The sequence below is a fragment of the Tinamus guttatus genome, unplaced genomic scaffold (genome assembly GCF_059628265.1).
Source record: "Tinamus guttatus ecotype Peru unplaced genomic scaffold, ASM5962826v1 Tinamus_guttatus_pri_ptg000674l, whole genome shotgun sequence".
Lineage (NCBI taxonomy): Eukaryota > Metazoa > Chordata > Aves > Tinamiformes > Tinamidae > Tinamus > Tinamus guttatus.
The window spans coordinates 3,289,957-3,427,906 of record NW_028289208.1 but is presented as its reverse complement, the minus strand read 5'-3'; the positions used below and the strand labels follow the sequence as shown (position 1 = coordinate 3,427,906).

At 48.2% G+C, this 137,950-nt stretch overlaps 6 protein-coding genes and 2 non-coding genes across 8 annotated transcripts; 5 read left to right on the top strand and 3 right to left on the bottom strand.

Moving 5' to 3' along the window:
- Nucleotides 1-16,329: 16,329 nt before the first annotated feature.
- CPNE2 (copine 2) lies at nt 16,330-58,564 on the top strand. Its single transcript, XM_010222570.2, has 15 exons — nt 16,330-16,499; nt 25,465-25,644; nt 28,351-28,425; nt 31,933-32,004; nt 36,620-36,703; nt 37,348-37,437; nt 37,581-37,679; nt 41,891-41,977; nt 42,415-42,474; nt 44,611-44,744; nt 45,639-45,693; nt 51,577-51,628; nt 53,435-53,568; nt 57,508-57,744; nt 57,982-58,564. Exons 1-15 carry the CDS (start codon nt 16,332-16,334, stop codon nt 58,087-58,089), a joined length of 1,635 nt encoding a protein of 544 aa, XP_010220872.1. The 5' UTR covers nt 16,330-16,331; the 3' UTR covers nt 58,090-58,564.
- A 2,271-nt stretch (nt 58,565-60,835) lies between these two features.
- Nucleotides 60,836-71,961, bottom strand: PSME3IP1 (proteasome activator subunit 3 interacting protein 1). The gene is made up of 7 exons (XM_088536468.1): nt 71,912-71,961; nt 70,397-70,537; nt 70,111-70,209; nt 67,657-67,783; nt 63,832-63,960; nt 62,251-62,315; nt 60,836-61,089 (listed from the first exon to the last, which is right to left on the bottom strand). The coding sequence occupies exons 2-7, from the start codon at nt 70,524-70,526 to the stop codon at nt 60,872-60,874; spliced, it is 768 nt and encodes a 255-aa protein (XP_088392594.1). The 5' UTR covers nt 70,527-70,537; nt 71,912-71,961; the 3' UTR covers nt 60,836-60,871.
- A 5,663-nt stretch (nt 71,962-77,624) lies between these two features.
- On the top strand, nt 77,625-104,550 carry RSPRY1 (ring finger and SPRY domain containing 1). The gene is made up of 16 exons (XM_010222581.2): nt 77,625-77,639; nt 81,399-81,548; nt 83,555-84,049; nt 87,273-87,325; nt 88,546-88,658; nt 90,927-91,053; nt 92,224-92,282; nt 94,043-94,109; nt 94,801-94,932; nt 96,107-96,222; nt 97,003-97,146; nt 99,883-99,994; nt 100,750-100,852; nt 101,924-102,076; nt 103,565-103,669; nt 104,312-104,550. Exons 3-16 carry the CDS (start codon nt 83,703-83,705, stop codon nt 104,406-104,408), a joined length of 1,728 nt encoding a protein of 575 aa, XP_010220883.2. The 5' UTR covers nt 77,625-77,639; nt 81,399-81,548; nt 83,555-83,702; the 3' UTR covers nt 104,409-104,550.
- A 2,955-nt stretch (nt 104,551-107,505) lies between these two features.
- ARL2BP (ARF like GTPase 2 binding protein) lies at nt 107,506-114,760 on the top strand. Its single transcript, XM_088536460.1, has 6 exons — nt 107,506-107,561; nt 109,368-109,429; nt 110,281-110,387; nt 111,059-111,144; nt 113,411-113,507; nt 114,424-114,760. The coding sequence occupies exons 1-6, from the start codon at nt 107,524-107,526 to the stop codon at nt 114,502-114,504; spliced, it is 471 nt and encodes a 156-aa protein (XP_088392586.1). The 5' UTR covers nt 107,506-107,523; the 3' UTR covers nt 114,505-114,760.
- Nucleotides 114,761-118,543: 3,783 nt separating this feature from the next.
- Nucleotides 118,544-120,505, bottom strand: PLLP (plasmolipin). Its single transcript, XM_088536463.1, has 4 exons — nt 120,434-120,505; nt 119,137-119,310; nt 118,743-118,862; nt 118,544-118,674 (listed from the first exon to the last, which is right to left on the bottom strand). The coding sequence occupies exons 1-4, from the start codon at nt 120,446-120,448 to the stop codon at nt 118,558-118,560; spliced, it is 426 nt and encodes a 141-aa protein (XP_088392589.1). The 5' UTR covers nt 120,449-120,505; the 3' UTR covers nt 118,544-118,557.
- Nucleotides 120,506-120,749: 244 nt separating this feature from the next.
- Nucleotides 120,750-120,832, top strand: TRNAL-CAG (transfer RNA leucine (anticodon CAG)). The gene has a single exon. It is a non-coding gene; the product is annotated as a tRNA-Leu (tRNA).
- A 127-nt stretch (nt 120,833-120,959) lies between these two features.
- On the bottom strand, nt 120,960-121,042 carry TRNAL-CAG (transfer RNA leucine (anticodon CAG)). The gene has a single exon. It is a non-coding gene; the product is annotated as a tRNA-Leu (tRNA).
- A 5,535-nt stretch (nt 121,043-126,577) lies between these two features.
- CX3CL1 (C-X3-C motif chemokine ligand 1) lies at nt 126,578-131,089 on the top strand. The gene is made up of 3 exons (XM_088536449.1): nt 126,578-126,638; nt 128,882-129,002; nt 129,928-131,089. Exons 1-3 carry the CDS (start codon nt 126,578-126,580, stop codon nt 131,087-131,089), a joined length of 1,344 nt encoding a protein of 447 aa, XP_088392575.1.
- Nucleotides 131,090-137,950: the final 6,861 nt, after the last annotated feature.

Below are 137,950 nucleotides of genomic sequence, written 5' to 3'. Positions count from 1 at the left end.
TACTCTGAGAAGGAGGATTTAAAAGCAACAACAAAGGAAAAAAAAGAAAGGTGAAAATCCTCATTAGGCTATAATTCAAGCACTTGCGATGTAAACACTGGAGTTTAAGTATAAGCTTTACTAAATGTAGCTGTTATTCTGTATTTTCAGGCCAATTTGCTGTTGCAAACCTTCCTGGTGTCCAGGAAAGAAGGGAGTGGTGTGAAAGGGAGCATCTCAGGCCTGTCAGTTCTGCACAGCTTCACGGGTGAGAGCGCTTGGCAGCAGGACAGTCCCTGCCGCTGGCACCCAGGGCTTCTCTGGGAAATGTAAGGGTGCACGGCGCTCCCTGTAATAGTCCATTTCACTCCAAGATGTGAGCTGAAAAGTCATTTTTTTCTGTCAGGCTTTTTAACATCATTCATGTAGGACTGTGATAGAGGATGGGCTCTACTCTGTATGAGGGAGAAAAGTCCTGGGATCTTGCTGCTTAATGCACTTTGTAATGGCCATTTTGACCTCTTCCAAAGCGACCCCAGCAGCAGTCTCCTGGCTGTTTGCACGGGTCCGTGTGCCACGAGGGAAAGAAAACAGCCCCCGCCACTGCCACGTCTTCCTGCCTCCATTGTATCGCCTGTACTGAGGACAACCGCTCGTGTATTCTCATTTGTTGCGGTGCCATGGTAATTTATTTTCTTGTTGCACTGGCCTGAAACATGCCACCCTGCCTATTCTTTTTTCTTATCTTTTTTTTTTTTTTTGGTAGAAATAAATGTGCTCTGACTCAGTAAACACGAATGTGTGTGCCTTGCTTGCGGATTCTGTTTCATTTTCAGTTTCCAGTCACTTACAGTTTCTGGGTCTCCAATGCTAACCCTAAACAGCCACCTGGTGTAAGAGCGGCCATCCTAAGGAAGGGCGGCTGGCTCTGGATCGCTGTGTCTGCTTATTTTCCCTTGTGGTGTGATGTTCTGTTTTAAAAATAAACACAACCCGCGATCCTGGCCCTCCAACTCCCTTGACGCCTGCCTATATGTTAGGCAACGGATCTCATGTAACACATCTCAGTGTAAGAAACCCTCCACACAGCATTTCTGTGGAGTGATTATCCCAACCAAAGCCAAGGGGCTGGCGTGCAAGCAGATGGCATCCATTGCAGAACACCAGGTGTCAGCAAACATCCAAAAATGGGGTTTTGCAGCCCCTGCTCAGGGGTGTCTCTGAGCACCCTCCTTCACCCTTGGGCTGCCTGGACTCCAGGGGGCCCCGTTCTCTAGTGCTAACCCAGCTCAGGTCCATAAACACTGTGTTCCCCTGGCAGTTGGTGTAAATTTTATTAATAACTTTCCCAGGGGCTGCTTGGAGCCTCTGTCCCAGCATGAGGTTTCGAATCTAGCTCAGGAGGGCTGAGCAGCGAGGTGCTTGCTGCCTAGGTAAGTTATCGTGGCATGTTTTACAGTAGTTACTGCTCGATAAACGTGTCGAGAGCTGCTCCTCAGGCCGGAGGTCCTGCGGCTGGAGGGGGCGAGAGGCGCTCACCCAGGTCGCTGCGGGGGCCATTTTGGGAGGCGGGCGAGAGGAAGCGCCCTGGGGCTGCTCCCCACTGCGGGCGGCTCCGGACCCACTCCCTGCAGCCTCCTCCCTGACTCCCCTCCATCCTCCCCCTGAAAAAGCACTCGTTTTTTTCACTTTGATGCGAACAAAACACTATTTCCCCCCTTCCTCCGCCGCTCCCGGCCGTCGCTTTGGGCGGTTTCCTCACAGGGGCGCGCGAAGCTGCGGCGCCCGCCGGGGGCGGGGCCTGCCGCCGCGGGGCGGGGCCTGCCGCCGCCGCCCCCGGCCCGGCCGCGCCCCCCGGGCGGCGCGGGGAGGCCGCGGGCAGCGGCCATGGAGCGGCGCTGAGCGCGCGGGGAGCTGCTCGGCCCGGCCCGGCCCGGCCCGGCCCCGCCCCGGCTCCCGTCCCGGCGGTGAGTAGCGGCGGGACGGTGCGGAGACTTGCCCGAGGGCGGCGGGGAGGAGCCCGGCGCGGGCGAGAGTAGGGGGCAAGGGACAGGCGACAGCGGCATGGGACGGGCGATGGAGGACGGGGGGCGGCAGCAGGGGAGGGGGGCATAGGATAGGGGACGAAGGCCATGGAGCAGGAGACAGGGCAAAGGGCTGGGGCACAAGGGACAAGGGCCAGGGCCATCAGGACACGGGACAGGGGCCGTCAGGAGCCAGTGCGCATCGGGCCCCCATTTGCCTGGCGGGACCCTGTGCCCCAGGGGGCACCAGGGCCGGCCCACGGCGGTGGCGGGGACACGGTGGCTTCCTCCGTACCCCCCGCACCAGGCGAGAAAGACGGCCCAATGTCCCCCTGCCTTCCTCCCCCGGCGCCCGTGTCACCCTCCTCGTGTCCCCGGCTCCCTCCCTTGGTACAGAACTTCCCGGCTGTCCCCGAGGGGACAGGACGACCTGTTGCCCGCCTGGGCGGAAGCTCCCGCTCTCCCTAAAAGCCGCCAGCGCCGGCCCCGGATATTTGGGAGCTCCTTCGCTCCCTCCCCGCGCGCTGCTGCCATGCCAGCCGCCTGCCCGTCCCTCCTGCGGCGCTCCGGAGAGCTCCGATCCCCGGGACATGCTCGGGGAGGTGCCACGCGGGGACGCGTCTCCCCATCGGCTCTGTCGCCGCGCGGAGGAGCCGAGACCCAAATTTGAAGCCTCCTGGAGATGCGCCTGAAGCGTGTGGAAGAGGCTGGAACCGGAGCGGGGCCGGTGGGAAGAGGGCTCGGGAGGGCTCAGCTCTGCCTCGCGCTCCCGCTTCTGCCTCGGGCTCCTCCTGCCAGACCAGGTATCCGCTTTGGCCGCTGCTCCGAGCGCGTCTTTGGCCGCGAGTGCGTTGGGTGCCCGTAGCTGCCTGCGCGCGGGCGTCCTCCCAGCGCCGCGGAGGCTCTGCCTGTGGAGAGAAAGGATCGACTCGTGGATTTCTGAACAGCGGAGACGGCATTAGAGCTCCCTGACCGCCACATGATATCGACAGCCAGAAATGACCTGAAATCGGGGTTCAAATCGAGCCCCATCAAAGGGGCAGGGAGCAAGGGGATGGGAGGAAACCTGGGGGGTGAAAGCTCAGGGCTTGTGGAAAGGGGCTTGTGGAAAGGGGCTCGTTGGAAGTAGTGAATAGGTGGCTTTTTTTTTTTTTTTCCCCAGGTGAAAATTATTTTGTGATCATTTCCTTGGACAAACGATGCGTTTGCTTTGGGTACAGTCGTGGGATAGGCTGGGACGCGGGATTTCCTGGTGGTGGCCGGTTTCCCCGGGACGTCAGCGTTGGCACCGCGTGCCGTGCTGTGCCCAGGACCACGGCGTGGCTCATTGAGCGCCCAGCCCCATAACTTAGTCTCTTATTCCTATTCAGCTCGGGGGAAAGAATTCCCACTGCCTTCACTGGAAAGCTCTGCCTGCGGTGTTGGCCTTGGTGGGGAATGCGGCCGGAATCGCTCGCGTGCCCGTAATCTCCGTGCTGCAGAGAAACAACATTAAGATCACCCTGGTCAAGAGCTTTGTTTTAAACTAAATTGCAGTGTTTCTGAGGGTAAATCGGGGCTTGTTCTCTGCGGAGCGCTGGGAGTGTAATACCCGGTTAATCGATGAGAGAGCCGCTCTCACAGGCTCCCGTCCTAGCTCATCGCTGCGGCTCTCGTAAGGAGCTCGTTATTTTGGCGTCTTGGATTTACGTCCAAAGCAGGCTGGGGGGAAGGAGCAGAAAAGGTAACTTTCTGGCACGGTGCAGGACACGAGCATTTGAAAGTGTGCTCCTAGCTGGCTCCAAACTCACAAAACAGTGGAAAAAAAAATAACCGAATGCCTTTTCCCCCCATGGAAACCCTGCCATTTGCATTTTAAACCTCCCTAAAATGTTTCTTGAGTGTCCTGAGTCATCATTTTTGACCATTTCAATTCAGTGTCTTGGCTGTTCACTTGGCTTTTGGGGGTTGCTTTGACTGCAGGAGCAAGGAAAAAGTAATTTGCAAGAGTGCAGGTGAGTCAAGCACCCATATTTTATAGTCCCAGAAATCCTGGTGGTGCATCAGGAAAATGAGCCAGAGCATTCAGCAGTAATGGCTGCGCTTTTTATTTGCCTGCTGTTTTTCTCGGAGGCTTCGGGTTTGGGAACCGTCAGATTTTCAGTCTCTTTCCTACAGCCAGCAGGAAAAAGCAGCTGTGTAAAACGGTTGCCATCCCTCCTGGTCCTGGATTTTCCATGATCTTGTGATTGCAGAAGCTGAGGATTTACAAAAAAAACAATAGGCATCATGAGGCTTATTAAAGAAATAAAAATTAACAGGAGCAGGGAACACAAGTTTTGCTGTTCAAACAGCTAGTCCAGGACTGTGCAACCACTTAAATCGAGTAACCACTGTAAATTGAGTTTTACATTCCCTCGAGCAGTCTCTAAAGCTGTCGGAAAGGAGTTAAGAATTTATCAGCCTTAATTCTCATTACAGAGCACTGCATTCAGGGCTTTGTGCCTCTGTCATGCAAAGCCATATTGGGATGAAGCTTAGCGCGTCAAGTGCCAGCCTGGCTGTGTCTCTGTGCTGCAAAGATAGCAGATTAAACATATATATATATGTTTAGGTAAAGATTGGGTCTTGCTGGTGCAAGTGAAGCTGCGTTGAGTGTTAGTGGGAGTTTTACTGGTGCGCAGTGCGAAGGTTGAGCTCCAGCCCGTAGGGATGTTAAGGTGCAGCTTCCAAAAAAAAAAAAAAAGGACTTAAGGCAAAGTGGTTTTATTTGGCTCAGACAGATACAGTAGCGCTGGATGTTTTCACCCCTCTCCTCCTGCCTGTTTCTGCCTGGTTTGAGGCAGGACGGGGCCTGAAAGTTGCTGGGTTTTTGTAAGTTGGCATCAGCTGGTGGAAAGGTGGATGAGGGGTGGTAGAATTTCCTTTGTGGAGGGAAAGACTAAAAATCCCCTCTCTCAGACCTAGAAAACTTGCATGGTTGCAGTCAAAATGCTGCATTTTTCTGCATGCCAAGCAAGCTCTGCTGCGCACAGAAGAGTTTTCCCCCAGGGTTGTTGTGGCTTGGTGTCTGCACCCCTGCAAGCAAGGGTTGTGTGAAACTACCCCTTGATTTTTATTTATGTTATTAGGGGAAGGGCTTTGAAGTTCTGCCTGTTGAGCAAACCACCAATCCTTGGTTGATGATGCAGCTATTTTGGAAGAGAGGGCAGCTGGATATGGATGGGACCACGCAGGGATAAGAGGGCCGCGTTGGGCGTGATGAAACGTGTTGGCCAAAACATGTCCTCTGGAGTCACCTGGGGACGTGCGGCAGCGCCGTGTGCCAGGGATGGCCTCTCTGGTGCTTGGCTTGCTGCTGGAATTGCTGCTCCTTGTCTCCTTTGGTGGCCTGGGATGGAGGGATCTGCGGGCTGATCCACCCTGGGGGCTACCAGCCAGGCCTTCCCCAGTGGCCCACTTGTAGCTTTGGCACCAAGCTACGCTACAAAATGGTAGGAGAAATTAGGTAATTTCTCACTGCCTAAGTGATGATCTCCTTTCTCTCCCTAGCAATATATGGTGAGCTACCTTGGGGCTGGAAAGAGCAATTCAATGAAAATTCAGCCAGGCAGCACTGACAATTTGAATAAGTTAAATAAGCCTTTGCTGCATATACTGGGTAGAGAGAGAGAGAAAGAAAGAAAAGGTTCTGCCCTCAGACATTTTACTCCTCAGCCAGGTTTGCTCAGGGCGGGGAGCAGGAATTACTGCTAATGGACCACACGGATTGCGGGCGGCCGGGAAGGCATCCGCCCCTTGCTTCATTTTTCCGGAAAGCCGAGAGAATGGGGCCTTTTGGTCCCTCGCAGTTTGGAGAGACACAAAACCCAGCGCGAGACTGGGAGGAAAGAGAGCTTTTCTCCTCACCTTTCCAGGGAGCACAGAAAAATATATATATATACATATATGTATACAATTTTTTATTTTTTGGAAGATTCGTGGCCAGATGCATTGCTGGTGGCTTTTGTTGCAGCTCTGCTTTTGAGTGCTGCTGTGGTATTCTTTGAAATTTCAGAAGGCTCTTGGATTAATTAAGGCTTTTAACTTAATTTACTGCTATTTGAAGCAGATTATATGCATATATATGCCCCCCTTCCTGCGTGTAAGCCCAGCTATTCTACGGCTGCTGCAGTAAGGCAGGGGGAGAGCCAAAGTGCAGCAGTTAGAAGCTAAAATTTCCAACGGGAGCTGCACAGGCTCCCGAGTTTCCCTTGTCCTCCCCATCCCAACCTGTGTTTTGGGGCTTGCTGGCTTGCTCTGGATTCATGGGACGAATCTCTCTGCCATGGGGAGGTGACATGTGGGTGTTGTGCAGGTGCCTGTCTTTGGGCAGAGCTTCCTGCGGGTGCTGCCTGTCGCCCAGCAAGGCGCTGGCGTTGCAGGATCCCATCACGCTCCCTGTGGGCACCGTCCAAGATCACTTTTGTGTGTGCTGCTCAGGGGGCTGCCTGAGCAGTGGCTGATGGATCGGTGCGGCTGGTAGGAACGCGTCTCGTAAGCCTTCTCCTTGGGCCCGTGGACATCACGGGGACCTGGCGTGTGCCCGTGCGTCCTCGGCAGCTCCGGGGCAGCCTTGGGACGCTCAAAGTTGCGGTGCCAGCATAAGTGGAACTGCGGTGGCCTCCCTGCAGCTGCACCCTCAGCGCCCTGGGGACATCGGGGTCCATCTTGAGCAGGCTGGGAGCCACCCTCCTCCCCACAGCTCTGCCCTGTCCTGCCCCTGCAGCTGGTCACCAACAGGCCTTATGGAGCAGCCTGGGGAAGGGCACCCATGGGTGTGACAGGCTGAGTCACGGCTCCTTTCCTTGCACAATGTGGCAGGTGACCTGGCTGGACCTTCCGAGCCAGCTGGCTCGCCAGGGCGCTTTGAGGAAGATCAGATGTGGCCTTACCAAGGGAGTCCACCAAGACCTCTCTGAGCTCAGGAGTCTTGAAGTCTGGATGACCAGCAGCCCAGGAAGGCTCAAAGCCAAATCCCGAGCTTCTTTTAATGGCCTGTGTTCTCCCAGGATAGGAAAGCTGTCCCTCGCTGGAAGTCCTGGGCTTCTCCTGACAGCCCTCCACTGGAAGATCTGGAGGGGATTTTGTGGTTGCGATGGGTTTCCTGTTGCCTCTGAGTAGTAACCGTAGCCCCTGTAGCAGACACTTGTTCATGGGGCTGGAAAGATTGCGTGAGGCGGTGAAAGTGCAATGGGACTCTCAGGCCTGCGGCTGTGAGGCGTAAAGGAGGTGGTAAAGGTCAGTGTGGGGAGGTCCCAGCAGAGAGCCTGTGAGTCGCCCGTGTGCCTCCGCCTCGGCGCCGCAGCGCTCGAGGGTTGCGGGAGCGCCGCTGCTCACCACACGCCTCAGGGGTTGTTGCTGCAGGGCTTGCGCGAAGCCCTTAAAGTCTGAGCTGGCGTGACGTGAAAGCAGAGGGACGCGAATGGCTTGGCTTTGTTGTGGTTTGTGGTCCCTTGTAAACAGGAACCCTCTTTGTGCGTGGCCAATGCATCTTTCTTCAGGTCTTGTCCTAAAGTTATCGCCTGAGCTTCTGGATATCAAAGTTTGGATGCTGCTTACTGCATCATTCCTCGTCCATCACGTTGCTGTCTGGAGATGGATCTCCTGCTGGGTTAAACTGGTCCTTTGTGGTCTGCTAGCGATCCTGGCATCACTGTACACCCTGCAGACAAATAGACAGGGGATCCTCTTGAGATGCCAGTCTCACTCCATTGACTGTGGGAGAAGTTTGGTCGTTTTGGCCTCCTTCAGGTGAATTGTGTGTGGTCCTTTTGCTCCCTTCCCATTCATTGCTTTCCAGTCGCAATCTGCTATAAGACTTGTATTCCCCACTTCTCTCTTCTCCTTCACCACCCCAGCCTAATCCATCCTGGGCATTGCAAGTAGAGTCCAAGGAGAAAATAGCACTTTATCACACTGTTAAAAGCCTTTCCCTTCTTAACACACTGTTCAAGCATGACACCCGTACCGTGTAAGATATAAAGCAGTAGCATTGGCTCGCTTTGGGAGTGTAAGGAAATCCGTAGCTTGTTGTAAGCACTCAACATGTTGGAGGAGTTCTCTCTGAGTCAGAAGGGTTTCTATCGTGGCCACAAATGCCATCAATAAACCTCTCACGAGTGGCCGTGTTTGTCATTGTGTCATTTATTCCACATCTGAGCTTCCATGGAGGAGCAACGCCAGCGGTGCTGCCCGGCCAGCTCCTCCGCACCGCTCGCCTGGCAGAAGGGGCCCTGCTTGAGCAGTGTTTATGGAGATGGGAACGCACTGAAAACAGCCTCGAGCTGACTGCAAACAGCCCTTGTGAGCTTGTGTGGGGTCCCTGTGAGCGCTCCGGATTAGCCAGAAGTTCTGTGTGCAGCTACAGCTGAGACGCTCTGGTCCCCAGCGTTTCTGTGCACAGTGAGTGGCTTTGAGCTGTGAGACTTGGTTGGCGTTAAACCCCATCTCCCTCTGACTCTCTGGGAAGGGAAGCACGTGTCTTGGCCAGGCTGCCGCTGAGGGCATTTTGTGACCTGCGTTTTGGTCGTGGTGCAGGGCCTGGCTCATCCGGCGACCCCCGGGTATAGCCAGGTAGCCCTGATGGTTGTCTTTATCCCCAGGGGCCTGGAGGATCAAAGTGCTTCCTCCACTTGAGCACCTCCTCCCGGAGCCTGCATCACCCTGCTGCCCTGCTCTCCCTCTCCTCACCGCTCTGGACTTGGCTCCTGGGAAATGACAAGCCTTGCCGCACTCCTTTTTATATTTGCCCTGTTTTCTTGCACGTTTGAGCTGAGCTTTCCATGTCTCCTGGTCCTGGTACACCTTGCTGACCTGACTGTAGTTTGGGAAGGTCTTCCCATGCTCGTGCAATGCGTGGGAGCTGCTCTTTGACGTGTGTCCAAACATCAGGAGCAGGTGTTGGAGGTTGTTGGATTAAATGCTGGGTTAACCTCACATCGCTCGGTTACCCCTTGGACCCTGCTTTCCTTTTGGAAGTAGCTCCTGCTTCTGGCCAGCACAGCCCAAGCGCCATTGCATCTGCTATAGCTGCCAAGGCCAACCATGCAAACGCAGGTTGTTTTAGAGCTGCCACAGAAAGTTTGAGCGGCCATTAGGAAGTTTGCCAAGCCATTAAAGATGCCTTCCGCTGCCTCCCCGTGATAAAAATCATTCCGATATCTGCTGGTGGGAAAGCAGAGCTCTCGCTGAGCTTTGCTGCTGCTGGAGGCTGCTGCAGCCCCTGGAACTATGTGGGCCGGTGCCTGCGCTTTGGCTTCCAGACACCTAAACCACTGGTGAGTTATGGCACGGGGGACTTGTGGCCACCTGGACGTGACTCTGCTGGTCATCTTCCACCCAGGAGAGGTTTATTTGCCTGCTGCCCTGGTATCTGTGCGACCTCTGGCTTTTAGGATGGGTGTTTTGGGCAAGGCTTCTTCAGCAGATGGGAGATTTGGGGTTATGGGACAACCATTTGCAGCTGAGTGCTGAGTGAGGGGGCACCCATTGCTGAAGAGCTGAGTTTGTGCCGCTGCTTTCAATTGCTGGGATTGCTGGCTAAAATCTGCCTGAAAAGGCTGTTCCGAAGTTACCGGAGGGAGCAGTTTGGGAGAAAAAGGGTCGAAGAGGGTTAGAAGGCCCAAGCATCGTCTCTCCCTGCTCCGCCAGGGTCGAGGCCAGAGGGAGTTTGTGGTGCGGTCAGTCCTCCGTGTTGGACACTGCTCGTCGCCCCCGTGCCGGGATGGGTGGGTGTAAAGAAAGCGTTGGCCAAATCCAGCGAGTACTTCCCCAGGTCTGGCTGCACCCGGGGAGACTTGGGAGACCCGAGTTCAGTCCCAGCCCTGCCATCTGCATGGGGGTACCTGGAGCAGTTGCGCAGCTTCCCCCAAAACAGGGGATACATCCTACTTCTCAGGAGAGAAGTGCCTTGAAGATCTGCTCACTGAGGATCCCAGAGCTAAAGCACGGCAGTGTTTTATGGAGGACAAATGTATGTTTGCTGATGTGCTGAGCGACGGGGGTCCCGGGCGGTCCCTTCCCAGCTGGGGCTTGAGTTCTGCAACCCTCGAGTGCAGGTTTGTACCTAGGAGTCCTCCCTCGGCGAGACTGAACAGCCCGAACAGCTGAACTGATTTTGCTTTGCAGAATCATTTGGGAGCCCGAGGGTCTTCACAGGAGGGAGCAAGGCGACCGAGGTGGGTTTCCAGCCGTGCTGGGCATCCATCCCCGCAGCATCCCTGCGTTTCCTCGCCTCCCTGCGTGTGCACGTGCCGCCTTCCAGCCTCTTCACTTTGCCAAGGCTCTAGCAGAGCGCCCTGAGTGGGTCAACTGAGTCGATGCTCCGTTCTTCTAAGGATAATGATAAACATTAATGATAATGTTTTTTCACAAAGGGGAGAAGTTTTACCTGAAGTGGATGGAAAGGGACTTTCCATAATTCAGGACAGTGGTGGCTGTTGCTGCTTCTGGGGCAGCTTCAAATACACCTTGTATTTACCATGCAAACGAGTGTGTTCTTTTTTTTAGGGGGGATGGAAATTGCTGAGGTTTGATGGTATTGTTAATCTAAAAAACAAAAAAGATGGAGAGAGAGGAAAAAAAGTTGTTTTGTTTAAAACACAGCGAGACATTTTGCATGCTTTTTTCCCCAACTCGTGCGCTGTTTATGTTTCTGCAGCAAATGGAGAGGAAGTTGGAACGGGCTGAGCGTGAGTAGGAAGCAGGAAGCAGGGGGTGGCTTCATGCTGTGTTGGAATATATATATATATGTAAAGAAAGGAGGTCTTTCACCAACTTGAACGTGTTGTGCAAAACCTTCAGCAAATATTCACGTAGCTCTAGGGTGGGCACAAACCGCCGGGGAGGAGCAGCACTGGGATGTGTTTGTCCGTGCTGTAATTTGGATGAAGTTCATCTGTGCTGCCACCTTGAATGCACGGCCAGGTCTCACAAAGCCCCTGTGTTGGGCTGGGGCCTCGTCGGTAACCCCCAATTTGGGCTCCTAATCCAAGTTTAAAATACTGTGGCCACATGCTGCTGACCTGTTTGGTGGCATCACCCTGGCCCTGTTGGTGATTTGTTCCAAAAACATGACTTAAATTTAAGCTCTTTAAGGCCATTGAGGTGCTTGAGGGTGGTGGCCAAGGGCGAAGCTGCTGTCTGGAGCACGTTTCGCTCTCCTTCTACAAAGAAGTTCTGTCTTCCTGGAAATTGCACATCTGTTTCTTTTAGTAATATAAGCTCTGACCTGCCGTGATCTTTTTTGTTGTTGTCGTTTTCTTGTTAACGCTTAAACCAGTGCTGCAGCGTGGCCAGAGCAATGTGCTTCTTGCCATAGTCCTCCTTCAGAGGAGGGAAGAAAACCTCTCAAGGCAGCAGTGGATTGAAAGATGGGTGCCTCCTTCCCCTTCAAAATAAGAGAGGGAAAAAAAAATGCTCCGAGGCTTCTAGCAGGTCCTCCCGCACATGTCCCAGTGGAGAAGTCAGCCGAAGAGTGGGCACACTCAACCCACATGAGGCATCACGGGCACGGTGGTTTACAGGTGACAAAGTCACCTGAGGGAAAAACTACTTGAGAGCTATTCAGTGTAAATCCAGGGAAATTCCAGCCTGGGAAATCCTTGACCTGGTAGTGCTGGAGCCCCGGAGGTATCTGGCGAACCTGTCCCTCTGCCCATGCCCTGTTCCTATCGCCCATCCTTAAGGCTGCTGTGGCCGACGTTGGGCAGGTCCACAGGAGACCTGAGGCTTTGTCCTCGTCACGGAGGCCTTGCTATCAATAAGGGCCATGCCTGGCAGTCCTGGCTCATCACCCAGCCGCCTCCACGTATTTCTGGGACACGACTCGGAGGTGGGAAGGGAGGGCCGGAGCCGCAGCTGCAGCATTGCCTTGGGTTGGACGTGCTCCGCTTTGTCTGCTCTTGGAAGCCGAGCAGCCCCGAGCCAGGCTCGTGCTTTCCTAGGAAACCACGTGGCCGTTTGATAAGCACAAACCTGGCAGCTGTGATTATATGTTCGGAGAATATTTGACTGCAGATGCCAAGTGAGTGGAAGGACTTTATTTAGGGCGGTGAATGCTGAGAGACGAGAACAAAAAAATAGGAGGAGAGACCAGAATATAGATGTTGGAGAGATGTTTTCTTTTGGTGCCAGCTCAACTTCCCCGGAGCTGGAGGCGTTTTCCAGGGCTTACGTTTTCTGCCGCTCTCTCCTCGAGTCTCATAGGGTCTCAGATGTGGCATCCGTGACCACGGGAGGCCCCGAGGAGCCCAGTGTGTTGTCCAGCTGCTGCCCCCACCCCTATGTGAGGAATGCAAAGGCCAAATCCTTGCTTGGCACTGCTCTCCATGTCCCCATGAAGCTGATGGGCTAGTGCCAGCGGACATCAGCTGGCCCAGGGAGTGTGTGCAGTGGGAGGAAAAGGTGCTGGAGATAATAAACCCCCACCCCGCTTTTATGTTATGTTATGTTATGTTATGTTATGTTATGTTATGTTATGTTATGTTATTTTTTTGCTGGTGTAACCCAGCCAGGAGAGAGGAGGCCGGTCCTGGGGCCGGGCTCCCCGTGGCAAGCGGGGCGGGCTGGGTGCTCAGGCCGGATGACATGGGTGGACACGTGTTGTAGCAGGACCTGCTGCCGTGGCTGTGCTCTGCTGAAGCAGCACAGGTGCCTTCAGCTCTTCAGTGAGTTGGTTTTCAGGTGGATCAGGTCCTGTGCTGAGCAGGGTGCAAACCCTTCTGCTGCAGAACGCAAGGTGCAGCCCTGGGAGTGGGTGGTTGGACCCTCTTGGTGCGCTCCCTGGCACGTCTCTCCTGCTGGCTCCTCCTGGCCTTGTGGAGAGCCACTTCCAGGAGCTTCCTGGCCCACACCAGCATCGCAGCAGCCCCAACCTGCTCTGGGCCTTTCCGAGGGGCTCCATGCTGAGGCGAGGGGAAGGCGCAGCGAGGAGGAGGTCAGCGGCAGGGCGGGATGTGGCCCCCCGGCCAGGCCTGCTTGGACTCAGGTCTCCTGTGGGTTAAGAGGTGGCTTTGCTCAGCACAGTCCAACCCACCGCGGTCCTAACAAGCGATGTCCTCTTGTGTGATGCCAGCAGGCCTGTCTCCGCTTCCTTCCCGAGGTGAAGCCAAGGTGTCCCGTGCACAGGCACAGATATTTAGCTTTGGGACACCAGGATGAAACCCTTCCCACCATCCCACCAACCGCTGGGCACCGTAGAAACCAGGACAGAGTTCCCCTCTTCCATGGAAAAACTGTCTCTGCTGGAACCAGGGCTGTGTAGAGATGGGTTGGGTCGTTCTGTTGCCTTTTGCCTTCTTGCCAAATAGCGCGTTTTGTTGTTGGCACCTGAGGGATGGAGTTAGACCCTTGGGGGCAAATAGCCACCGTAAAAGAGCGTCGCTCCGGTGGCTTGGTCCTGTCTGTCCCCAGCGGAGACAAGGGAGAAGGGGCTGCTGGATTCCTGCTCCGAGGCCCCCGCGGTGCCCTTTGAGCCCAGGCTGGGAGCGGATCCGTGCCAGGAGAGCTGCGTCTCGCCGGGACTTTGCCCCGGCGCCAGGCGCCAACTGCTCCTCATCCCTTCCCCTTGCCCGAGGGGAGCGGGAGCTCTTCCTGAGGCACCATCCCTCTTCCCAAGGGAGAGAGCTGCGAGGTGCCGGGCGGCCCTGGGAAAGGCTTTTTCCATTGAGTCATTTGCTGCCGCCGCTTTTCCTTTTCCGCGGCGGGGATGAGCTCGGGGCGGGGGAAGGAGAGATGGAAAAACCCATCCCGGCTCTCCTGCCGGCGCCGCTGCCCCGGGTTTGCTTTTTGGAGGGAGCCGCAGACGGGCAGCCGCATAAATAGAAGAGCTACGGGGCTATTTTAAGACTTGGGTTGCATCATCTGTGGATTAAAGAACAAAAAAATCTTTCTTTTCGCCGCCATGGGCAGCAGCAGTGGCTTGAAAGCTGCTCCAATCCCATATGGGACATTTCAGAGCACGTTTTGTCACCCAGGTGAGGGGGGAACCGGAGGGTCCCAACAAAACCATGGCCCTCTGCTTTTCAGGGTGCCCTTTAGTGCTAGGCAGATGGGGTGGGAAGGGGGGTGGAAGGATGAGGTTGTTTCCCGGCGTGGCTGGATTCGCAGTTGGGATATTGGAGTGCTCGGATGGGCGTCCGCGCCAACGGGAGGAGAGGGGGTGTCGCCGGCCGGGCCCCACACGTGCTCTGCTTTATTTGCCGGCACGTTGGCCCCGGCTCCCTCCACGACAGCGTTGCCAGCGTCTCGGCTTCTGCAAAAGCTCAGGATCAGGATCAGTGCCTCCAAGATTAAACCCAAAGGGAAGGGAGCAGCCCTGGAGCCTCCCCGTGGCAGCTCAAGAGCGCCAACACCTGTAAATATTTGTACCTGAGCAAGATAAGCATGTGTTTAAAGTGGGGTTTTATCTCCCAGCAGCAGCAGATGGCTCATCCAGGTGGACGAAGGTGATGTTTAGGGTTGTGAGATAAAGTGGGTGAGCCGGGAGCTGCTCCTGAAGAGGAGTGTGGAGAAAGGCTTGGAATCATCTGTGGAATAGAGCGCGCTTTCTCCATTAGCAACCACAGCCACGAAGGATCACTGGTATAATTGAATTAGAAAATGCTTTTTTCTTTCTTTTCCTGCTGTTCTTCCTGCTTCTCCATCAAAGGCCTTTGAGGCTTTTTGGCGGATGATCTGCACATCAGGATGCAGAAATGTTACGGGGAGACGGATGAGGTTGTTGCCATAATGATAGTATAAAGCTCATATTTATCTTCTGCAAATAGCTTTGATATTAGACTTTTCCTGATATTAGACTTTTCCTGAGCTCTTCTTAGAATGGATTTTTTTTTTTAATCAGGACCCTGTAATTCAGCCCATGTACCAGGTTCTACAGTGACTGTGAACCAAGTAGCGCTGTGTTTTTGTGGATATTGGAGCCCCTGCTTCCCTCTGGCCTGCTTGGAGCTTCCTTCTGCCCCGTTGGATCCTCTCACCCCTTCCTGTGTGACAGCTTGGTGACAAGTTTGGCCCTAGTGGCTTGGGCCCTTCCTGGCTCTGTGTCCCACCACACCGTGACAGCCTGGAAGTGTTTTGTGTGGTGGGACGTTGACTTTGATGGCTTTGACGGAGACTTGAGGGAGAACCTCAGCCCACACTTCTCGTGGACCGAACGGGGCCAAGCAAAGACATCAGTGGAGTTAACGTTACTCCTTTTGTGGGAGGATGGTTTCTTTCCATCCTTGCCTTGCCTGGCACTCACCAGTGGGCTGCCCAAAAGGTAGTTTGGTTGCTTTTCCATCTGGAGCAGAGCAAGGGTGGGACAAACCCATCTGTTTCCCAGGAGGGACCGCCTGGGATTACAAGTGCCATGGGACTTGCTGGAAGAGCTGAAGGAGAGAGCTTGTCCCTCCCGTGAGGTCGGGGACAAGTCCTTGTGCTTTCAGCCTTATTTCCACTCTGCCCCCATTCAAAAGATGCCAAAGGAAGAGTTTTCATGCTGAAAAATGCCATGGGAATGTGGTCCCTCCTGGGGAAAAACAAATATATATACTGGAAGAAAAGGTGGAGAGGAAGGGGAAGCACAGGAAAGGAAGAGAAGGGGACCTTTCCCCTGCTTGGATGTGAAAGTGTCCTCAGGAAATAACAATAGGAGATATGGATCAGTGCTTGATGGATTGTCGCCTTCTCCTGGCATGGCCCACACTTTCCTCCAAATCCTTTACCTCTTCTTCCTGCCTTTCCGTGCTGCTGTTCCCCTTTTCCTTCAGATCCTTTCTGCAGCAGGTTGGGGAGCTCTCGCTGTCCCCACGGAACTGTCGGCACTTGTGGGAACTTGCAGGAAACGCGGGAGAGCATCGATCCCTGTGAGTGCGGGGATGGCAGAAGAGAGCAAGGAGCTCGGGTGCGAGGTGGGACATCAGCGGCGGCAGAGCTGTCTCCTAAGCCAAGTGGTGGTGGCAGTGATGTCCCTCATGGGTCCGGCTGCTAGAGCTCTACTTCAGGAGTTTCTAAGTCTGGAAGAGCCCACCTCTCTATGCCCGAGACTGCCCCTGTCTTCCTAGTCCCTCGGGAGGACAAAAAAAAAAACCCAAAAAAGACATTGCTTTGCCTTGGAAAAGTGTGATTTGTGGAGTTCAGCCACCACAGGTGGTGGTTGCACAGACCTTCTGCTCAGCACAGAAGGGTTTGTACCTAGCGCGGTACGAACTCTCTAGGCTTCATGTGGCTTCACGAGGGAGCTAATACAAGAGTTTGAGGTGCTGAGGTGGCCTTGCCCCGCGCTAACGCTGTTGTGCTCTCTCGTAGCCCGCAGACTCGGAGCCCATGGCGTACACGGCGAGCCCCACGCCGGCGGGGCCCATCGGCGCCCAGTACTGCGTCTGCAAGGTCGAGTTGTCTGTGTGCGGCCAAAACCTTCTGGATCGGGATGTCACGTCCAAGTCCGACCCCTTTTGCGTCCTGTTCATGGAGGTCAATGGGAAATGGGTAGAGGTAAGTCCTGAAGTTGTCCTGATTTCCAGCTCGCGTGGTTGACCCAGTGTTGATGTCTCCGAATGGTGCTGGTATTTTGGTGCGGGCTGATTTGGGCAAGCGGAAGCTAAATGTTGCTTGCCTGTGTTGTGAAGGGGGCTGCACTTAAACTGATTCCGTGCTTATCCAGAGAAGGGGAGTGCCTGGAAACCACCTTGGCTCCCACCTGTTCCCAGGCTTCCTTCCAGTGGCACCAAGCTGGGGGAAGGCAGCATGACGATACCCTTGGCTCATCCTTGCTCTGTCCAGACTTGGGATCTGAGGAGGGCTCTCATGTTGTTTTACTCATTTAAGCACCCACTGAACCTAGAAGTCTGTTCATGCGTGGAGTAAATACAGACTAAACAAGGACAGACCTTGATTCCTAAGCAGAGCCGAGTCTCTGGGTTAGTCATGGCTGGAGCGAGTTGGATTAACATTGCTTTAAACATCTTTTCTTTTGTTCCCTTCCCTTCCCTCTGTGCCCAGGGCTCAGCCAGAGGCTGGCATGGGAGATCTGAGCTACCAGCTCTTGTCAAGATGCTTTGAACAGCAAGGAATAGAAATCTCAAGCATAGGCTTGTGCTTTTGAGACATGCAGCCAGGCTCTGCGAGAGGCTGGGGCTGAGCTTTCAAAGCTCCTCGTAGTCCTCTTTGGCATAATATTTATCTTTAGATAGGACAGAAATCGGTTTCGGTGTGCCCAGCTCCATGCAACACCACAGTGCAAACGGCGGCCCCTGGAAGCTGCCGCGAGGAAGGAGCTGCTTCCCTGAAGATCAGTGTCTCCTGCCTTGCTTTTCTTCCTGTGTTGAGCGACGAGTTTCATGCTGCTCTAGAGGCTGCGTTTTGTGCCAGGTGTGTGCGAGGTCTTTCAGTGCCCAGCACAAAGCATGCAGACATCTGTTGCAGAGGGAAGAGCTGTACTAAAGCTGCACCTTTGAAGGTTCCCTACATCCCGCACCTCGAATGAAGCAGCTTCATCAAGGTCAGATCAGGTTCCTCCATGAAATCAGCTTCCAAAAATCCTTTCGGTCCCCTCGAGGGTGCACGTGTGGCACAGATGTGTAAACTGTGGCACATCTGCTTTTGCTACCACCCCATCCCCTGGGGTGGTTTCTGTGGTGAGCTGATGGATGGCATGACAGCACGTGAGACTTAATCGCTTACCTCAAAAATAGCACCTGCTGGGAGCTGGTTCTGGCATCCCAAACCATAAACAAAGCTGTTCTTTGGGGTCTGACTTGAAGAGCTGCTGTTCCTGTGGGACAGGATGGGCTGGGGGATGGCCTGGCAAGTCTGTCCTGCAGAATAGAGTTATCCCAGGTAGCTTCTGTTTGAATATCTGGGGCCCTTTTTGAAAATTATATCAAGGTAAACAGAGCTTTAAGTTGTGCTTTTAATGAGCTTGCGAGCTGTCATTCACTGAAATGGGAGAGGAAAGATGAATATTGCATGTTAGATGAACAGAGGGCTGGGGATCTGCTCTGTTCCAGATGGACAGCAAGCAGCTGGCAAATCCAAGAAGCTTTGGAGCTCTTTGCACCCTTCATGTTTCCTCCTTACCAGAAATCCCATGCGTGCCGGCTTCACCTGCCATGTTTAATGCTGGGAGGTGCTGAGGAGAAACTGCCAAGGATCTTGTTGCTTGCTTGGCAAAAAGGAAAGGTCATTCCTGAATTATCCTCCCTGCCAGCACTGTTTTTCCTTGGATTTACCAAAATATCCAGCTCTGCAGATGTCCCAGTGTGTGTTGTTGCTTCCAGCCCTCTGCTTCGCTGGGATGAAGCTGCTCGCTAAGCCAATGGAGTGTGAGGGAATTTACCCTTAGCGGCTGTCTGAATTATTTGATAGCGTAAGTAAAATGCTGGCTTGATCCCAAGGATTTGCTTCCCAGAATACCCACCAGCCAGATCCTCCTCCTGCTGGGAAGATCCTGCTCCTGCTAGGAAAAGGACCAGGGTGGCTGCAGCCACCGCGAGCTGCTTCTGGGGCCGCGTGTCTAAGTGTTGTCATCGCTGCAGTTCACCCAGAGCTGCCCAAACTGCCTTTGAACCTTGGTTATCACCTGTATTATTGCCCCACAAAGACGTGGCGCTTGGGTGATGCTTCCGTGTAGGTGCCAGCTTCTCAGATGTGACTTGGTTCCCAGGAGGAACCTCCTGTCCCTGGGGACAAGAGGGAGCGGAGAAGCTCTTCCTGCTGATGTGATGGGTACAGGCACTGGTTTGAGTGCCAGCCAGGGCAGGATGGCACAAAACAATCATCTGAAGGGCATTAAGTCACCTAGGACCAAACCCGGTCCAAAACCAGGACAAATAACCATCCTAGTTCCCAGGAAATTAGGTTGGTCCTTTTGGGTGGTGCCCGGGCTAGCAGGGGAGCCAAGGAGCTGCTGAGTGATGGGCATCACTGAGGGTATCTTATAACTGGTCTCCTGGGTGTCAAGCAGGTAGATGCAGGGCAAGTCCTCCCCACTGCCCAGCCTGGGTGGTGCTGGCTCAGCAACCCAGATGACATTGATGAGCCTTCCAGTCTTGTCAAGTGGCATCTCTTTGAGCTGATTGTAATTCTTGGGAATTTCTCGTTCACTGTCAGCAACGTCTCAGTCCAGCAGTTTTGATTCCACCGTTTCTTTTGCAATGCGATCAAACGTGTTTTTTCTTTTCCTGTTATTTTTAGCTGCTTTTTAATTGGCAAAGTGGCTCCTGGAGGTCGGTGTTGAGTGGCAGGTTGCTCGATGTTCCGCTTGCGTGGTTGCAGCGGAGGTCAGCGTCCTGCAAAAACCGACGGGGGCTTCGCTGCCGGCCGTGGGGCTGCCTCTGCGTGGACAACAGGGCCCCCCGTTGCTTCTGCATGCAGAAAGCTCTGGCTCTGAGCGCAACTGGCCGAGATACGTCAACCTGCTGGGAGCAGAACACATCCTGGAATTCAAATGTGGGCAGTCTTCATGCAAAGTCTCCCTATCATCCCTATCAGATGGATTTATGCAGCACAGGTGAAACCAGGGGCTTGTCCTGGTTGATGCAAATGGTCTAAAATGAATCCATTTTGTGTCTGCGAGTGGTGGCTTTAAGAACACAGCTAAATGCAAGGGATGGACCAGGGCAGGCAATAATGGCTAAGCCAGATGGACTCATCCCATTGCATGTGCCGAGAAGCCCTCACACTCTGTGTGTCCCCTCGGGACTGATTAGTGATGAAGAAGCTACAAATATCAACCCTCCTTTAGGACATGGGTCTCTTTCCGCAGTCAGAACCAGCCGTGCTGGGGGGTGGATCTGGGGCTGCAACGCCTGCTAACGCCCACAAAAAGGATTCTGCTCGCTGCGGTTTTTTCCTCTGGCTGTCAGATTTGTTCCCAAATACAATTATTTTGTCTCACTAAGCTTCCTAGGAACTAAAACGCTCTGTGAATCAGCCTTGAGGGGGAAAGGGAAGGAACAGAAAACACAAGCCAGAGAGTGACATAAGAACGGGTAACATATTAATTTTCGGCCTGATGACATCATGTTGCAGGAGCCATGGAAGACCTGGCCCATGATGCTGGGAGCAGGGACAGGTATGACTCAGCTGTGCCATTTCTCTTGAACCCCTTGTGAATCATCTTTCCAGCCCAGAGCATCGGGTATGGTGCAACATCACGGCTCGCTCATGCTCTTGAGGCCTTGTTGGTTTTCTAGGCACAGCTTGGTCTGAGCTGAGTGTTTAAGCTGAGTCAGTTGCCAACCTTTTGGCTGGAGTTGCTTGAGCTGTGACTTCCAAGGTCTCTCTGGAGGAGATGGGAAGAGAGGAAAGAGGCACAGCGTAGCATCTCTGCTCTTAAATCATGTCCTTTCCGCATTTTCTCAGTGCTAGAAGTGTCTTCCTTCCCTTGCTCTCCTCACTCTTGCTTTTTTCCAGGTCTATGAACCAAGCCCTGGTTGTTCCTTCTAGGTTGGTCTCTTGGCTACTTTTTCAGCTCAAGATTTTCTTTGCACTTGTGACAGCATCTCTCGTGCTGGGTTTGCTTAATCTTCTCTAGTAAAACTGGAGCAGGAGAGCACTTGGGCTATAGCCATTCAACCTGAGATCCGTCAGTTGAGACACTTTCCTGGTTTTCTGCTTGTTTCATAGAACTGAGGCTCTTGACTGAGCAGAGATCTTTAATTAGCCTGCTTGTCTCTTAAAAACCTTTATGCTTTCCTCTCTTGACTTGCGAAGACAGTTCTGTGCTTTACAGGGTCAGGAAAACACTTACACGGCTGGGTTTTGAAGGAAGCCCTCTTGCTCTGCATTAACTCCAAACGCCCTCTCTGGGTTTCACCATTCCTTCAGACCCTTGTTCGAGGTGTGCCCCGGCTGTTGGATGACATGGGGACAGCTCTTGGTGGTGAAGGCCACTCTTGCCTTGAGCATTAGCATCCATTCGAAGCACAGCAGAGCTTGTTTCTGATGGCTGAGGTAAAGCACTTGAGTTGGAGGCGCTGAGACCTGGGAGAGCAACTGGCTCCTCGTGTTTCTCTCCGCTGTCTTGCGTGTCTGGCATGGCAGAACATGGCATGTGGCTCGTAAAGCACGGCCACGCTCCTGTGGGTCTTCAGAGGATGCTGGACCCTCAGGACTTGAACTTCTTGTACCCCCATGGACAAGGTGGGTACAAGATCCCTTTTTAAGGCCAGATCCCTCGCAAAGATACCTCAGCGTGTATGTGTTAACTTGCTTGGCTGTGGTGCCCCGGGGTGTGTTGGCCATTTCTCCACCGCTCTGGGGGCCTTTTTCAGCCTCTGCAAGCCCAGCTTTCACCTTCTGGAGTGATGGAGCATTGCTCGTGTGGAGGTGAGGGCGTTGGGCATCTGGGCTATGTAGGTGCTCGTGAAGATCCCGATCTCTGTTTTCTTTCTCTTGGGTACTCCAAAAAAAGCCCTTTTTGTTTCACTTCTGTTATTTAGCAGTCCGGTTTTATGGTTGCGCTGCTGCAGGGGGGAACAGCCACAGAGCTCTGGCTCGTTGCATCCTTGGCCTCAGTCTTACACAGTCTACCCACCTCCTCCAACCCGCAAGGGAAGCACCTTGCTGCATCCAGAACAGCTCTCTGCTTGTCCCAGTCCTAACCGAGGAGTTTTGGAGGGCGGCTGGGCAGGCTTTCCATCGCTCAGGGGGTGCAGGAGAAGCAAGCTGAAATCCATCTCTGTGCTGCCTGCTGCCAGGGAGAAGTTTGGTTCTGAGGCTTGAAAATGGGTTTGTGCGTCCTGTGCTATTTAATAGTGTGAGCGTCCATTGCTTCTCTCTGAGCAGAAGTTTGGGGTCCTTCAGTAGAGGGAAGTGGTAGGGAAGGAAGCATCTGCATGGGGCTGGCCAAGCCTTCCCATGGCTGGGTTTTCAGGTCATGAAGAAGGCTGGTGCTCGTGGACTGGGTGCTGCTGTTCAGTGCTGTGGTAGCGGTGCTGAGCACCTTCCCACGGGTGTCCAGGAGGGAGCCAACCTCCTGGCGCAGAGGGACCTTCAGGAGTTATCTCATGGGAAGGAAACGGTCCTACTGTCAGCACTCTGCTTCTGGGGTGCGGATCCCAAGGTGCCTCCTCTGCAAATGCTGTATCCCAATGGAAAGGCTTACGGGAGGGTGAATCTGAAGGAGTTTGTCCTCTAAAACATGAAGGGCTATGAGCAACGAGAAGCTCCCTGTGGTTTTGGTGGCAGTCAGAGTCCACAGAGCCTCGTAGTGGGAGAAACTGGCTGAGCAGAAAGCAACCTGGAGCAACGGGGGAATTGCAGGCCAGTTCATCACTCTTGCAGGCTCCTGGGGCTGCTGCCCGGGAGGTGCAGGAGGCTCTGGTTGTTGCAAACCCTGTTCTGCCCATCTCAAGTGCTCCCTTTCAGGCAGCTCCTCGGGGCCGGACGGAGCCCGCGGCTCCACGGAGGCCTCGAAACAGCATCCGCTTCCAGCGCCTGCAGCCACAAAAAGCAGGTGCACACGGAAGCCCCTGCTGCACCTGGAAGACTGTGGCCCAGGCAGGAGTATTGTTTGTGTTCAAGAACTACTACGCTCGTGTGCAAGTGCCACCAGCTCCGGAGACCGGCTCCCAGTGCACTTGAGAAGTGTATTCTTGATAAAATCACCCCTACGCGCGTGTGCCTTCCATTCTGGTTTAGTTGCTCCTGTAACTTTATCCTGGAATAATAGAATGAAATGGAAAAGAATGGAAAAGAAAGGCTGATGGTACCACCTCATCTACCAGCCGCGTCAGGGCAGGACTGGTCCCAAGCTGCTCTGGTTTTGTGGCTCTTCGTCAAGCCAAAGAAACTCAGGTGCTCCGGAGTGTTTGGTGCTTTCCGTGGGATCTTATCCCACAGTCTCATCCATCTTGCAGCAAACCCCTTGTAAAAATTGGCTGAGAACTCTATCTTTATTTTATTTTATTTTATTTTATTTTATTTTATTTTATTTTATTTTATTTTATTTTATTTTATTTTATTTTTATATTTTTATATTTTTATATTTTTATATTTTTATATTTTTATATTTTTATATTTTTATTTTATATTTTATTTTATTTTTATTAAACTACCGCAATATTTGTAGCTGTCCATTCTTACAAAATCCATTTCATTTGCTTGCTTGCAATTCATGCTTGTGAATTATCCTTGCAAGTGTTTTTCAATGGTTATTGCACTGTCCCCTTCATTTCCTCTTCAGCAGTCACTAGTCAGGCTGTGCTTTCCACTTTATTTATGGCCTTTTCTCAGCTCCCTGAGGGTTTTGTATGTTGTCCTCCAAAGTTATCCTTTCCCAGCACTTTCGGAATGGAGGGCGACCTGATGAGGAAAATGGGTCTCGAAATGATGGTTTGGACCCTCCTTGGCCACATCTGGAAGGACTTGGTGTGAATACACCACCTTTTTTCTGCCTCATTTTTGCAGTCAGGGCAATATTGGAGTTTTTCCTGCTCCATGTACGTCCGCCTTAAATTTTCAGGAGCTCAGGTGGTCTTGGGCCTCTGGCAGTGGTTGTTATGGGCTTCGGGGCCAGAGCTCTGCAAACAGAGGGAGCATCCCCTGCTCCCCAGCGCGGCTGTGCTCCAGGTTGTTGGCAAGGCTGAGGTTTTGTGTCCGTCTGTGCCTCGCTGTGATGTAAACTCACACTTCCCCTGGCTGCCTGCCATGCTTGCTCTGCTCTTATCGCTGTTCCTGGCGCTGGGATCTCTCTCCGGTGCTGTGGATGGAGATCCCAGGCAGCTCTTGTTCATCCTTGCTCTCCAGCCATGGGTTCCCCACACCGGCTTCGCAGCTCTCCCCGTTGGCAGCTTCCCATTTAATCTCCTTGTACTGTTTCTTCTGCACCACCGAGCACCTTTTAGACCCGAGTAGATACAAGTTTCCCTTCAGCTTTGTGAGCCTGAGCCCTTGACACCAAGGTTGTTGATGGGCCTTGATCACCCGCTCAACATACGGGCTCAGTATAAGGGCTAAATGACCAAGCAGCTGCTTCCCCATGGCCACCAGCCCTTCGAAACTCCTCCTGTGGAGCTTTCTCAGTGTTAACATGAGTTTTTATCAGCTCTTGGGAATGAGGTTGCTTCTTTGGGGTGTCTGAGGAGGGATCCGACGTACTGCAGGTCATGGCTGTGCAGACTGGACTGTGGCCCTGCCAGAGAGGCTAGGCACTGTCTGTGTCTCTTGGGAGATCACTGGATTGAGGAAGGTCCTGGCTTGACTTGGTGGTCCTGCTGGTGCAGTGCTAATGTGAGCAGAGGGATTTTAGAGGTTTTGGAGAAGCGATAACTCTTCCCTCTGCTTCTGCCCACCGCCTCCTCTGAAGGCAGGTCCTACCTCTGGGAAAGTCCGTTTGGAGAAAGGTGCTAAGTGTTTCCCATGTCAATGTGACGCCCATCCATAGAATCATGGAATGCTTAAGGTTGGACTTAAGGTTGGAGCCAACTGCGGCTCATGGGCTGCAGCCTGTGGCACATCTAGGTTGGCGTTGTGTTAGTTCCCCCCTCCTCCTGATCCCAAAGTATCAGAGAAGAGGCACAATGTGCCACAAAGAGTTACCCTGCCCGCTCCAGCTCTCCAAAGAGCATGTCGAAGCTGACAAAAGCTCTCCTTGCTTCGCACAGTTGTATCCAAACTGCAAATTTTATGACAGTATCGACAGAAGGGTGAGTATTCCTCACACAGAACGTTGCAGTCTGGAGCCTTGCCTCTCCAGATGGAGAGGACATCTCATTACAGAGATGAGACTGCGGGGGGAAAGCTCAGGAGGTTTCAGTCACTAGCCAGAAATGGGGTGTGTTGCATCTCCAAGATCTAGGATGCTGTAGTAGATACCTCAGGGATAAAAGGACTATGGTGGGGTTTTTTCTTTTTTTTTTTTTTCCAGTTAGTTTATTTGGCTATGGTGGCCCAAGAAAGAAAAAAAAAAACACATGGATGTTTTGTTTTGAGGTTCTAGTGGGAAGTGTTGGAAGGTTTTTTTGTTTCTTTTGCTTGTCCTTGCTAGCTGCAGAGGTTTGGCCCGCCGTAGAAACATTACAGCTATGAGTGTCTGGCTGCCTTGAGGATCAGAGGAGCTTTCTGGTAAGGAGGTTCCAGGCAGTCACAGGACAGTATAGTGCCTAATGGCTTGTGTTGGACCTGTGCTCTTGAGGTGATTCACCCAGGTTCACCTTGAGAAGAAATGCAGAGCAAAATCCGCTACAGACCTCTGAGTTTGTGAGTGGGGCTGACTGTGGGGAACAAGCTGAACCAGGGCTACAGGTGCAGTCCACATGGTTTGGACTGGAGGAGACTGGTTTGGGACCGAGAAGGTGCTTGAGAATATCAGCTCGAGGGGTCCTTTTGGTGTCCTAGGAAAAGAGATGTCAGGAACAAATGCAAAGACTGGCTTCAAGAAGCTTTGAATCCACCCACACGCTATGAAGTTAGGGTGTCGATGTCTGAATATTTGTGCCTGTTTTGCTCCTTGCAGCTCGACAGGACGGAAACAGCTGTGAACAACCTCAACCCAGCCTTCTCGAAGAAATTCATCGTCGACTATCACTTTGAAGAAGTGCAGAAGCTCAAGTTTGCCCTCTTTGACCAGGACAAATCGAGCATGCAGCTGTATGAGCACGACTTTCTGGGGGAGTTCTCCTGCACGCTGGGCATGGTGAGTCTCAGGCATCGCGACCCCCTGCAGCTCACTGCCCTCCAGCCCCCAAAATAATATCAGGGACCCCAAATAATATCAGGCATGGGGACGCGGCGAGGATTAGAGCTGTCGCTGTGAATTACAGTTAAGTACCTGGGTCCTTTCTGGCCAAAGCTATTTTCAAATAACTTAGTCACATTTGAGCCGTTCCATATTAGAACTGGAGTTCTTCTTACCCAAATTTAGAAGTCTCCTTTGCTTTTTGCAAGGAATGAACTATTTATACAGGCTCCTGCTATTGCCCACAGAGAGAGTTAAACCCCCTGGTGAACACAGGGGAGGGTGATGCACCCGGTTGTCTTGCACACTTATCTTGGAAGCTCTTTGAGGTACTTGTTTCTCTCTGTGGCTTATAGCAGGAGCCCCAGTGACGGGCTTGAATTTGGACTAGGGAAACTTCCAGATGCCTTAAGTTAGGATGAATTCAGTCTACAGTTCTTTCTCAGTTGTCTGAATGTAATACAATGCATGGCTTTCTTCTTTTTTTTTTCTGCCCAAAATTTTTGTAAAAAAAACAGTTGCTCTTTCTTTTTCTTGAGAAGAAGGCACTGAAAAGAGACCTTGATTTGCCCATATGGGGAATAATCTTGTCCTTGTGCAACAAATCATATCTCTTACTTCTAGCATGTTGGTGCAGGAATGTGTTTTCTGTTCTTGCAGAAAAGGTTTTGGGACGCATGCAATGCTTTTGGAAGATATCTGTTTTGTAAGAGCCCAGACCCTCTTAGGATTTGACAGCCAAATTCTCCAAACTTCTCTCTTTTGAGCGTGTTCTGACTCAGAGACAGGAAATGAGTTGGATTTTTCCATTCTTTTTCAGCATCCAGCTGCCCAGGGCTTCTGTGGTATCTGGCATGAGCATGGAGACTGAGGGAAGTTCCCTTGTGCTCAGTGCTGGGAAGCGGCAGGGAGCAGACGATATAATGGGCAGGTTGGGGTGGACAGGCAGCACAAGGAGTTGGGAGAGCATCGGGAATGCGATCGTGTTGTTGTCCAGACTGTAACACGGCTCTGCGTTAGCCAAAGGAGGCTGGATACCCCTCCCGTTGCCAGCTGTGTTCGGGCACTCAAGATGAGGCACTCAAACGCCCTTGGTGAGAAGGGTGTTTGTAGTTACAAAAGCTGAGATGTAACATCTCTCACGGGCTGGGTTTTGGAGAGTGCTCTGTAAAGCCACAAGCAAGTGCTGATCTTGGAGTGCGCGGTGCCTCCAGCACGGCGCGGCGATAGGGTGGCTTGGGGCTCCCCAGTTGGGCAATCCGAGGGGGATTTAACCAGCTTTGCTGACAGCATGAGGCTGTCTCTCATCTCACATTCCTCAGCTGACCTAGGGGAACTGTGAGCCTCTTCGAGGAACTCTCCGGCCGCTCTTTAGGTTTCTCTGAACTCTCATAACTCTTGCAAACTCATGCAACTCGTGTTCGCACCCTGCAAAAGAGAACTCCCTTTTCACATGCGCCTGCCTGGGAGATTTTGTTTCACTTCTCGTAAGCCCACGCCAGCAATATGTGAGCTCCTTGGTGACATCTAGTCCATGATAGATGCCAGCGTGAAATGGGACGATCGTTTCCTCTCATCCCTTTTCCTCTAGTCTTAATGAAAGATTGCAGCCTCTAAGCTTTGAGGGTGTTTCCTCATGCTGTACCTTGGAGGTTAAAACTGGAGTTGAGCCATTCCTGGAGGTTTTCTGCCTGCAGTTTTCTTCTCGTCTCCCTGTAGAGAGCACAGCCTCCCGGTGTGCTGCAAGCCCTGGGTTTGCAGCACAGCTGGATCATGGCAGGAGGTAGACTGGAGTGGTAGCATGTGTGCTGGGGTGTCTGATCAGGAGAGGGCTCCTGGGCTCAGCCAGGCTGCTGTGGGGTTTTTGGCTGTGTTTCGAGCTCTGTTTTTGTCTACAGGGATGTTTGTGTAAACCTGCCCGCTTTTGAGGCACTACCAGTTATTGGAGGGGAGAGAAAGCAGAGTTGGATAGAAATAATCTTGCTCCAAGGAACCACAAAATGAGCATCTGGCTTTTCAGTTCTGAACTCTGTCAGATTAGCCAGATGATTTCATTTCAGTTAAGCACTCCATGGGAGATTTAAAAGAGTGGCTGCATCATTCTCAGACCTGTGATAACCTCTGTAGCCAAATGAGGAGATTTTCCCACCCTGCATGCGACGTTGCTTGTGTAGCTCATGTCATTTGATGGCTCCTGTGTGGGATATGCTGGGATCCCCATTCCCTTGTGTCTGGGCACAGTGTTGGAGCACAGCGATGGCCCCCATTTTAGGACTGTTGAGTTCCTGGAGGAAAAGCTCCAGGATGCCACCAGGTCAAAGATGTGCCACGGCGATAAGGAGCTTTGCCTTGCAATTGCAAAAGAGGGAGAAAAGCCTTGCTGGAGGGGAATAGAAAGAACATCCCTGAGGACTTGGCTGTGTTGGAGAGCGCCGTGCCGAGTCCCGGGGCTTGTTCTCGTGATGCACAAAGAGCTGGGTTCAGGTGCTTGGGATGATGGTGGTGATGGGAGCACTACCCAGGTCTATTCTGAATGCCATATCTGTCTTCTGCTGCCAGGAACGCTTCAGCAGGACCGACTAACGTGAGCAATGCTCAGTTGCTGATGAATCTGTTTCAATCGCTTGTAAAATAATGACTTTTTTTTCCCTTTGGCTCCTCCAGATTGTCTCCAGCAAGAAAATAACAAGAACTCTCCTTCTGGGGAACGGCAAACCAGCTGGGAAAGGGATGATAACGGTATGGTTACTCATTTATGTTGTATATTGAGTGAGTAAATAGAGATAATAAACTGGGGGTGAGATAGGAGACTTGCACTGGACCCAGAAACCAGGGCTTATGGCTTGTCTCTACCTTCAGATCCTCCCATTTGCCTCCTCCTGTTGGAGGAGGAGGTATGTGGGCAGGGACCATCTTTCCTGCTGTACTTTGGGTGTCCAGCACCAGGAGCCCTGGATCTTGATTTCTATCTCTGCACATTAAATAAGAAAGCCTAAATTTGGAGAAGGACGAAGTAAACGTGTGTTGTTGTTGCCTGTGATCTTGTGATACAGACTGTCTGCTCAGCCTTCCCCAGAGCAGATGAGGGTAAAAGGGCTGATTACGGCACTGATGATCAGTGCCTGTGTGTGTAGTAAGAGGATGGGAGTTAGGTCTCTTAGCAACAGCCTTTGCTCCTCATGCAGACCCCTTCAGGCAGTGGCATTCCCGATGCTGCTCTGTTTAGGGATGTCTTTACAAATAAAAAGACTGAATTTAGGCTTGTTCCCCCATCTCCCAGCCTCTCGGATCTCTCTTCTGCCTTCGTTAGGGGCTTTGTTAGACTTGCAGCTGGACAGCCACGATGGGGGAGAAGCAGCTCTTCCTCCCTCTGCGTTGCTCAGAAGGGTCCACAAGGGGTTAAAGCACATTTATGTTGAAAAAAACATTGGAAGGATTTAAAAAATGGGTTGAAAGAGCAGGGTGAGAACGCTGCAATATCATCTCCTTTGCTGTTTGCTAGGGAAGCTGCGGTCCAGCTTTCCTCTTTTAGTTGCTGCAGCTGAGCTCTACAAGCAAGAAGGTAGATGGACTTCAAAGTCTGCAAGTGGTACCTGGTGCTGGGTTCTTCCCCCGAGTCCTGGGGTCTACCCAGCCCATGTGACACTTGAGTGGGAAGAACTGGACCCACTTCAGAGTTTCCAATCCCCAAGTTGTGTGCTTAAGTAAAGGAAACTTCTTATCAGTCAGTAATATACCATGAAGGGTTGGAGCTGTCTGGTTCATTTTGTTCCATTTCTGTAATTTGTCAGTTATTGCCCCCCTCTTAAACTGGACTGGATGATGCAGCCTGCTTGTAGGACAAGAGGAAATGGGCTCAAGTGGCCCCAGGGGAGGTTCAGGTTAGATATTAGGAAAAAATTCTACATGGAAAGAGTAGTTGGGCATTGTTAACAGGTTGCCCAGAAAAGCGTTCGGGCCACCATCCCTGGCAGTGCTCAAGAAACGTGTAGATGAGGCACTTAGGGACATGGTTTAACAGGATGGTGGTGATGGGTTTACAGTTGGACTTGATGACCTTGAAGGTCTTTTTCAACCATAATGATTCTGTGATTCCATATGTGCTGGGATCCCCTTTCCCTTGCATCCAAGCACAGCGTTGGAGCACGGTGATGACCCCCGTGTTAGGACTTATAGCAGCCCCAGAGAAGGAGCCTTCTGCTTTGGACCCTGTAGACATCATCTCATACAAGACGAGGATTTGGGAGCCGCATTCCTCCCTCACATTGCCTTCAACTTTTTCCAGATTTCCTTTGTGTTAACTGCAGCATGTAAGTGTCATGGTGATGAATACAGTAGTTGGATGAATGGGATCAAATGAGGGCTCCTAAATTAAACAGATGAGGAAATCCCAAAGCTGCTTACTGTGCTGGTAGAAAGCAATCTGTATTTATAGGAAACAATCTTTTAACATGACAAGCTTTGATTTCTGTCACTTGGATAAAAGATGTGCCTCTGTGGCTTGGTCTGTGGGTTATTACTGGTGGCGCTGGCCATGAGAAGATACTACCAGGACCTGCACTGCTGTGGTACAAGTGCCTGTTTTGTCCCTGGTGCTGATAGCACTGATGGGAAGGGTGGGAGGAGGGTTAGTCCTCAGGTTTGCGCTTGGATCATGTGCCAGGAGCAGCTCCGTGCTGGAGCCAGGCTGGGAGGTGAACCTCCTCCTCTTCCTGACATCACCGTTTCCACAGAGGTCCCTACGCTGCCTGTTCCTCTCCTGATGCAGAGTTACCTGCTACATTTTTTAGTGGGAAACTCCTTATGATTTTATCTACAACAATTAAAATGTAGAGAGAGAGCGCGAAACACTGGATTTGGCCTTGTTTCCAGGTCCCGTTCAGCTTCTTGAAGCTCTAGCTTGCCCCTTGGGTCTCCCTTCATCCCTTCATCTCAAATCGCTTGTCGCTGCAGTTAAAAGCGAACGTCTGGATGGCGAGGGGTTGCAGTTAGGTGTTGGGTGGACCAAGGAAGCCTTTCTTAGCTTAAAACATTTGGTGCTTGGAGCTGTGCAGGAGCTGTGCCTCCTTCCCTAGCACAGCTGCCCAGGCACATTCAAGGGCTACAACTCTGTAATTACCTCGGCCAACTCCGCGGTTTCATAAGTGCAAATAACCCTCTGATTGCTCATTCTGAGAAAAATTGTCCCCTTGATTTCCCTGCGCTTTGTAAAGGCCTGGTGGTAATCACTGCACTCCCCTTGGTGCTGCAGGGCGTCCTGCTGCCGTGTCTCCCCTTTCCATCCCTGGCTGCCCCGGGTGTCGAGGGTGAGGGTCTGCTCCTGGATTTCGGGATGGCCTGAATGAGGGCAGGGGAAGGGCAAGGAGCCGCCTGATAGGGAAGCAGAGAACAGATGTTTGGGCAGGACATAGCCTTAAGGGCAAAATAGAATCTATTCAGAAAAGTACTGCTAACAGAAGTGAATAATTTCTTTCTTTTCCTTCTTTCCTCCTTTTTTTTTTGTCAGTATAAACATTCCCTTTCTTAAAATACCAAGAGACTCATTAGACCGTGTTCCAGACAAAAACGGCCCACTGGCGCTTGGCAGGCAAAGCCGCTTTGAAGAGCGGGTGCGAAATGTCTCTTAAAGCTGAAATGGGCCGCTGCAGCGAGCCGGGGGCAGGGGCTGCCCTGGCAGCTCCAGGGCCGTGTCCCTGGGCACAGAGATGCAGGAGAGGCTCCTTTCCTACGGGTGCAGGGCCACCCGTGTTTGGGAAGGCAGCAGCCTGGAGCATCCCGGTGCTCTGTGTGTCATTCGCTGCTAAATTCCAGCCCTACGAGTGAAGGGGCTTCCCTGGCCGCAGCCCCACGGATGAGGTTGTCCAGGCTGGTAGGTGTCCCCAGGGCTCTGTTTGCAAGGTCAGTAGCAGCACCAGGTGCCTCTTTGGGTTCCTTTGAAAGGCGACATATGAAGCATCTCCTTGCAGTATAAATGGTGCAAGGAAAGACTTTTTCTTCTTCCTTTTCCCTTATAGTAGCTGGGGAGTGCGCTGTGCTCCCAAATTACCCATTGGTTCGCAAAAGTGACATCGACGTTCAAATATATTAGCTTGGAAGTAGTTCTGCAGAAGTTCTTGGAAGGTTCTGCAGAATGTATAGAGATATATCCCAAGCATGGGTCCTCAGGTTCTGATTTCCCTGTTTTTTGACTTGGTGGTCACTTATTTTTCATGCCGGAAGCCAATACAACTTTCCTTTGTCTTTCAGATAGCTGCCCAAGAGCTCTCGGACAACAGAGTGATTACTCTGAGCATGGCTGGCAGAAAACTGGATAAAAAGGTAAGAGCTATTGTGTCTGCAAGATCATAGAATCATGAAGGCTGGAAAAGGCCTTCAAGATCATCAAATCCAACCGTAAACTCATCACCGCCGTGCCTGCTGAACCATGTCTCTAAGTGCCTCATCTACACTTTCCTTGAACACTGCCAGGGACGGTGGCTCCATCACTACCCTGGGCAGTCTGATCCAATCTTGATCGTTTTTAGAAACATCCTGGCCCTCTAGGTTAGGAGGTCTAAAGAAATCTTTGCTTATGGGTGTAGCTGGGACTGAAAACAACCCCACTGGAGAAGGCAGCATCAAGCTGGAGCTGGAGCTCTGGATTCAAGCCCTGCCTCTGCCTCTGGTCAACTTGTGCCTCTGTTTCTCTGCCATCCCTGTAGTGCTTTCATAATGCACATGGAGATGGAAAGATCATGTGTCACACTGGATCTGTCATGTCTTCAAAAGAGTGTTTTAAGACAAATCTGTTACTTTAGTGGCTAATGTTTTTTGAAACGTCTCCTGATTGAGTTGACAGTTTTGCTACCCTGTGAATCGAATCCGCTTTTCAGCAGCATTGCAGAAATGCTGCCGTCTCGTTGCTTTTAACCTTCTCTAAATCGAGTATTTTATTTTATTTTATATTTCAAATGAGAGGGCCCATCTCTTCCTGAGGAAGAAGTGTCGACCTTGTGGAAGTCGCCAACATACAGGTTTTGCTTTGAGTATGATGCACAGGAAACCAGAAGTCTTTTTGAACAAAGCAGCCTGATCATATTTACCAAGCAACCAAAGCTCTTCTTAAACCAGTTGTGTTGCTAAGCGATCGATGGGATTTTCTTTTTCCTTCCTAGTCTCTCTGGAGTTTGCATTAATGACAGGCTGGTCCTCAGTTTCCAAAGCGAGCATCCAGGCAGAAGGGTATTTTGGAGGGGTAGAAACGTGGCGTTGTCCCGTCCCTTTGCCCAAAACAGACAGGTACAAAGCTTTTCCAAGGATTTTTCTCAGTGGTTGGCAACTGTTGTTTCCTCTCCCTCCCACTTGCCCTACCAGGTCTTGTACTCTATAGTGAAGGACACTGAATACTTCTGATGAGGAATCCTCAAATAACTCCCTTTCCCAGCTGGGCTGGATGATGTGCTGTGGGCTGGTGGTTTCCTCTGAGACTTTCTGAGAGTGAATCCTCTGGGTCAGAGAAGAAACCCCTAACGCAATCATGTTCTGGGGCCCCAAGGAAATGCCTCTCTTGTCTTGCCAAGCCAGAGATGAGACACCATGGCAGGCGGGGGACTGCTGCTTCATGCTTTGGGGCTCCCTTTGCAGCCATGGCCATTTTAGAGAGCCCTGCCAAGGACCTGAGGCTGCCAGCGCTGGTACCTGAGGCCTGTGAGTGTGGCGAGTCAGTGGCACCAGTTGCTCTGCAGGCAGGAGTTGCCTTTCTGACCTGATACATGACCAGATTCCTCTGCCTGGCTACGTGAAGCTGAAATCTTGTGATATTGCTCGAATAGGGCATGATACATGCAGGTGCATTGATCTTCAGATCCCAAATCAAGATGCAATAATTCAATGTCTGCCTGCAGTGCTTTGGGCAGGTTTATTGTAACACAGTATGGGGTTGCACTGGGATAGGGACTCTGACTAATGCAGTTCTTTCTAGGTCTCCCTGCAGTTTATCAGCAGAAAGCTCATTGCTCTGTAGCTTCAGTGACCATCTACTGTTACCAGCAGCTAACTGGGTTGCTTGGCCGATTCCAACCTCAACCATTTCGGGATTCCCCTAATCCAATGTGGTGCTGTGATGCACTAGGTGTTGGTAATGGGCAAAACATGTTGGTGTCACTTCAAAGTGAAGCACCCGCAACTTAAATTGTCCTTGAGCATGTAAAAGGAAATTGGATTGAACTCATGTTTTTAAAAGAAAACCTGAAGTTTTCCATGACCTGGAAAGCCCACTCTCTAGCAGCTCTCTTCTCAGCAGAAACTCTCACTTTCCACCACTGTCCCAGATCAGGTGCTTTTGTCTTCACCACCATTCTGTGGTTTTAAACCCCTTTACAGGCTGTGCTGATACTGCAGTAGATTCAGTTTTCTTTGCTGTTCCCCTTGGCCTTTTGCACCCTGCAGTGTGTGATGAGAGTCACACGTTGGTCGCCGAAATCCCACGTGGAGCCCAGAGCTCCAGGACGCTCCCCATTGAACGCAGTAGTGCTGATGCTGGCACCATCCTCTGGCTAAGAGCAGGTTCTTCCTCTGCATCACACGTCCGGTCTTGCTGCTCACTACCGTGGTTTGAATGGTGAGAAGGAGACCAAATTGGTGTTGAAGTCTCTGGAGGAGGTGCTGCATCTTCTGGGATAGCCACCACTGCCCTCCTTGCTTGTGACATGCAAGAGCCAGGTTGGATGAATGAGATGTTGGAACCGGTTTGCCGCTCTGCCTTGCTGAGCCCTTCCTGTTGTTCCATTCCTGGCTCTTCCACTGGTGTCTGACATTTTAAATTAGCAATCCACAGTCTAGTGGCTTGGAGGCACCTCCCGCCCTGCTCTGAATGGGACAAGGCTGTCCAGTCTTGCAAACCAGACTTCCCCACTGTGCACAGCATCATGTCAAGCATTTTCAGAGCTCTTGGCCAGCTCCTTTGACCCCGTGGGATGCAGGTTAAACCAGTGCAGGATCCTTGGGGATTAGGTACACCTTGTTTGTTCTTTATTCAACAGTGAAGCTTCAGAGCAGTGAGTTCAGGCTCTGAGTGAGTAGGCACAGAATGATGCCATAACCGTTTCCCCTGCAGAAGGAATGGCCTGTTTTTGCATCTCACAAATGTGTGCAAAAGGGTAGCAGAAAAATAGCATCAACTCCCCACAGAGGACCTCTCTGGCAGCCTTTGTGGCCTGCTCTGCTCCACTGCCTGGCTGTAAATAAAATAAAATAAAATGAGAGCAGTCATTGGAGGTGACTGGGAATTTTGGCCACAGCAAGTAATGACTCCTCCAAGCCCAAATGCTTTGCAGTGATTTATGTTTCCAATTGACTTTGTAAACGGGTAGGATTTGGGTATAAATATTAACAGGTTTTCTCCTGAGGAGTTGCCTGGACCTGTATCTGTAACAGCCCTGGTCCCTTGGGCTGGCTCTAGAGGAGGGATCCTGCTGTTTCCTGAAGTTTCCAGGCTTCCTACCCGCAGCTCAGAGCCTGCCTCTGCGTCCCCACTGCATGGCCTGGAAGTCTGAGAAGACCCTGCACAAACCAGTGGGAAATTCCTCCGGGTCTTTCCAGGATTCGGGCAGGTATTTCCACTTCAGCTGGGAGAAGGCTCGACTGGAAAGGCTCGAGCTCTCCTTAAAGACAAGATAATTCCCAGTGTTTTTCTGCAAGGGGAGCAAGCGCCCCGAAATAGGCAGCATGCAGAGAGCAAGGAGAGATGTGCATCTCCTGTTTTTCCTAAACCAGGAGGGAAAACAAGCAGCCCTTTGGAAGGAGGCACTGGCGGGAAAGGCAAACGTGCGCTGACTGGAGCCTGCATATCTCAGAGGTGTTGGATGATCTCTGTCATCACTAATGCAGCTTATTCCTTCAAGATTTGCTCTGCTCCTGTTTTATAGCTGTGTGTGGGAGGTTTTTTTCCCCAAGACAGTTGTGCACTCCATAATTCTTTTAAATGTATTTTATTTTTTATTTTTTTATTATTATTCTCCTCTTGTAAGTGTTGGATGTTTTGCTCAGCTGCCTCCCAGCTGGGCTGTTTCCTGTTGTATCTTTGTCCAAAGAGCCCGCCGGGCTCCCGGGAGCAGGATGCCGAGTCAGGCACCGTGTAAAAATCCCCCTGGTGACACTCATGTGACACTCCCGGTGTTCCAGGGATGGAAGTGGGGTCGCAAGGCCCTTCCTTCCCCTCTCCCTGAGACAGGATCAAGCGCTGGGATCCCCCGAGTGCTCTTGGGCATCATCCAGCGTCGTGTGTGGCTGGCCCTGTATCGCAGGCTGGTTTTTGGCTGCAATAGTTGGCCAAGGTCTCTGCAGGTCATGCTGCTCCGTACGCTCACTGTCCTTCATTAACGAGAGGGTCTGATTGCAACCCAGAGTTGCACTCAGGAGCCAGAGGTGGGATTTTAAGATCATCCTTTCAGCTGGGCTGGCGACAGCCTTTTGAACTGATTTTAAAGCCATCTTCTCTCAGTCAGGATTCCCAGTGCAAGCTGAGACCTACACAAGAGTTCCTCCATGTCTGCTAAATGGGGGGATGAGCTTGGTGCCTCATTGTGTGGTGTTCCCATATGTGGCCCTCAAGGGAGCAGAATCAGCCCAGAGATGAGATCTGGGCTGTGGGATCTTCTCTGAGATCTTCTCTGAGGCCTACAGCAGGCACCTGCCATCTCTTCTGATCAGCCCATGCCCATGTTTCCATGTGCACGGCATTAACCTACCCGTTTCTCTTGCCCGGTTGACTGTGGGATGTTGGGTAAAGCTCGTGGTCAGTTGGGCTCATGTCTGTGTTCACTCCAACGTCCATCCATTGATGGAGTTACAGGAAAAGGGAGAGGAAGGAGGTCTCACTTGGCCTGGCTGTTGCTTGACCGTGAACCAGTTGCCTGAAAAGGACAGTGTAACCCATGCTGTTGTTCTTCCCCAGGACTTGTTTGGAAAGTCGGATCCCTTCTTAGAGTTTTATAAACCAGGTGATGATGGGAAATGGATGCTGGTCCACAGAACAGAGGTGAGTCCTGCTCTGGCCTAATGGAAACACGGCTAATGTTAAATAACAATTTTTTAAAAAAGAGCTATAAGTCTCTGTGGTATTCTTAACCTCATGACTTGATTCCTTCAGCCTAGATGCAATTCAGTAGCCAGGGCCTGTATTTATTTCCAGCATGGGGATTTTGAGCACCCTCCAATCCGTTCCTCTTGGAAGGGATGTGGGCACTGCGAGACACCGTGCGTGGTTGTGGGGCCCCGTCATTGGAATCTCCATGAGCAGGTTGGAGCTACAGCAAGCTGTCCTCGAATGTCCTGCAAGGAGCTCTGATATGCACAGAAGTGCGCCCCAAGCCTGCTCGTGTTTGCTTAGCCCTCCAGGTTTCCACCAAGGCATTGCACTCTCTCAGTGAATGTCAAAATCATATTTCTTCAGCTCAGGCAGGTGTTGCACAGAGGAGGAGATATGGACCTGCTGGGGGCTGTTCTGCTTTGCTGTCTGCGCTGTTTTGCCCACCAGATTTCCTAGTGGAAATAATATCTGACTGTCCTCCCTGAGAACCTGGTCCAGGGAGCCCTCTTAGAAACCTGTCCCCTTCTTTATGCTCAACTCTCCTATTTCACGTGTGCCTGTAGTGACTGCATCCCTATGTTCCCACTCCACAGGTGATCAAGTACACGTTGGACCCTGTCTGGAAGCCGTTCTCTGTGCCTTTAGTGTCGCTGTGCGATGGAGACATAGAGAAGTTGATAAAGGTAATTGTGGGGCTCTTTAGCTGGTATCGTGGTGGTCAGCCTCATGGTCCCCTCCTTTCAACCTCTGAAACCCAGGGCTGTGTTAATAAGAAGCTCATTTGGGGCTCTCCGAAAGAGTGTCTGAGGCTGCTCTGTGCTCCTAGGTCATGTGTTACGACTATGACAGCGATGGAGGCCACGACTTCATTGGAGAGTTTCAGACCTCAGTGGCCAGGATGTGTGAAGCCCAAGATGCCTTTCCAGTAAGTGCTGATGTCTCCTGGGTGGAAGAGCAAGGAAGGGACAGTGGTGAAGGAAGGGCTGATGGAGGAGTGGGTTATACGGGGTTTCTTTGCTGCTCACAGTGAGACTTTGGACCTGTGTTGGGTCAATGAAGGCCCCAAGAAGAGGCCAAGTCCAAATCCCTTTCTCCTCCCACCCACACTGTGAGTGAGTCACAACCACTTTTGTAACTGAAACAGCTGAGTTAGAGCTAAGGTGGTCTTGCCTGCATGCTGTGTTGAGATGTCTGGAGTGGCATCTAAAGTCACCAGAGATGTAACCGTCTGAGGCTCCTTTTGCTGCCAGTTCCTCCTGCGGTGTCCTGGGCTCTTGCTGCTGAGTATGCCCTGCGATTCTGGGGGGCTGGAAGGGGAGGTGGCACCTCTCTTTCCTCAGCTGGAGGGACGTGCTGTGGTGGGACATGCTGTGGTGGGACATGCTGTGGTGGGACATGCTATTGGGACTCAGTGCCCTGCCACAGAGAGGTGGAGCCAGCTCCCACACAACTCAGCATTGGTTTCATGGCAAAAGGTGTCCCTGTCTTTCTGCTGAAATGTCAGGCAAAAAATCTTCTCAGATGCTTAAGGCATGTAGTGAAAAGGTTCCTAGATAGATAGGTGGACACCTTTTTATAGTAGCCGTATTTAAGATTAAAAGCTAGAGGAGAACTTGGCTGAGAAGTGGGTGTCTGTAAAACACAGCCCTCGTGGCCAAATTAGAAAAGTTTCACAGATGGGAAACTGAGGCACAAAAGTGAAACATCCTGTCCAACACTTGCAAGTTGTTTGGGCCAAAGTTATGGATCAAGCTCCTTTTTATTTTTTTCACTGGAATCGACCTCGACAGCCTAGCACTAAAATCCTCTTTTCTCCCCATCCAACCCCAAGAAGCATGGCTTTGATTCACTTTGATCCCAGGGGGATGCTGCGTCTGAGAGCTTGGTGCGGGGGCAGCTGAAGCCAGGTCTCTCCCTGCCTCTTTCCCTTGACTTGTCCCCCGGCACCCCTGGGAACGCTGGTGGCGTTTGGGCAGAGATGGAGATTCCCTCGGGAAAGGTCAGGCGCCCTCCATTCCCAGGGGAGCACTGCGAGCCGAGCTGCCTGCCAGCCCTGCGCGTGCTCCGGGTTGTCTCCCAAAGCAGCTCCTCATCCCTTCGCATTCCGAAGGGAGCTCCTCGTGACCTGTCTCATCCTTTGCCGTGGCCACGTTGACGAGGATAAATACAGACCCGGGGGCAGAGACGCTGTCGCAGTCGAGCCGGCGCTGCCGTGGTCGCAGGCGTGAGCAGCGCTGCCTGGCCGCGTCCAGCCCGTGGAGGGGACGGGGAGAGACTTCGTACCACGTCCAGAGCACTTGGGTTCGGGCCGTGCTCAGAACGTGGTGGGAAGGATGCTCTCCTGTCTGCTCCGAGCAGCTGCTCCAGCTGCAAAACGTCAGGAGCAAAGACAACCCCTGCCCAAAGGGTGATGCAGAAGGCTTCCTCGAGTGCTCTCGGCATTCACAGACCCCCCTGCAGCTTCACTGATCCCTGTGTGTTCCTCAGCTTCCCGTTTTTGCAGATGGGGAAACTGAGGCATGGAGAGCTTTTTGCCTTCTCTGAGCCAAGAGTCCCCAGCAGGCTGTGCTCACCTCCCAGGAGCATCCAGAAGGACGTGGAACCGCTGAAACCAGCATGGTTTGGGGTCAAGATGCAGCAGCCGACACCTGCAAAATTTTCTGTGCTCTTTGCAAGGAGTGAGCTTTGAATTCTGTAAGACCGAGCGGGGATGGAAACTGCCCCTTGCGGTGGGTGCACAGTCCAACCTCTCAGCCACAGCTTTATTAAATCCCTGTGTCTTTCCGCAGGGCTTGGGCCAGCTTGGCCCTATCAACCAGCGCTGCTCTCACTGCCAGCTCTTGTCAGAATGATTCAGGCCTTTGTTTACTGCCCTGAAGGATATTTATTTCTGTTTTGTTGACGTTTGGGGTTTTTTTTGCCCATGTGAGCTGGTATTTGACCTATGCTGGGACATGAGATGGCTGAAATTCTTGGCCTGATGTGTTTTTATTCACATGTACTGCATGAGCTGCAGTGCAACAGGCCGCTGAGCGGTGAGCCCTGTTGGATCCATCAGGTTTTGTTGGTCTCTTCTCACCTCATCCCTTGCCAGCCCTTCCATGGGACATGTGTCCCTCTGCGGTCTTGTAGTCCATGGTGGCACCATGAAGACTGCATGGTGCTGCACTTTGCATGGCTACATCTGCAGATAGGAGCTCCATCCCAGCTCCGCCCTGGACCTAAGCAAAGACTTAGAGTAGATGCAGAAGGTCACATCCAGAGCATCTCTCTCGGCACTGGAAGCCTGATGGGGTACCTGCTTTGAGCTCATGTTTTCCTCTTGCTTAAAGGCCAGGCACCCTTGCTGGGGCTGCCGGGGTCCAGCTCACATGGTGCAGGAGGAGCTGGTTGCTACCAGTGCTGGATGTGAAGATCTCACCCGCCTCTGCTTGAGGGAGCAAGGAGCAGATCTGTGCTCAGCAGGCTTAAACTCACTGCAGAGGGTCTGCCCCATCCCCAAGGGGAGCGGAGGGGACTCCTCTTTGGAGAAGGCTGAGCGAGGTGCTGCTGGGGGCCAGCACTACCTGGGCACAAGCAGAAGGGCAGCAACTCCCAAGTCCCTTGGTGTCCAAGACCTGAGCCAAAACTGCTGCAAGTTTGGGGAGCAGAGAAGCCACGAGGAGAAGGGCAGAGCAGGTTCTTCCCCTGCAATAACTTGCAGATACGTCTGCAAGTGCCTTGTTTGCTGTCTGCCCCTGCCTCCTGATCGCTCGGGCCTGGTGAAACCTCTCGGCTTTGTGCTTCTCTGGTCCCCCATGCATCCAAATTCAGCTGCCTGCTCTAAATAGCCTTGCAGTCTCAGCACTTCGGATCCCAGGAGCAAGTGCCACGTGTCCCCCTTGGCCCTGCAGTTAAAATCACAGGCCCTGGGGAATTCCATGGGGCCTGGTGAGCATGTGTTTTAGTGGAGAAATGTTCAGGGAAGAGCTGGGATTTGCTGCTGGGGACAAGGGAGGACATTTGCTGTCTTGATGCCCCATTTCCCCTCTTCCTCCAGCTGCAGAATTGAGATTACATTTCTCTCCCTTTCTCTGCGGTCTTTCTTTGCTGGATCTTAGCAGCCTTCAGCCATGGAATGACTCTGGGATGAGAGTAGTGGAGAGCTCCAGTGTATTTACCCATTGGGGCCTGCCCAGCCTTGGATCCTCCGTCCAGCTCCTGTGGGTCCTCCTGCAGCTCTGCTCGAGCTTTTTTCTCGTAACTCCCCTAACTTGCCCCGCTTGGACTCCTCATCCTGCTCTGCCTGCTCCCTTTGACTCCAGAGGGACCTCCTTGAGCATTGCGCTTGTTCCCACTCCACTTTCTCCCAACCTTTTGGCCTCCGGTTTGCTCTGCTCTCCTTGCAGCTGCAGGCTGCCCCCTTCTCCTGCAAGCTCCTTGGAAGCAGGGCCATTTCTTTGCTTCCCATTGAACATATTTATTGCTTGCTGGAGGGGAGGACCAGCATGAGGGAGTTATGTCGCATTCAGGCAAGCAGGGAGCCGTCTTTCTTCCAGAGAGGTCTGATGCATCAAGGCATAGGGAATAAAGAGAGCCCAGGCAATGCAGAGGATGTGACTGTGCTTGCTGGCCTGCCCTGCACAACTGTGGGCAGGCTGGGGATGGGCACTAGGAGATTCAAGGATGAGCAACCAACCCAGGTTGGGACTGTGGAGAAGCTAAATTCACATAGCTGGGAAGAAAATTCCTGAGGAGCGGGGCTGGCTTGTACGTACTGCTTGTACGTACATCCCAGGAGCAGGGGAATAGATCCGTGTTTTGCTTTGGGTTCAGATCCGTATTTTGCATTTTTGTGAAGCACAGAGTCTCAGCAGTGTCCAGGCTGTTTGATATTGCAGTCGTTTTTGAAGGGCCCTTCCCTGTCCCTGTGCCAGGCTGCATCCTGCTGCCTTCCATCCTTCCAGCAACCATCCAGGGTGTGCTGACTTATCTCCATGTTTCTGGGCTCTTGCAAGCCTCGCTTTGAAAGAAAAGTCAACGTGAGTGTCAAAGTGGTCCCCCGCTTTGTTACTACTAAACTGCCCCTAGACTGAATGTGTTTCCAAAAACAGTCTGGCCCCACTTTCACCTTGGTGTCCATGTTCTGTGTTACAGCTAGAGCTAGAGTGCATCAACCCCAAAAAGCAAAAGAAGAAAAAGAATTACAAGAACTCTGGGATCATCATTGTCAAGTCCTGCAAAGTGAGTACAGAGCTCAAATATTTCATTTTATTCCTCCCCCGTTTGAGTCTTTGATTTGCACAGAGCAAAGCCCTTCCTGTAGCTCTTCTGCAGATTCCAGGAGTCTGTTTTGGCGCTGGGGAGAGGCTTGTTGGGCCAGGTCGCTTTGCCACTACTAGCACTTCCAGCTCTCGGGGTCCCCTGTTCTGCCCTTTCACACCTGCTTACAGCACTGGCCCTGCTTGGCTCCTTTCCATGTGTGGGTTGTGAAGTGCCAAAATGCTGCCTGGGGAAAGCCAGGTGCTTCTTCCTGTTTGTTTTGCCGCATGGATAAAGTTTCCTGAAGACCCAGGAGCATGAGGACGGGAGACTCGGGCAGTTCTAGTGGGACTCCTGCTTTTATCTTTCCTGCAGTTGCTGAAGGATGCTGAAACCCTTCCTCTGTTTTTTTTTTCCAGATAACCAGAGATTTCTCCTTCCTCGACTACATCCTGGGAGGCTGCCAGCTCATGTTCACTGTAAGGGCAGCTGCTTGTCCGGTAGCAGTGACAAATGCAAAATGATCAGAATTGGGGAGGGAGCTCTGTGTGAGGCTCTACCATGGCAGGCGTTATGTTATAGATGCTGGTGGCTCAACATTGTCCCGCTTGGCCACGGCACCAGATGTGATGGCCTTGGTTGAGTGGGGTTTGACAGCGAGAAGGATTTTCCTGCCATATTTAGCTTTGAAGCCATGTAGTGTCAAGACTTTGGGATGGCTACAGTGATGCTCAGGTGCATCCAACCAGCTAGCTAGTTTTCAGGACTAATATTGAAGACTGGACTTCTGCAAAGACCTTCTTCTGAGTCTTCGCCAAGTTTTACCACCTGCTCTCCCATGTTTAGCAATGGCATTTCCTCATTTCTGGCTAAATGCAGGAGTGCTTCCAAGGATGGGCAATGCCGAGTTCGGCTCATTCGGAAGGAGTCCTGAGCAGGAGACCTTCTCCTGGGGACATCCCGTGTGACCTCTCCCAGCCTGGTATTTCCGCCCCTCCTTGGAGATGGTCCCATGATCTTTTGAAGTCTACCTGCTATTGGTATTAGCCACCAGCTAGATTTTTTGAGCAAGATTCGCTTATTTGGGGCTCCACTGAGAAACTTTCAGCCGGTAGCAAGGCAATGTTTCTATTTGCATTTCAGCCCTGCATTTCAAGCCCAAGCAGTTTGCCAAGAGTAATTAAAAGAGGAAGTTACAACCCTCGAGTGAAACCGCGGCAGAAATTAAGTGGGCTTTTCCTCCCTACACACACGCGTTTTAGCCTTCTAATTTCTGCAAACTTTTCCTATAGAGTATCGAGAGGGCTCTGGGTGCACACAATATCTCATTTTTTTGTTTTGTTGTCTGGTCTAAAAAACATGGGGGGAGGAGGAGGAAGAAGAGTTGCCATAGAAACAGGAGCAAGTGCAAGAGCTTTTTATATTCTGTTCTGCTGCTATGTGCTATGGTCTTGGTGTGAAAGAGTGAGTAGAAGAGGAAAATCATTAAGTTTACTGGTAGCACAAGGCTCTGATACAAACTAATCTGCCTTCTGGTTTAAAGAAATTCTGATCTTTGGAGGGCACTGGGGTATTTTTTTCTACTTCTCAAGGCAACTGCATCTTTGCTTTGCATGGATTTTTGCATCATCTCCAAGTTTCTCAGCAACACAGGAGACCTCCTAGGCCGAGGCTGGAACAACCTGGCAGGGATGAGCCCTGGGAGGGTGCTGGGTGCCTTGCTGGTCTCTGCTCCCTGTGGCCGTCCTTGGCCTCCATTCTGGCCCGTTGGTCGCACAAGTTCATTTATTGAGCAAGGCTCATGTGGACGCAGCACAGGCCGTCGTTAGCAGTTGTGAGCTCGTGAGCAGAGTTTGTCCTATCGCCTTGTGGATGCTGAGCAAAATCCAGAGCAAATCCCCTGAGCCCAATTTAGCCAGCAGAGTTATTTTGGGTTTTGCCTATTTGCTTTAGCAAACAAGGCAAATGTAGTCACGCCGTCTGCCTGTCTCTTCCTTGCCCTTCCTTCCCAGTTGTTTTTAAAGCCGTTGGCTCATCATCTTGCTGCTTTTGACTGAGGGGTCTGAGGTCTCACGTGCAAGTTCCTACACATGTTTTTGAATAGACAGCCTGCCTGGGGTGATACATCAGTTGCTTGCTGAGAAACAGAACCCTCAAACTAGGAGGCCAGGGTAGAGCAGTCCTGCTGCAGGAAGAGCCCCACTGAGGGTTGTGTCTCTCTTTTGGATGCCAGAGTCAAAGACCTTGAGGTCCAAATGTCCAGGAATCAGCCTCTTTCGTGTCTCTGAGGCCACTTGGTCACAATGTTTAACATCTGGGAGATGGGCAGCTGGAAATGGTTTGGGCTTGCTTCAGGACCAGGGAGCTTTGGGCCACTTGTGTATGATGTGTGATGGTGAAAAATTCAAGGATAATAGCAGGTTGCTTTGTGTAACTGAGTATTTAACTAGGGCCTTTTTAGGTAAGCCAAACACCCGCATTTCATTAGACTTTCAACAGCTTTGGGTCTTGATTGGACTTTGTCATGATCTCCAAGTCAATGGAGAATTGGTGGCTTGGTGCAACCAGGTGACATCTAACAGAGGATGGGTCTCTGCTTCTCTCTTGCAACTCAGGTTGGCATTGACTTCACAGCCTCCAACGGGAACCCACGAGACCCTTCTTCTCTGCACTACATCAACCCCATGGGAACCAATGAATATCTGTCGGCAATCTGGGCTGTTGGTCAGATCATTCAGGACTACGACTCGTAAGCACTGTTGCCTTTGTGCTCCCACCATTGTTTTACAGGCCTGGCTTCTTGAAGGGCTGCTGGGATGCATTTCACCCAGTTCTGTGACTTGATTTCCCATCTGCCAAGTAGGGGTAAATATTACCTTGCTTTTGAAAATGTCTTTGGGAGAAAGTAGCCCCCTCACTATTGAGCTGCAGGGAATTCAGTGAGGAGAGGAGACATGTAAGGACAGAGAGAAATTCTTCTCTCTCCCCATCCTTGCAGCTGAAAGTAGTTCAGTGCCCATTGCTTGGGGCAGATGAGACCAGTCATTTCGTGCTTTCTCAGTGCCAAGCTAGATGCCCTCAGCTTGGTGATATTTGCTGTTAGCAGCCACATTGTCAAGCCGTCTCCTTCTGCAGCTGCTCTGTAGTGTGATCTGGGCATGACATAGGAGAACATCTGAGACATTAGAGAAAACACAACAGAAATCTGTTGGAATTGCCAGCTTTTGGGACCAAAAGAGATTTTAAATTTGTTTAAATCCCCATCTTCTGGACGTATATGACTACGAGAGACTAAACTGTGTAGATGAGGAGATGCCTGCGGCCTTGTGGTTGACCAAACAACACTTAACTCCTTTCTCCCTAAAGATCAAAAGTCAAAAGGGGAACCACCTACTCTCTTGTGTTTTTTAAAGCCACTACGTTATCTGGGGGCAAGGAGGGACTGGCACCTTTCCTAGTGCTGGGGTCAGCTGTACACTTGGCACTTTCGTTGCAGTGGCTGATGTTGGCCAACTGGTAACGCGACGCAGCCTTTGGTATCCGCAGGTGCGAGCCTTTTAGCGAGAGCTGTGCAAGCAGCCTCTGTGTGCGTGTGTGCAAATATGCCCATATGGGGTTTTGTTGTTGTTTTCTTCTGTTTTAGAGACAAAATGTTTCCTGCTCTGGGATTCGGTGCCCAGCTGCCGCCGGACTGGAAGGTAAAGTGCGGCGGTGGTTAAAATGTGCTCATCCCAACGGAGCCTGGGCACGAGCGGAGCTGCCGGGGCTTCTGGCTGGCTCAGGAGGCAGGAAGCTCTGGGGCAGAGTGAACATGGGGTGGACGTGGCTTGCAGCTGGGGGAGGATGAGAAGTGACAGTGTGTGTGGGTGGCGAGGTGGGAACGGAGTGCAGGCAGCTAATGCCTCTCTTCTAAGTTGGCATTAAAGCACAGCTCGCTGGTGTTAATGGGCAGAGTCAGCTGTTGATTCATTTTCCTGGCAGGAGGCAGGAAAAAAATCCTGTGCAAAGAAAAGGGGTCGGGGATGAGTGTGCGAGACAGCAGCGAAGCTGGAAGGGGGCTGGGAAGCAGGGGGCCTCAACACGGCGGCGCGTGGGCAGCGTCTGCAGGACGTGGGAGCGGAGCAGAAGGGCCTTGCTGTGATTTCCTCTGTGCCGGCGCTGCGACACGTCGTTCCCAGCCCAGCGTCTTGGCGGGGTTCCTGAAAGCTGCCGGGGATCTTCTGCTGGGCTTGGGCACAGAATGGGGTTAAAGGCAGCACCGTCCTGCAAAGGCACGTGCTGGAACATCTCGCTGGGCGTATGGCAGAGGGCAGCAGCGCTCTGAGCATCCCTGGGAGCCAGCGCGTCCACCATGGATGCTGCAGCTCTGGCGGGAGCCTTTGGAAAAGCTTTGGGAGCTCCTTCACTAGCAGCAGCCAGACCCCAAATGCTGCCGAAGAGCCCGGTGACACGTTGCTCCCATGGTGCCACCTTCACAAGGTGCTCCAGGACCTGGCATTGGAGGCAGAGTCACCTGTCCAGCATCACCTAGCTGGATTGCAATGGGATCAGGAGAACGATGCTTTGCTCCTGGCAGTGCTGCTGGGCCCATCGGTTGAGAGATTTTCTCTGCCATTTTCTCCAGCTTGTCTTCCGTTGGCCTGGGAGCCCATCGGGGCACCGGCAGACTCTTTCGTAGAATCATAGAATAACGTTGTTAAGGTTGGAAGGGACCTCTAGAGATCACCTAGTCCAACCCCCTGCACACGCAGGGTCACCTAGAGCACGTGGCACAGGACTGCGTCCAAGCGGGTTTGAAGATCTCCAGAGAAGGAGACTCCACAACCTCTCTGGGCAGCCTGTTCCAGTGCTCTGGCACCCTCACTGTCAAGAAATTTTTCCTTAAGTTCTTGTGGAACTTTTGGTGCTTCAGTTTCTGGCTGTTTCCTCTAGTTCTGTCGGTGACCACCAGCGAAAAGAGGCCAGCCCCATCCTCCTCACTGCCTCCCTTGAGATACTTCTAGACACTGCTCAGGTCCCCTCTCAGCCTTCTCTTCTCCAGGCTGAACAGGCCCAGCTCCCTCAGCCTCTCCTCATAGGGCAGATGTTCCAGGCCCCTGATCATCCTTGTAGCCCTGCGCTGGACTCTCTCCAGCAGCTCCACATCCCTCTTGTACTGTGGAGCCCAGAACTGGACACAATACTCCAGATGTGGCCTCACTAGGGCTGAGCAGAGGGGCAGGATCACCTCCCTCGACCTGCTGGAGATGCTCTTCTTAACGCACCCCAGGATCCCATTGGCCTTCCTGGCCACAAGAGCACACTGCTGCCTCATGGTCAACTTGTCCACCATGACACCCAGGTCTTTCTCTGCAGAGCTGCTCTCCAGAAGGTCAGTCCCCAGCCTGTACTGGTGTCTGGGGTTATTCCTGCCCAGGTGCAGGACCTTGCACTTGGCCTTGTTGAATTTCATGAGTTTTTTCACCGCCCAGTTGTCCAGGCTGCCCAGGTCCCTCTGGATGGCAGCGCAGCCCTCTGGGGTATCAGCTACTCCTCCTCCTTTCCTTTGTGCCTCTACAGCGCTTTGTGCAGTAGAGTCCCCATATTTCTGTATACTCTGTTTCTGGGTTTCCGTATAACCCAGATTGAGAGGTGGCTGTTGGAAGGAGCTGCCTGAGATGGAAATCAAGTGCTGGGGCTGTTGTAGCAGTAGTTCCAGGAAGCTGGAATTTATGGCCATGACTCTCCCTGATTCTCTGTAATGTCTCTGAAAAAATGTTTCTGGGAAAATCGCAGTGTTTGATTACTGGCTGGGTCTTCTCATTGCTGTCATTGCTAATGCCCTTCATGGTCATTATTTCTTCCTGCTCTTTTCGATACGTCCCCAAACCCTGGCGCGTGCCTGGTGTTGCATCTCAGCAAGTCTTTTCAATAGGCATGAGATGAAGGGACGTGAATAGTGCCCTGGGTCAAGCCCAGGAGAGCACATAAGTCATGGGCAGCTGTGAGTTACTCACTGTAGTGCTGGCCCTCAAGGCTGGGCATGTTCCACCTGCTGAGGCCTGGTGCTTTATTTTGGATGCTGCTACTGGTAATACTGGTAAAGGGACCTTCCTGCTGCTTGGAAGCCCCTCGTGCTCTCCCTCGCTGCCTCTTCTGGGACGGTGCATATTCTTTTTCCTAATTCCCATGCATGGCTCACCTGCAAAACGTCAGGTGGGAGAAGGGCTGGTGGGATGCAGAGCTTGGTGAACCCTAGCGCACTGCAGAGCCCTGCAGGCAGGCGGCAAGCCTTGCTAAGAAGTGTAACGTGCATATGGGGCAGAAAAAGCAAGCCAAATAGCAGCCACGATCTGCTCACCCATGAGCTAACGCCGACAAGCCCAAGCACCTCTCTTGCAAACCCAGCCCTCGGGAAAGAAGCAGGCATAAAATCCCCTGATGTTGGACCAGCACCTTCCTCCCAGGGATGGAAGATCATCTGGGCCGTTTCGAACGCATACTGAGACTCCACTAGTGGAAGACAGTCCTGAGCACGCTCGTCGCTGCCATGTGGGCCACCAGCAGCTTGCAGCTGGAGGCCCAGAAAGACCAGCTCCCAGAGGTGTCCACCTGAGGTCTCGAGCCACTCAGTTGGCCTTGACCATGGGGTAGAGCTCAGGGATGGGGCCTTTGCTGCGAGCCACCGTGTTGCTCAGCATCACGTTTCCTTCTGTAAATGTGCAGCATCTGGACTGGCGAGGATGCAGTAAGAGAAGTGTTGGTGCTGCCCCTGCTGTGCATTTGCGAGAGGGCCTGAGCGCAGAGGAGCAGGAGGATGTTTTTTCTGCCCCTTCTGCATATTCTGCTTTTCGCCGTTTCAAGCCGCATTCTCTGGCCGCAGGCAGCCCAAATTCATTTGACTCAGGCGGGAGCTCCTGCTGTTTGCCAGGCGCAGGAGGAGATCCCTCCATGTGCACTTTGGAGCTGATTCATCCTCCTTGGCCAGCAACCGTCTCCAGTCTGTCAATTCCTCAGTTTTGTTTAGTCTTTTTTCTTTTTTTTTTTTTCTTTTTTTGTGGGCGAAAATCTCGAGTAGTGGCTCTCAAGTACTAACCCTCAGTTGCTGTTGGGCCATGGATTATTTACAGAGAGGAATCAGAGAGAGATGATGTGGGGAAGGGGAGAACCTCAGACCAAGCAGGATAGGAAGGAGGTCCCCTAGGAGAGTATCAAGAGCAGGGTCACGTGCCGTGAGAAGTCAGGAGCAGGGAGCACAGCCAGGAGCTGCGAGAGCTCCTCCCTGCTGGGTTAGATGCAAGGAACCAGTTGTGGATGCTCCTCCTGCTCCTCTGAGCTGTATTAGAGAAAGCACCTTATTCCCCCGCCAGGATCATTTCTACACCCAGTTAAGCCCTGGGCAGAGAGCAGCTTTGCGTCCATGGATGCTTGATGCCCACATGAAGATCACCTGCCTGGAGTAAACCACTCGGGGCCTGTTCTGCTCTGCAGATCTGCCTTCCAACGCCCTCTCTTGCTTCACCTGGTCAACTCCTGCCAGCTCTGCCCATGTCCCTTGGGCTTCATCCGCATCAGTTCATCCCTCCCTCACCATCCTGGGCCCAGTCCAGGACCCCAGGGCACAGCTCCCTCCAGCTCAACTCACTAATTCAACCAACCGAGACTTGTGAGAAGGTCGGGAGATCCGTTCTTCATCATATCCAATGTCCTATTTCCCCTCTGGGCACCCAGTTGGGAATAACTCAGGTAATAAACCCCTCCGACCGTGCTGACCAAGAGCCAAAGGTGGCTACCACAGACCAGGAACCAGCGCAAAAAATGGGGAAGATGGTTAAACAGAGGAGCCGCAGAAATTGTGCTTTGTGCCGCTCGTGCTCTCGTTGCCATGGCACCGCCAAATGCTTTCAAAGAACCAATCTGAGCGAGCTGGTTTGCACACAAAAGTCTCGTTGGAAATGTCAGGGAACATCTTGAAACGTAGCAGCTCTGTGAAGAGCCTCGAGCAGCTTCCCAATGGGAAGCAGGAGCAGGAGGCAGATGGGCTCCAGGTTCCGTGGGATGAGGCAAGGGCGAGACGGCAGCGGCGCGGCCGGTGCTCGGAGCGTGGCGGCCGCAATTCCCACCCATTGCGGCTGCTCCAGAGCTTCTCCCTTGGGGGCAGTGGGGAATGTGAAACCCATAGCTGCTATATACACATTTAATCGACTCCCCAGCAACTGCTTTACAAACTCTGGCACTGAGTAGGGATTGAGATTGATTTCTTTTTAATTTGAGGGCCTCCTGTTGAATTTTCAAGCAGATATAACCATATATCCATTTATATATATACACACATATAGATATATATGTATAAATAAAATCTGTGAAAACACCAGAGGAGGTTTTGAAAGATTTATGCCCCAGGGCGGGGGGGGGGGTCTGCTCTTCAGCTAGTGCTGCCACAAGTGAGGAAAACAGCTCCAAATCAATTGAGTGCTGCTTGAAAGAAAGAGAAGCCCCTTTGTAGCCCAGCATTGCTCTGCACAGCTAGCTGGACATGCCAGGGCCTCACCTGAACCTCTTCCTCCTCCTGGGGTGAGCCATGGTGAAATCAGGGCTGGGATTTTCCAAGACGGGCCACGATACGAAGCCCAGCATGGTTCTTTCTGCTCACGTTGGGCATTCAATCTGACGAGCTGCATCCATAGAGGAGGAATCCTTGACAAGCTACAGGATAGAAAAGGCCCCGAGCCGAGCTCAGGAAGTCCGTGAGCTGAAGGCCCTGGTAGCAGCTCCGGCCAGGTGGGTACTTACTGCCAGGAACGGGAGCGTTATTGGTTGTGCTCAGCTGGTATGAAGATACCCAAGCGGGGTAGCTGCTAGTTGGCCCATGCAAAGGCTAATCAGCTTTGCAGCACGGGAAGAGGTTTAGTTTGACCTACTTTTGCGGGTTGCTGCTGCGGACTCGCAAGGATAGTTTATGTGGCTTTTGAGACGACGCCCGTCAGGGACAGGAAGTCTGAGTCGGACGCAGGCCGCGCTCGTGGCCGCGGGGAAGACGTGGGTTCTGCTGGCTGCACCAACAGGCGTCTCCTGGCTGAGAATCTCAGCAAACCACCACCCTTGGGAGAGGGGGGACATGGCCCTGTTGCCAAATGCTGGCATGAACAAAATGGAAGAGGGGCTATGGGGCCTTGCTGCTTGTTCTCCAAATAAATTGTTCACCCTCACCACAACAGGCAAGATTCGGATTAAAATCCAACTGTCCCGACCTCTCTCTTGTACCTGAGCTATTGGACTCATTCTGGTACCATAGATAGGTTGAAAGCCAGTGGGATTTGGAGTTTTGAAGCTCATGTTATTTCTGAGAAGGGATTGGCATGGATGTTTGGTTTCTCGGTGGCTGGGCTGCTGCAGCAAGTTGCAGCGAGGGAGATCTTCCTCCCTTTTTCCCTTGCACTGCACAGGACCCTTTGCAAGAGATGAGGAGTCAGGATGCTGCCAGACTGGGACCTCTATCATATGATGGTTGAGGGCCAGACCCAGCATCTAAGCTAAACTGTGAGAAGCATCCAACTCTGCAGGAGCCTTCCGTGTTAACCAAAGCCTTTTCTTCTCCCCAGGTATCCCATGAGTTTGCCATTAACTTCAATCCGACCAACCCATTCTGTTCAGGTGAGTCCCCACCTTACACGCTTGCAGTGTCTTCTCCTCTTCGTGCTTCATCTCTACCTCGTCTCAGAGATTTCTCAAAGGTTTGGTTGGAGCGAAAGAAATCTGGGGTAGTGTAGGAGATCCCAGCCTAAAACGAAACTGGATTCAGACAGCCTGAAGTCCGCGTGTGTTCTGGTGCATCCCATCGGCTGTCTGCTCCTATAGAAGCCAGTGAGAAAGGACCAGATGGAGAATTCAGTTACCTGCCTCCTAGTGCTTCTCTGGTTTATTTAGGAATTGAAACCTCATCGTGGGGATTCTTGAAGAACTGCTCAAATCCAAAATGGTAGGGGCTGCCCTGGGCTGCAGGACTGTCCTGCTTGACCTATGGTTTATGCCAGCAAGGCTGGAGCTTGGTCGGCCTCCAGCCCTTATCCCCTACTCACTAGTTTATGAAAGCTTGCTATGAAACGCTGTTTTTTCTGCTCTGTTTCCTTCATTAAGCTCCCTTCTGGTAGTTACAGAGCATGCTGCCTGCCCCTTATTTATGGCATTTGTTGTAGAGGACGGGAGCTGCAGTCTTAAGTGCTGTATGGGTCTATTAGTGCCCGTTCCTCCCCAAAGAATTGATTATCCACTGATTAATTGTGAGTTACACACATGGAGTGTAAAGATGAGCTCTTTACCCCACATTTTCTTTTGACGCCCAGGAAACCGAGGCACAGAAGGGAGAAGTGATTTGGCTTGGTAGCACCCAGGGCTTTCGCGCAGGCAGGAGCCCTGTATGGTCTTACCCTGCAAAATGCAGCTCAGATGCTCCTTGCATCCAAGTGGTTGTGGGGTTGGGGCTGTAAAAGCAGTGGAAGTGATGGAGAAAGCTCACAGCAGTGCTCTGGCATGATGAGTCACCACCTGGAAACTGGCCTGTCCCAAGTCCCCATGAGGAAGAGGTTGCAAAGCAGAATCTCGTTTGGCCCTCAAGGTAATGCAGTCCCCTTGGCCTCTGAGGGCAATGTCCTCTTCGTTTCCTTTTGTGTGTCTTTATGGTGCAAATTGAAGCCAGGGGATTTAAGCGGTTCTCAAATAACTGTGGTTGCCCTAATAAAAAAAGAGGGAACTTCAGAGTTAAACAAGCCCCATGGTGAAGGTTTGCAGTTTGATGCAAGAGCAGAAGGATCTTAGAAACGGGTTGCAGCATTGGTGCAGCCGTAAACTGTACGTTTTAAGAGATTAATCCTGATCCTCTAGTTAGCAAAGAGTTCAGAGCAGAACTGTGTTAAGGGTGGCTTATTTTTCTGCCTCGTGTGAGCTGGAAAGGACAGTCCTGGCCAACCAGCTGGCAGAAACACCTTCCTGGACAGGTCTGTGCTGTGACAGAAGCAGAAGATCTGGGGCCTTGCAGGTCAGAGCAGGGCTTTCCAAACACTGTCTTTGTTTCTGGTGCTGTCTGCTACCTTATTTGCTTTGGGTCTATCTGGCTTTTGGTTGCACTCAGTGACCCAAGTCGTCTTCTTCTTGCTCTTCTTTGTCTAGTTTGGAGCTTTTTGCAAAAACACAAGGAAAACTTTCTTTGAGGGTGAGTGCCAGGAGGCTTCTCTTACTGAGAAGGTCCGAGAAGCTGCTGCAAAGCGACAGACGAGCAAAGCTTTTCTAAAAGTTGACTGCTGCTGGATGAAACTTGAGCTGGAAGAATTTGGGGAAAAATAGGTTTTGTAACTTCAGACCACAAGGATTTATGAGTGAATAGTGTTTGCAACATGGCCTTGTACTTGTGGCTGGCTGGGATGTAGCATATTGTAACGTTTGGCCTCTCTGGTTTCCCTGAAGGTGTTGAGGGCATTGTCCAAGCGTACTCAGCCTGCCTGCCTCACATCCGCTTCTACGGACCCACCAACTTCTCTCCCATCGTCAACCACGTGGCCCGGTTCGCAGCTCAGGCAACCCAGCAGGAGTTTGCGACTGTAAGTCCGACTGTTTCGCGGTGTCACTGCTGTGGCTCAGCAGGTCGTGGCGAGTTGGCCGCGCTCAGCATCTGGGTCCCCGCTTGAGGATGGGAGGTGGCAAAAGGGCCAGGTGGAGAAGACCCACTAGAGATTTTTAATTCCCCCCGGTCACCCCAGGAGATGGACCAGGTAGCTGGACCTTGCTGGGAACGGGCAGAGTGAGACGTTGCCTGCGTTGTCGGGTGGTTAAATCGTCACGGGCGGCTCTGCTCCCCCGCCTTCCCCTCAGGAGGGACAAGGGCGCAAACCCGGGGTGGGAGGAGGCTGGGGTTGGCGTTTGCAGTTGTCAGGAAGGGCCCCATATCTCGTGTTGCTTTGGGGCTCTGGGGATGCCTCAGGATTACACAGGGCTAGCAAGGCTGTTGGTGTCTCTTTGGTCCCTCACCTGGAGGCAGGGCTGAGACCAAGGCAGAGCAGCACACGGGGACACTTGGCCTGCAGGCCATGGGCACTTGGGCCTCCTTATTGGCATTAGCAGGAACTTGCCTCAAGCCCCAGCAGTGTCTCACAGGCTCCAGCTCCAAAAGCGCGATGCCACTCCAGCCTCCGAGTAAACCCCCGGTGTCCCAATTTTCTGCAGATTTGACAGCACGATGGCATCCCAAGGGATTTCAGTAGTGGAAGGCAAGGCCTAGGAGGGTCCTTCCACCAGCAGCATCCCCTGAGGCCCCAGTCCTGCTGTGCAGGGGAAGCAAAGGGACCCAGCATCATTTCTGTGACATTCCAAAGCTGCTTGAGTAGCAATACCAGTGCGGGCAGCACGGTATGGAGCCGGCCTCAGCCTTGGCTCATCGTAGGAGAAAGCGGCTGCTTTGGATTTAGCAAAAAAACACAGCAAATTGCCAGGTGGGAGGAAGAGCCAACGGAACGGCACATGGTTTTGTCTGTCTGAAGTCTGGTGCTGGCTGCAGCCTTGATGATAAACTGCCTTTCCCAGCTACACAAAATGCTCAGCAGGCAAAAGCTGGCCAGTGACACTCGTCTATTGAAGGGTGCTAAGATTAAAGCTGCCCGTGAACAATTGAGGGAAGAGCTCCTCGTCCCTCGTGGCCAACATGCATCTGCTCTTCCTTTGCCCCATGTTGACGTTTGTGAAGCGCTTGGCAGAGAATTTCCCTGTCTGTAAAGGCCAGCCATGGGCTCTGGGTTAGCTGTCATCACTTTAGATGGAGAATGCAGAGTCATTGCAAATGCTTCGTGGGGGAAAAAAAAATATAAAAATAAAAACCCAAATTTTAACAACAGGCAACAAAACTGCAGCTATTGAAAATCACAAATCACTGGAGAGTGAACTGAGACCAAGGCAGGAAATGCCATGAGATGAATCTCCCTTGAGTTTGTCCAAATGTCTCGAGCACTATACGAAATTCTGGTCCCATCACCTCAAAAAGGATCGAGTAGTCCTGGAAATGGCAGTGAGAGAGTTGACTAAGTTGACCATGTTCAGAGTCATGGAGCAGCTTTTGTATGAGGTAAACCAGGGCCCAACAGTAGAAATGCTGTATGAAATCATGAATGGTTAACAAAAGGAAAAAGTTGATCAAATCTCCCTAATTTTTATGGGCAAGACCTGTAAGATAGCTCAGGAGATGACTTGATATCAGACAAGCTAAATGAGGAAGTCATAGTCCTGGAGTGCCTGGTCCTTTGGCTTTCAAATCGGTCTCCTGCCTCTGTTTGGTGCAGCATTAACTGACTGTCCTGGGGACCAGGAGGGAACTTGAATGGTGACAGTCCTGCTGTAACAAGAATGGGAAACTAGGAAGAGGCTCTTTGAGTGCTTTTAAACTTCACTTCAATACACAACAAGCAATTGGAGGAAGATCGTCTTGGTTAAAGCACCCTTTCCATGAAGACCTCTGAAGAGACCCTCCTGGAAGGACTTGGTGGCATATTTCCAGCCTTGAAAAAACGAGCAAGCAACCCCATTTGTTTTCTTACCAAGAACATTGCCCCAAGCAGTACAAGCCTCTTGAACAGGCCTGGGGCGTGCGGTGGCTTCCAGCGTACCATCTGGAATGTGGCTGATGATTGAACTTGGGCCTTTTCCTTGGAGAAGATCCCTTTGGTTTTCCTCCTGGAATGTAAAAATCTGAAAGCCATCGGATGGCTCTATTTTCTAGTGTCTTTTCACGCTGCTTGGACAGCCAAGGGGTTTTAGAGCCAGAATTGGTGTTCCCAAGCAGCCGCTTCCAGCCCTTGAAGTCACAGCTACTGCGTCCATCCGCCTGTTTCCATCCGTGTGTCAGGGAGCGGCTTCTTAGCACAGAGGCTCCCTCCAGCTGCGCTCTGGTGTGAGACCGGCAGTGCCAGCGTGTTGGAGCAAGAGGAGAGAGCTGTGGTGGAAAGGGCCAACGCGGCTGGTGGATGCGAGCGGTGACGTGCGGATCCACACGCCGGGAGGCCCTGGGGAGCTGCAGCCATGAGTCCGGCCGCGCCGCTGGAGATGGAGACGCCGCCTTCGTGGTGTGCCGAGCGTCTGGGGACTGCAGAGAGGAGCTGCTGTGGCGGCAGGACCCGAAGAGCTTGTTGCAGCAGCTCCGATGGGGTGTCTTGCGGCTGCAGTACGGCGGCGGGCGCTCGGAGCCAGGCTGCTCCGGCGCATCTGGGCTCGCCTCCGTTGGCACCGCTGACCTGTGGCAGTGACACAGCGTTGCTCCCAGGCTTTTTCCCCTTAAAACCCAGCTCCACCCTTTCTGTTTTGCTGGGATAAGCATCTCAGCCCTCACTCCCAGTGTCTCCAGCTGTCCCAAACAAAGGCTCTCGGCTCTTCTTTTACCTCGTATTTTTCCGTGAGCGCCCAGATGCAATTTCAAAGCTGTTGTGGCCAAAACCAGCTTGTCTGCACCCTTGAGAGCAGAAGGAGCCCCTTGTCCAAGGCAGCCGGCAGGTCTAACCCCGCTTTGCCACCATAAGCCCACGGGTACCAGGAGCTGGTTTAGGGGTGAGCAAAAGCACCCGCAGCAGCTTTGCCTTTAATGAGCGCCCTGTGCCAAAGGGCCACCGGCCGGTTTGAGAGGTGGCCCGGGACACTCAGAAAGGCTCGGCTTGGCCACGCGAGCGCTGTGCGTGAAAGGAGCCCTGCTGTGCACAGCAATACGTTCCAGCCACCGTGATGTTTCACATCCTCAGGAAGCCTCGTAAATGTGAAGGAACCCGATTTGTACTTGGGGTTTTGCACTAGGGAGTGGGGAAGGAAGGGAGAAAACACTTAGGGAAGATTTCAGAAGACAAGATGTGGGTTGGAGAGAGAAAATAAGGCAAGAAAATGAGCTTTGGGCTGCCTTCCATCTCGTGCTGCTCCTAGGATTTCCGAGACGGTGGTTTTGCTGGGGAATGGAAAGAATGAAGGGAGAAACAAAGAGCTTTAATGCTCTTAAGGGCTTATTTGTCGTCATTTTGCCAGCACACAGGAGATGCCTAATGCACCCAAATGGAAGCGCGGCACTCGTCCGCAGCGGAGGAGATGGAGGAGGAGATGGGCTTTCCTCGTGGCCACGTGTCACCGCTGTCCTGAGCTGGGCTCGGCAGATCTGGCTGGCTGGGCCCAGCAGCATCCTGTGTCCTCTGCCGCTGCACGGCGGCGAGGGGGACACCAGCGCTGGCAGCCTGCGCCACGCGCCCAGCAGCGTGTGGTGGGGGTGCACGGTGACCACTGCTGGAAATAGGAGGAAGAGCCCTCTGCTTGCTCAGAGACATTGTGGAGTTTCCTCTGGAGAATTTCACGACCCTCCTGGATGTGCTCCTGCTTGTGCAGGCGGTTTGGACTGGATGTTCTCCAGAGGTCCCTTTCCAATCTCAACCCTTCTATGGGAAGGATTTGAGGTCCCAGGTGAACATTCATCCCAGCCTCAGGAAACCAGTAGGTGTTACAAGTCTCCTTTGCTTCTTCCACAGCAATACTTCATCCTCCTCATCATCACAGACGGGGTCATCAGCGACATGGACGAGACGAGACACGCTGTGGTGCAGGCGTCCAAGCTGCCCATGTCCATCATCATCGTGGGGGTGGGCAATGCCGACTTCGCTGCCATGGAGTTCCTGGACGGGGACAGCCGCGTGCTGCGCTCGTACACCGGCGAGGAGGCTGCCCGTGACATCGTGCAGTTCGTGCCCTTCAGGGATTTCCGCAACGTGAGTGTGAGGTGGCATCTGGAATGTCACGAGGTGGCCAGACACTGTCCGCAGTGTCTCCCGGTAGTGTCTGGAGGGAATGGCAAGTGAAACATCAACCTTTGGAGCTGGGAGAGCAGTGCCCAAGAGCCACTCGCCCAGCTCGTCCTCTCCACGAGGCCCCTTGTGGTGGCCTTCCCTGAGAGGTGGCCGAGCCGCGGTGCCCATGGCCTGTCCTCACACGTGTGTCTCTTGCAGGCCCCCAAGGAAACGCTGGCCAAGGCTGTGCTGGCAGAGCTGCCCCAGCAAGTCGTGCAGTACTTCAAGCACCAAAACCTGCCGCCCATCAACTCGGAGCCCGCGTAGAGCCCGGCCGGGCAGCGCCGCCTGCATGTCGCCCAAGCCTGGTGGTTTTTACTGAAAGCCAAGTTTCACAGGCTTTGAAGAGGAGGATGCCCTTCCCCGAGACACACAGACACAATTTGTACTTCTTAATTGTTATGGTCTTAAAATGCAGCCCAGAGAACCACCTGGATTTGGTTCTTTTGTACAGTGCTGGGCTGAGATAACCATGTCCTGGTCCTGCTCCGTTGAGTCACTTTTCAGTATTGAATGTACTTTGTATAATTTTAGTGGAACAGGACACAATTTTTACAATCAAAACTTGCTTTTTTCCTGCCAAGCAATGGAGCACTTAGTATCTTCTCATCAGTCATTGAACAGGTCCTTGTAAAGGTCCCGTATCTGTGTTGTACCTCTGTCATGTTCTATGTTCATTTTTATACTGTGTACTTGTTATATTTGTTATACTCAGGTTAATAAAGAAACTGGGACATTTAAAGCTAGATTGTCCTCTCCTCTTGGACCAGTGAAAAATCTCAGAGCACCTACAGGGGGTTCAGACAGGGGCTGGGGGCACGGGCCAGGGATTGTCCCCAGCACAGGGAAGCCCAGTGCCATGATGAGGGTGGCTTAAAAGAGGACTCTTGGGCAGTGGCGGGGGGTGACGGTCCTGCTTCTTGGGGCTTCAAGGATGTTTGAAGACAAGCCCAGGGCTGTAACTGCTTCTACTCACCCACAGGTATCTCAAAAGGGGGGAAAAAATAATGCCCACTAAAGCCACAGATGAGCAGGTTCCTGCTAGGGGGGAGTTTTGTGAGCCCAGGGCAGCCAAACCAAGTGCTCTGTCCCTCAACCCCGTCAGGGCTGTGACTCAGTGGCCAGGTTGCCCCAGAGCTAGAGCTGCAGCTCTTTGGGATCTGGGGAGGAAAACTGCGTGCCCGCAGCAACCCCAGGAGGCCCCTGGGCCAATTCCTTGCAGCTTCATCCCTAGAAATCTTCCCAAGCCAATGGAGCACTAGCTGGCTGCCAGCTGGCAGAAGCTTGGCCGTGGTGGCATCCGAGTAATAAATACTATTCTCCCCCAGCCTGTTTTTGAGCATGGGATCAAAAAAGTGATATTGGCAGCACTAACTCCAAGCCCCAGTCACCACCTCAGCAGGCTCTGTAATAGCTTCCAGCTCCCCTAGGGCCTTTCTCCTGGGAACAAGAGGAAAGACGGGGCCCTCACACCTGCTTTGACTGAGTTTGACTTCTCTGGCCCTGCAGGGTTTAACAGAACCAGCAAGACCTCCCTTCTGGCCTCATGTGCAGCTTTGAAGAACAGCACAACCTCGGCCCAAAATAGGCTGCAAAACCCCACTCAGCACTCGAATCCAGCACAATCCCTTGGCTTGACTGGAGGGCTGTGCAAAACCTTACCCTTGAGGCTTGTATTCCTGCTACCCACTTGAGGATGCTTTCAGCATAATATTCATTTTCCTTGTTTCTTCTGGAAAGGTTCAACCCTTGAGATAAGGCAGGAATCTTACTGCAGTTCAGGTCCCACCATGTCTAGTCCAGCTGCTGCCTTTCCTGTTGCTCAGTGTCACATTCAGTGACAACACTTGGGTTCATACACATCAGCTTTTCCTCTCCCACCCGTTTTCTCAGCAGCCCAGACACTTGTGAGGCCAGTGAGTAGAGCGGGACGGCCACGTGGGAGACTGTCATGAAGAAATTCCCACCCTTGAGAAGTCGAGTCCAGCTGTTCCAACTGCTGAGGGGCACAGCTGGGTGTAGAGATGAGAAGAGGGGATCCTCAGCATTCACAGCTTGCTTGTTGCTCAGGGCTGGATCCACACTCCCAGTTAAAGCTTCTTAAATCACAATAAAACTCCAATATCTGTCCACCCTCCTACTGCAAAGGATAGTGGAGCTCCGGGGTGTGTGTGTGCGTACCCTAAAAAAAGTCTGGAGACCCACCTGCTCTGGCTTCACCCTGTTCAGGAAGCTCTCATAGAGAAGCTGAATGATTTTCCAAGCGCTGGCTGGAGGAGCAATAGGGTTTCAGGAGAGCAGTTGGCAGCGGTTTCTCTGAAGCATCCGGAGCACGAGTCGGGCATCACGTCTCGGTGGCTGGAGGAGGCTCCATTGCACTTCCCTCGCAGGGCAGCTCGGGCAAGGGCTGGTGGGGACAGCTGAGATTGCTCAATGGAAAGGGAACAATTATGAATGGCAGAAATCTGGAGAGAGATGCATTCAGAATGTCTTTAATCATGTAACACTAAAACTTCTTTACAGTGTCATGGCAATCTACACTTCACCATCTGCTTGATTTTTATTCTGCCCCCTTTTTCAAATACAGAATAAAAATGACATTTTAAAACAGAACACATGGCTGTTTCTACAAGACTTCGGTGCTTCAAGTGAATATTTTTTTGCCTGTTAGTCTTGTATAAACTTCTTAGATCACCAGGATTTTTTTTTCCTTAAGAAATTTAAAAGATAAGGCCTTCTCCTCCCTATCCCCAGACCTTGATTACATGGGTAGATGTGCTCTCTGCTTCAGGGTGGCAAACTTCCCCTCTGGCTCAATACACACCCCCAAAAATGCAAAGTTGAGAGGGAAGAAGAAAAACAAAAAAGAAAGAAAAAAAGGAAAAAAAAGTGTGGGGGGGATTGAGTGGGTCATTTTAGAACAATCTGAGGGTAGCAAGGTTTAAATTGTAATGTTAGCTAGGAAAATTACATTTGGGGCAGAAGGATGCATCAAGCACCCACCAGGGCGCTGGAAACTCTGCACTACATTACACATGGAGGGATTTTGTTATGGACCATCGAAGAAACTGTTGCTGCGAAAGACAGAGGAGACGATCTTTCCGGTGGAGTTGATAGTGCCTTCGCTATCCGAGCTGGACTCGGAATCGCTGCTTCCCGAGTAGGCGCCCAGGCCGGGCAGGATCCCTATGCACACGGCTGCCGAGGGACAGTGCATCGTGGAGCCTCCCACCGAGCTGCTCCCCAGGGCAACAGCCGATGGTTTCTCTGAAAGGAGATACCGCAGTCAGAACCAAGAGGGCAGGAAAGGGCTTTTCACCGGCCGCGCGGCGCAGGAGCGGCGCCACTCACCTGCTATTGCCCCACGAGCAGGGCACGAACACAGCATTAATTAATACGGCAGCTTGATGCTACCCTAAAACTCCTCTGACAGGAGGGACCTGATACCTCAAGTGATTTTTTCGCATCGCTAGTTCAAGTCCAGCTCAATGCTGGCACTATGGATTTTTATTCCAAAGTCGTCAGCTTGATGCTTGTCAAATACCAAGCCCACCAAACAGGAATAAACGGCTGCGCTTTGTGTAATTGAGTATTTTTGCCACGTAGCAGCATAGTTGGGGGAAAAGTTTCATTCCGCTGTTCTGTTAGTCAGTGCCTCCCCTCTTCCACAGCTCATTAATTTTTTTCCAGTGTACTGAAAGTTAACTGAACAGAAGGAGTTTCAGGAAATGCCTTGGGTTGTCATTACACAACTGCGGCTCATCCTATTTGTGTCAGGGTATCTTGACAGCAAGTCAGCTGCAGCCATGACAGCCAAGAAGCACAACTCATTTTTTCTCTTGCAATTGCTTGTAATTTCCTGAAACAAATTGATTTGGTGATGGACAAGGTCACTGCGGAACAGCTAACGGCGTGTGCACATTGCTCCTGGGAAGGCATGGGAGCGTAGGGAGGCAGACCCGGGGGAAGAGGCAGGGAATGCTCTGTTCCCCCTGGCTCCTGCAGGACAGACAGGGTCAGGCTTGCAACGTGGCTAAGGACTTGCAGTGGTTATCAGGGAAAGCACTTCAAGGGGAAAATCAGTTGAGCACTAGAATAAACTGCCCTAGGAGGGTGCCCAGTCTGACTGTGGAGGTTTAAGAGCAGCTTAGACAAGCACCTGTCAGGAACAGCTTAGGCAGGGGATAGACGTGACCCACAGAGCTTCCTTCCAGCCCTGTTTCCTGCGATGGCTGCAACATCTGTCAGTGCCTATAGTCACTATTCGCAGTGCTTTAAGAGACAACAATATGTGATCCACAGCCTGAGCTGCCTTGCACAACGATGGAGGGGGGAAAAGCAAACCCTCCGTCACATTAACACTGGTAATTAGGTTAGCAAAGCAGGCAAGTGGCAATCAGCTTCCCAAATGCCGAAATCAGGACGTACCTTGACTCTTCTCATCGTGGTCAGTGTCTAGTTTCAGCCTCTTCACGCTGTTACCACCATCCGAACTGTGAACAAACAAGGAATTGGCTAGTTCCTCCGAGGCAGCCACTTGATTACTGTGAAGTTATTGGCACATTTTTGCCTCTGCTGCTACAGAGAATTTGAGCAGAGGTCCCTGAAGACCGTCACCATTTCTAACCAGCTGCATCTGACCTAGCACAGAAAGGGATCCTACCTGGGGCCAAAGCAGCATGGGGGAAACAGAGCGTTACTCAGACTTCTGACTTTTCAGAGCTTCTCCAGCTCCACCTTGTCAGCGTTTCTTTTTCTCTTCTTGCATGTTCCCAATCCTAGGCCATCCACGCTAACACACACGTCCCAAATTCAGCTGTGACGAGCTCCGGGATGAAATCCCAGCATTTTGTACATACTAATTCTTTCCTGTCCCTGACAAAGTATGCAATGCAGAGGAAAGGTTATTCTGTGCAGGGAGTGGAGGCCACTTACGGGCAAACTACAAAATCCAAAGAGCAGATGTTGAATTCATGCTGCACTCGACCTTGGCCAGTTGGCAACAGGACGATAGTACTGCAGAAATAGAAGACTGCAAAGAAAGTCTGTGATGGCATTGGCACATCAGTTTTAAAATGCTCTCTTCAAAGAGCTGCCATCTGCAGACTTCAGATGTGCCATGAAGCACATGCCAGCTCCTTCTCTACATCCTACTGGCTCAACTACCAATAGTTAAAGAGAAAAATAAAACATTTTGGCTGCATGTTATCAAAGGGTTTTCTCCTCTTCCCTGAAAAACCAAAAAACAAACAAACAGCTATCCAAAACCCATCGGAAGAGCATACTTCAGCATAGACATGGGTGTACTGGAAACTAAAGAGCATCTCTCTGTCTGGGATAGATTCAAAAATACTAACTTAATTTTGAGATGACAGTGATCACCCGAATTATTAGATGACCAGTCTATGGGAAACAAATCTGGCCCGAGATACCTTATTTCTCCATCACATCTTCGCAAGTCAAAGCCAAACAGCAAACAGACCATGAACCCAACTACCACCTCCTTGGGATAAAAAGGCTGATGTACCAATGCAAACCAGCAAGAAACAAGGAGAGTTTGCTCGCTGCCCTCAGTTCTTTCCTCATAACCTACCTCTTCCGTATGCTGCCCCCAGCAACGGCTCAAAACATCAGTTTTAGACACAGAGAAACTGATAGACTACGCAGATACCAATCAAATTACACACGTCAAGTGACACTGATACTTCTTCAAATAGAGATGTGTAAGATTTTGCCTCTGGATCCCCAAGCAAGGCCACACCAGCTTGGCAGTTCTTGTGAAGTCTACCCGCTTGCTTTACACATGCTTATCTATTTGAATCGCTTCATGTTTTGCCCACAGTTTGCAAGAGCCTATAGAAACACGACTGGTCTTTTCTGATACCTTCCCCCTTTTTTCTTTAGAGCTAAGGTTTGCACCTCACTCTCTGGAGGCAGTTTTGGCCTGCCTCCCTTTACACTGTTAACTAGGTTGTGTTCCTCGTGAATTTATAGAGGTGTGAAACGAACCTTCTGTGTTTCACAGCTCCTGCCAACAGCTTTGCCTGAGAGAATTTGTTCTTGTTTTCCACTGACTTCATGGGCAATTTCTTCTCAGTTTCCTTCTTTGAGTCCGCACTGACTCCCACTTTGGCGAGAGTGCTGTGAATTAAGGGTTAAGGATCAATAAGGAAGGAACAGAAAGAAAAGATACTTCCTCTTTGATACATTTAGCCAGCCTTGCTGCTCATTCACGTACTACATGGAAAGAAATTTATCATAATGACACTTAGCTGGCATCTTCGGTCAAAAGAGCCTTCACACTTTTCACTTACAAGCTGCTTCATGAACCAGCTCCCCTTTTAAAGACTTCTAGGCAGCAGGTAACAGCTTATTCCAAATAGGAACTGCATTTTGGAAGGAGGAAAGGGCAAACACACAGCAAATCCAGCACCCATAAACATGTGCATCCTCCTGCATTTACTTAAGGCCACAGAAACAAAAAGGTTGAACTTTGCTAAAATTGCACCGGGCAACCCAGTACCTCCCTCTACTGCCAAAGCAAAACTGCTCAGCTTTCTGTATCAGTACCTACCACACTAACCTTCTTTCAGCTCATTTCTTTGCAAGGACCACAATGTTATTAGCGAGGCAGACTGCTCTTTCACAGCCAATTTGAACACTAAATCCAAAAGGAAAGAGGCAAATCCAATTAAAGGTCTATGGGATCCAACATTCACCCAAAGACTATGAACACATAGGAGGGAAAGAAAAAGTAGCCAGAAAGTTGAGGTACAGATAAACCATACAGTTAAAGGGAAAAGTTTGGGATTCTCAGAGTGGATGAGAAGGAGCTTTGTCCCTTATTAAGGTTCACTCAATCTGCAAACACACTAAACATATCTTCTCCTATGGCCTTATCTAGTCCTGTACGTAATGCTTAATATTTAGCTGTTATCTCATAAAAATGAGGTCTTTCAAAGACCATGCTTGTTAATGAGTTAGCAGTGGAGCCACAGAGGCCTTTGAGAAGCTTTATAATTGCATACTTAAAAAATATAGCCTAACTTAAAAGGATTGCATTTATAACTTTAAATCTGTTTTTTTTTTTTTTAATTGATGTCTTCTTTGATTACAGTTCCACTGATGGGATGATACCTGAGCTTTCTAGGTATGCCATTCGTTACATGTAACTATTAGACACAGTGAATTTCATATTGATGGGCCACATATTTGAAGAGGCAGAGCTTTATTTTTCTTTTCCATTGAGATAATAAAAAAGCTCTCACTTCGCTTTGAAACACACACTCAGAAGTCTCTGATCCCTTTAAAACTGGGAGCGTTCAGATGTCACTCCTAATTTGATTTTTCCTAAAGATGCCTCAATAATCCAAACTTAACCCTTCCTCAACCAAATGCCTCAGCAGTCAAAACCAGACTGTTGAATTCTTTTAGACGACACAGGAGTGCCATCCTGTGGCTAGCAGGAGTAATTTGAAAGCTCTTTTTACGTCCAAATAGCATCCTGCTGCAACACATTTTTACACACTGCAGTATTTGTCTCTTCCACACTTAGTGTTCACTGCTCTGTCACCCCTCAATCTTGCACTATGAAAGCCTTGCCAAAGAAGTAAAGCTCTTTCTTTTAAAAGATACCAAATTATGGGCTTTTCACTTTTATCCAAGATTCTTTTAATACTCCTAAGGTAGCAGAGATGCAGCACATCTAACAGGAATGAGTACCAACAGATTTTCACGTGTACGTACTGTGATTGCTAGCAAGTGTAACACTATCTATCAAAGCTGTGTCCCCTTTTAGTAAGATTATATTAAAATAAATGTCTCAACCTGAAATGTCAACTGCACTAAAAAAAAAAAAAAAAAAAAAAAGTGTTACAGGAAAGCTTAAGTTTCTTGGAGAGATGATCTTTCTATGTTTGCACAAGTTATTCCTGGAATTGGCTTAAAGAAAGAAAAAAAAATCTGTAAAATCTTTAAATACAATCAGACAATGATGAAGGGGGAGAAAATAATCATGGAATATGAAGTAAAACTTCCATAGATCCGTGAAAATGATCAAGATGATCAAACCCACTGAGTTTCCTCTTTTTAGTCTGGAGCTCTTGAGCAGCACCACTAGATGCAGAAGGTTTACACAGTAGCTAGCTCATTTTGTCACTACAGTGATAAACCTTCAGATAAACCATCTGATAATGCTTAATGCTACAAAAAAAAAAACCCACATATTTTGCATTTTGAGAGAATGTCTCCAATATGATGTTTAAAAAAAAAGACAGAATGAGGCAGAATGGGTAAAAATTTCCCATCTTTCTGTGAGGGGAGGTGACCTCAAACCAAAGCAGCTTCCTCTATACATGCCATTAGCAACAAGTTCTACAGCTTAATTTACAGCAAGACTGTGTACAAAAGCACAAGATACTGTTAAGGCTGCAAAGACCGAGGCTGGAAGCGCTAAGTCTGGAGGGGGCTCCTGTTGAGGAGTTCAGGGATCAGTGCATGATGTGGCTAATCCGAGACAGCAGAATATTCCTTCCAGGCTGGCACAGTTCACCCCTGGACGTATGTGACCTAACTAGAGCTGTCAGCTGCTTCTGCAGCATGGCCCTACAGCGCAAGCCCCGCATCTGCCAGACCCGCAAGCCAGTATTACAGAGCCTAAATATATCCCACCAACACCCCATCATTAGATCCAACAGAGCAAGGCAATATTCCAAACCCACTTGCCAGCTACGGCCAATTTCTCAAGGAAAAAAATGCAACAGCATTGCCTTTTTCATACAGATGAATTGGTGAGACAACTTAGATGTTCTTCACAGAACACACAGTCAAGCTATAAATCTTCTCCACTGAAGATTATTAATTAATACATGGTGATGTGAGATATTTCTGGCACCAGCATCATTTAGCTTTTTTTTTTGCTCTTATTTTTGGTCACGTCATAAATACGAACTGTTTGTTCTTCCCTGAGTCCATAAAACTTTTATTTCTACCAATGCATCCTGGAGAACTTGCGTTTTGTCCAGTCATTACGTAAAGTGAAGATTCTCCTCAGGTCTCAAAGGGAGGTAAAGCAGCCACTGGCTTCTGCACAACCACAGTAAACTACTTCTCCTCCTGACCCTTGAAACACAACACGCAGCTTAGCACAGACACAAGCTTTCAAATCACTCCCAACCTCCTTTCCCTGGCAAAGATTAGAGGGAAAAAGCAGCCCACACTGCTCTCCAGCACATCTTCACTAACGGTGGCATTTGACAGCAAATTGTAACTGCCTGGTCCAGGACTGAAGACTGTATTCTCCAAAGAGGTCAAGCCTCCTCAAGTGCCAGCTTTCCCAAAGAAAGTCACATCTGCGTGGCTGGTTCACTTTTTCTTACTTTCTCACCCTGCAGCTCCAGCAGGGGACAACCTACCTAATACTTCAAGAATAACAGAGCAAGTCAAGCACTATTTTAAGCAAGTATCTTAAAAACACCCAATATGCAGTTAAGAACAAACAAGTTGATAATATTTGGTTTGAAATAAAAGGACAAAAAGAAAAAAAAAAACATAAAAGTTTCCTTTCCATGTTTCCTTTACATCCACTTACTCTTTTTAAGCTTTGATATTTTATGCTCTTAATAAGAAAAAGAAAAGCAATTGGAAGAAAGGAAAAAATATTGAAGATAGTGAGGGGAACACTCTAATGGGAGACTGAAACCACAAAAAAACTTTAAAAGGTTATTCCTGCACACGTTCTCTACAGCATTTTATAGAAAGACTGAATTACAGAACAAAACCACAGCATAGTCTCTTAACTTCCTATATACAATGGCCAGCCATTTCTGTGCAAAGGATATTCTGTATTCATTCAGTTCTTTCAGCTCCTCTTCTCTTCGTTGCTTTTCTATTAGCTCTTGCTGCCGAGAAACCTCATCAAGGAAATGTGTTTCATCTTCATCTAAGCCTCTTACCATATTTTCTGACAAAAAAGGCAAAAAAGGCATATCTATAAGCGAAAGCCATCAGGAGAGCAGGTATTTGTCTCGCATTAGTTAGAGTGTTTTTCATCTACCTCATAGAATGTAGTTAACCATCCACAGCTCACACAGGACATTTTTAACACTGCTGAGATAGGACAACTTGAACCAAGCCCTGGGGACGCAGGGATTAGAGCCCTTTCCCTGTGCAGCCAGGTGAAGGGTTAAAGCAAATCCCATAAAGGAAAAGTGATCTGCTTGCTTCTGTAATTCTCTAAAAGCACTTCCTAAACACTCAAGCGCATGAGCTACAACAGACTAACACATCTAATCATAGCAGTGTTACTAAGAAGAAAAACAAGGCAGAAATCTGTAGGGGTAAGTCACGTAATGCTAGACGTACTGATATAACAAGGGAAAATCAACCAAATCTTCATACAAGCAGCTTTTCCTCAATTCTGAATGAGAATTTTGGAACAGGTTACACAGAACAAGGAATAACAATATTAAGGAATGATCTATCTGCAGCTTTTGTTTCAGTGAGTTAAAACCGTCAGCTCAGAACGCGCTGTTAAAATAATCAATAATTGGAAAAAATATGTTACTTCTCTCCCTATAAATCTTGCATCAAACTAGAAAGCACATTTTCTTAAAGCAAAAAAAAAAGATATTCAGCAGAGATCATCATGTGTTTTTAAAAAATGAGAACAAGCTTTAATCTCAAAAAAAAAAACCCACAATCTCCAAGCATGTAAACATATTGTCTTCCTTCAAGGAGAGCACCCTCTTCTTGAGTATGAAGGTCTGCATATTTTTTTCTGTGAATTTTCAGTGCCTCTTAATCAAAATCATACATTTAGAAAGGTAACAAAAACGCTGCTTTAAAAAGACTTAATGTTTCTATTTCCAGTCATCCTGAGACATTTAAACCAGCTTTAATGTTGCTTAGAGTTTAACTCCACATCAGGATTTCTAGGCCTTTACAACAGGCAACCAGAATTTGATGGAAGAGATTTAAAAAAAAAGGCAAAATTTTAAGGTTACTTTTTAAACGTTGAGCCCTAGTCTTTCAACTGTCAAAATGCACAACTCATTCCTACGTGTCCAAACAGTAACTTGCAGTCACTACCATTGAGGACCTCTTCAAACAAACAGCAAAAGCAGTGACACTCTGGTCAAGAGACATTAATTTCATCGTGCATATGCCTAATCTGAAAACTAAGAGCAGTAGCTGGAGAGGTTCTTCTGACTAAAATTTTTTGTAGGTAAGCTCTTTAAAGTCCTTTAGAAGAAATAAGTATTTAGTAAAATGATGTATTTGCTCTTCAGATAGCAAGTACCTCATTAACACTATTCTGTGAGACTTGCCTTAAAAACAGTTTGGTTTATTTCCCCAACCCCCTTTTCATGGATGCTTCTCATTCTATTACTTGGTTTACAGCTTTCCGAAAACAAAGCAAAGACCCTACGGATCTAATACAACTGGGCACTGATCTTCTTCCAAAGAAATTTGGCTGCAGGCAAATATGTACTGCAAGTGTACAGCACCACATGTGGTAACATCTGCAGGATCAGGGAATGTATTTAACAGAACTCAAATTCTGTGCCGTAATTAAAGGAAACAAATAGTTCTGTTGTGTAACATCAACAAGAAAACTCTAGACAAAATCCATCTGTGCAAACTGGAGCTTAGAGAAAAAAAGAAAAAAAAAACAATGCTTGGAGGATGAGGCTTCCATCTAAAGAATAAAAATAATTTAGAAGCCCCCATAAAGATGAAGCCCTCGCAGTATCAGCCTCACTTCTCTTTAAATAGAGCCAATAGTTCCCTTTCACCCAAAATGGTTCACTAACACTTTTCCGGTTCTCATTATCATCTTTGCACTCAGTGACACATATACAGGCGATAGAGAGGGAAAGATTTTTTCTTTAAAACCAAACAGAAATTATGTTTTCTTTCTATTTCCACAAGAGCCATGCATCTAGTTTTTGAGGAATCAGCTCCTATATACTTACTTCTTCTGAATGCTAGTCTTGACCTCGAGTAATTCACAGGAGTTTGACTCGACTAATTATGGGAAATACAATACTGTCTGGAAGAGTATTTCTTTTTATCGATTCACACAAGAGGGTCTTGTGTTACAGCATGAGCTCAGTAGTCAGGAAACCAATTTACATTTCCACTTTTCCATTAATTGCTGTCAGGACTTTGTTCAACTTTTAAATTTCACATGTGTGCAGTGCTGTCTTGGTGTACAGAATAATACATTATATACAGGAAAAAAAAAACATCTTTTTGCTGGTTTTAATAATAACTGCTAGTGCTTACTGAATTTAAATTGCTCCTCAAACTCTTGCTGTTTCTTTTCTCTCTGCTCCTGAAGTCTTTCGTACAGCGAACGTGGGTCATATGCCTCCTCTGGGCATTCTGAAAGAAAGGAAGAAATCAGGAAATTGGACTATTCGTTAGACACACTAAGTCACCAAAACTTCTTAAGTTCTTTGTTTTTTTTTGAACTTATAAGACACACGGTATTATCATCCTTCTACTTCTATTTTCCATGAGTGAAATATTCTCAGCTCTCTTCCTTAAAATCATTAAAATATATCCATACCTACTGGGTCTTCAGGTTTTCGGACCTTTTCCCATTCCTCCTGCCTCCTCTTCCGCCGCTCCTCTAGCTCCGCTTCAGACACAAACCGCTTGTTGATCACAAGGTCAGCAGTCCCATCGCCCCCATCCATTGTGGGACAGCCTGTCAGAAACACAACACGAAAGACACCAGAGACTTGACTTCCCTCATCACTACCAGCCCTCCTGGAAAGCAGACCTGATGAATGAGTACAGCGAGATATAAAGGAGATGTTACATTCTCATACTACAGCCCAAAGACACAGAAAAATACCTTTTGTACCAGTAAAATTAGCCATTACACTGGGGGGATGAATAACTTCAACTATTCAGACCAGCAAGCACTCACTGAGACACCCAATGGCTGCAAAACTGGTAAGATTAATAGCAGTGCTTAATACTCCTTCTCTACTGCTTTTCAAAATTATGTCTTGCTCTTAGTTGTCTGCCTCTGGATGCTTTTCTAAAAGTGATATTTCAATGCAATGCCTCTCACTTCAGCTTGGATTTACCTTGGCAAATGAAAAAAAAAAAACAGGAAAGAAAAAGATAAAAAGAAAGAAAAGCTTCTCACATACTTCTCTTTCAGTTGCTATACCTCTCTGGTCCCAAGAAAGGACATGAAACTCAGCCTCCATTTTATATACACTTTGCCCATCCCTGAAGGCTGGCAGAAGCTTCCCTACATTCCGTGCTTTCGGAAATCATCACGTAACTCTCCAGCTACCTAAAGCCTTTTGAATTGCTCTGTATCAAGACTACACGTGTGCCTCATCATCAGAGAGCAATTTGGCTTGGCCTAGCCCAAACCTACAGTCCCCAGGAGAACATCAGCAGTAATAATTAACTAATTAATGCTGATTTTTCTTTTTCTAGCATCAAGCCTGCATACCCAAGTACAACAGAAACACAGGATAAGAGATGCTCATTTAAAGGTCCTGCTAACACCTCGCATCCCTGGTTTCTCCCCATTCCCTTGGCATAATTTCAGCCTCAAGGACCACAGGTAACTGCCATGCACTGCTAAGTAGCATTCATTTAGGATCTAGCTCTGCCTGCCTTTCCACACTGGGACAAGCCATGGGTCCTATAGCCTCCTCGGGAAGGGGCAGGAACTCAAAACAACCCCTACAAGGAGCCAGGCCCTGAAATAGCAGAACGAGAAAAATCAAGATTCTACAGGCAGAGAAATGAAGCGCTGTCAATTTCCCAGCGCCCGAGAAAGAGCGGGCCAAAGGCCTCGCTTCAAGCGGCGGCTCCACCACGGAGCCGCTGAGCCTGAGGGGAACGGAGGCGCCCTGCCCAGCGGCCCGGGCCTTGACGAGCCCCGCGCGTGAAGCACCCCGAGGAGCGACCCGGTGAGCGGCCCCTGCGCTCGCCCCCGCGTTCACCCGCCCGGGCCGGGGCCCGGCCCCTGCGCTCGCCCCCGCGCTCACCCGCCTGGGCCCAGCCCCTGCACTCGCTCCCGCGCTCGCTCGGGCCCGGCCCCGCACGTTACCGCGGCCCGGTACGGCGAGACGCGCAGCCTAGAGCGCCGCCATGGAGCCCTCTGCTCCCCGCTCCGCTCACCACCGCCCCCACCCCTTCCGCCCGCCAGAGCCAATGGTGGCTGCTCTTCCCCAGGAACCCCCCGCCCCTCTCCCCGCGCTAGCCAATCGTAGCCACCCTTACGGGAAGGAGCGCAGGAGGCCGGGCGATGCCGGTGGGAGAGAGGGCGCCGGCGATTGGCTGCGACGCGACGTCAGGGCGGGGCGGGGCCGGCATTGGGCGAGGCCCGCGCGGCGCGGCCGGGCCGGGTCGCCCGGGAGACGGGGGCGTGGCCGGGCGGGGCGGGGCGGGGCCGGGCCGTGCGCGGCCTCCATCTTCCCGCCGCGGCGGCACAAAGGAGGCGGCGGCGGCGCCGGTGCCGGCCCGGGGGCGCTCGAGGTTCCGGTGCGTAGCCGCGGGGCACGGGGAGGGTCTGGGCCGTTGGCACCGGGGCGGTTCGGCGCCGCCTGACAGGGAAGCGGGAGCCGCGCGCGTGTGGCTGTCGCTGCGCGCCCGGGAAGGCGCCTCTGGGCTGGGGGGCAGCCGCAGCGCTTGGCCCCAGGAAGAGAAGGGAGCCGAGAACGGCGGGGCGAAGCCGCGTGCCGGGTCGGTGCCTCTCCCAGCCCTTGCTTCGCGCCGAGGCCCCGAGCCGAATGGCCGGGGCTCGAGGGACCCCCCGCTTCGAAAATGCCGCCGCTCGGCGCGGCCCTCCCGTCCGTCCCCGGGCCCCTCGCGGCCCGCGGGCGGGAGCCCCCGCGGCGGCGCCCGGGCCCCGGCTCTGGGGTGCGGAAAAATCTTGCTGGATTTCTCGATGGTCCCTCGGGAGAGCCGGGAGTGTTTTATTAGCCCGGGGGATACTTTTTTTATTGTTATTATTTTTTTCGCTGTGGGAAGGTCTGTGTCCTGCAAACTTTGTTTACCACCTTTTTTTTTTTTTTTTTAAGCCATTTCTACAGAGCGACTTTTCTGTCTTGCAGAGGAAACGTGAAGCTGCTGAGCAGACCACGAGCCCTGGTTATTTATCCACTCAGGAAATAGATTAAGCAGCAGCCCCTTTCCTGCCCCTGCAGCAACCCCTCGGGCTGCTTTATCCCCTTAGTGTGGTGGTTACAGAGCAGGTCTCTTCATTCTCTATCCATATCCAAGGTGTGTTTGCTTCTAATTCTGTGATTCTGCCCTGCTGGCTGCTGTTTCCATCACCCACAACTATTTTTTTTATTGCTAATCCCTCTGCTATAATTTTCCACATATCCATCTTGCTCGGTGCCTTGAGGGTGCTGTCACATACAGTCCTAAAGGTGTTTGTTGTCTTCCTGCCTGCTGGAACCTCTTCACTTTTCTCTTCTTGGTATAAGAATCTTTGCGCTTACCTTGCTAAACTAAGTGAAGTTGTTTTTGGTGGGTATTCGCATCACCCCCAAGCAGTCTGAAAAGCACTATCATCTGCTCATCTCCCGTGGCTGCTGTTTTGGGCTGGATTTGGATTTATTTTTTGTTTCCAGAGGACCATGCATTCTCCAAGCTTACCCTATCATTTTAGGAGTTGAGGCTGCTGTTAGTGCATTTATTTTTCTCCCGGATTTGTCCACCTGCAAAGAATTGTTCTGTTCTTTGCTCCAAATCTGGCCTGTAGTTTTGGGAGTGCTCCTGCCTGTGCCTTTGTTCTGCTCTGCCCAAGCCTGGGCAGCAAAAAGGCCTCTGTAGTCTTGGCACCGGGTGCTGTTTGGCTTCCGTTAGGTCATTACTGTTATTGCTCTGTGCTCCATTCACTGCTATTTGTTCTCATTTGTACATCAGGTTGAATAGGCTGTGTGTTGCCCCGACTGTATTTCTCCCAAGCGCTTGCAGCGCAGCTGGGGATGTGTGACTGCTTCTTGCTGCTTCTCCCCTTTTCAGTCAAGCACTTGCGGTTGCTGCTAATTCTGGTGGTTTTTAGCATCTGCTTCCCGCACTTGTATAGGAGGCTGCTGCATGATGTCGGGTTTTGTGTCGTATACAACTCCTGTAGTTGCTATTGCTTATTCTTTGTTGGCTTAGTCACAGTTCGTTATCTACTCTTAGATTGGTGGGACCTCTGGTTCAGATGATCTCCTCCTCCTTCAAATACAATATCTGTGTGTGTTTAAGGGAGAAGAGGGTTATTGGCTTCTGTAAGTCTTTCTTTTTTGTTTGGGTTCAATGTAGGCTGTTCAATTGCAGCACTTCACCTGTTAACCACTTCAGTATCCTGCTCTCTGGTCTCCTCTTTCAGTGACTGCTAAGTGGCTCTCATCATCCCCCTTTATTTTTCTCCTCAGTTTTTGCTTTTTCCTTTACAAGGGATCTGCTGGTTTCTGCACCACCATGCCAGACTACAGAGTATTTTAACATCACATGTCTTGGCTCTCAGCATATTGAGCCTCATGGATGACCATGCTAATTGCAGTCTGAATAAATTACTTGTCATCTTTTGATTTCTATCTATAAGTTATGGCAACTCTCGTTTTCTGCCTGTTGGGTGATATCCCAAAAGCTTCCCTTAGGCTTTTTTCCTTAAAGTTTAAGGAGGAATAATATGGAAGATAGTACAGCAATAAATATGGTGATTTGTTACAGAACACTTATCATTCTGCTACTTCAGGCTTTTGTGTTCATGTCTCCTTCCATGTTAAAAATCTCCTGTAGCTGCTAACACTTTGTATTTTGAAATATCTCCCGTTGTTCCCTTTAGGTCGTGTACTACGTGTTGGTTGATATCCTCACAGAATGGAGCGGAGCTCTGCACCCACCTGTGACAGGTCCCCCTCAGCCTCGACGTAGCAAGTTGAAACTCTCACCTTGTGAGCTGCAGTGCTGAGGTTTGTCCCGCTCTGCTCCCCAGGCAGTGTGTTGTGTTCAGCATTTTCAATTTTATGCTCTTCTTTTCTCCTGAAATAGTGATTGCTCAGTAGGTTTTGAATTCCTTTCCCTCTTTAAAGAGGCACAGGCAGATATAGTCCTCTTGGGTTCATCATCTCTCAAGTGTCTTATTAGGATTCTGTCTTGTCATTTTTATGCTTTGCATTTCCTTGCGTCCTGATGGCTTGTTTTGTTTTTCCTTCCTGATTTGTATGCAGTGACTGTGAACTTGCTAATGTAGTGGCAGCAGTTGTGCCAGGCTGATCTTTATTTCCTTTGCTATTCCTCATTGCATCCTTGGGGTCCCGTGTCAATCCAGTGTTCAAGGATGGCTCCTAGATTATGTGACAGACCAGTAGATTGTGATCTCTCTTTGACGGTGCTTGTGGTTATTTGGTGCTATTTTCCACCATTATGGTGGCCAAGCTTGAGTTTTAGAGGTTTTTGGCAACTCTGCTGTGGCAACTTTGTGTATGGATAGCCCATTTTGGGGTACTCAAGGGTACCCCATTTTGTTTGTTCATATGTGTTTCTGAATGCCTGGGTGTTTTTCTGGACACGGGGAGAACTGGATTTGGGGTCATTCTGAACTGTGTAGGGTCCAGTATTGATGTGGCCTCTTGGATTGCTTGTTTAAGTGCACGTGTTCTAACTGGTATTAATAGTCTTTGAGTCATGTAGTTCACATAGGCTGCCCCCTAACCTCTTTCAAAAGACTGTACTGTTTGCGTGTATTTTTTATGCGACTACAGGCATATCTAAATATAATTGTCCAAAAAAAAAAAGCTTAAATTGTAATCCTTTTGAAATTCCTCAAGAAGCTATTTAGGAAAAGTCCTAAATTACAGTGACTCATGTCCCTGATAGCATCATTATTTTTGAAAGCTTCTCAAATGATTTTTGGGCCTTCTGCCTTTTTTTGGACACGAATCCATAATGAACTAAAACGGGCCCAGGCTTTTCTTGGAGCCGTTTGGAGGCTGCCTCTTGCGGAGCTTTGCTGCCCACCTTGGGTCCGTTCCTGAGCCCTTCACGTCGTCCCTTCTCTCGGGGGCTGCCCCTGGCTCTCCGTGGCTTCTCCAGAGGTTCTTCCTGCAAGCCCAGGCCTCAGAGACGCTGCGTTGCTGTGAGCGTTGTGGAGCGGGGAAAGAAGTGCTGGGCAGAGGAATCTATCCCTGTTAATCCTCCCACCCACATCTTTATTTTCAAGCGTGAGTGTTATTTCTGACTTGAGGTTAAAAAAATAAATAAATAAATAAAATCCACATGGCGGCTCTATCTGAGGAGACAGGATGTGTGAAATCTGGTGTCACTGGTTTTGCTGCTTGCAGCAATGCCCCTATTTTATGTAACCATCTTCCCAGCGTCAGGGTCTCTTTTGGAGTGTACTTTCCTGGCAGACCTAGGATGGAGCAGAGAGCAGCAGGTCCTAAATGGACAAATGGGGAGAAATGATGCCGAGTTCTTCGCTCTTACGGGTGAGCTAAGGAGGTGGAGTCACCTGTCCAAGTTGTGGATGAAGTTCCGTAGGGTGCAGGCCCAGCGCCCTGGGGCAGGGGTCACGCTGCCTCCAAGGCCACTTTGCTAACCCAGTGACCTACGTGTTGCACTTGGCTCCAGGAACTGTCTTTTGAGCAGCATTTATCGTGTCTCTTCCCGTCTGGAAGAGGATATCTCCCACTTTCTCTGCACAGTCCTGAACTTAAGAGCAAACAAGTGTCTTCTGTGACTTGCAAGGAAGGCTGCAAAACTGTCTTTCAGGTACAGTCACTGAAAGCTTGGGCCGTCCTCTGGTGCTACTTGAATTTGAGAAGTGGCAAGTTCTTTGGCCTGCTTCCTTCCACCAGGGTTATTTTTTTTGTGTGTTTGAAATAATAGCCAATGTCACAACTTGACAAATTTGATGAGAACAGGAGCTTCTAGGCGTTGTTTCCTCTGTGATTTGCTGTCTTGGGCAGTTGTCTGACGACTGACGGTGTGAGCTTCCAACTGAGACATCGCTGAATTTTTCAGCAACGTTATCAAAATCCTTCACACATCCAAAACGTTTCAGTGTATTTTCTGCATTCATAATAGCTTAGTCATCCAGTTTAGCTGCACTCACTTCTGTGGTCTAGACAAGGAAACTGTTGTGCCTTTTGCAGAGTTGTGTGGCTAATCTTTCTTTGGAAACAAGCCATGGCATTGAACACAGATCTAGGAGTAGCAAAAGGCAGGAAGCTCTGAGGTTCATTTATGGACAAGAAATAGCCAAACCCTGGGATTTCACGTAGCAGCTCAGTTGCAGAAGGCTGACTGAAAAAAATAATACAGGGAAAATGCTAATCTTTCTGGAATGGGCTATTCCTAAACTTTCTTGGAAAAAAAAAAATTATTGTTCACTTGACACTATGTTGTTGTTGTTGTCACACCGTTCTGTACCTCTGTTTGGTGTCCTGGAGCAGGTGCCAAGGCAAGCAGAGCTCTGCAACACCATCCTGCTGAAGGCAGGACTGTCCTTAAACTCCTCTGCTAGTTTTAGGTCCTGCTCTATTTTTGTCTCAAAAGAAGTATTTGTCACAACACTTTAGAATCTCTCCTTGTAGCTTTTTCTTTGCAAAGATGACCCTCTAAACAGTTGAGGGATATTGAATTTGCAAGTCTAGTTCTGGTTTATTGAATCTGGTGTTGAATAGGTGTCTGAGACTTGCTAATTATCAAACACAAAGCTAAGCTTTTTTTTTTTTTTTTTTTTTTTTTAAGGTCAGGGTACAAAGGACAGTTCCATCTAAACAAACATAAGAAGTGAAATTATGAGTTCAGAGGGAGGAAGCTGGGAGGTGGTGAATACTCTAATTTCTATTTCAGAAAGTCCCTGGTGTTTGAAGAGCCCTGGGGACTGATCTCTCCTTAACTACAGATAAAGTGAAGCCTGGGCAGCAGTGAGAGAGCGAGACTTTCTGTAGCTACTGTGTTTACCAGCCCTGTTCTGGACACTGGCTTAGATAAGAAAGTGAAGGTCACTTAAATCCACATATCTGATGTTAGCATTCTCTGACAAGTTCAAAAGCAGATCCTACATTAGACCAGTCCTTCAACTGCTGCCTATTTTGTGACTGAACTAGGATTACTTATGAGAGAAGCTTGCAGGATTAAAGCACAAACTGTTGGATGACTCTGTGCAAATATGGGTGTTTCCATTGCCAAGTGCTTGGGTCAAAGCTGGGTACTTTGATCCGTCTCTTCTCTGGGAAACAGGCACAGGTCAGTGCCACAGAATTCATGGTATTCTATAGTTGCATTATTACATACAGAAGAATCAGCACAGAGTCAGCATCTAGTTACTCATCCTGAAGCTTGTAGTTCCCCTTCTTGCATGTGCTGCTTGGCAACCCCAAGGGGAGATAAGTGGCTGTTTTTCTTTAGTGGCAGAAGTTTTTTCACCTGGGAGGTTTTATTCTGTCCTCAGTGTGATCTTCTGAGAAAGTCTTTAACTTCAGTAAGTAATTCTATTTATTTGCTGGAAGTTCTTGCTTTTTCTTCCCCTACCTTTTCTTTCCCCTTCGCTTAAAACTGAGGCCGCCTCCATATTATGAAAGCCTACATTTGCAAACAGCTGTTTTTTCCCTTCTCACTCCTATAGCTAAGGTGATTAGCTTTGAGCAATTCATAGCTGTATTTCCCTCTCTCGATAGTTTGAACTTTCCATCTGACTGGCATCACGGTATTACAATGCACCAGAAAAGGGAGAGATTGATTATTTGGGAAAGGTGCTTAGATAATATGTCTAATTTTTTAGCTCTTAGTATGAAATGGCTGTCCAAAACTCTTCCAGCTTTGCATCTGAAAAGCTATCAGCTTTGCTGTCATCTATAGACTGAACCACTGTGTTATCCTGCTCTTGAGACAGGAAATACTAGTCTTACTTTTGCAGTAGCAATAGGCACTGGACGAGTGGTTTCAGCAGCTGAAACTTTTATTCATTTATGTATACAGGATCCTTGTTTGCTTGGCAGTGTGCTCTCCTTCATGGGAAGGAGAGGCTTTTTCCATCGCGAAGCTGTATTATGGTTGGCTGTAACCAAATATTTGAGGGGATGAATCACTGATTCCTGGACTGTGTCTTGCAGAGAAAATGAGGCTAGTGCCATTTTCAGCTGCCTCCGTCGTTGCCGCACGCTGGCTGGTGATGGAGACGTGGCTGCCGCCAGGCAAGGCGGGTATGGATGCTGCTGGACACCTCTAAATGCACTTGGATAGTGCCCGTGTCCACGGCCGGAGCGTTTTCCCCTTAGCCTTCCAGCAGTGGCAGCTCGGTCAGCTTGCAGCTCCTTTATGTAGCTGCACGTTTCTGTCTCCCACGAGACCGCTGCGGTCTGGCAAGTGGCTTCCTCTGCTACAGTGCATCTATGTAGGGGTTTATGTTCTTAGTGAAGGCAAGTTTCTGCTCGGAGCCACCAGGAGGGCCTCAGCAGCTGCTGCTCTCCCAGTTAACCGAGTTCTCAGCTCAGAAGACATGAGGTTTATGTGGTTTCTGCAGGGCAGAATGTCCTCGTACCCCCTCTCCCCACTGGTAGATGCTTGGCCAGGGGGTTCCTGCAGCAGGTACTTTCTGTTGCAAAAGTGAAAGCATCAGACTGCTACTGTCCCCCAGTCTAGCACTAGCTGTTTAGAGTAAGATTTGAAAGGACAGATATTAGGGTTTGTTTTGTGGGTGTTTTTTAGTAAGAACTTATACTCAGATCATGTGTTTGGCAACTTCTTAGTCTAGCATCCCAACATAGCATTAGATGGTCAAAATCCAGAGTAAATGAATGACCTGGCCTGTAGAAAAGCACATACTGGACTTTACCTTTTTTTTTTTTAATACTTAAAAACTTGTGAACCATCTTTTAAAATACCGTTAAAATTAAAGCATCAGACCTTTTTTAAGTGTGGCTGCTTTTGTAACTTGGTTTTATAGTCTCGTTACCACTTTCTGATTTTGCCTAAGGGTGTTCTTTGGGCAAATGTGAAAACTATCTCTGGCTGCTATTTCCCCTTGCAGTTGTTTCACAGTAACATCTTTTGTTTCTGCTTTGACTTGTGCAAATTATCACAGAAAATGGTGTTCCTGGGAAGTCTGCATAGTCCTGACAAGGAGTGATGGGTTTGGGGTCTTCCAGCGCCCTTCCAGAGAAGCTTGTTCTTATTCCTGCTTTGATGTTGGCTCTTAATTCTTAGCATGGTTTTGTTAATATTGCATGGTAATATCACATCAGTCTCTAAAAACAGTATCATCAGGATATTTGGTATCATTTGTGGCTTTTACCTTTCATGTTTTAAGAAAACTAGTGTGCTTTGGTTAACATTCGTGACATTATAAAGAAACTCAACCAAATTTTAAAAGCAATTGCAGAGACTTGTAACTATGTGGATGCTGAAAGAAGATAAAGGTTTAAGAAAGATTAATTCTCTGCATTAGCTATTTGTTTAGCAGTCATTGACTTCTTAGAGTGTCTGCTGTCAGGTAATCTGGTAAGCCTACCTAGACCTAACCCACTGTTGTTCTGATATTCTGCATTTGTTTTTCCTTCTCTTGTCCCCTTCTTTTAGACAATTTAAGTCTTTTCTAGAGGTACTCATTTCTCATTTGAAAATGTAGTTTGTGTTGTGGAAGACATACTTTGGCTAAAAGGGTTGCCCTATTAGGTGACTGTCATTACTTAAACACAGTTGAGTTTGGTGTGGAAAGAAATATTCAGTCCTTCCTTCCTCACTGAGGGCAGAGAGAGGCTGTGTTTACCTGGTTAAATTTTGTATTTCCACCTTCAAACCTGTAGTTGGCCCTGAGCTAAAATAGGATGAACAAAACTTGGTCCTCTCTCTTTTCAGCAGAGAGTGATGGAGCTAGGGCTCATACTGGCAACCTAATGCTAAGGCCTTATTCTGTTATAATGTTGTAAAACTGTGTATACTGTAGCACCTAAAATACCATCTAGTGCATTAGTAGATGGGAAAGAAGAGTTAAAATTCCTCTTTTTTTTCTTTTCTTTCTAGCGTGCAGGGCATATCTACAGCAAGCTCTTTCTGTAGCTCATATTCCCAAGTGTTTAATCTCTCAGCTTTAGTTCAAGGTTTGAAAATGAACTCTTCTGGCTACTGCTGACCGTGATGCACAAATGACCGTGAGCTGGTGCAGCTGTTTTACTGAATAAAGGGACTTTATCCTGTTGTTTTTCTTCTTTTTGTCTAATCCACTTGCATACTGTACTTTTATGTTCTGCTGTCACTCCTTGGGGGTGAGCTGGAACTGTTATTACTGTTTCCTTCTTTCTTCCTGTAAGTAGTAATTTGAGGGGAGGAATTGGTCACTGCTCTGCACTTTCTTTAGTGTCTGAAATAGCAAGGTTGTAAATTTGGTTTGGGTATTGCGGAGCTGTGTGTAATCCTAAAACTAGTAGGTGGCAAGTTGCTTTTGGAAGCATTGGCAGAGCTTTCCCCAAGTAAAGGCTGAAGACCGAGCGCGACGCAGTGTTGTTGCAGGTGTCCAAGAGGCAGTTTCCAAATGAACTATTTTTTTTCTTCCGTCTTCAGGGACTCTACAGTGCTGCTGCTGGAAGTGAAAGCAGAGTGGAGCAGAATGATTCAGCACCCAAGATAAAGGCTCATCTGGTGCTGCTGTTCCGGCTCCCTACGCCCTAAGGAAGTGCAGCCCGGTGACACTGCGGTGCTTTCTGAGCAAGTCCAGCTCTTCCTGAGCCAACTTACGGGTGAGTTGGGCGAAGTCGCTTGTTTTTATAAGGCTTTAAGTCATGAACCACAAAGCCTTTGTTTCTGTAATTGGTTTTAATCTCGACTTAGCTCTGTTTCGTTTCCCTAAAGATTTTTATAATAAGCTACAGAACGGGTCAACTGACTTCAGATTCTTAATGTTTCACACAATAATTCACTTTTTATCAACATAATACTAAAATGTAAATAGCTGAGTGATCTGGATTAGTATACATCTTTTTCCTCAAGAAGACATATTTTATATTTAAACTGGGAGTATGTGTCATGGGTTCTTTTTTTTTTTTTTTTTTTTTTTTTTTTTTTTTTTTTTGTGGGTTTCTTTGGTATTTTTTAAGGTCACTTGGGCCGGGCTGGTTCTAATCCTACGTAACTTCCTTTAAGACCTGTAGAATTTGCATGACACCCTGACATTTACATTTTACTGACTAGGAAGGTAACCAATACAGAAATATCTATATTGGTTCAGACAGAAGGACTACTGAGCCTGGAGTCCCACACCTTCTTGTGGTCCAACTGCTTAGAGCAGAAGCCCAGCATATTGTGATACTAAAAAAACCCTTTTAGCAATCTGCGGTTTAGAGTTTCATGAACTGAAAATCAAGACCTTAATTTTTTTTTTTTTTTGCATTTAATATCCCCTAAGGGATTTTTTTGCTGGTTTAACCTTCAGTTAATTTTTAAATCCTAACCTCTTCATTGTACTAAAGAAGAGAATATACTTTGAAGCCACAGAAGAGCCTAAGGGCTTGTTTGAGGTGCTTTCCCAGTGACAGCTCTACACTCAGAAACTTGATGTTGTGCTTGCTCATAGGACCAGTCTGTTGCTTCCCAACTAATGTTGTTCTAGTCTTGTCCGAATGCAGCCAACTATTGCAGCCAGTTGCCTCAGGAGGGGATCGTGATGGGATGCTCCTCAATTTTTATCTTCAATGTTAATTTTAGATTCTCAAAAGAACAATGCATGTAGTCTTAAAAGTTGATTGTTCATTTTGACATGCTGGAAGTGAGAATAGGGACATGCTGTCTTTTGGAGGGACTTTTCCTGCTTTTATTTGAAGCTTTTATATGAAAGTTCTGTGGAAATGTATCCTGACTATGCCTTGGAAAAAAGACCTTGTTAATGACATTGGGTTTTTAATCCTTTTGTTATTGCTGGTTTTCTTCATTCAGTGATAAGTAGAGATTGTCCTGCAATTCCAGTACTAGTGGGCCCTGTACTTGATCCAGGTTATCCTTGCTAAGAAGGAAAAATGACTGAATTAGTCTTGGTTCCCAGAAGGGAACATGCTAGATCCAGAGACATGCAACCCACCCTCAACATCCCGACAGATTTGTAGGTATTAAAATGACATCTGCAATTGCTGCTTATTTCAGGGTTAGTATTTAGTGCATCTTTGGGTGAGATTCCAGTTGATGTAGACGCATTCCAGAAAAATCCTATTTATGCACAGATGGACTAAACAGCCGGTTCACTGTTAAGTCTATTGTTTGCTGAGATAACCATGGGCTGTATAGGAGCAGTCTCATAGTTGTGGACTGTTTTGCAGAGCCTGTAAGGGACACTGACTGTTCCTGATGTGAAAGGAGAACCTTTAAATGTTCAGCCTTCTAGATGGATAGCCTGAGCACTATCTCTCAATACAGGATAAAGAAAAAAATCAAGCTGTGGTTTGTGTTGTATGTAGCAATACTTGAAGGATGGCAGAGTGCTAGATTTAAGGGGGAAGGTATTTTTTGCATGCAAAAATCTTGGAAAAACTGAGAAATAATAATGTTAGTGTTGATGGGAACTGTGTGTGTACATCTTGGGGGCATCTACCTGCCCAATGAACTTCCTAATCCTCCCTCCACCTCAAGAGACTTTAGATGCACACCTGATTTCCTAGGTGTTATATGCACCAAAACTGACTCTGTTTACTAAAATATTTATTATTATTTGGTAAAAGAAGTAACACTGACTCTTGTTTTGGGTTTGCTTTTTCAGACTTGCTTCTGGATGACCAATGTGTATTTTAGCTGATAATGTCGGCTGCTAAGTCTCCAACTTCCCATTCATTCCAGCTGGTAGCAACGCATATAATGCAAAAACCACAATTCAGGATCATACAAATATTACTGTTAAAACTTTCTAGATGATTGTAGTTGCTTTGGTTGTGTTCTATGCTAGCAGAAGCCTTCTCCGAGGTTTACTGCTCGCCCTAGAGCACCACGTTCCCCACTTACTGGGAACCTTGGGGGCTGGAAATATGGGAAACTCCTGTGTTTGCCGAGATGACAGCGGAGCCGAAGACAGCGCGGAATCCCGGAGTCGGCAAGCGGAGCACAGCAGAGCACACGTACCTGAAGCAAGGAGCCACCCCAGGGACCCTGTCCGGCCCCCCAGGCGGGGGCGAGGGCCTCATGAGCCCAGAAGGAAAAAGCAGAACGTGGACGGGCTGGTGCTTGACACGCTGGCTGTAATTCGGACGTTGGTAGATAAGTAAGTACCTCCTCAAGGAGTAGCTCCACATGAGTGAAAATGCCATGTACTTTCCTGCTCTCAAACTGTGACTCCATCCTCTCACCAATCTACACCTGACCCTCCCTGAAGCAGCAGTGTGTTTACTCGTGGAGGCTCAGGAGAGAAGCACCTTTCCTAGGTAACACAAGTACCTCCAGAGCACCCCCGTGCAGACTCCTCCAGGAGCTGAGGAGCAGTTCCCATATGGGCCTACACCCACATGGCATGAGGACTGTGCTCAGTATTTATTACCTGGCGTGGATGCGCAGTGTAGGAAGCAGCAAACGTACCAGAGCTTGGGAGCTTCTGTCCTACAAATGAGCTCTTCTGGTAGAGCTTTGCTTTCAGGCTGCATTTAGTTCTCTGGAAATGGCTAAGCAAAGCTGAGAGCTTTGATCTCTGTTTGTAGAATCAGACAGAAGTTTTATTTCCAGTTATAAGTCTGACAACTTTTTGAAAGCTGCATGTTTCAACTACTCAGTTTGTGATCCAGTAGCGCATTCCTTGCATGCTCAGAGCATCCCTGGAAGGTGTGTGGGATATTTATGGATTAACCTTTCTTTTTTCTTTTTTTTTCTTTTTTCTTTTTTTTTTTTTGGCATTACTTTCTACAGAGCTTTGAAAGGAGCTCAAAAGGGATGGGAAAAGTTAGCTCATCTTTGGGATTCAATGCAGGTTAGGAATTAGGCAGACCAAGGCAGGAGAAAAAGGCACTACTGGATCTTCACAGCTGGGTTTTCAGTTTGAGGTGGGTAGGTGGGTTTGAGTTTGAGACTCAGGATAGATGAGCCTTCCTTCATATACCTGCATGATGCATCTGAAATGTGCCTGCAGGAAGAGTTTGCCTTGCTTTTGTAAAATGCTTTAAATGGTTTTTGTCAGGTCAGTTGTTTTGTCTGAAAATGTAAATCCAATATGTTATTTTGGGTTTGACTTTGTTTTCAGTCAGGGTTTCATATTTCTTAATTAAAATAATCTCAGATCTTTTTTGCAAATCTCCCTGTTATCTTGTGTGCTCAGTTCATCTATTGAAGCCATTTCACAGGGTATAGCTGACCCTGTTCCTGTAGGTTTTGCAATCAGTTTTGTAATCTGGTAAGTATTTTCTTGTGCTACCAAGTGATAATAAGCAGAATTATTCCACTGATTCTGGCACCTTATTTGTCACAAATTTCTGAGGCTACTGCATTTTTCTTTTTTAAAGACACTTAATTACTTCCTTAGAATTGGAGAATCGCATGGGCAGAATCATGAAGGTACCTGTATGATAGGCCTAGTTAGGGCGGAATCCTCACATCTTTGTCCAGTTACGTGTTGGAGTATCTTCAAAGAATGGAGATTCCCTATGTCTCTAGTTTCCTGTTGCAGTGTTTGACCATCCTCAGAGTTTAAAAATAAGTTATATATATTAAAAATATATTTATTTACTTACTTATACTTTCTTATATATGTATGGAGCTGGAATTTCTGATGTCCCAGCTCACCCCGATTGCCTCTTGTGCAGTCACTGTGCACTTCTGAGAAGCATTTGGCTCTCTCTGGCTGAGTTGCAAGCAATTGAATTAAGCCAAAGGCCTATAACCACAAATAAGAGCAGATCTGCTTGTGAAAATTACCTCAGTGCATCTGAGGGAAAAAAAGGATGTGATCTGCTAGACTTCAGTCCCTTTTCAGATTAATAGGGATGCTTGCTTGAAAAAACATCTGGGGATTGGAAACACTGGTGTTCAGTGAGAGATGGCTGGCATAGGGCTGTTCTGTTACCATCATTTTTACCTTTTGAAAATGCCAAAACTGAGCAAAACAATGGGGCAAGCCTTTTTTTTTGTTGTTTTGTTTTTGTTTTCCTTCCCTTTTCTGTTGAAGTAGGCCAGAATAAAGTAGAAATGCAAATGAAAGAGCCAGCTGGAAATACGGACCTCAGTTTGGTAGTAAATCCCTGAAGGGCAAAAGAACAGTGCAAGAACAGAGTGCAAGAAAAAAAGGGTTCCTGATGAAACTGGAAAAATTACTTCTAGGGTTTTTGTTGTTGTTTGTCTACCCCCTCAAAAAGAAAAAAGGGAGGAAGATTGTGATATTCGGCTATTAAGCGGCTAAAATGGTAAATCAGTGATAAAGGGCTCTCCTCTGCTCAGTTCTGGTACTGTGAGTGCCCCCTCCTTGGGAGGGAATCAGGAAATCCTGTGGGTCTGAGCTGTCTTCTTTCGTTTTCTTAGCCTGTGTTTGTAATTTTGGTACTTGTGTTATGAGACTTTCCACCCTTTCCGTTGAGGTAACTGCTTGCCTCGCTGTTGTGCTTTTGCCTGCTCCTCAGCTTAGCTGCCACAGGAAATGCAAAGAGATTCTCAGCAGGGCCAAAAAAATATTTCAGATATTACAACAATGAGAAAATGTGGAACCATTTAATGGGAAGTGTCTTTTTATGTATGCGAGAGAAGCATGTATTTTTATCATGAATTTTTAGTCAAAATTGAGTTTATAATTAGAGTAGGTGGATTTTTTTTAGCTGCAGGCTTGATATATTTTGAGATTTCCAGTTTGATTTCATGTGGAATTATAGAAATTGGTTGTGGAAGGAAGGTACAAACACCTGCATAGCACTAAGTAAAGCATTTAAGGCATGCTGAATTTGAAGGGCATCTGCATGTGCAAGCATCTTTTTCTGGTCCTGAAAATGCTTACTGAAGAGGATTGAGACCCTGCTCAAACTTTCTGAAGCAGCTCTTGTTCATGTGCTTCAAGTCTGGGATGGGTGGCTTGCCCTTCAGTTACATCTTATATACAAAACCTATGTGTTTTTGCAGAGGATTTCTGGCGGGGGGAGAGAGAAGAAAATGATGTTTAAGGTATTCCAATGAGCTCTTCCTTGTGTGCTGCTCTTGGTTCACTTCATTACCTCTGAAATACAGTGTCTAATGAAGAGCACTAAGCCAAAGCCTTTTGTTTGGCTTTTAGGTATGCAGATATGGACCGAGCCACTTCTCAGCTATTGCAGATATTTTGATGTTAGGATATGATCCATTTTGTGGCTCAGAGTCATCAGCTTTCCAGGTCTAAAAAGGGTATGAGTAGACTGCAGCCTAAGTATCGCTCTTCTGTTAAATGCATACTGGATTCATATTTGTCTATGCATTATCATTTTATTCAGTGTATTCTGTTGATAGTTGTACATCAATTTTGACCTGTGTAATATCTCTTTCAGTGACCAGGAGCCTCCTTATTCAATGATCACGTTGCATGAAATGGCAGAAACAGGTATCAAAGCAATGTGCTGGGCATTTCAATTGTGATTGCAAAGTGCAAAATAAAAAACAAAACCAAAAAAAAACCACTTTTTTTTTTTTGGCTAAGAAATACATGGCAGCGTACATTGGGTGTCCCTGTAGCTGTAGATTTGGGATATGAAATGCCATTCTGAACTGCAGAAGCTTCACGTTGCTTATTGCACTTGTGTATTTTGATTTGAACTCCCTCAATTCCCACATGAGCTCTCCAGAAGTGGCCAGCCAATGGCCACAAGCACCTTGCAATGATGTTGAATCCCAAGCCACAAAGAATATCAGTTTGGGGTAGGGCAGAACTGACCCATATGCGTAGGCATGGCTTAAACCCCTGTGATTTGAATAGTCATGGCACCTTGTACACACCTTCTGTCTTGGTTTTACTGTTCTTAGACCTCTCCCCATTCATACTGGCTAGTATTTTGCTGGTCCTGTCCTTAAATTCTCCTTGAAGGTGTGCTGTTTTTTTGTACAAGGGGTGTTTTATCGCTATTACAGTAGGAGAAAATCTCCCTGCTCAAGACCATCAAATTCATGGTTGAGGGGAATTTTCATCTTTCTAAGTAGAATTTGTCCCAGAACATATATTTCTGTATAAATTAACCTGATTTGATATTACAGCTAGTCAATAAAATGTTTTTTCAGAGCAATGTGCTTAGAAAACTCAAATGTCAATGTGTTTCCCTGTTCATCTGTTACTGTCAAAGGCAGCACTGTCCCTCACTTGCCTGTATGAAGACACAGACTCAGATCTTGAAGACAGCAACTTGATGAGCACCCAAATCTGCTTACGTTATTAGTAGTTTATTATTAACATATATAAATCTTTGAATAACTGCAAGGAAAAACTTTGTGTAATCACAAAATGGTGAGAAGCTTTGCTTATGAAAACAAGTTTTGAGTAGACGAGGATGCCCAGGCCTGGGCAAGACCATTCTCAAAAAAAAAAAAAAAAAAAAAGTGTTATCCAAGTTGTTGTATACTTAACTTTCTTTCTTCTTGAAATTAAGCTTCCAAGCTACTACAAGCTAAAACATTGATATAAAACAAACTGTATTTTTAATTCTCTAGTGTCTGTAAGATAGCTGGGTTACTGTGATGATTGAAAGTTTAAACTTTTATTTACCAGTGTATTATGAACCCTTCAGAATTGTGGTGCTATATTGAGTGCTATTTCTGTTTTGTGGTTAACAGATGAAGGCTGGTTGGAGGTTGTTCAGTCTTTAATTAGAGTTATTCCATTAGAAGATCCCTTGGGACCAGCTGTTATAACGTTACTACTTGATGAATGTCCGCTGCCAACAAAAGTAAGTCTTTGTAATTTGTATTTCTCTGCAGATGGCTTATGGTCATTGGTGGTTGTCAGTCCCATGGTAGCTTCTTGTTGGTTTTCAGCAATGATGGAAATAAGATTTGGTGTCAGATGGTCAGAAAAGGGGTGTAACTTGTAAGCTGGAGTAATTTATAGTGCCTTGATACCCAATTGCTAGTTATCGATAGAAACACTGTAGAAAAAAAGTGGAAAAATAATCTGGATTTTTTGAGAGGAACTTGGGCCTTTGGCCTCTTCACTGCTCTTCTCTCTTGCTGTCAGGTATATGTGATACATAACAAGTGTGTACTACAGAAAGCAGGCCAAGCTTCAAAGTGTTGTAAAGGTGCAACTTTGGGAAGTTCAGGAAGGAAACCACAATTATTTCCCTGTGTATAAGACATGCAACCCAAGTGCATGTATTAAATGCAACAAATGACATTTCTATATACATAGCTTGTAGTTTGGCAAATTTGAGCACTTTTTTTTTCCTGATGACTGGGTCATCTCCCCACCCCAAAAAAGACTAAAGCCTTCATATGTCAGCATGTACATTTTAATGGGGGCCTCAAGTGCCTCAGTGTTCTTGAATCACTTAGACACAAGGGCTGGAGAGAAGAAAAACAGCATCACAAGTTGTCTGTCTTCAAGCTTTTCACTATCTTGTTTCATCCGATGGTAAGGATGGCAGAAATGCCATCCTTTCTGAACCTATTATGCTGCCACTCTTCGTTCTGCAGTGCCATGGATGTAAGAAAAGAAATGGGTAGTTTTTACCTCGCGTAACTGGTGAGCGGCTGGAGAGATGGCAAACTCTGTAACTAAAGCATTTTATTTCTCTAGGCCATTAATTAAAGTTCGCTGAGACTTTTGACCAAGTTAAATGTTGTTTGGCTGCCATGTAGACTATGCAAACATCCTAAAAACAAACCCACCACTAGAAATAGGAATAATTTTGCCCATTTTGAAGAAACCAGGAATTGGAAAGCGCTATTAATGCCTCATGCTAAGAGTGATGCTATAATTTTTGTTCAGCTATACAGTGTACTCGGTAAGCAAAAGTTTCTCTTTTAAAGCTGCATCATACTTGTTTAGGTGCCTTAATTTTAAGGAACAAGTTTCAAAATGGTTAACAAGATCGGACTAAGATACCTGTTTTGGAAGGCTGCATGTAGGCTTGTCTTCCCTCCTGATTTCTATAGGGTACGGTGAGAGGCAAGGAGTTACAGCCTTGGGATCCGCAGGTCACTCTTTTGCTGCTGTTGGGTCTTTACTTATTCAGAATAAACTGAAATTTTCCTTCATTGGGTTTTAAGTCAGTGCCAAACTTGTGCCACAGCTGGCAAGCAGTAGCAGGCCGTGTTCTGTTTTCTGCTATGGTAGGCCATAGTCCATGAAGTGCAAATGGCTGTGTGGTAAACTCTGTTTATTCTCTAAAGTCTTTATTTAACTCAAAATACTTAATCTTTGACAGCCCTATTATTGGCTAAAGGCAGAATCAGGGCACGTTGTGGGCCTAATTTCCATTAGGCATTTCCATCCCACATCTCTGGCTCAGTCGGCCTTCTTTCCTTCGTCCTTTCTACTTTGTCAGACCTGCCCATCAGTTTTGCTTTTGTGGCTTTGCTTTGGGGAGCATAACTGTTTTCCTCCATCCTCTCAGGATAAACCCCTGCCTTCTTTTTTCCCTCCACTATGTCTCTCTCCCCCATGGGGGCAACTTGCTCTGGCTCTAGATTAACTGTGGTAAAACTATCCAAAACCTGATGGTTATATTTTGGATGTATCCTAAAATTTTAATATGGAATATGTTGGGTTTTTTTTCTATTTTTTCCCCTCATGGAAAATCATGGATTTCCAAGTCTAAACTCCTTTTTGGAGAGGGAGTGAGTCTTCTGACACTTAAACCAGTGTCAGAAATAAGGTGCCAGTAGTGCCATTGATGCGGGTCTGCTATTCAGGTTCTTAGTATAAATAGTTCATTTGTGCATGGCCAGAAATGTAATCAGATTTTTTGGCCATAAATATGGCATGGTGGTAACTTAAGTTACAGCCACTTGGTACATTGAACATCTTTCCATATTATCTTCTTGCCTTAGAAGATAACCATCCTGTGATACCTGCAATATATATGATGCTGCTTTTTCGTAATAGGGTATAAAAAAGCATATCTTGAAGTATATTGAATTAGGAGGGGAAAAAATGTGTCCTTTAGTGATGTTAGAGATTTTTAATATTTCTTCTTTTTTTTTTTTTTTTTTAGGATGCATTGCAAAAGTTAACAGAAATATTAAATTTAAGTGGAGCTGCTGCTTGCCAGGATGCTTGTCACCCTGCCAAACACCGGAATACAACTGCAGTATTGGGCTGTTTAGCAGAGAAATTAGCAGGTGAGTGGAGGGAGCCTCCTGAAATCTTGCATTTGACTCCCTGAAATACCTCCTACTTTAGCACCCACTGTGCAGACTGAGATCAGAAATGTCTTCTGAGGACTGAGTAATGTTTTGCATCAAGGAGAGACTTTGGTGTGAGCAGGTCTACTGCTCAATTAAAAGGTTAAAAGATTTGGTCATCAAGGACTTGCTTTGGTCTGAATTGGCTAATTTACAATTCCAAATACTTAATATCAAATTGTTTTGATGCGTGTTTGTCAAGTTGAAATGTAACCATTTGTGGAGCAGTGCTTATGCCTACAATATATGGCCTAACACTTAATGAGACCTTAATCCATCTTTCCTATGTAGCTGCATACTCCATTTTCAAGTGACTTTATATATATATAGATAGATCTTTTTATCCCCTATTATTTCTAGTACCCTGCTGGAAATTTAAGATTAAGCTTCATTCCTGCTGATGCTCTTGAATGCATCTAGATTTTTGCTCCCTTTCCTGAAAGCAATTGGAAAAAGGGAATGAGGCCAAAGTGAATGTCTGCTGTCACTCTATGCCTGTTAAAAGCATAATTTCAATTTCTCTCACCAAAAAAAAAGGAAGGACAAGGGAAGGAAGCAATTTTGTACTGTAATGCTTCTGCCTTCTTGTTGTAGCAGGTCTAAAATGACTTCTTGTGTCTGCTTTGCTCTTAGTGCCGCAGGAGCAGATCTTCTTGTACAAGCTCAGGCAAGCAGATCTGTTAATGTTGTCTTGGGATTTACTAAAATTTGTTCAGTGTTTCTAGATATCAGTCTGATTCCCTTGTGTATCTCTATTGATAACACAGGCAGTATTTGGGAGCATTTTTCTAATTGGCTGTGTGCCATAGTGCAAGATTAGCTGTGAATGGTGCAAATACTTGCTTCAAAACGTCTGAAATGTGGCTAGAAGTGTTTATGCATTTATGAATAAATTGAAAATATTTGTAATTTGACAGTAACTGGGTAATTATTTGTGTAGCAAATACTGGAGCAACGATTGCTCTTCTTTTTAAGAGCTTGGTGGTATTGCGAAGTCAGTGTGCTTAGCTCTTCTTTAATCTATTGCCTTCTGAATAAAAGTTCTGTGCAAGGCTGAGAGTATGATCATTCCTACGCCCAGATTTTAATTTTTAATGTTTTTTGCAGGTCCTGCAAGCATAGGCTTACTCAGCAGAGGCATATTAGAATACCTACTTCATAGCTTGGTAAGTGCCTTAGTTCTTTTTGTACTTATTCATGCATGACAAATACTCCCATTTTCTTGGAAAAATAGTTTGAATTCCTTAGAAAGAAGGATTACTTGTGTCATATTGCAGGTCTAGCTTTGATGTCTGTCTTTGAGTAAAGAATCTTTCAATCTCGTTCAATCAGGGACTATTTTTGTTTTAAGGGAAGCAAGTAACACAAATTGGTTTTGGGCTATTGTGAAAAATTAGGATCATATTTGTTAAATACTGGTAATGTAGTAGAAAATTGACATTTTATTAAATACTCCCCCAAAATATATTTGTGACCTTGCTGTCTTTAAAAGAGCTGTTATTTCTTGCATATCCTAACACGACAGACTGTCTATTGCCACTTATATTTTTTTCTCATCCAATTAGGATGTTGCTTGATAATTTCATACTTCATTTAAACATTAGTAGGAAAGTTGATCAAATTGTATCTAAGCTTAAACAGAAGGATAATTTCCCCCTGACACTGAATGCGCTTGAGAGAAAGGGTAAAAAGGCTTTAGCTGGATATACTCAGGGAGTATTCTGTTGTTTCTGCACTGGGTAAAAGAGCAAATATTTTGTTTCCTGAAAAGGATTTGAAAATTCATCGGATAGAACCAACCTCCCTACCAATTTTTATATGCCACTTTTTTGCAAGTGCTATTTACTGTTAGGACAAACTGAAATCTGCATAAGTGGTCTAGGAAACTTCAAAATTATATATATTTTAAAAAAAAGGGGCACCTCAAATATATAACCCTTAGTCGCTAATTCTCTATTCTCTGAAAGTTGAGAGTTCTTTGCTCTTTGGTTTTGGGGGGGAAAAAACAGGCTTTTATTAGGTGCTCTCGAGTTAGTGCTCGGGGCTATTGACTTAAAAACCGATTCTGATTTCACTTGTTAGGTCAGGAGCATCTCAAATGAAATAAACGCAGTTGTGTAGGTCTGAGACTGGTGTGAGATGAAAACATGGGCATTTTGAGGAGCCAGTCTCATGTGCCTGGTTGGTTGACTAACTTATTTGCTATGAGCTCTTGGGAGGAGTGGGGGCATCCCGGTTGAGTTGATGTGTACTTGGTCTGTTAGTTCGTCTTTAGATTAACATAAGGCTATTTTTTGTGAGTGTGTTCATCCTCTTACCCTTTGGCTCCCCTTTCCTCATGCCCTCCCACTATCTGTGTTGCCAGGCTATGTCAATGCCCCATTCTTGGATGGATAGCTTTGAGAGTCTACAGTGCTATGGAATGAGAAACTATTTTGTTAGCTTGGCTGGGCAAATCGGGTTTATTTAGCCTGGAGAGAAACAGTGGTTACAGGAAGATCTTATTGCTATTTACAGCTGCCTAGTGGGAGGGCATGGAAAAGGCCCTTGAAGGTGCACGTTCAGAGGATAAGTGGTAAAAAGCACAAGCTGTAAATGGAAAATTCAGTAGATAAAAGGGGGAAAATAATCATGAAGGGCAGTCAAGTATTAAACCCCAATTCCTAAGAAGCTGTGGGATCTCCACCTTTCATACATCATAGCAACCAGTATGTTTGTGCTTATTCAGCTAACATGTCATTAAAATAAGATGCTCACATGGACAAGGCCCTGAGCAGCCTCATTTACGTGAACCAGCTCTCAACAGGAGGATGGACTAGGGGACCTTCAGAGATCCCTGCCAACCTAAAACATTGTGACAGACTAACTGCTTTTCCTACATGTCTGTGTCATGTATTCATTAAACATTCTTGCTGCCCATGTCTAGAATTTCCAGTCCCATCCGACAGTGATGCTTTTTGCACTAATAGCCCTGGAGAAGTTTGCACAAACAAGTAAGTATCAACCTTAACCATTAAGAGTTGTGGTATGGCTGCTTTTGAGTGACTGCCATTTGCTTCATCTCCTCATGTTTGTTATGAGAACGGGAAGGATTGGATTAATGGGAATGCAGACGTAAGAAACAATGTTTGTGGATTTATAGGCAGAGGAAATACTCCTTCCCCCTCCCAACAGCGAAACAAACCGAACAACCAACTTTGAAGGTTGTTTTTGCTGAAACCTCACTCCTCCACAGCTAGAAATTGCCACATAAAGGCTTATGAGACCTTTGTCGTTGAAAAATCTAAAGAGTTGGAGAACAGCCAAGATCAGGCGTTTATAGGCATGAAGAAATAGTGGTTGCTTTAGTGGCATCCCTGCCCCCCCAAACCCACAAGAGATTTGCTGCAACTCACTGCAGCCCTCCTCAGCTTGGAGATGCTACGTAAAGGTTTATGATATGAGACCTTTGTCACTGAAAGAGATGGAGAGCAGCTGTGGCTTAGGTGTTCTGGATGTGGCTGCATAGCATGAGGTGGGATGTCTGAGTTTTAAGTGATTTCATATGCTTGCTTGTGAGAAGAATTTCATGCTATTTGTAAAGTTAAGGTTTAAAAAAATTCTATTGCATTTATACAATGTTGTTCTTAACTAAACTAATCCCTGGTTTATAGCACTTATTCTTTTTTTGCTGTTAAATTACAGGTGAAAATAAAATGACAGTTTCTGAATCGTGCATTAGTGACCAGCTGATCTTGCTAGAGAAATGGACTGATAATCCGGATTATTTAAAACGCCAGGTTGGATTCTGTGCCCAGTGGAGTTTAGACAATCTGTGTAGGTATAGCAAAGGGATGGGTTCATTTAATATTAAGCAGCTCCTCAAAGAGATAGAGCATGGCTGGTGTTCTGCTTTGCCTGAGCAGTTGCTCATAAATAAATAAACCCAGCTTGCATTTGTAATTGCTCTCAGAAAGAAAAGCCTCTCTAAATCCACATGTAACTGCCTGCCTCCTTTTTGGGGAAGGGCGAGGTTTGCATGCTGCATTCCTGCTGCACTGAAAAGTCTTTGCTTTGTGTCTCCAGCTGTTGACACTGGCCTGTGCCTGTGGTGCACAGTGACAAAGAGTTATTAAACACTTCATAAAGTGTTTAATAAAAGGTAAATTCTAGACTGAGAGTGAAGAGTGGGATTGATGGGCACTCCACTGTATTTATCCTTTATGATGATGGACAATCCCCTGGTTCACTCGCCTAGTTGTAATTTGCAGGGTCCACTAACTGTATTTAAGGGATGGGTAGTTGCCAATGTCTTCACTCTACATTGGGGTCAATAAACCCTGTTTGGCTTGATGTGGGTCTGGCATCTTATGGCAGACCCATGTCAGTAGTGCTTAGTCAACATCCCCAACTTTCACAGGTTTGATAAGATCTCAGGTTTGTAAGTTAACCTACTTATGTCAATAACTGGACACCTGGGTAGATTAATGCTTTTGGTCCTTCCCTGTGGAAGGCAGAAGAGAGAAATGGCTTCTGTCATTCACTTCAAGTTCATCTCTTTCTTGGAACATGTGAGGGTCGCAAGGTTTGAAACCTTGTTTTTCTCTTGGCAGGTAGGGGAAGGAGGCAATGACAAGTCTTTTTTTGCATGTAATGGAGCAGGAAAACTCTACCCAACTAAATATATAAATATGATGGTAAATCCTGCAAAAAAATAAGTCATTTGAGTCAGAACTTGGATGCCCCATTTGCTTCTGGGTTTCAGGAAAGCAGTAATTAATCTTTAGAAGTGCTAATTAGAAGTATAGACTGTGCCCTAATGCTCAGAAGCTTTTTAGCATAAAGTGTTATTGTAAGCAGTGCTGATTTTGTGCAGTCAAAATGTTGATGTTTCATTAGACTATGCTGAAAATTACCTGTATCCTGGAAGGACTGATAGTCACCAAATGAAATGCTTAATTAAAACTTAAGTTTTGCTGCAGCAGTAATTCAAAGCAACTTTGTTCTGCAGTTCTGAAAGAAGGCAGACAGCTTACGTACGAGAAGGTTGACCTGACCAACATTAGGGCTATGCTGAACAGTAACGATGTCAGTGAATACCTTAAGATCTCCCCGCATGGATTAGAGGTAGGATGGCATTTCATTGTAATAACCTTTTTTAAAAAAAGGCGACGACGTGATTTAACTATTTCTGGCTGCTATGTGTTCCTGTATTTCCTTAGAATTAATCAAAGCTTTTTTGCCAGCTTTGTGTGGGAAGTTGGCTTTGTCTGAAGGTTGTAGCACCACTCTACTAATCTCAGTTCTAAAATTGTTCACAATGAAGTAATATCTGTGTCTGCACCCCGTAATTTCAAAAAAAAAAAAAAAAAAAAAAAGGATGCGTAAGAGTTACCTGGTGCTTGCTCCTTTTGACTAGGATTATTCACAAAATATACTTGCTATTGCATCCCCTTTCTCCCCTTGAAATTCTACAACAGTAGATATCTATTTTTTTACCCTTCTCTTCCCCTTCAAGGTTACTCTTTTTTTCCCAACTCTTTGTCCCACTATTTCTAGATGCATTTGGATTATTACATTGAAATCCTTTCCCTCCTTTATATCTACCAGGAGTCTGTCATCTTGGTTGTCTTAGTCTTTAAATCTCTAACTTGATTCCCTCAGCTCTCCATTCTTTTGTATGGTTTAACGCTGAACATCTTCAGTCTTGCCTACTTAATGAACGCCAGCTTGTTAGATGTGACTATTTGGGCTATAAAGAGAGGTGATTTTTTTTTTTTTTTTAATTATTTACCTCCAGAATTGCACTGGTGTATTCCTAGAGGCAAGAAACGTGATGCAGGGGAGGAAGGGGCTTGTTTCCATGCTGGTTTGTAGCAATGTAACTTTTTGCTCTGGTCGTGGTAGGCTCGATGCGATGCGTCGTCCTTTGAAAGTGTCCGGTGTACGTTCTGCGTCGATTCCGGAGTCTGGTACTACGAAGTCACAGTAATCACTTCAGGAGTGATGCAGATAGGATGGGCTACCAAAGACAGCAAGTTTCTCAACCATGTGAGTACATGTAATGGAACTGCACTATTCTACTTGTTGCAGCTAGTTTAAGTACTGTCATTCTGTGGCAAAAACTGAGCCTCATTTTTTTTCCTGCACCCTGGAGAGGTTTGTGGGTGTGTGTTTTGTTTTGGGGGGGTTTTGTTAATTCAGTGGTACAGAGAAAGAACTGGATTGTCATTGCTATAGACAGGCATCGTTCACTAAACAATTGCCTAGACACTGGCAGTGACAGCTTTTGTTATATATATGCCACTGTCTGTTTAGGAAGCTACAGGGAAATATGTGACTTATTTCCCATGGCCTGCTCTTTGGAAACTCTTTAGACTGTAGATAAGGGCAGTGGTTCCTGTCTGTGTTTTTAGTGAGCACTTGTTTCCTTCACAAAAACTGTTGGGTTATCGCATAGTCACTCTCCTCTCTGTTCTGATAATACTGATAGTACTGATTCTGATAGTACTTCTGTCTGTCTTTGCAGCTTGCTTTGCTCCCACTCTCATGCAGTTTGTACCTTATTTTTGATTTCAACTACTCTTCCTACAAGTTTATTCTTCAAATTATGTATCTATCAGCAATAAAGCATCAAGTGCCATGCGGACACAAGCTATAGCTACAGTCAAAAAATAATCTCTTGTATTATCTGAGATGTCATTATGGCTCTTCGTTTTCTGCCTGGATATGTCATGGCAAAGTGTACTCATATGAGGTGATAAACCATTAAGACCTGTGATTCTCTGTTGCTAGTTAGGGTTGATTTGCACATAAGGAGCCAAGATTTCAGTGTCCACTAAGTTGATGTGAGTGGAAATGTAAGTCTGAGTGTTTTTTTTATTGTTTTTACATTGCTCAATACTCCAGTGCAAAGGCCAGCAAATACCACAAAGCAGGGGACAGTGAAGACTGAATTTCAGTTTCAAAAATACGTGTGCAGAAATAAAACAATGTTTGGCATAGTGTCTCTTACACGTACACACAAACTTTTAAAGATTTATAGCTGAACCTCTGCATGTGTGTGCCTGGGGTTTGGCTTAGAAAGGGCTTTCCATATCAGCAGCCTTCCAAGCTCAGCCAGCCTGAAGTTCAGGACTGTAGAGGGTGGCAAAGGGCATGTATGGCCTAAGCCTATATTTCCAAATGGAAATATAGAGCTGGGATTTTAGGTTGATGTTTTAGCTGGCTGAGCTGTAGGAAGAAATCCACTTTGAGCTGTTGGGGAATTTCATGTTGCTGCTTACAGCTTAATACAGAAGCAAGATTATCCCCCCTTCTTCCTTTAAATGTAGAGAAAAGCAGTTACAGCTGCTTGTTTCGGATTGATAGAGAAAATAATTCTACAGCTTGCTCAAATGCAGAACCAAGGGTGAAGATAGGCCAGTTACTGGCATAAAGTAAGTATATGTGATGGTGGGGGGTTCAAGAGAAAAATGCTAGGGAGAGGAGGAAGCATCAGTCACAAGAAATGAGAGCAGAATGGGAGAGCAGACTTCCTTGCATCTAACTCGTGTCCTGCGAGTCCTTAAATCTTCCTTCTTGCTCAGTTACTTCCCTACACTCATGTAAATGGCATCCTCTGCTGGTGTGTAACACGTGCAGCTCCCTGTATCATTTCTGAAGTCGCATCTCTACCATGAAATTACAAATACAACTTCAAAAAAGAACACAAAAGCCTAGAGATGTGCCCCAAACACAGGCATTGCTCATGCTGGCTGTTGCAGAGACTGCTTGAAATAAGTGGCAGTTGTGTCTGCTGTTACACTCTAAGAGGTTTAAAAGATTTTTGCCACTTAATGTTAAGGCACATATGTTTGTGCTTCCCATACGTGGTAGGAAAATGGGAGATGTCACATCTGAGCCGTGTGATTCCCGTGTTCCTGCAGTGTTTCTCTAGGTGGGTAGGTACTGCTGGTATCTCTGTTCCTAAGGTTTCCACTAGAAATAGCAGGTGGCCTTTGCCACTCGATGTGGCATTCATCAGAGTAATTGTCTTTTTGCAACATGTGCAACAAAAAGACAATAGTTACAAGTATAACACTGTACACTCATTAGCTGGACTCAGTTTTAATTTAGGACATCCAAGCATGGTCTGACCCTGATTAGTGTTTGTGCTACAAACCAACCATAATGAGCACAGGGAAGCATCTTAATGCTCTAGGGCTCCCCTGCATGATGGGAGTTCTTCCACTCTGAAATTTTGAATTTTGTGGTTTTGTTTGTTTTTGTTTGAGACCTTTGGACCACTGCTTGGAACCCTCTTACAAACTGAGGGACTCATGCACAAATTTAGTGAGGAGCCTGTGGGGCTATTTCCTGCTTGCGTGCTGTGTGTTTTGGTGACACTTAGATAACTTGGAGGGAAAAGATACTGCAAGCTTGCTGCTGGGACTTCAAGATAAGAGAGTAGTTACACTTCCTCTGTTGTCTTTAAGCTTCAAAACATTAACACTGCTATTTAGGTACAAGAGTTGAGATTAAGTGTAGGATCGAATTTAGTAGAGGGAAGTGATTAGCTCTTGCAGAAAATGAAAACCACTTTGGAGATGACATTCCCTTTTCCCCTTCTCGCTCCCACCGTGTTTTCACTTGAAAATGAAATGAAGCCTAGTTTGAAAAAGAACCTTAAAGAGCAGAGGAAAATGCTGCCTGCTCTTGGATGGATGATTTAGTTGAATAAAAATAGCCTTTAGCCTTCCTGTGTGGCTGCAGACTGAAATGCTTCACCCTTTTCTCCTCCTAAAGGAAGGTTATGGCATCGGGGATGACGAATACTCCTGTGCGTACGATGGCTGCCGGCAGCTCATCTGGTATAATGCCAGAAGTAAACCACATTCCCACCCTTGTTGGAAAGAAGGTAATTTGGTCCATTTCTAGCGCTTGTTTTCTGCACTGCATTTTCCTCTTGCTGGCATCCAGAACACTTAGTTTGTTGGTAGGTGCAGACCTACAGACATCTGAAAAACTGTGTTGAGATGTTCCATGCTGGGTCTGCCTTAAGCTGAAATAGCTATTTTAGGAGAGGAGAAAAACTCGTCTAGTTTACAGGTCACAGTTGAAGGCAGTGGCACTGCGTGTCTTGCTTTAAAATCTTGGATAAGTAGTTGGACTTGATGTCAGGTTTGAAATCTTGGTGGGAGTATATGGGTATGCAGTGCTTGTGTGACCTGTACCACCTTCCCTTCTAATAAAAACCTCTCCAAGTGTAGCTAAACTAACATTTTTTAAGAGCGGTGGAGACATTATGTACAAGGATGTTAGAAACTTCTTAAACTTTAGAAAATGCATGTTGTGAAGATACCTGCAATAGGTGTGAAATAAGGAGGGAGGCAAAGGGAGAAAGTTGTCTCTGGCTTTGGATAGTGCTCTGCAGTACATTCATGTGTATGTGGTATTCATGTTGTGGCAACCTAAAATATTTTTTTGATTATTTTTCCTGACTTTTTTTTTCCTAATTACTACCTTTCCCACTGCTTTTCTATGCTTTTTCAAAAAGTTCCTTCTTAGTGAGACAACTCATAGTGAGATACGCAGCTCCTTATAAATAGCTGAAAGTTGTGCTTTTTCTAACACTGCTGAAATCTTTAAATTACCTTTTGTTTTGCACATAAGGAGACACGATAGGATTTCTCCTAGACTTGCAAGAAAAGCAAATGATCTTCTATTTAAATGGAAACCAGCTTCCTGCTGAGAAACAAGTATTCTCATCTGCTGTGTAAGTATGTGCTCATTTGTACCCTGTCTGGCTAATAGCTCTATTGTATGGAAATGTTTGCTTGCCATAAATACTGTCACTAAACAGCCTTCCTGTTCACAGTTGCCTAGAAATGGGCAATTAGGATGTCATTTTGTGAGCAGATTTCAGGGCCCAGGGAGCTTCCAGAGGTAAATTCAAAAGGTGCTTCCTAGCACCAGAGCAGGACTCCACCAAAACAGACTGAGGTTGAAGCAGAGATGAACAAATTCTTAGTGCTTGAGGATAACTAGCATTACGGTGCTGATAGCTTCGTTCACGTTTTTGAGATTTTACAATTACATTTACATGCCTAACAGATTCCGTTACCCCATGGGTACTTAACTCTGCATATTCTGCAGCTTGGCTCTTCCCTAAGTAACACGGAAAGAGAAGTGTCCGTATGGCTGGGAAGGAGGCAGCTGCCGTGAGCTAATCCCCTCCGAGCACCGGGAAGCAGATGGCCCCTGTCCGAACAGAGCTCCCAGGCCTCACGTCATCTCGTGCCGGTTGCCCACAACACGTGTGCTCCAGATTTGCGGCACGTTCCCCAAATTTGTGCCCAGTCAAATGAAAGAGCAGGAGCACTGGGCATGTAAGTGTTCCTAGGAGTTGACAGTGCTCCTCAAAACTCCATTAAACAGCAATTATTTGGAAGAAAGACTTTATTTTTGTTCAATTCCCGTGCTGAAGGAGAGAGCTGAGCTGATCACTGTAAGGAGGATCCGTTTGTGGGCTCTTCAGATGTATGTATTTGCTGTTAGGGTACATGTGACTAATCCTAGTTGTAGAGAGTGTAAACTTTCAGTGATTGATTCAGGAGTAAATTCAGATAATTTCTGATAGTAAATTCAGAAGTTGAGCACTAAACAAAGAATGGATGTACGACTGAAACTGGAGGTGTTGGTGCTTTTCTCCCAGTTACCTAAAAGAAGGTTGTCCTTCTGTTTCAGGGCATATTTTGATCTGCTAATGGAAGTGCTATGTCTGAAAAAGCTCTCTTACTGCTTTAAGTTACCTTAAAATGTTTGGTTTATTTTCTTCATCGTGCAGATCTGGCTTCTTCGCTGCAGCTAGTTTCATGTCCTATCAACAATGTGAGTTCAACTTTGGGTCAAAACCTTTCAAGTACCCACCACCAATCAAATTTAGCACCTTTAATGATTACGCCTTTCTGACAGCAGAAGAGAAAATCATTTTGCCCAGGTAATCCTTCTGTGTGCTCTGAGTGTGTTGGCTTGTTAGAGGAGCAGTGCACTTTGTTTACTGGCTGTGTAGTCTTTGAGTTGTACTTGGCAGAGTTACTGTTGATGGCATCGTTCCTCCATGTTCAGAAAAGGATTGGACCATAGACCCTGGTACCACATAACCGGGTAGGACAGGAGATAGAGGGCTAAACTCCATTAAACCAAAATTATTGCCTGCAATGTTAAAAATAAATTGACTAGTGTTGTGACAGTAAAAATGCTTGTAATAAGCCTTGTAAGAATATTAAGTTGGTCAAGGAGGAATCATTTTAATTAAATAGTGTCTGTGTTTAAAGTTGGCCTAATTCGTCATGCAGTTTTGATGCTGGCAAAGCAGAGGCACAGAGTGATTGTAAAACTCGAAACTTTTCTAAAACTGCTCGTGGGTCTACTGGATTGCACATTGGCAGAGCTTGAGGTGTATGATGCTGAACATAATACAACATGAAAAATCAAATCCAACACACAGGCAGTTCTGCAGTTCTTTATAAGTACGGGGATTTACATCTGCTTGTAACTGAAGGTGCTATGAGTGAGGGCTTTTCTTTGCACTGAAAACCTCACTTAACTAGCTCATCATCTTAAAGGATTATCATCTTTGGTCAACCCGTTGCTCAAAGTGTTCTTCTGTCTTAGTTTCAGGCTGCTGAGGAGCTGAGGGGTCTTTAGCCATGTGCTAAAAGAGCTGATCAGATGTGATTGGTATTGATCTCCCTCTGGCCCTAAACTTCCTGCATTTAAGCAGTAGCTGTGAGAGCTCCTCTCTGTACCAAAAGCTGCAGAGAAACCTGAAAAAATTGGCTTCCTGCTGATGACTGACTAGAGGAATTTTGTCCTCCTGGGTTGGAGTCTATGTAATATGCAATAACCCTGAAAGAGTCCATTCAAAGCAGGATACTGTTGCTCTATGGGTATGCAAAGATTACCCCTGCCCGTTCAATCCAAACTGAAACTAGAAACTAAATTAAAAGAAAAATGGATCTTAATTACCCATTGCAAGAGGTACTATAGGTTTCTGTAGAGTGGTGCTGAATATAACATGGTTAGTGTCAAGACACTGCCTGGCCTAGACCATTCAACCCACCACTGAACATTTTAGCATATTTGTTTCATATTTGAAAGATGATATTGCTATGACTTTTACCTGTTTACTCTCCTGTTACATATCACATGGTCCATTTCTTCCTTGGAACTCATTTGACTAAAAACAATATTCTTCATGATACAAACTATTATCAACCAGGAAATCAAAGATGGTTCTGAACATCTTTGCATGTTTTAAGCTTTATTATTATTTTTGAGATATTTTTAATTGATGTTTACCAATGCTCGTGCTGACTGGCAGAAATGAGTGCTGCGCTGGTCTAATGCAGTGCTCTACAGATGTGCAAATCTCTAGTTTTGAGTGTGATGTAAAAGTAGGGGTGGTCTCCTTGTTTCTCTTCAGACACCGACGCCTGGCTTTGCTCAAGCAAGTGAGTATCCGAGAGAACTGCTGCACACTTTGCTGTGATGAGATAGCAGACACAGAACTCAGGCCGTGTGGACACAGGTAAGCTTAAAATAAATGATAATAAAAATAGAGACAGAATATGCTTATTTAAGCATGGACCTGAAGCAAGATCAGATATAGCCCTTGCTTATTTTGAGTGACTGTAGCCTATGGAAAATGCTCCATCCTTTTAAGGATGTGAAAAGTACAGGCTAGATGTAGTAGTTCCATCATTCCCCCCACATCACCCTGAGCAGATTTTAAGCTCTAGGCATGTTTCAGTGTTTGGGGGACAGGAGATATGGAGAGGAAAGAGTATTGTAGCAAAGTACACGTGCTGTCCCTGGGCTTCTGGGACTAATTCCTTGGTCTCCAAGGTGTTGCTGGTGAATGCTGACTTGGTAGTTGTGCTGTAAAATCCAGAACACGTGAGAACAACAACAAAAAAATTCAAATGATATTCAATAAATGGGTTTTCTCAAGATTTCTCTGAGAAGCAGGAAGCTGACACCAACAGAAGTGCTATCATGGTACACCTCTCTGCACCGAAGCAGCCTACTAGGAAATTAAGTCAATTCCAGTAGTGTTTTTAATAGTGCTAACAGAAGCAGGCTGAATAAATTGCTTAGTGCTTGCACTTTTTAATTTAATCTCTATTTTAAGATCAGGCTTTAACTGTGCTTTTTCTCCCTTCTCATTCAGTGACCTGTGCATGGGGTGTGCCTTGCAGCTGGAGACTTGCCCGTTGTGCCGACAGGAAATACAAACCAGAGTCAGACAGATCTCGCACATTTCATGACACACGTGGAGAAGTACCATGGACTTATTTTTAACAAACTCCATCTAATACTGAAGGGGGAAAAGCATCTCTTAACCAATCTTTACGCACATAGAACCATAGCCACGGCCAGGTTCCATGCTAAAGTGTAGTCTGTTTATCTTAAATTAAATCTTAATAGGCAATTTCAAGTTGCCAGCAAGAGGAGTTGGTTTCGACGGTAACAACAGCTGGTAGTTCAGCGACTTATGGCTGTTGGTTATCTCCAAGCAAGACCACGAGAGAGTGTCTCTTCCCCCTTTCCTTCTCGCCTGTCGCAAGTGCTGAAAAGAATTTGCACTGGAAGTACGCATACAAAAAAGAAAAGAAATATGTGCTAGAACAGGGCCATGCTGTCTTGTACTGGATAGTCTCTATTTTTGGCAGAAGTCGGTATACTAGAAAAGAAAGCCCATGTTTCTTGTTTTATGTAGCCTCCTGCTGGTCAGAGACTCTGTATTTTCAGACAGTGGGTCTTAAACTGCTCGACTACTTCATCTTACACAGACTGTTTTGAAAAGACAGTGTGGAGACTGGAGAAATTCACTTTTTTTTTTAAATTGTTGATTCCAAAGAATGTTTTGATTTGTTTCTAAATGTTTAAAGATCGACGTTATTTTCAAGTGCATAATGTTTCTGATGCTTTTAACTTCAGTACCCACATTATTTTTCAGTGAGGATATAATTTTCAGGAGGTATTCTTAACCAATTGGAATGCTGGACTGGAATTAATTTGATATTCTGGGTCTTTTTTTAAGGTATCATCAATCATCCTTTTTTTAATCAGTATTGTTTTTGAAAGTTATGTTCACTTTGAAAATATTGAGCTATCTTAAAAGAGTAAAGAATTCTCATCCAGTTTATTTAAAATGAGAGGGGAGGGGGGAAAAAGTTACTGGATAGCAATTTCAGGCCTCTCCTGTAACTCCTAAAATAGGCACCTTGCTTGCCATATGTCTGTCCTGCTCTGAGCAGGTTTGGGGCCACAGTTTGTGTTTTTGGTAAGGATCACTTAGTGGGAATCTCTGGTCCACTCTAATGAGACATTTGTGACATTTGTATGTTAAGGATGTGTTCAGCAGGCAGCTTTTTACTGTTTCACTAGGTTTCTACAAGGAATCAGGTTCACATCTGGTGTCAATTATAGAAGTAGTGTGAAAGTCAGTGGAGTGATGTTTGTTTTGCACCAACTGAGGATATGATTTGGTCTCTTCCAAGATTCGTACAGGTTTTTTGTTTTGTTTTTTAAAGTATCTGGTACATAGTAGATCTCTGCTACTTCACACACAGTGTGCACCAAAAACGTCCCACCTCTTTGCTGTTGAATCACTGCTGAGACCAACGTAGTGAATTCCCATGTTGTGACTTTTTTTTTTATTGTCTTTATTGTACTGGTAAAGTATCTCTTTAACCAAGGAAAGCTGAGAGCAGACTGTTCCCCCTGACTGACGGGGGTGTGAAGAGCACTGTGCCCAGGTCCTAGGATCGAGCCCCTCAGCAGCCATTTTCCAGTCTTGCCTTTGCTAACTGACAGGTGCTTAATTTTGTCAAGAATAAAATAAATCCCCAGGGAACCTCTGAAGGAACCTGTGTGAACTAGGGAAGTTCTGTAAATCATTTTCATGGTGACTTTTTTTTCCAAACACAGACTGAATCAAAAATGGTGTTGTGTTTTAGTTTTTTAGCTCAATTTAGAATTCTCCTTCTGCTTGGGTGCCTGCCCTGAGTAAAGGCTGGCCCAATCCATGCCCCTAAGGCTTTAATTTCCACCTTGACTCTGTTTTATTGTATTTTTGGTTTATCTTCCTTAGACCCCTTTGCCAAGGTGCTGCATTTTGGATTCCTTTAAAACCAACTTTTTAATGCTACTGCAGGCCCTAGTAGCTTTTATCCCCAAGCAGCAAAAGCGGCAAAGACACCAGCCAGTCACTAGGGAAGAAGTGTAATGGAGCAATTTGGGAATCTGCCTTAAAACTAATTACTTCAGGGCTTGCTCCTTCCCTTGGCCAAGACTGAGGTAAAAATTCCCTGCAGTGCCAGAGGCTCCTAGTTCCTGTAACCTGTCGGATAAGGTTAAGCTTCCCCCGGACCCTGGCGGGCAGGAGCCTCTGCCCTCCCTCGGGGCCGACACTCAGTTCCTGCCGAGCTCGCCTGAGGCGAAGCCGCTAATGGCGGGGGGGCGCTTTTGCCGTGCGTCCGGAGGAACCACACGCTGTGTCTGTACAAACGTATGCATTTATTTTCATATGTTTATTTTTATGTCTCTCTTTATTGCCCTTTCTCCTCGGGCACTCTCTGCTGCGCCCTCCTCCCTGCCGAGCCGCGCGCTGCCGCCTCACGGCCCGCCCTGCCGCCCGCCTCGCTCGGCCGCTCTCCCATTGGCCCTTCCCACCGGGGGGGCGGGCCCTCTGCCACGGCCTCCGCCCTGCGGTTGGCTGTGGCCGGGCCGGAAGGAAGCGTTTCCCGGGTGACGGCCGCGGGCGGAGGGGGGTAGCGCACGCGGCGCGGGGGGCGCCGCTGGCGGCGGGGCCGGCGGTAGGTGCGGGAATGGGGCCGGAGCCCTGGGCCCCTTTTCGAGGGAGGGGAGCGAGGGAGTGAAACGCACCGCACGTCTGGCTCCCTTCGAAGGAGAAGGATGGGGGGATGGCACCCGGGCGCCTGGGGCCCTGTTATTCGAGGGAGGTGGGAGCGAAGGCCGGGCGCGTGGGCCCTTCTTGGGGAAGGGAACGATACGGCCCTATTGCTTGGATGGCAGAGAGGTGTTGGGGACGGGCTGGAGGGAGGCCCGGTGCTCGAGTCCTCTGGGGAGCGGGCACGAGCAGCCCCGGACCCGAGGTTGGGAGGGAGGAGGGGATGGTCTCCATCTTCCCGTGCTGGGTTGCGCTGCTGAAGTGCCCCCCCCCCCCCCCCCCCCCCCGGTCGGGTGCTCCAAAGGCGGCGTTTTAAATATATATGGTTACAAGGCTATTGCCCCGAGGCCGTCTCACTAGCACCATGAAGCCACCAGGGTGACTTCTTCCTCCTGTGTTGTTCTTTAGTATTTTGCCTTAATGTAATGTTTTTTCTCTTCTCTAGTCCATTAGGTTATGCAGTAAAAATGGAGGCTTCAGAGGAGGAGAACTTTGATGTCACCGTGTAAGTAGATTTTACCCTGTGTCAGGCTTTCAATAACTATTTCCTGGTGAAAATGTCTTATTGGGAATGTAATTACAAGAGTGGAGGTAGACCACACTGATTAATAGATACTGCTTCTGCGGAGAACCAGGACCCAGAACAAAGACCCGGGAGGGAGTAACTTCAGCTCAGAGTCTAGATGAAGTGAAGCTAAATAGAGCTGTAACACACATAGCACCACATAGCCCTTGCTAAATTCAAGAATTCTTTCTCCTTGCTGACACATTATAGATTTTAAGGTGAGAATAGCTTTGTGGGCTTGAACATGCTCCTTCTGCACATGAGTTGTTTTACAGGTGGTCTCCAACCACTTTTTTTTTTTTTCTCTAAGACACTGCTTTCCCCCTCAGAGGCCAAATATTTGCTCTCTTTTCTGGCCTGCCCTTTTAAAGCTTGTGGCCAAGGTGGCAGAGGGAGTGTGAGCCTGCGCATCTGTCCCTGCAGCTCTCGGGTAGTTTCTTGTGCCCTGTGGGCTGAAAGGCCACATGTGCCCTGGAGGTGCTTCTGCAGCCCAGGTTGCAGTGGCCTAGACCTGGTGAGGCAGCAAATGCCTTAAACTACCATGGAATTTGCCAGAGCCTGTTTGCACAGGTGTGTGTTGTACAGAGAGATGGGGTTGCTGCTATTTTAAAGCAATTATAGTTCTCTGTTTTGCAAGCTTTAACGCTGCAAGCTTTAACTATTGCTGTTAGAATAAGCTATAAAAACAAGAAGAATTTCTCCAATTTCTTGTTTTCAGTTGCTTGGTGGTGACTCTTATTAAAAATAAACAAAAAGCAGAAATTATCCAAGGCAAAATCTCCTGTCTTTGTATGCAAATAGCAAGTGATAAGCCCTGTTGCCTGAGGCATAAATATGATGCTCAGGATATGGGATGCTTCAGCTGTCGTGCGCGAGCTCCTTTTCTTGTGGCGTTCTGCCCTCTGGTGGGGTGGCCTTTCCTTTCACTGGTGTCGTCAATGCTCGCCCTCCTAGGCTTAACAAAAGTTGTTAGAGCAGCACTTGACCCTCAAACACCTGCAGTAACCAGATGCCTTCACCTTTTTTCCTGTCAAAATTAGTGCCATGCCCAAGCATCTGTTGCTCGTTTAAGTTCACTGGACTGTTGTTTAAGAGCAAAATATTTTTTCTATTTTTTTCAACTAGAATTGAATTTAAATGGCGCTTTCATGAACTGAAGCTAACTTTTTTTTTTCTAAGACAAATGTCCTATAAAGTTTGTATCCCTAATGCATAAGAAAAGCCTCTGCTTCATGTGCTGGGATATGTAGGAGAAAGGGTTTAAGGGCAATAAGTGGTTCTGCAGGACCAAATATTTCCAAATACTCTCTCGAGTGCCATAAAAAGGTCCATGTTCTCCGTGTAGAGTTGTGCAGGGTATGGAAGAAAAGGAAGCTCATTGTAGGTTTGTAAAGTTGTAGTTTTGTAATATGGAAAGCACTTATTTTCAGCTGTAATGACACTCTTCATGTCACCTCAGCCCCAGCTCTGGAGTTACCTTTAGTGCCAGTAAAACACCACTTCTTCTGCATTACCTATCAGTACCTAATACAGCAGAGCCCTGATGAGAATCCTTGTTGAACAGTCTTATTTTCAGTTATATTTTCTGTGTTGTGGGCTATTTTGTAGGCTGAAGCTGGAAAATCATTCACTTACCTTGCAATGACTTGACTTATTTTACTTTAGGCTTTTCACCCCATTTTCTAATTTTTATTTCTCTCTTACTGAAGTGTACATGGACCTGGTAATGTCTTTCTTTGCTTTCAGCTCCTCCCCTTCTGATGCCGAGTTTGATGCAGTCATTGGGTATCTAGAGGATATTATAATGGGTAAGCTCTGCAAGGAGTTATAGATGGCAAGTGCTAAAAGCAATCCAAGCTGCTCTTCTAGTTGCTGAATGTACAGAGCCAAAAAAACCTTTTCTGTTTCATAGCAGCTTTCCTTCCTTCATTCTCATGATTCCTGACCTGATACTGTAGTAAAACTATGCATTAAAGTTTCCTGTGCTCTATTCTCCTATCAGCATGGTTATGAGCTCCCAGAATGTGTCCTTGCACCGCTGCAGTCCACTGTTAGGATTTAGAAAGCTTGGGATGGCATATTTTAACAGTGTGCATATGTAAATTTTATGTTTATACTTGTTTTGTTGAACTTAGCAATGAATTTTATAGATACCTTGTTGCTTGTCATTTTTCTTTCCTGCCACAAGCAGAAAAAATTCTTCAGCAAATTAAATCAAATTTGAGTGTGTTATAAATAGCATTATTAATAGAATGTGAAAGAGGAAGACCTTGTTGTTAATATTGAGCACAAGTTAAACTTTTGGATAATGTCCGTGGCCCTCTGTTAGGCTTTTCACAGCGCTTTAAATGTTTTGCAAGTGCCTCCTCTCCTATTCTGAATATGCAGCAGCCTGGTGAGCTACTACCTTGTTGATTCAGCTCCCTTAAGCAACTCAGAGCTTGGGCTTGTGGTGTGCTTGATTCCGTGTCCTGTCTTCTCCCAGATGGGTCAGAAATTACAGCTCAGCAACAGTCACTGTCCTGTTACGACTGACACAACACCTTTATGGGGCTCCATCACTGTGACAATGAGGCAGAGCTCTAGTGAATGTAGTTTCTGTGTTGCCATAAGAATGACTGGTCTCATAACGAAATGATGTGTTTTTGTTGTGGCCCAGATGATGATTTCCAGCTAATACAGAGGAGTTTTATGGAGAAGCACTACCAGGAATTTGATGACTCAGAAGAAAACAAGCTCATCTATACTTCTATTTTTAACGAATACGTAAGATATTTTTCTTGTTCTTCACGTGTATTGCTTTGTTATTTTTATTTTTGTTCCGTGTGCCCTCATTTATAAAATTACTGATTTACGTGGAGTGAAACTAATGTGCTTGATGCATAGTCATGATCTGTGAGCGATGAAGAGATTTTCTCAACCTCTGGGTTCCTCTTATATTTGTTCCACTTGAAAACTTTTACAGATGTTTTGAATCTTGTATAATTCTACTGAAGAGAATTCTAATCTGATTTTGTAGCAAGTAACATACGTGATGACTGCAACAGAGATCATTCTATTACAGCCATATTATTTAGCACTTAGTGAGGTTCTTTGTACAAGGCAGCTTCCTCCTTACCTTGAACATCTTTCACAGTCCTCTTTGCACAATTATGAAGCCATATCAGCCTGCCGGTCAATACTATAAAGTGAATTTTAAATCATTTGTAACTGGAGCTAAAGAGATTTGTTTTCATGCCTAGTACTAGGGAAAATGTCCAGCTGCAGCTTGTCAGTGTGATGTGAATATTTGAACTATCATTGCCTAGCTCAGGAGTCTGCAGGGTTATCTAGTGAAGATAATACTATGGAAGATAAGACATCAGTGTAAGGAAATTCCAGTGCCTTGATACCTGCAACATTAAGTTTATTGTGATACTGTGTTTTTTTCTTTTTAGATCTGTTTAGTAGAGAAATACATTGAAGAAAAGCTGCTTGATCGGATTCCGGGTTTTAATATGACTGCGTTCACGATGTCATTGCAGTAAGTTGACATCTTTGGTTTTTAAAGGGGGAGGAATGGGGAGGAATGTGGTGTGCTTTTCTCAATTCATTTGTGTGACTTAAAATAAAATTTAGGTTTCAAGGTCCCTCCTGGAGAAGGAGGTTCCCATTTAATAGTAATAATTTAAAAAATGCTGCTGCCTGAGTTTCTCACCTTCCTCATGTCGTGCTACTCTAAATTTCTGAACTGCTGTGCTGAAATACACTGGGTTGTAATAAACACAAAAATCACAATGGGAACGTTGTTTTATCATTATTGTTGTTGTTGTTATTCCCCCTTTTCTTATCACTTTTGAAGCCAGGCCCATGAGTAAAAAGCTGGGTCTCATTAAGCAATTTTTCTCTTTCAGGCTCTGTGTTGGATATTAAGTATCCTGGGAATCTTTCAGGAATTGTGAATAAATGCCTTTTATTACAATTTTTGTAAAGCATTTAGAGAAAAGCTTGGTGTGTCCTAGATTTTTACGTTTGGTCATCTTTACCTTAACTGACTTCATGCAGAATTCAGTTTTAAAAGATGATTTTTCTACTTTAATATGAATATCAAGTTTAATTGGGAAACAAATCTCTTAAAATATTTTAATCAATTTTATTCTTTCAAATAAAACACTGGAAAATTACTGTGAAATCATAGTACTGTATTTAGAAGATACACTGTTTAAGGTAAACGTCCTTTTGATAGGAACTAAATAAATAAATGAAAACAAAATTGACTGGCAGGAAAGATTAAACGTGTTGCTGAAATATGCCAGTGTGGCGTGTTGAGGAACATGGAGTTACTTATTCTAAATTTTTTTTTAACCAAAGTCCTATATCATGCTGTGCCCTTTCCCAAGCTCTGAAGCTTGGGTCTTCCCCTGAGCTGTTTCAGTTCTCAAGGCACAGAAGTGAATCTCGAATCTTCTAGCCCCATCTCTAAGAGGGAAAATCCATTTACTTTATACTCTTTAACGTGTAGCTCTTTGGTTGCTCCATTCCCTTTTCCTTAGGTGATGCACAGTTTTATTGTAAACATTGTGTAAGCTGGAGTGTATGTTTTAAGGTTGTAAAGAGCTAGCAAAGCAGTTTAATGGTGTGTGTGTATGTATGTGTGTATCCTGAAATACGCGGTTTCCCATTTCAGCATGGTACTCGATGCTTTAGATATCCAGATGGAAGTGTTTACTCAGTAGGAACAATTTATCCATCTTGCATCTTAACTACTAAGCCTGAAAATAGGAAGTTGTTAAATAGCAAGGTTGCCTTTGTTGTCCCAGAGCACTGTGCAGCTTGTCAAAGTGAGCAGATGTACGAAGTAGCAAAGCTGGAGGTTCCTTAATAAAGTCTCCTAGATTCAAGGCTGCTGTAGTTGCATGTTGGAAATATCCTACCCATACAAATGTACATCTGTTCGACTTGAAGCATCCTCCACACTTCTCTCCAGTTTTCTTATTTCAGAGCTAATGTGCCAACATACACAGCAGTTCTCATTCAATTAAATGTTATCACCCTTCCCATCTATCTTGATTTGGGGTCTGGTGTGAGCTGAGAATTTTCGAAGACTGCTGATCTGCTCTGGTAGAGTTAAAAAAAAACAGTAGCAACCTGAATTCCCTTTTTATTTTTTTCTCCTCAAAACTTGAAAACCAGACATTTACTTCATCCTTTTGTATTTTTATTACACCACTATAAATTTGTGGTCTATACCTATCTCTTTAACCTTACCAGGAGAGCTCTAGTATATATATTCTAATCCCAGGGATTAGGAGCAAACAAACCTTTTATTACCACTTTATTTCACCCCTCAGCTGCAGGGTTTTTTTTTTTTGCCTTATATGTACAGGTATGGAGTATCTACTTGAAATCTGATTGAATAGCTTTATTAATAGCAGTTCTTGAAGCTATCAAAGAACTTGAGGTAATTTTTATTATTTCCATACTTTGGGATAACTAAAAGGCTAGTTGAGTTTTCCTTCTGTGGACTTGCAGGTCACATTCTTTGGTTTTCAAGGATTGATGCAAAACTCTTACATCTTGGGTTTAAAATGACAAAATCACATAAAAACAAGAGTCAGTATAGTATTAATGTACTCAAATTACAGATACTGCAAGGTAATATTCATAATTTTGCTTTATGCTAGGCTTTTAATAACATTATTGTTTTAATCTTGATTTTGTTCAACTTGTCCTCAGGTTTTGACCTCAAACCATTCTAAAATGAGTTTGCTGGCTTCACAGTTTTCTAATGCTCAAACTTCTCTTTGTAGACAGCACAAAGATGAAATGGCAGGTGATATATTTGATATGCTTCTCACGTTTACTGATTTCCTGGCTTTTAAAGAAATGTTCTTGGATTACAGAGCTGTAAGTATATAATATTGTTTTGTTTCCATCACATAATGGTGGCTGTCTTTATACAGCTCTGCATGAGAGTACCAAAGGCTATGTTATTCCTCTTGCCTTCGTCCTGCAGTGGTAATGGTGTTTATTAAAGAGTTATATTAGACGAACAGGTTGAGCTAAATTAGATGAAATTTTTGTCAAACCATCTTTTTAAACTTTATCTGCTTGTATTTTTTCTCTCTGTCCACCTGGAGCAACAAAATAAAAATTGGAGCAGGTTTTTGGATTGGCTTTTTCCTAAGGAAATGAAATAGATATGAAAGTTTAAAAGTCCCTCCCTTTAAGTCTTGTGACAACAGGAGGCAAGTAGGGGAGGACACAGCTCATATCTTAGCAGCAGGAACAATTTCATTTGGCGTTTGCACCTGTGGAGTTACCAATTGTATCAGTTTTGATGGGAAAGCCCATAGAAACCAGATTCTGTTAGTTCCTTGGGCACAGGAGGTAAGGGATTGCTGCATGCCCTCTTTGTGCATCTCCTTGTACTTCATGTTTGGGTGGGCCTGTTAGCTGGGCTTTCTTGTCCACGTGTAAGCAGGTGACACTGAAGTGACCTGGATTTGTAGATGGCACAGCATCAGCAGAGATAAAGTATCTCCAAGTTTTTCCACACAATCTCTTTTGGATGTCTGGATTCATCTATTCATCTTCACACTGAACAGGAGAAAACAAATGCTCTGCTAGGGATTTTTTCATGCCTCAGAGCAACTTGTGTGTAGATAGATGCTCAGTGCAATGCGTAGGGTTTTTTTAGTCTGATTTAATAAGTATAATGTCAATTGCCTGTTTTTGATCTTCTGAACTTCTGAGTCTGCTTATTCCAAAATAGTGCTTAAATCAAGGATTTCTTTTATTTTTCGGATTTTTTTTTTTCTAGGAAAAAGAAGGTCGGAGTCTGGATTTAAGCAGTGGGTTAGTGGTGACGTCCTTAAACAAATCATCGATATCTTCCTCCTAGAGGGGTTTGTGCACTAGCTTCCCTCTCCACATGAGTGTTCTCACTTCCATTTGGACGTTAAAACACTAAAGGTCATGAGAATCAAGGTGCTTTCACGTGATGAAAACTGACTCCTTTCCCAGACTATGCCTTCAAAGGCCTAATCCTAGAAACCTCTGTTTATGAATTCCAGATGGTATTCGCTGACTACAGAAGAAGAAAAATTCAGCTCTACCAGAGTAACAATTTTTAATAAATACATTCCACCTATACACCAGCCAAAGTGTTATGCCTGCTGAGAAACCCAGCGTGTTCAGAAGGAGGTAAATAGGACTAATGTATTAGTTTTTTGGGTTGTCATTGTAGCCATCTCTAAAGTGCAGTGTCTTTCCAGAATCAAGGAAGGAGTAAAAAGAGCATGTCCATCCTGCTCTGGGAAGGACGGGTACAAACACAAGACCTCTGAGTCTCTCTCTCTCTCTCGTCCCTTTTGTTTATTTATGTTTTATTTTATGCTTTTCACAGTAATGTGATCTGAAATCGTTCGGCTTTCTGAAGGAAGGCTATGTTTTAACATGGAGATGTTCTAGCATGAGACTGCCACTCAGTTCTTTGGTGATTGATATGTTAGTGTGTAATTCTGTTTGCCTTTTGCCCTTTTTAAGTGCCATCTTTAATGCACAAAGTTCTCCCAATTATTTTTTTTTCAGGCTCCAGCTAATAAAAATGGCAAAAATAGCCATAATGAACCTAAATCTTGCCCCTAGTATGCGTTTTCTTACTTCCTTTTCTGCAGTGGTGTATCTGCATCATTTATAGTAACAGAGATGGACAGTAAATCTGGCACGAGCATGTTTACTGCATGCCCATGCAATGCTCTAATTCACACACTAATTAAAATGCAAGTGTTCGTTAAATTAATGATTAAACTGCTGGCAACCTTAGTGCTGCAATGCCTTTTTCAACATCCGTGGAGAAATAGCTAAATTACTTGCTGGTAGAGCTGTAGCCATAAGCTTTTGACTGGCACAAAACCCCAGGTACGGCTCTGTCGACAGTTGGAATTACAGTTCATTTGGAGATGGAATTACAGCATATTTGGAGCTGCAGCGACCCTCGGTTCTTAGGCTCTTCAGATACTTAATTGGCTGCTTAACGACGTGCTCAAGCAACGTGAGGGCGTCCTCAGAAGCGTAAGAGCAGCTTGAAACGTGCTCCAGATCCTGGAGGAAGGCTTGTGCGCAGAACCCTTCTGCCCTGTTCCGCCCAGGGTTTATGCAGCCGTTTGGGGAAGATGCCCTTTGGCAGCGACACAGCCAGTGATCAGCAGCTGTCACCCACCAAGAACCCAGCCCGGAGAGAGCAAAATTACAGCCAGGCTGTTGTGGATTTGTATTTGTGCTGTGGACTCATTTACTGGGGTAAATGAGATGCAATCCTATTTGTGATTACTTCTGTCACTGGTTCCCAAAGCGCTATGATTCTGTGCTGCAACTGGAATAGGGTGGGGTTTTTTCATGCTAGCAAAGACTTCTAGCCATGCAAAAATAAGCAATAAATATGGCAAAATAAGCCATATTTACTACCATATTAGATGAAGTTACAGACTTGTAGTGAGAGGATAATGAGTTGTAGAGACAGACTTACAGTGCTAAGGAAAGCGTAATAACCTGGTATTTTGACCATCTCTGTACAAAAGTTATGAATGCAGCAGTAATTAACCCCACTAGGTCTCTAGTGTGTTTTGCTGCTACAGGTTTCTGGCTGGAATTGTTTTAGTGTGTTGAAATCTTCCTGATTTGTACACATATATATCATCCTCTTAAGGAAAATATCGACACCTTACGAAGAGCTAGGTGTTTTTACTTAGAAATCCTTGTGAATGTGTTTTGATCAAAAGCAGTTCTGTATGTCTCACCAGGATTCACAGGCTTTTACACAGGTTTTCACAGGTTTTGCAATAAATAGCATTTCCCTGGAGTGCAGATGGCCACATGCTTGTCAGTTCATGTCCTTAACAAGCAGAAAAAATATTCTGAATTATCTATACCCAGGAGAACAAAATTATGAGAACACTGGGTCACATCTTTAATACAGGCTGACTGCGATAGAAATGAATACCTTGATCTGTTATTTTCAGAAAGAAATTCTTTTGTATTCACTGTCACTCCTAGTTTCAGAGCCTGTGAGGCACAGTTTGGAATGAATCCCCGTTTTGAAGGAGAATAACTTTGAGGTGTTTGCTCTAATACCAAAGTTTTCACTGTTTTACAAATTTGTGGTGCTTCATTTCTTGCTTTTGATATGCCTCTGCTGTGAGCTTTGCTTTCCTACCTCTCCCAGTTCACTATTCAGCTTTGTCAGGTTAATTTATTGCATAAAATAATGTTAAGTAATGTGTTAAAGTAGTTCTATGTTTAGTTGCAAGAAGATGATGTAAATTCATGGGTTTGAACAACCTTCACACAGACACACAGTCAGGTGAGCGACGATGCCTGTTCGTGCAGAAACGCTTTTTGGGGAGGAAATTCCTTTTCCACTGCAATTTTAGGTCAGTCTTTTCACTACTAGAATTTGCAACCGAGCTCCGCTGGCTTGGGGAGCAATTCCCACCGAATCCTTCCTGTTCCTGCACCGCGCTCGCGACCGCTCGGCCCCTTGTAGTTGTGCATTTGCTGTGGTCTGAGGTTCAGCACTTCTATAACTAGGTTTTCTGCCTTGATACCTTTTTCCATCTGCTATAGAGGGTCTTTTTTAATAAATTAAATTTCTATATATTGTGGAACCTGGGTGTGCAAGTCTGATTTCACTTTCTAGAGCTTTATTTTTGTCACAAAAATACACAGAGGCTTATTTCCTTACTGTTATAGAAATATAGGAATACTAATTTTTATATTTCTTAAAATGTTACTCTTCATTTACCTGACTTTCTTCCAAAGTAAATAAAGCTAAATCTGCCTGGGTCTAATGCAGTTTGTGCATTCCCTTAAAAAGTTAAATGAAGATGAGTTTCCGGAGCCTCTCTCTCTAGACAAATTTTCAGAGTTTTTCCAGTGCAGTGTTTGATACAACTTTGGACTCTGTTAACTTTTCTGTGTAGAAAGATCTGTAAATAGGTTAAATGTATTTAATGTATAACCTATGCCTAATAGATGCAACTTGATAAAGCAAATGCTAAAAGGGAAATTGTGGCCATGTGAACTCGGTGGCTTTGAGGGCTTTGAGAGCCTGTGGGGCTACACAAGGGAGCACGTCAAATCCTTTGTCCATCTCTCTATGTGTGTGTATCTGTAAAGCAGAGCAATATGGACCCTGTGGACTCGGTACCTTCTCCCCTGGGGCCAGATTGTAATGCCCTTATGCAGGGGGAAGGGGTAGTTTCTTTGGCCAGGGAAATCTCTGCCCACCCCTTGGCTTTGTGACTCACTTTACACACAGTCGGGGCTCTGATAGGATGCAAGATTTTACGGAAACACTTGAGTCTGTCCAGAAAAAGTTTGAATTTTGGAAGATTTTTATTTAAAACATAAAGTGCTTCCATTCTTTTCTAGAAATCACTACACTAGCAGTTTAGACTTGTTCCACTTAGCCTTTGTCCTCCAGCTCCGCCTCGGTTTGCCTCGAGTTAGTGCCGGTGTTTACACCATAGCTGTTAATGACCAGAGACAGGCGCTGGGGTTTAGCAAATTCTAGTGTTGGTGATAGGTGCTGGATTAAGTCTTCTCAGCTGAGCTCCTTTAGCAAGGGTGGGGCTCCCTGGGGAGTTGGGAGGAGGAGAGGGAGTGTAAAAGACGAGCAGGAGTTCTGGTCTCCAGCCCATCCTCAGTCCGGTGCCAGCCCTGGTCGTGGTGGGTTCGTGCTGCGGACACATCAACGGGGAGCATCATCTGAGACAGCAGAGCAGCTTCCCACCCCTGCTGGCCCACGGGCCGGGGACGACTGTCACTACAGGCTGATTTCAGTAAGAGACCGAGTGTGGTGAGAGGGGCCGTCGCCCGCTGCGGAGCCTCGGAGGCAGCTTCTCCTGCCCCATGGCTTGGAGCGGTCCACGTGCGCGACCCCCTTGCTGCTCCTTTAGGCATGGTTAGTCACTTGGCTGGTGGCAGCATTGGTGCCGCCGAGTCCCCTCCAGGCACAGAAGCTGAAGAAGGTGCTGGCCCCGTAGGCAACCATCACCAGGCAGGCGAAGAACTGGAAGAGAGGAGCACGGTGTGAGCACGGCGGCCGCCCCGGCCCTCGCGCGCGCTGCCGATACTTACGGATGCCGCAGCTCTTCTGTTGTAATCCCACTGGCGCGACGACGTCGGCTTGACGGCCGCGGAGCACGTCACGAAAGCGGTGATGTACAGAACGGTGGCCGTCGCGTTGAAGATCACTAGCTGGGGAAGGCAAGGAAAAGACTATGAGGCCCCAGCTCCATGGAGTATCGATGTCGTGCAAAAAATAAGGCCAGCGTTGTTGGCATCCCCATCTGTCAAGTTTCTAAGCAACTAAGGGGCAGAATGAAACAAGGTCACGGGCAGAGCACAGAGGACTCTCTTGCATCCATTTTGAGAGGAGTGAGTCCTAAGACCTGGTCTCCTCAAGGCATTTCCCACAGGACTGTCTCCTAGCTGAGATTCCCCCACTTTTTTTCTCCTGTAGAGTGCTTACCACGAGGGACCAGGGGATGATGTGGAATTTCAAGTGAAGCTGCAGCAGGTAGATCACTAAGAAAATGACCGTCGTTATCCAGAAGAAGATGGCCACGAACATGACCCAGCCATAGGCTGCATGGAGGTAGTACGTCGTGTCAGCGATAAGAGCCCACACCAATAAGCCAAGCAGCTGCAGGGTAGAAAGGGGAAAGTGTTCAGGACTGTGGTTGCCAGAAATGAAAAAAAATGAAAAAAACGTGCCTTTCCTGACATGCTTCGGTTAGGTCTGGTTTGTCCCGGCTGGGTTTAAACATCCCATATAAAGGGCGTTAAGGGCTTGTCTTTCACAACTAAGCAAGTTTAATTACATAGCAACTGGGCGTTAACATGCCTGCAAGCTACCTCCAGAGGAACCAGGAAAAATGAAGGAGACAAGTCCCTTATTTCCAGCACACAATGAAAAGAAGTTATCAGAGAAACAATTCCTACCCTTGTTCAAGTGTCATTAAAAAAAAAAAGAAGAGAGATTTTTGGAGTATCTCTATGGGGTGAAAGATGCAGCTGTTCCTTCACAGTGCCATGACCATCCCCTGTCCCCTGGCACCCTTGGGTGCTGCGCACTGGCCCTGCAGCTGCCCTCCTGGTGCATCACCGCAGAGAAGCAGCACCCCAAACCTGGACCTCAACCTCTTCCAGCACAGGATCCTCTCCTTAATTCCTGTGTTCCCTCTCTTTCAGGAAGGTGGAAACATGACTGATTAACACGTCCTCCGAGGGCTGCGTGTGCCCTTGATGCGTGGACTCTGGACAGGCCCTTGGCAAACAGGGCGCTGCCTGGGCTGCGGGCGCCTGCTTTGCAGCTCGTCCTGGAAGGTGGCGCAGGCGACACAAGGGACTTTGTGTGACGCCACGGTGCCCGGTGGCCGCCGCCGCCGCACTCCGGACAATGCCGCCTTTTCTTCCCTCACATCCATCGCGAACGCTTGTTTGCAACGTTGGGAGAAACGGGGATGGAGGAGAAAAAAACCCAAACCTAACAAGGGTGCTGGTGAGCAGCCCTGCTACTGGCCCTGCCACCTGCTCGGGAGGGAGTGGGGACGGTGCAAAGACATCACCGGCTGCATGGACAGTGTTGTCTCCGTCACCATTTCCTGACGCATCCAAGACATCCCTGCATTGCAATCGCCTTCCCTGAGCCTCGAGCAGGGACCCTGCACTTCTCGCCTTCCCCAGGGGGTGGGTTGCACCTGTCGCTAATGAATGACTCCCCTCATCCTTACACCCCCTCGCGCCCCCGGGGTCGCGGTACTCACGGCTTCGGCGACCATGAGGCCGCCGAGGGGCGAGAGCAGGAAGGCGCCGTCGAGGGAGAGGGCGGCGGCGCCCGCGGAGCCGCTCTCCGTGTTCCCGCCGCCCGCCATGCCGCGGCCACGAGCGCTCCGCGCCGCCGGGGAGCGGCCCCGGGGCGGGGACCCGGAGCGCGGCCCCTGGGCGGGCCGGGGCGGGCAGGCCCGAGGGCGCCGCTGGCCCCGGTGCCCTCCCCGTCCCGCAGCAGCCGGGCGGGCGCTCGCGGGGCCGCCCCCTCGGGGCGCGCGCCAAGGCCGCTGCGGGCGGGGTGCGGCGCAGCGAGTCAGGATGGCCGAGCGGTCTAAGGCGCTGCGTTCAGGTCGCAGTCTCCCCTGGAGGCGTGGGTTCGAATCCCACTTCTGACAGCTCCTTTTTTTTTTTTTTTTCCTCTCCTTCCCGCGGCCGGAGCCAGATTTTTATCCCGAGGGGACGAAATTGGCTGCCGGGGGGCGGGGGAAATAAAGAAAAAGGAGATTCAAAAGAGTTGGCTCTTGTCAGAAGTGGGATTCGAACCCACGCCTCCAGGGGAGACTGCGACCTGAACGCAGCGCCTTAGACCGCTCGGCCATCCTGACAACGCTGAAAAAACCGTCCCGCCCCGCCGCACACAACGGGCAGCCGCGCCCTCTGCGCACGCGCGCGGCGGCCCCGCTCCCTTCCCGCGCCGGCGCTGAGGGAGGCGCGAGCGGCCGCGCGGGGAGCGGGACACGGAGCCGCTCGGACCCCCTCGGGACACGGATGAAAAGGAGGGGGCACGAGGCGGTGCTGCTCTGCCGGCGCATGGCGCTGGTGACAAACCACAGGAAGCTCCAGCAATCATGTCTTGCTACTTGCAGGTGCGGGATGCCCGCAAAAGGCACAAATCTGTTTTGCTGTGGTAAAAAATAGGCAACTTTCCCTCTGCTTCAGGCTCACGTGGCAAAGGGCATGTGTGTAAGTCTTAGAAACGCTTTGCTCCAGCAGAAGCCGCTTCCAAAGCCCCTCGTGGTGACCAGGTGCTCCCGGCGGAACAAGGAGCCTGTTTGGACTAAGGGGTGTGCATGGATCTGCCCTGGCCACTTCCATCTGCCAGGCAAAAATATCCCGTGGAAAATCCTGCCCGGTCTGGGGAAATTCCCGGTGCCTGTGCCGTGTCCCTGGGCATGTGACTAAATCAGAGTTTGGCCAATCACTGCTCTCTGGGCCTAGGGAAAAGAAGGGGAAAGAAAGTGAAAATGAGAATGCGCTCCACAGCACACGAAGGCTGGTACCCAAAAACCAGTAGTCTAGGGTTTCTGGAGGGCGGCAGAAGTAGTAGATTCACCCTAAAACATTGGAAGAGCCACTATCCTGCCAGGCTTGGCCAGCTCTGCTCTTCCACAAGCAAATGGTTAGATGCTTGGGTGTATTTTTTTCTGTGTTGTCACTAAATAATGGGAGTTTTCTCAGTGCTCCCTGAAGACTGCTGAAGTCTGGTAATGTGAGGTCTTGGTTGCAAACCCCCTTCGAGAGCTGTTCCTGCAAACTAGTACCTTGAAACACTTCAGGCCACTGTGATTGAGCCCCCAGGGGGACCCAAGACCCAGTTTTGGTGGCCAGAACTATGGTCCCTTCATCTGCTTAATATGAGAGACATCCATGGCCTCAATCGGAGCTGCAGCTGCATCTACCTTCCCTTCCCAGGGCATTGAACCTTTGGGAGCAGCCCTTCCCTGGAAATGCATTTACTTTAAAATACTTTAGCTTTCAATGTGGGGCAAAAAAAAAAAAAAAATCCCTACTGAGCTTGCCTGTCCAGAAGGTCACAAAAACCACCAGAAAAAGGTACTTTTTGAAGTTGTACTGCAGTGAAACACAGCAGCCTCACACCCTTCTGCCAGTGCCAAGGCAGGATGTTTATCCCCATCCACGTGCTGTGCTTCTGGAGACAGGAAATGCTACAATAGCACTGAAATCATCGCGGCTGCCCGGCCCCCGCACCGCTCCGGCGCTGGGACAAGCTGGAGAGAGGCTCCAAGGGGAATCCCAGCCGTGCGGGGCCCAGCAACACATCCCGGTCCCTTTTCAGTGTCACAGCGCTTGGGACGAGGGACGGCTCCTCATTCTCTAGCCATGGGAAGGAAGCAGGGGCTGCGTCTCTGTATTTAGCATGGAAACGTTTGCCGAGGAAATGGCAGGAGCTGCAGCGCGGCATTGCTTGCTGCGGCAAGAAGCGGTGGCCCGCGGGCAAGTCGGCTCTTGCATCAGATGCTCAGCTTCATTTTGAGACATGGGTTCCGGGTGCCCAACAGTGGGTTTTGTTGCTGAGCTGTGGACTCTGGTAGGGAAAATGAGGCCTGTGCTGAAGTTTGTGGTTGTGCTTTAGGTTTAGGATTTGGGAATCGTGGGAGGGGATCCAGCTGGCTCACCCGGCCCTCAGCTTCTCTCCATGATTTTAGATGAGCCCACGGTGACCAGGACACTGCAGCTCTTGTTCTGCAAACCCTCAAGCTCAGTCTAGTCCCAGGCTTTTTCTGAGCATCTTGGAGCTGCTTTCCTAGGTGAGACCTAACCCTCGGGCGAGGAGACGGCTGAGTTTTAGAAGCAGAGCCCTGCAGAAAGTTGCTGAATATCTTTCAATCCCAGGTAAATGCTCGCTTGGACCAGCCCACTCTGGATGTAGACACATGTAGGATGCACAGGACTGGGCTGCAGAGTCTCCGTTCAGGCCGGTGGAGGGGCCCTGGGAGAACTAGATCCAAACAGATTTTCTCCCCAGTATCCCAAGTAAGCGGCTGTTGGAGCTGCAGCTCCACTGCAGGAGCAGAGCTGCGACTCCTGCTCCCCCTCTTCTGCCGGTGGCCGCAGTGATCCTTGTTGGATCGCTTGCCTTGCAGGCACCGATGGATCGCGGCATCGGGACATCTCTCCAGGCCACACGCACTTAGTAAGAGAGCTCAGGCCCCAGCTGGAGCCCAGCCCTGCTCCTTTGCCTTCGCTGGGAAGCAGCCCTCAATGTCACCCATGTCCTGCGTCCCGCGAGGAGCCTTCCGTACCTCCTGCTGCGGGACAGAGCTCCGTGCACTGGACACTGCCCCTTGAGCCCAAATGGGCTCTACTTTGCAGGAAAGGAGGAAAAACATCATGCCCAGAGAAGTGAAAGCTTGTGCGGCCTCCCCCACTGTTTTTATACACAGCGTTTTCCAACTCAAGCAGTTTTGCAAAACCACGAGGTGCTTCCAAGTAGTATTTGCTTCATCCCTGGAGGAGCTGCTGAATACGGACAATCCCAAACAGCTGCTCCTCATTTCCTGCCTTTTCCTTTAACGTGAGAAAACGCTACCAAAAAGATCTTCTGGATTCCCTGGCTTTTACTGTATTCATGGCTTAATGTACAGCATAGGGTGAGGGAGTTTCCAAAATGAGAGGTCACCTTTGACTCCAACAAGGGCTCTCCTGAGGCCGATGCTTGTGGCCTTGTGTGGGACAGCTGAGGTGGTTGGATCAGGAGCCTGGGGAGTCTCTCAGCTCTGGGCATGGGTGTCCTGCAAGGCCAGTGGTGGTAGCTGCAGGACAGCAGAATGGCAAACAAGAAGGGCCAAGGAACGTGCATTTCTAACATGGAAGCACCCTGAAAAAGGACCTGATCTTAGGGTCATTTGCTGCTTCGGACACAACTCTTCTTCTCCTTGCATATTGCTTTTGAACCAAGTTCAAGGTGCTTTCTACCTGGGTGGCTCAAGTCTCAGAGTCCTTTTCCAAGTGTCGCGGTTCGAGTCCGGGGTTGGTTATCCAGCCCCGAGCGTGACGGTGCTCAGCGCCTTAGGCGTGAGCTGTCTGCCCAGACGCCGTCAAGGCTGTCGCGGGCTGTGCACTGGGCAAACATCAATTCCAATGGCCTGTGCCCTGTTGCTTCTCCTTCTCCGTTTTCACCTTCGTAATAACCAAGAGGAGTCTCCTCTGGATTCAAGTCTTCCTACACGGGCTCCCTGGCGTTGAGCTTTTCAGGGCTGTGAACGACCTGAGGGAAGTGTGGGGAGATGATGCGGCTGGTGTGGCGGAGGGACGTGTGTGCCATGAGCTGGGAGGGTGGGCCTGGAGCTACGATGCCAGTTGTAGCTGTCACCGCTTGCTGGAGCTGCCCAGTCCTAGCTGAGCTGCTTGCCATGCCTCTGTGGCTGCGGCTTGGTGGCATCTGTAGGGCTTGGTGGCCTGGAGCCGTTGGCCGCCGATGCTTTGCTGTGCCCCATGGAGTCCCCACGCGGCAGCTCTCCAGGCAGTGCCCTGCACCTCTACACGCTGCCATTTCCCTTTGCAGGTGCTGCCTCCAAATGCAGCTCCCGAGCTTGCTGGGAAGAGCTTCGGCTGCCGGGAGGCAGATGTCCTGGAGCCACAAAGGCCCCGAGCAGCACAGAGCAGCAGCAGCAGCGCCCTGAGCGCAGGGAAGGAGCTGCCAGAGCGCTGTGTGCACTTCAACCCGCGCAACCCGCCCTGGCGCACGCCTCTCCTAATAACACCCACCTGACCACCTCATGCCATGCCTTAGGTATTTATTTCTTCAGTCTTATCTGTTTGCAGAAGGCGGATAACCTTTTTTTTTTTTTTTTAGGTGAAATGTGAGCTTCGCTTTATGCTGTTGAGACAAGCAGCCAGGGTGTGCAGCCTCAGGCAACACCATTTTCCGGAATAAAAACTTCCTGCAAAGCTGCGCTGAGCCTGAAGTCCTTTAGGGCTCCCGTTTAGGGAAGCGGGGTAGCAAAGTGTCTGCATGGGTATGGCATTTTCTATTCTGACTGGATCAAACAGACTAGTGCAAGTTGTTTAAACATTTTAAAGACTTTTTAAATGTCTTCGAAAAGGGGGCTTTGCTATCTAGAACAATAGGCTGAATAGACAAAGGCAGAATCAGCAGCCAGGAGTATTGTCTTTAGAAAATTGATCTCATAGGAATTGTGAGGGTTTTGCTCTGTTTGGTAAAAATAAAAAATAAATTAAAACAAACAAACAAAGAAACAGAAATCCATCACTAGAATCGTTGAAATTTCCCATGACTCAGAGAAGCCAAATTTCCACCAGAGAGAACAGGAAATATTTTCTCGCCTAAGAAATCTCTGGGGAAAGGAAAAAAAAAACACAGAAATTTCAGGGAGAGTCACATTGTCTCAAACTTGATCTTATCTGTGTCTTTCAGTGGCAGGAGATGACAAGGGAATTTTTTCATGGATTCAGCTAAGACCTGGGACATACAGGAGAAAGGGTGCAGGATGTGATTTCATACATCCACTTCACATCTGACTTTTTGCAGATACCGGGCTTCCCCTAAACAGATCCTGTTGATTCCAGCACCTGGGACCTGTTACCCTGCAGGAACTTAGTGCCTAATACCTTGTCTGATAGCAGAGGTGAGGGCTGAATTAGCAGATGCCCAAGAAACAAGAAGACGGCTGAGGTCAAACCAAAGACGAGCTCGTAGCTGCATCTGTTTAAGGGTGACCAAGCGGGCATGGGGCTCTCAGGTGTCCCTGGAGAGCTCCTCACATCCCGTTATCCCCACAGCCTTATCCCTGCGGTTGTGGCTTGGGGAGGCCACCGAGTCTCTCAGCTCACAGCTTCATTCCAGCTTGCGACGCTGATGAGCAAATGGTACCTGGTGCTTCTGTTCTTAGAGGGCTTCCAAAAAGAGCTGCTTTTGTGTAAATCAGGGTAAATCAGAGGTGGTGTCAGGGAATCGTGAGTTGGAGTTAGGGGAAACCCTTTTGAGTCTAAGGAAAACAATGGCTGTTTGGGTGAGAGACACCCTAGGAAGATGGAGCAGCTGGTCCCTAAAATTTCCTTCCAGGCTTTCAGTGATTTGGGTGCTATAAAAAGCTCGTGTAGTTTTGCTGGGGAATTCCAGGAGTTGTTTAGCTCCTGAATACAAGAACTTTTCCCTCCCCGTCCCCGCTTTCCCCCCGCCTCCTGTCGTCACTGAGAGATGCGTGAGGGGGAGCTAAGTAACACTTGGGATTGCAGGCAGCATTATAAAGCCTCGGTATGAGCCGCAGCGTCCGGATTGCTGCGGAGGCAAGAATTAACCGGGAAAACTAACTGGGAAAACTAACTGGGAAAACTAACCTTCTCCGGGCAGCCTTCCTTCCCGCAGATCGCAGAACATGAGGGCGGTTTCCCTGCAGGTCCTCCTTGCGCTGAAGCTCCTGGGGACCCTGACTGAAGGTAACTCCGCTTTGAGCGCTCGGTGCTGCGCGGGAGAGCGGTGATGTTTGTACAGCGGGTGGTGGAGCACGCGGGGCGGGGAAGCCTCCTGCTGAGACAGCTCAGAGGTGTAAGGAACAACGTCCCTTCGCTGGCCGGGGGGACCCTTTTCCAGGAACAGGTTGTGTATTTTAGGAAGTGGAAGAGGGAGGCTTCAACAATATTCCTCGCGGTACAGCAGGCTGTGCAGCCCCTTGTTAACTGTTTGTGCCGAGTATAGGTGGGAGGGTCGTTGCAGAGACTTTCTCAGGGTCACTAATAGAAGAGAAGCATAAAGTGCCCCTGCCCAGGGGGGCACAAGCGCAAATGCCACAAGCGCTGCCAGGTGTCCGTCTGCAGGGGCAGCAGGGCTGGCGGCGCCGGCGCCCCGGCCTGGGGATGTCCCCCGCAGCTGTGGCCGCTGCGGATGCTCTCCCGGTGCACGTGCATCGCCCGGTCCCCTTGCGGGGGCAGCCTGCAGGACAGCAGCGGGATGCGTTTCTCCCAGGCTGATCTCAGCTTAAGGGCTCTGGATCAGGGATTGCCCCACGACAGCAGCAATTAAGCAGGGCTGAGAGCCAAGATAGCAGCTGACTTCTCAGCAACACGGGCAAAACTGGACTTTGCCTCCAATGAGGGGACAGTGTGGGAAGGGAAAGAGGCAGAAAGCCCTTAAGATCTGCCCTGTTCCCCTACTGCCACCAGATGAGAGGAGTGGGGACAGCCCAAAGGAGAGCTGGGGATGGAGATCCCTCCTCTCCTCACACCTCCATCCCGGTACCTCTGCATCCCTGGCCTTTGTTGAATGCAGCCCTTTGGATAGAGCTCGGAGGTGTGGGGCTGCCTGTCCTGGGAGGACAGAGGACACCAGGACTGGTCCTGCTCTCCCTGGGACCGTTTGTGTTCCGTAAGCTCTGGGGACTTCCTCATAGCTGTGGCTCTGCAACTCTGCCCCCCTTGGAAGGTGTTTTCCAAGCTCCTCCACTCTGGAGTTGGGTTTGGGAGACGTAGGGATTGAAATGTTCTCCTGCATGTTTGGGTTTCATGGGATTTGACAGGGACTTCTTTGCAGCCACCGCTTTCCCCAGTAAATGGAGCCAAAGACGCTGGCCAGACCCCCCAAGCTCCAAGTGTGTTGCTGGACTGATGCTCACTCTTGTACCCAACAGCTGGATCATTCCCAACCAAACTTACCCAAATTCACCCGGGAATGGGAGATGGTGTTTAGTAGAAGCAACATGATTTAAACCAACCTCCAGCTCTTTCCTTCACAGTGGACTCTGGCAAAGTCAGGACTTGTTTTTCTAAGTTTGTCCCCCTGGGCCATAAGAGATAAATTGCCACGCTGTGTTGCCTAACTACTCTGTGAGGCAGAAACACTACGGGGCTGCCATGAATTCTTCCCAAGGTGGGACTGGCTGTTTGCTTTTGCTGAATCAAGTGGGATTTTATTTTTATCCTTTGCAAAGTGCAAACTAGGTTTGCTAGTGGAGTGGACAATGTAAGTCTGGTGAGAAATCGTGCTGTGGCTTTGGAGCTGCACTCTGGAGATATCCCTGTTTACATAAAAGCTATGAAAGCGACATATCCTTCCCCTAAAGATCCTTTCTTTGTGCCTTTTCTCCAAGTCCAAGTGTCCAAGTAACTGTTTAACAACCAGGCTCAACAGAAGTAAAATGTCTGCTTGAGGAGGAGGACCAACAAGGGGAAGAAATGGAGCTGATGGAGAAATAGATCCACCCTCTGATCTGCTCTGCCTGCCTCAGCAGAGCTGGTTGCTGACACCTGTAGTAGGTCTTTGGGGGTAAAGAAATCAGTCTTGTGGGAGCTGTGCTAAGACTGGCCGTCCTGTCTCGCAGCTAACCTGTGTGGAGGGCTACCAGAGAGAAACATGGAGGAGAAATGGCATTTCTAGGGCAACTACTGCTCCCAAGTTTCCCCAGCAGTCCCTGCATGTCCTTTCTAAGGCAAACTGTGTGTCATGACCCCAACAGTTTTCACTTCGTATTTTTAGGTCATCTGGCTTGTTTGGATGATTCCAATAATCATAGCCTTGACAGGATTTGTGTTCATTTATTTCCCTGCTCATTTTAGCAGAGATTGCAAACTTCCACGGCAAGGTTTGGACTCCTACATGGAGAATAAGGGGGAAAAAAAAAAAAGTGTTGATTTTTATTGTGTCTAATGACAGACCAATGCTTAATATGTTCAAATTTTTATTTCAGGACAACCTAAAGCATCTCTGAAGTGTTCAAAGGAGTGCCGTCATTTTACATCCGCAATTCCCGAGAGGAGGATAAAAAGCTACCGCAGGACTGAACCACAGTGCTTCAAGCAGGGCGTCATGTAAGTGCCATCCTATGCCCCAGTCCCCCTGCGACACCCACTGCTAACGCAGATAACCTGTCAGCCAAAAACTCTTTTTTTTTGTTTAAACAAGGAGCATTCTGGAAACAGAGTAAAGGCTGGTATTTATTTGGAAGATGTTTTATTTTTCTTTATTTCCCTATTTAAAAACTTACAGCCCCTGAGTGAGATTGGGGCCCAAACTGCACTGGTTTCTGTCCACACACACAGTGAGACTGTCACTGTCAGGAGTGATAAATACGCGAGGAAAAGAACTGATGAAAGTACACATTGGTGGAATGGGGGTAGTGCAAGCACACAGAGAGAGTTAGAGTTCACATGTTACTGTGAAAGTAGGCATTTTTGGTGGAAAAAGATTCAGAGCCAGTTGCTTTTCTGGATAAAACAAATAAAGAAACAAAAAACGCTACCTTTTTTCCCCAGAATAATTGTCTTCTTTCACTTACCCTGAGAGTGAGGCACCATCAGGATGACTTTATTTCAGCTCAAGAGGTTGCTCCAAAGTGAGCCTGCTCAGAAAATGCCTCTATCTCTCACGAAAATATAAGCATTTTGTTTTCTTGCGTTCATACCCAAGTGCCTGCCAAGCTTCTTGGTTCGTAGTGATGAAAACAAACACATCTGAGCAATGGAAGAATGATTTTGAAAGAGAAAGTCTGTGCAGAGGAAGCCTCTCATGTTCAACGGCTCATGACTGACTTAGATATCTAATTAAGGCATTTGCCCTGCCCATAAATAACCCATCCCACCCAGGTAGTTTAACTATGGTAGAAGGTTCACAGTGTCCATGTTTACCAGCATATCTGGGTGCTTTTTGTGCCACAGCGATAGACTAAGTCAGTGTTTTCTGCATCTAGTAAGTGGGTACTTCTAGTAAGTGGATACCTTTTTATTTTCACTTCAGATTTACTACTCAGAAGAACATAGAGGTGTGTGCAAATCCAGGAGAGGACTGGGTGAAGAAGACCATAAAGAAATTGGACCAGAAAAAGGCCTCTGTGGCATCGCCACTTCCACATGCTGCCACTTCAGCAGCCTTGCCAGAAGATCCTGGCATTTTCCACAAGCAGGTTGGTCTGAGGATAACAGCTCCATCTCAAGTCACTGCTCCAACCAGTACTTCTCAAGGGGTGGGCACGCCACTTTTGGACGATATAAATGCTCCTACTCTCAAGACAGAAGTGTCCAACAAACCCACACAAGGCACACTCACTACGCAGGTTCCCGCAGCATTATCCCCTGGGATATGGGATATTGGTGCCGACTCTGAAATGAGCTCAGAAGTAAACAGCAATTCCACAAAAGCTGCTGCACCTTCAACAACCTTTGCAAGAGGCACAGGCCCAAACCAATCCCTGGCTCCTGTGCAGGGCTTTGAGAACTCGGTAGGATCTGTAGAACACGCAGGATACACCACAAACGCTACAGCTCAGGTTCCAGACATGACTTCTCCTATTTTGAATTCAGACCCTGTGTCCATTACCAAAGCACCAGACCATTCTGTAGGTTCCACGGATGGATCCCTTGGCCCTACAAGTGCAAGAGCTAACACGTCAGACTCTGCTTCCACGCGTTTTCATTCAGATCTTCCCTCCATCCTAGGTAATACTGACATTATCACAACGCCGACAACACCTTTTCCAGAAGCTACTTCAGTTTCTTCTTTAAACTCCACAGCTGTCAAAAACGAAGGTCATTCTGACCCCCCCAACAAGGTTTTCCATTCCTGGACAGATGCGTTTGATACTAGAACCCCTGAACATTCATCAGGAAAGCAGGCTGTTCCAGATACACCAACTTTTACCAGTCAAGCGTTCTCAGGCCAAGCTAGAGCATGGTTGACCACAGAAAAAACAAATGCTCGACCTTTTCCCAGCCTCCTGCCGAGATCCCAAATGCCCTTTGTCATCTCAGCTTGCCTGGCAGGTGGTATGATTGCTTGCAGCACTGCTGCTGTGTGGCTGTATAAAAAGTTTGGACCCAAGAAAGCAGCAGTGCCAATGGAAATGGTACAGGGCTTGCTGTACTGTCAGGAGAGATCTCAAGCCAGCATCTATCCAGTGTAAGTGACCTGATGGCTTCCTGGCATGGACGGGTGTTGTAGAGCTCCTTCGCGCTGTGCAGGAAAGCTACGTGCAAGCTGGTCTGATGACAAGTGCAAAGCAAAGCAGGGAATGCAAATACCAGTGGTTTTGTGGTTTGAGTTTTTTTTTTCTTTTCAGAGCAGAGTGCCTAAAAGAAAAAACCTCTAAGTTGCCATTAACCAAACCACTTGGGGTTTATGGGGAATAAATGATAAGCTCTTTTCTTTCTGGTACTGGTTATGTATGAAGTACACTGCTGTTCTAGAGCTGCTTGGATGGTTTTTGCCAGCTGATGAGTCATGGCGAGTTTCCACACTGGTGCTGGGAATTTTTCTGTCTTTCCTCACAACCCAGGTGAGGAACCACTCGCCCACCCCAGCAGCCTCGGGCAGAGCGCTCTGCCACACTGAGCAATCTTAATGACAAAACACGGATTTTTGCACTTTGGGTCACTTCTGTGTCAGACCACGATGGAGGTTGTCAGTCGGGGGGTGCTGGCTCTCCAGGCCTGACTAAATACCCCACTCACTCCTGCTGGAGCCCAACTTTTCAGGCGAAGGAGATTGAAACTGAATCTAATTTGCCTACATAGATAGGGAGCTGAAGATTGAAGCTAGAGGTTTTAGTCTCAGAGATGCTGGCAGCGCACAGGTTATCTCCTGCTCAAAACTAGACTTCTGGTCCCCAGAATGGCTGGGGGCAGCTGCATTTATGGATGTAGATGACACCTGGTTTTGGTGAATCCGGGCACCTGCTTCTCCCAGCAGAGGTACCCCCTGGCCAGCCGTGCCCGGCACCAGGCAGGTAACGAGGGTGAGCTGAATAACCCCATGTGGAAGCAGAACTGTTGTAAACCAGAGAACTCTGCAGAGAAATCCGAGGAGCCCCAATAACTTTGCTACTGCTGGAGGGTTTTTTGCTGTTTTGCTGTTTAGCAAGCACAAAAGTCAGGAAATACATTACTGGAGTTGCGAAATGCAGTTCTGGATTAGCAATGCAGGAATTATCCCACTGCAGCACTTATCTTCCTTTCCGTGCCATATTCTGTCTCTGGAAATGGGCACTTTTCCTGATCCAAAAGAAGGCATAAAAAGTCTGTTCGTGGTCCTACACTTTGGTCTCATTTTAGCTTTTTTTGCAGAGCATCGATCATGGGGCTATTAAAACACTGAAACACGAACAGTGCTATTTTTAAACCTGGTTTGTTTCTAATTTTCACACATCTAGACACAGCTGTAAGCCCCATCTTCTACCTGGGGCCAGTGCCTGGAGGCCCTTATGTAACATTCAGTCCTGATTACCACACTACGAATTTTGCCTCAGCATGTAAAGAGGGGATCTCATCCTGCAGTGATTGACTTCAGCTGATCACATCTCAGAGTGTAAATATTCATGTAGAACAAGAAAGCTATATAGATAGGACAGCTTTATATATACATATGTATATATATAAAATCAACAAGATGCTCAAGGCAAAGAACCAGCTGTAAAGCATAGCTAGGGAAAGGTTTGGGTCCGGCAGATACCACCTTCAGGGAATCCTCCCAGTTCTCAGCGTGGAAACGACGGACTGCAACAGCGCTTGGTCTCCGATTACTCCCCCAGCTGGGAAGTTGTGGCCTTGCAGTTTAGGGAACATTGCTATAGCATTATTTTTGTATTAAATATGAGAAATGTTATTTTTGTAGCAAAGTTTGGCAGTGATGCAGGCAGCATCCTCTTCTGACGAGTGGGGACAGGTAAAACTATGGTCCCTCTGGATAGCATAGCAAAGGGAACGGACAGTGGTTTTCCAGGGGTTTTCTTCCATCAAAGCAAAACAGATGTGAGCAAAGGCCCCAGCGGTGGTGCAGCAATGAAGCTGCCCCGCTACAGAGTGGCTGTAGGATGGAGATTCCAGCTGCTACGGGCCCGCTGGCACCCAGTGCAGGGGGCACTGTGCTGTGCACTGGACATTGGAAAAGCACACGGTGAATGTAGCTGTTTGCTGCTTGTAGGCAACAGGCTCAGAAACTCGGAGCCTGTAAATACTATCAATTCACAGCATTTAAGCTTTAATCTGCTCCAGAGAGCAGTGGATGTTATGAGCTCTGATACATTTGTGTGTTGAGTGCATTATGTATTTTCTGTATTGCGTTTTTAAGTACAAGGTAATAAAATTCTTCTGTTAAAAGTGCTGTGTCCAGGCTGGATAACTAGGTCTAGGGCCCACAGAGTTACAGAGAAGGCTGTGTGAGATCGAGTGAGACGAGGGGACTTCCAGCACTGCTAGATGGCAGAGCCAGCAGCAGCGACACAGCCAAGTGATTGCTCCATCTCTTTAACGTTTATGGCCTCCAGGCTTGCCAAGAATCTTTTCTCACAGAGGAGCATTTCTAATCCTGCCAAGGCAAAGCAGCCAGCATCCCGCGGGAAAAAGCTTTGCTCCAGCTCGCTCCTGTAAGGAGGAATCAAAAAGCCAAGGACCGTGCCAGGACGCTCTCCACCCCCAGCCAGGCCCTGGGCTACGCTCACCTCTGACGCTGAGGAGAAGTGGCAAAGGTGATGACGTGGGGGCATCCCGGCGCTGCTGGCAGAAGTGGTTTGGGAGGAATTAGGGCTTTCCTTGCTGAAGTGAGGCGCCCTGCGGACATATCCTCAGCAGACATGGACTGCGACTCCAGCTCCTCTCCAGCGGACGCGCTCCTGGGCAAATCCAGGACGGGAGGTTCCGCAAGGAGGTGGCCAGGTCAAAATAACTTCCTGTGAATGATTCAGCAGACCTGAAAGGCCATTTTTATAAGAGGCTTTGTGGAAAGATCAGCTTGCTTTTTTCTCCTTCTTTCTGCGCTGTCAGGAATGAGAGCAGACAAGGCAGGGGGAAGCTTTGTAAACATGGCAGTCTGTAACCCCGTGGTGATAAATAACTCCAATATGAGAAGTCAGTGTAAGTACCTTGGGTACCAGAGTACAGGGATGTCACTAGGGCATGTAGAGAAGAACTTAGAAAGGCGGAAGCTTGTCTGGAACTCAGTCTGGCTGTTGTTGTAAAAGAGAACAAAAAACATTTCTACAAAGGCATTAACAAGAAAAGGAGGGCCAAGGAGAATCTCCAGCCTTTATTGGATGCGATGGGGAACATTGTCACCAAGGATGAGGATAAAGCCGAGGTGCTTAATGCCATCTTTGCATCAATCTTTAACCCCCCCCAGCCCCATGCGCATGGAGGGCACAGGTTGCTGCACGAAGGACTCTAGGGACCCCCAGCCCTGAGGGCACAGAGGCCCCGGGGGGGGGCCACAGCGAGGACCACCCGGCACCACACACATGGAGACCTGTAGGGCCCCCCAAGCCTGTGCGAGCGGAGGCCCCAGCGGGCCGTACCGAAGCCTATAGGGCCCCCCAGCCCCGTGCTGGGGTGGTCCCTGGAGGTGGCACGAAGGCCAATAGGGCCCCTCCAGCCCCATGCGCACAGAGGAGGCGAGAGGGCCGTATAAAGTCCCGGAGCGCTGACCCGTCCCCGTTTGCATGGAGGTCCTGTGGGGCCGCACTGAGGCCCATAGTGCCACCCCGGGCTCATGCCCATGGAGGCCACGGGAGGCTGCACAGAGGCCAGGAGGGTCTCCCCGTCCCAGTGCGCAGAGTCCCCGGGGGGCCCCACTTAGGCCCATAGGACATCCCTGCCCCATGCGCATGCAGAACCCAGGGGATGCACAAAAGCCCATAGGGACCACCTGGCCCCATGCCCAAGGAGACGCTGATGGGTCGCACTGAGGCTGGGAGGGACCCACATCCCCGTGCGAAGGGAGGACCCGGGGAGGGTGCACAAAGGCCCCCAGGGCCCATGTGCACGGAGGCCCCAGGGGGTCGGTACGTCCTGCGCGATCTCAGGCGCATGGAGGCACGGAGGGGGGGACTCACAAAGGGCTGTAGGGCCCCCCCTGCGCACGGAGGCCCCATGGGGCCATGTAAAGGCCAGCAGGGCTCCCCGGGAGGCATGGACAAGGAGGCCCTGGCGGGATGCATGAAAGCCCATGGGGCCCCACAGCCCCATGCGCAGAAAGACTCCAGGGGGCCGAACAGGCCCCCCCCACCCCAGTGCACATGGAGGCCCTTGAGGGCTGCACGTAAGCCCGACAGGGCCCCCACCCTGTGCGCACGGAGGCCACAGCGGGTGGCATGGAGGCCAGCATGTGTTTTCATTCCTACTCTCTGCTTTCCAGTTTCCTATTGGAAACAAACAGCAGCGCATGCATTAAACATCTTCCCCAATCTCTCTCTCTTTCTTTTCACTTACGTACCTAAGGATGCCTCTCCATTTTTCTCCTTTAAATGTTCCTTGGGAACCCTAGCATAGTTGTTCCAGTGCTCAGGAATGAACCGTTCTGGTTGGGCTGTCTCCAACTCAAAGGGCAGCACTAAGAACGAACCAGGCAGACTTTCTGGGTTATATTTTGTTTCTTTGTTTTTCAGAATTTGAGCATGACGAGGCTCTACTCCCGATGTGTTGCAGTGCTTCAGGAAGCTGAGCTGCAAGTGAAGAAGCAGCGGGGCTACACACGATGCAGCATTAGGCACTCTTTGAATGACTCTGGCTGCAGCTGAGAAGAAAGCTCTGGGAGTGCAGGAGGGAGAATATGATGCAGATCATACCAGAAAATAAAAAAGAAAAAAAGGGGAAAAAAAAGAAAAAAAATCCTACTGTCCATTTGGAGCTTTTATCCTCCCCTCTCTTCCCTGCCAATAGGGCGGGCCTCCTCATCAAATGAGGAAGATCCTGTGGTTCCACAAACCCATCTAGCTTCTTGTTAGCCCCCTGCTGATCAAGGAACGAAGGGCCCGGGTGCCGAAGAAGCGCGTTCTCCAAGTGTCTCATCATCCACCTGGGAAACAAGAGTGATCTCAGGTGAGACATGCTCTGTCAACCTCCTCTTGGGCTAAAAACCCAGACTCAAAGCTGAAAATTAGACGCTGGTCCACGGCTCTCATTGTCACACTACCTCTGGTCAGAATGTCTCCTCATTTCGGCTTTTGCCAGCCCCAGAGAGCACGTACGTAACAAGGCACACAAGAAGACTCGTCCTCTTCAGGCAGGGGAAGGAGAAGGCCGAGCAATGAAAGACAGTAAACGCATGCCATGGGGAATTCTGGACTGGGCAGAACTGAATTCTACCAGTCACTCTTTCCTCCTAGGATAGAAAAAACAGGCACATGAGAGGAGAAGATGAGAAGTTTCCGTAGCGCACAAAGCAAAGGTGCCATGAACCTCTCTAAGTATTTGCTCTTACCTGACATAAAAAAGTAAATCCGCCTGCTGTCTGGGAACGGTTTTCATGTTCCTCAGCTTCTCCGAGACATCATTCATCTCATACCACGCTCTGTTACTGGCCTGCAAATAAAGGCTGCCATGCCTCTAGCGCAACTGCATGCTTGGGACAGGAAAACCAGGACAGAACAGAACCACAAGTCAAAGGAGACCTGTGACGAGCACTTTCCCCTGACGAACAGTGCTTGCCAGTCACGTGCTGGGGCAAGCTTCCCTTCCCCAGCACAGATTCTGCCCTGCAAGCGATGCTACCTTGGTGAAGCAGAAATAGTGTCCTGCGCGACCGCCGGCACCGCTGTGCACCAGGATACGCGCTGTGCGCTCGCATACACGAGTAGAGGACGGGTTCTCCAACTGGCTGAGACATTTATGCTCAAGGGTCCAAATACTCGGGATAGCTCACATCCTGAAGACAGAGCAGAAAGAAGCAAAAGTCATCCAGAAATGCTTTAGGAAAGAGATGGAGAAAAACACTTCTAAGAACACCGGGCTGGAAGCTTGGACAGACATTTCTGCTTCTTCTGACGTCGCCCTTCCCAGAGGCAACATTTCACCACTTCCATTGCAGAATCAGTGCAAAATTAACAGGCTGGGAAGGCAAGGTGGAGGAGGTAGCCTTTGCGTGAGAGAGTAACTGGAACATATGGAGCTCAACACAGGGGAGGATGAAGCACGAGTCGGGAGCCTGGGGGTGAGGATTAAAGGGCGGGCCAGCAGGGGCAAGGGCTGTGGGTGTTTACTAGAGGCCTCCCGACCAGGGGGATGAAGCGGATGAGGCCTTCTGCAGGCAGCTGCAGGAAGCCTCACGAGCACAGGCCCTGCTCCTTCTGAGCGCCTCCATCCCCGCTGCTGCCTGCTGGGATGAGCACAAGGCTCGGGACAGACAGCCCAGGAGGTTCCTGCAGAACACTGCAGATACCTTCTTGATGCGGGTGGTAGATGAGCCGAGAGGGGAGCTGCTAGACGTGATCCTAACAAACAGAGCTCATCTAGCTGGATGTGTGCAGGCTGGGGGGAGTCTTGGCTGCAGGGCTCCCCTGGCCTCATGCACAGGGAGGCCTGGATAAAGGCTCGTAGGGCCCTCCCGCTCCCACTGCGCGCGGAGGCCCCAGGAGGCCACACGAGAGCCCGTAGGGCTCCCACCGGCCTAGTGTGAATGGGAGGGCCACATGAAAGCCCATTGGCCACCCAGCCCAGTGCGCACGGAGGCCCCGGAATGCCATACCAACGCCCGAAGGTCCCCGACATCCCTGTGCGCACGCAGGCCCCAGGAGGCCTCACAAAAGCCCATAGGGCCCTCCCAGGCCCAGCGCACACTCAGGCCCCGGCAGGCCACACAAAAGCCCATACGCTGCACCCGGCCCAGCCCGCACAGAAGCCCGTAGGGCCTGCAGGCCTGGTTCGCATGGAAGCCCTGGGAGGCCACACAAAAACCCATAGGGTCCCCCGGCCACATGCGCACGTAGGCCCTGGGAGGGCACACGAAAGCCTGTAGGGCTGCACGAATTCCCATAGGGCTGCCCCGCCCAGCGCTCAGA

Coding starts and splice junctions, on each gene's coding strand:
- CPNE2 (XM_010222570.2), top strand. CDS start 16,332: ATGGCGTACACGGCGAGCCCCACGCCGGCGGGGCCCATCGGCGCCCAG. Junction 16,500..25,464: donor TCAATGGGAAATGGGTAGAG/GTAAGTCCTGAA, acceptor TGCTCCTTGCAG/CTCGACAGGACGGAAACAGC. Junction 25,645..28,350: donor TCTCCTGCACGCTGGGCATG/GTGAGTCTCAGG, acceptor TGGCTCCTCCAG/ATTGTCTCCAGCAAGAAAAT.
- PSME3IP1 (XM_088536468.1), bottom strand. CDS start 70,526: ATGGATGGGGGCGATGGGACTGCTGACCTTGTGATCAACAAGCGGTTT. Junction 67,784..70,110: donor TGAGGAGCAATTTAAATTCA/GTAAGCACTAGC, acceptor CTTTTTTGTCAG/AAAATATGGTAAGAGGCTTA. Junction 62,316..63,831: donor GGAGCTGTGAAACACAGAAG/GTTCGTTTCACA, acceptor GTTTGTTCACAG/TTCGGATGGTGGTAACAGCG.
- RSPRY1 (XM_010222581.2), top strand. CDS start 83,703: ATGATTGTAGTTGCTTTGGTTGTGTTCTATGCTAGCAGAAGCCTTCTC. Junction 102,077..103,564: donor GAGAAAATCATTTTGCCCAG/GTAATCCTTCTG, acceptor GTTTCTCTTCAG/ACACCGACGCCTGGCTTTGC. Junction 103,670..104,311: donor CTCAGGCCGTGTGGACACAG/GTAAGCTTAAAA, acceptor CTTCTCATTCAG/TGACCTGTGCATGGGGTGTG.
- ARL2BP (XM_088536460.1), top strand. CDS start 107,524: ATGGAGGCTTCAGAGGAGGAGAACTTTGATGTCACCGT. Junction 110,388..111,058: donor CTTCTATTTTTAACGAATAC/GTAAGATATTTT, acceptor TTTTCTTTTTAG/ATCTGTTTAGTAGAGAAATA. Junction 111,145..113,410: donor GCGTTCACGATGTCATTGCA/GTAAGTTGACAT, acceptor TTCTCTTTGTAG/ACAGCACAAAGATGAAATGG.
- PLLP (XM_088536463.1), bottom strand. Junction 118,863..119,136: donor TCATCCCCTGGTCCCTCGTG/GTAAGCACTCTA, acceptor TGCCTTCCCCAG/CTAGTGATCTTCAACGCGAC. Junction 118,675..118,742: donor ACAGAAGAGCTGCGGCATCC/GTAAGTATCGGC, acceptor CCTCTCTTCCAG/TTCTTCGCCTGCCTGGTGAT.
- CX3CL1 (XM_088536449.1), top strand. CDS start 126,578: ATGAGGGCGGTTTCCCTGCAGGTCCTCCTTGCGCTGAAGCTCCTGGGG. Junction 126,639..128,881: donor CCTGGGGACCCTGACTGAAG/GTAACTCCGCTT, acceptor TTTTTATTTCAG/GACAACCTAAAGCATCTCTG. Junction 129,003..129,927: donor TGCTTCAAGCAGGGCGTCAT/GTAAGTGCCATC, acceptor TTTTCACTTCAG/ATTTACTACTCAGAAGAACA.